General features: G+C 45.1%; 1 protein-coding gene across 3 annotated transcripts; it reads right to left on the minus strand.

Annotated features, from left to right (window-relative positions):
• Positions 1 to 8,944: 8,944 nt before the first annotated feature.
• Positions 8,945 to 92,010, minus strand: baz1b (bromodomain adjacent to zinc finger domain, 1B). Of its 3 annotated transcripts, none has more exons than XM_085964339.1 (19): positions 91,624 to 92,010; positions 84,656 to 84,772; positions 80,523 to 80,667; positions 79,432 to 79,585; positions 75,948 to 76,069; positions 73,115 to 73,312; positions 71,527 to 71,553; positions 49,990 to 51,929; positions 48,759 to 48,886; positions 44,187 to 44,304; positions 42,662 to 42,760; positions 40,051 to 40,228; positions 31,348 to 31,524; positions 27,206 to 27,353; positions 25,105 to 25,252; positions 24,029 to 24,153; positions 22,708 to 22,862; positions 15,900 to 16,006; positions 8,945 to 9,563 (listed from the first exon to the last, which is right to left on the minus strand). In XM_085964339.1, the coding sequence occupies exons 1-19, from the start codon at positions 91,737 to 91,739 to the stop codon at positions 9,119 to 9,121; spliced, it is 4,647 nt and encodes a 1,548-aa protein (XP_085820465.1). In that variant the 5' UTR covers positions 91,740 to 92,010; the 3' UTR covers positions 8,945 to 9,118. The 3 variants fall into 3 exon arrangements, with proteins under 3 accessions (XP_085820465.1, XP_085820463.1, XP_085820464.1); XM_085964337.1 differs by having other exon boundaries at positions 79,381 to 79,585; XM_085964338.1 differs by lacking the exon at positions 71,527 to 71,553 and having other exon boundaries at positions 79,381 to 79,585.
• Between the last annotated feature and the right edge of the window lie 16,604 nt (positions 92,011 to 108,614).

Below are 108,614 nucleotides of genomic sequence, written 5' to 3' on the forward strand. Positions count from 1 at the left end.
TGATACAGTGCCGGGGACAGGGTTTTCATTAAAACCGAAGTGGAGTGGCTCCTGAAGGAGGGGATTATTGAGGGCAGCACCAGCCCCTGGCGAGCCCAGGTTGTGGTCATTAAGACCGGCGAGAAGCAGCGCCTGGTCATCGACTACAGCCAGACAATAAATCGCTACACCCTGCTGGACGCTTACCCACTCCCCCGCATAGCTGATATGGTCAACCTGATCGCGCAGTACCGCGTCTTCTCGACCATTGACCTGAAATCAGCGTACCACCAGCTCCCTATCCGCCCTGAGGACCGCCAGTATACTGCCTTTGAGGCAAACGGCCGCCTCTATCACTTCCTTAGGGTTCCCTTTGGCGTCACCAACGGGGTCTCCGTCTTCCAAAGGGAGATGGACCGGGTGGTCGATCAGAATGCGTTGCAGGCCACTTTCCCATATCTGGACAATGTGACCATCTGCGGCCATGACTTGCAGGACCATGACGCAAACCTCGAAAAATTCCTCTGCACCGCCCAACTCCTGAACCTGACGTATAACAAGGAGTAGTGCATATTCCGCACAACCCGCCTCGCCATCCTTGGCTGTGTTGTGGAACACGGAGTCATCGGTCCCGACCCCGCCCGGATGCGTCCCCTTATGGAACTCCCACTGCCTCAAGGCCCTGAAGAGGTGCCTAGGGTTTTTCTCCTATTACGCCCAGTGGGTCCCCTACTATGCGGACAAGGCCCATCCGCTGATCAAGTCCACCTCTTTTCCCTTGACGGCAGAGGCCCGCTTAGCCTTCCGCCGTATCAAGGAAGACATTGCCAAAGCCACCATGCGCGCAGTGGACGAATCCATCCCCTTCCAGGTGGAAAGCGACGCGTCCGACTTTGCCCTGGCCGCTACCCTCAATCAGGCGGGGAGACCCGTGGCCTTCTTTTCACGAACCCTCCAGGGCCCGGAGACCAGACACTCCGCTGTTGAGAAGGAGGCCCAGGCTATTGTGGAGGCTGTGCGTCACTGGAGGCACTACCTGGCCAGAAAACGATTTACCCTGCTCACTGACCAGCGTTCAGTTGCTTTTATGTTTAACAACAAGCAGAGGGGCAAAATCAAAAACGACAAGATCTTGAGGTGGAGAATCGAACTTTCCACCTACAATTACGAGATCTTGTACCGGCCCGGGAAGCTCAATGAACCCCCGGATGCTCTATCGCGTGGCACCTGCGCCAGCGTGCAGATTGATAGACTGCGGGCCCTCCACAATGACCTCTGCCACCCGGGGGTCACCAGGTTCTTCCACTTCATCAAGGTCCGCAACCTGCCTTACTCCATTGAGGAGGTCAGGACCATGACCAGGAACTGCCAAGTCTGCGCTGAGTGCAAACCGCACTTTTATAGACCAGACAGGGCTCACCTGATAAAAGCCACTCGCCCCTTCGAGCGCCTGAGCGTTGATTTTAAAGGGCCTCTCCCCTCCTCTGACCGTAATGTGTACTTCCTCAACATTATTGAGGAGTACTCCCGTTTCCCGTTCGCCATCCCCTGCCCGGACATGACCAGTGTCACGGTCATTAAATGTCTAAACGACCTCTTCACCCTGTTCGGTTTCCCCAGCTGTATCCATAGCGACCGGGGCTCATCGTTTATGAGCGACGAACTCCGCCAGTACCTGCTTGCTAGGGGTATTGCCACAAGCAGGACCGCCAGTTACAACCCCCGGGGGGACAGGCAGGTGGAAAGAGAGAATGCGACAGTTTGGAAGGCCGCCCTGCTAGCCTTAAAGTCTAGGGGCCTTCCGACCTCCCGCTGGCAGGATGTGCTCCCCGATGCGCTCCACTCTATTCGGTCACTGCTCTGCACTGCCACCCCTCATGAGAAAATGTTTGTCTTCCCAAGGAAGTCCACATCGGGGACATCGCTACCGCCATGGCTGACGTCCCCAGGGCCGGTCCTACTGAGAAGACACGTGAGGACCCATAAAACGGACCCCCTGGTCGAGAGGGTCGACCTCCTCCACGCCAACCCCCAGGTACGCTTACATTGCGTACCCGGACGGGCGGGAGGACACAGTCTCCATACGAGACCTTGCACCCTCGGGGGCCCCAGTAACCCACTACCACCACCCCCCACGATCCAATATCCAACCCCAGCAGACGGCACGCCTGGGCCCCGCGACCCACTCAACACCCACGAGGACTACACACCAGTGCCCCAGCCTACGCGGGACTCGACGCCGGAAGCTTCACTACCCCTGCTGTCGCCACGTCGATCACAGCGGCAGACAAGACCTCCGGAGAGACTCCAATACACAAACTTTTAGTACACTTCACCCCGCCGGACTCATTTTTAAACAAGGGGTGAATGTGGTAAACCACTGTTATACCTGTCTGTATGAGTGTTTGTATTCCACTGTGTACATGTCTGTACATGCCTCGGCTGACTCCTCCCATGAGTCCAGGTATAAAGGTGACTGCTCCACAGTCCCTCTGTATTCTGGACTGGTCGACCACTCGAGGCACACCTTCATTCTCTTGTTAATAAAAGCCTGTTAGTTACTCGCTTAACCTCAGTCTTTTGAGTAATTGATAGCGCATCAAGGATGTACTAGAAAGGCTGGGTATGCTTAGAGTGGATAAGTCGCCTGGTCCAGATGGTTTACATCCCAGGTTGCTAAGGGAATTGGGGGAGGAGATAGCGGAAGGGCTTGCCATAATGTTCCAATCTTCCCTAGATGCAGGGGAGATGCCGGAGGATTGGCAAGTGGCAAATGTGACACCGTTGTTCAAGGGTGTAAGGGCAATCCTAGTAACTACAGGCTGGTCAGTTTAACATCAGTGGTGGGTAAAGTTTTCAAAACAATAATCAAGGAAAAAAATTAACAGACACTTGGAGAGGGTTAAGCTAATTAAGGAGAGCCAACATGAATTTGTAAAAGGCAGATCGTGTTTGACTAATCTAATTGAATTTTTTGATGAATAGGAAGGATTGATGAAGGGAATGCAATGGATGTTGTCTACATGGATTTTAGGAAGGCGTTTGACAAAGTACCACATAGAAGGCTGGTTAACAAAATTGAGACTCATGGAATAGGTGGGTCAGTGGCAGCTTGGATAAGGAATTGGCTTAAGGACAGAAAACAGCAAGTTGTGGTAAATGGCTGTTTTTCAGACTGGAGGATGGTAGACAGTGCTGTTCCCCAAGTGTCAGTGCTGGGGCCACTGCTTTTTATTTATTTATATATTGGAATACAGAGAATTTCTAAATTTGCCAATGACACCAAACTTGGGGGTGTGGCAAACAGTGAAGATGATACCAATCGGCTGCAACAGAACATAGAAAGTCTAGCGGAATGGGCAGACATGTGGCAGATGGAATTTATTAGAGAAGTGTAAGGTGATGCATTTTGGCAGAAGGAACAGGGAGAGGCAATATACATTTAATGGCACAGTTTTAAAGAGTGTGCAAGGACAGAGGGACCTGGGAGTTAATGTGCATAGGTCCCTGAAGGTGGCAGGACATATTGAGAGAGTGGTTAGCAAAGCATATGGGATTCATAGAGGTACAGTATTGAGTACAAAAGTAGAGAAGTTATGCTGAACCTTTAAAAATCGCTGGTTAGGCCAAAACTGGAGTACTGCATCCAGTTCTGGTCACCACGCTTTAGGAAGGATGTGAAGGCCCTTGAGAGGGTGCAGAGATTTACCAGAATGGTTCCAGGGGTGGGGGATCTTAGCTACAAGGACAGGTTGGAGAAGCTGGATTTGTTTTCATTAGAGCAAAGGAGGTTGAGAGGTGATTTGACAGGTGTACAAGATTATGACGGGTTTGGATAGGCACGGCACGCTGCGGTACTGCAGGCCTTCCTCCCACTGTTAAGGGGGAGGTGCCTGCAACAGCGCAAGCCCCGATCGCGAGAGCCGGCAAATGAGCCCGGCACCAAGGAGAAGTGGCGGGCTCTCGGGAAACAGCCGGCAATGTCGCGGGGGGGGGGGATTAGGAGGCCGGGGACGGAGGTGCTGGCAGGCGGCCGCCGAAAAAAGCGGCCACCCCGCACCTCCACTTTAACTTGCGCCGCTGCCGGCACAGTAAGGCCCCGTGAACCGGACGCGGGGTAGCGAGCGGCGCAACTGCGGCTGTTCGCGACCAAATATCACGAACGGGGCACTGCGCAAAACCGATGACGTCATCGGTGGCGGCGCAGCACAAATGCCTAACGCCACAATTAGCGCCCCTACTGAATATCGCCGCAGACGCAGCCAGTGGCGCTACAGCCACTGACTGCCTCTTTAGGCGCTAACAGGTGGCGCTACTCACCCAATTTCTCCCCCTATATCTTTTTTGATCTCTTCCTCTAATGTCATGTCCACCATGTTACTCTCCATGTGGTTGAGGCTCCATTGTATGCACCTTTGCAGTGCACAAGGAAAAAAAATTGGAGTTGCTAACACTTCGCAGGCCTCCATGTGTAGGCCAAGTATGCAAAAATGCTTCAGCTATAGCTCACCATTTTCACCCTATACAAGAGGCCTGGTTATGGAACACAAACAAAATCCTGGCAGAGGAGAGCTTGCAAATAGCCTGCTCCAAAATCGTTGACACTCTGCAATCGCCCATGAGGTAGTGCATTCAGATTTTCTTCTGCAAAGTATCTACCCTCTTCCGAGTACCTCCATATTGCTGAGCATGGCTTCAGTTCCCTGTAAAGAATTAAGCATGAATCTGTATTCTACTTTAAAGAAAAATAAATTGCATTTCTATAGCACCTTTCACAACCAATGAAGTACTTTTGAAGTGTAGTCACTGTTGTAATGTACAGGAACTCAATTACACAAGTCTAACCACTAGTGACATTCAACAGGGTTTGGGGTGGGGGGGGGGGGGGTGAGAAGGGATGAGGAGAAAGAGGAGTGTGCAGGTTTGGAGCAATCTCACATTACAGACAGTATGTGTATGGGGGACAAACAATGCAACAAACACACAGGGATGCATAGGTACACACAGACAACTGGATAGCAAAATGTATTGTCCCCCAACAGAAAGGAACTCATACACATTCTCAATTGAGACACAAATAGACAGACATACACCATGACAGAGAAGTATAGGCATCAAGAAAATCACAAGAGCGCACGCACACCAGGCAAAGTGTGAGACACAGAGCGAAACGGAGAGTGAGCACGACAGATCGAGCGAGCAAGCTCGTCAGACCAAACGTGCCAAGACAGCGAGTGAACGTGGAAAAGTCACATAGAAGATAGCAGGAGTAGGCCATTCGGCCCCTCGAGCCTGTTCCGCCATTTAATGAGATCATGGCTGATCATCCAAATTCAATACCCTGTCCCTGCTTTCTCCCCATATCCATTTAGCCTTAAGAAATATATCTCACTCCTTCTTGAATATATTTAATAAGTTGGCCTCAACTGCCTTCTGTGGTAGAGAATTCCACAGGTTCACCACTCTCTGGGTGAAGAAATTCCTCATCTCAGTCCTAAATGGCTTACCCCTTATCCTTAGACTGTGACCCCTGGTTCTGGACTCTCCCGCCATCGGGAACATCCTTCCTGCATCTAGTCTGTCTAGTCCTGTTAGAATTTTATAAGTTTCAATGAGATCCCCTCTCATTCTTCTGAACTCTAGCAAATATAAGCCTAATTGACCCAATCTCTCTTCATACGTCATTCCTGCCATCCCAGGTATCAGTCTGGTGAATCTTCACTGCACTCCCTCCATGACAAGAACATCCTTCCTCAGATAAGGCGACCAAACTGCACACAATACTCAAGGTATGGTCTCACCAAGGCCCTGTACAACTACAGCAAGACATCCTTGCTCCTGTACTCGAATCCTCTCGCTATGAAGGCCAACATACCATTTGCCTTCTTAACCGCCTGCTGCACCTGCATGCTTACCTTCAGCGACTGGTGCACAAGGACACCCAGGTCTCGTTGCACTTCCCCTTTTCCCCAATCTATTGCCGTTCAGATAATAATCTATCTTCCTGTTTTTGCCACCAAAGTGGATAACCTCGCATTTATCCACATTATACAGCATCTGCCATGCATCTGCCCAATCACCCAACCTGTCCAAATCATACTGGAGTTTCTCTGCATCCTCCTCACATCACACACGCCCACCCAGCTTTGTGTCGTCTGCAAACTTGGAGATGGTACATCTAGTTCCCTCGTCTAGATCATTAATATATATGGTGAATAGCTGGGGTCCTAGCACCGATCCCTGCGGTACCCCACTAGTCACTGCCTGCCACTCGGAAAAAGACCCGTTTATTCCAACTCTGCTTCCTGTCTGCCAACCAGTTCTCTATCCAAGTCAATACCTTACCCCCAATCCCATGTGCTTTAACTTTACACGCCAATCTCTTATGCGGGACCTTATCGAAAGCCTTCTGAAAGTCCAAATACACCACATCCACTAGTTCTCCCTTTTCTATTCTACCAGTTACATCCTCAAAAAATTCCAGTAGATTAGTCAAGCATGATTTACCTTTTGTAAATCGACGTCGACTTTGTCCAATCCGGTCACTGTTTTCCAAGTGCTCTGCTATTACATCTTTTATAATGGACTCTAGCATTTTCCCCACTACCGATGTCAGGCTTACCGGTCTATAATTCCCCGTTTTCTCTCTACCACCTTTTTTAAATAGTGGGGTTACATTAGCTACCCTCCAATCCATGGGAACTATTCCAGAGTCTATAGAATTTTGGAAGATGACCAGCAATGCATCTACTATTTCTAGGGCCACTTCCTTAAGTACCCTAGGATGTAGATTATCAGGCCCTGGGGATTTATCGGCCTTCAATGCTGTCAATTTCCCTAACACCATTTCCCTACAAATACTGATTTCATTCAATCCCTCCCTCTCATTAGACCCTATGTTCCCTGACATCTCTGGAAGGTTATTTGTGTCCTCCTTTGTGAAGACAGAACCAAAGTGTGTATTTAATTGGTCTACCATTTCTTTGTTCCCCTGATTCTGATTGCAAGGGACCTATGCTTGACTTCACCAATCTTTTTCTCTTCACATATCTATAGAAGCTTTTACAGTCAGTTTTTATGTTCCCTGAAAGCTTACTCTCATATTCTATTTTCCCCCTCTTAATTAATCCCTTTGTCCTCCTTTGCTGAATCCTAAACTGCTCCCAATCACACCCGAGATACATTCAAAGACAGAGAAGCAGTCAGAGAGAGATACAGCGTAACACAAGAGGGGTGAAATCAATCTAGAAAAGTCGGACAATATTCAAACCTACCAACCAGTGAAAACAGTTCCAGTCTTGGACCAATGACTCATTAAAAACATTGTCCAAGAACCAAAATGAGTACTCTTGGCAAAGTTACAGGGAACAGACGACCCAATTTTCTTATTATTTTTTTTTTTCTTTTTTAAACATAATTGCTTTTATTTAAAATTCCAAAAATGTTTTTAATACAAGTATAGCCCTCCCCAAACAACTACCACAGACACTTGGGAAAAATATACAATGTCAAAATTCCACAGTTTTATTCTACATCACTTACCTACACAACTGTGAGTGACTGGGAAGGGTGATAAACGCCAAATGGAGAGAGGGGGAAACCCACATAAAAAGAAAGAAAATTTTAGATCAGTGCTTTCCTCCCCCCTCCCTCCCAAGAAAAAACTGCAGGTGTGAAAAGGACTGAAGGATCCGGTGCGCACACATACTCAAATAATAAAAAGAGTTATTTATACAAACTACAATAACAAAGAGGCAGATGGAAACAAAGCCAAGTTGTGCCACACAATTTTTTTTCTGACAACTTGAAGTCCAAGGATCTTAATCTGGTTCGATCTACACATCTGTATGCACTGTACAAACCTCTGCACAAAAAGGAGGATTTTACAATTCTTCAGTTTAAAAATCCAATTGCATTTCATGAGAACTATTTGGTCAGCAAGAATGGGCAGACCAGATGAGGACCTTACCATGTCAAACGTAGACTTGTTGGCAGACAAAGAGCATGAGGCGTGGTAGAATATCATTCACCGACCCTGGGCGCTGTTACCCTGCACCAACTAAAGAGTGTACAGCAAAGCAGAATCTCTAAGCATTAGTAACTAGAGACACCCAACATACCAAGGATAAAACATCCATTTGGTTGGACCATCAGATAATCCAGGGTAGACAGAGTACAAACCAGCCACCATTGCTCTTAGACAACAGATATCTCTGGTGGTCAGAACTGATCAGCCACCAGTTTTGAAACAGAGGCGGCTCAGAACTAAACACCTCTCACCAGTTCAGACACGTCCATCAGTCAACTAGCTGTTTCTAGACCACAGTCAGTCAATCAGGTGACTTAAATTACAGGATGGCTGGTGGTTCGTATGAAAAGCTCAACTCACTGGCTTCAGATGGCAGAACATTTGGGGGCAGGGATTCTACTCAAAGTGACTCGAAGGATCTCCTCATTATAACAGAGAGCAGCCGTACATTTACAATACTGTTCTGGGATCAATGTGGGATCATTTTGCACATATTCAATCATACGGTTAAACCTAAAACACAGCTGGATAAAACAGATGCTGGTGATGCAATATATAGATTATTTGGTGCCACCTGTAAAATGCCTTGGCCTGCAATCAGCTGGAGTTTCCATTGATTGTACAGACTTTCTCCAGCGTTACAGTATTGTTAGAATGGCCCAAGAACTGACCACCTAGAGGTCGGTCTAATTCCCAGTGCTGACCATCTCTATGGCAAAGATGAACAAATATGAAATATTCTATGCTGAAAGCGGATACCAAGGGACAGAAATGTTTATGATGTGAAAGTTCTGCATTTAGTCATAAAATCAGAACTACAGAGCTCCTAGTCTGTGATCTTAATTTCACAACCATTGTTAATAAAACAAGAAACTTTCCAGCCCTCAGCCCCACAAATTCTCCCAACCCCACGAGAGATAAAAAATCTATAAGAGCTTTTGATTTCAACCTTTTTATATTCCTATGAAAATGTCCAGGTCAGGTTGAAGTTTTGTATTTGATCCAGTATTTTAAATCAGTCAACGTAAACATTTAAAGTACAAACATGTCTGCAGTTGCCAAAATAATTACTACATCCATCATTATTCAGAAAGCTCGGCTATTTTCAATTCACTTCCGACGCTTGCGCGGTGGGATGGAATGTTCGCTTGATTCTGCATCACTGTCGTCATACTCGTCGTCTTCTTCCTCCTCCTCCTCCTCCACCTCCTCCTCTTCCGCTTCCACCTCCTCCTCCACCTCAAGCTCTACCTGCACCAGTCTTGTCCGTTTCTGGATGCTCTTTCGCGGTTTGCCTCGTTTGTAGCTGTAGTTGGGAAGATGTTTCCGCAACATGTCAATGAAGCAACGTTCTGTTTTTTCCACGCAGGTGAGGACCTGGCTACCCTCCTGATTATACAGTTCTGCGTTGTTAAACACCAGCTTTATGTCCTCGAGAAATTCCTCGACAGATTTATAGGTGCTGCATGAACACTTGCTCTGCATGGTCTGCAAGTCCATAGGTTTAGTGATTATTTCAAAATAATCTTCTGCTTCGTCAGTGGTCACAGGCTCTCTAGAAAAGGCGAAAAGCAATTTGTAAACTTTAACTCTACACAGAAAAAGGACAACCAATAGCTGTATCAAATTCACTCAGTGTAAATTGTGCACCGTACTGATCGTACAACAGGTTACATTCCTCTGGAAGTGTTGCCCTGTTTTGTTTCCTCTCACGTTAGGCTCTGACCATATTTTCATCATTTTAACTGCTGGAGCCGACACAATGCAGCCTGGTCACCTCTGTTACCACCATGAGTTTAGTCTTTTCTGGCAGATTGAGCCTAGTGACAAGTGTGTGCCGGAAAGCAAGGTTTGCTTATTGTGTGAAACTTGGAAGTGTCGCAAGCACAGCTCTGTGTAAATGTGGCTTGAGTTATGTCCTAAACGCACTGACTCTCACTGGAATACGATGCCACAGGTGTCAGCGGCCCTCTAGTGCTCCATCCAAGTGACCTTGTTTAACTACACAGGGCATCACAGCCCAGCTTAATCATGGCTTCTGTAAATATCTATGTACCATCACTCTCCAGCATGGGTCACTGAATAATCAAAAGCAGGGAGCTTTTCATCTCCTTGCACAGGGGTGCAGTGGCCAATTGCAGCACCCAACTATTGCTTCGACAGATCAGCTAACAAATCTTACAAAGAGTATTCTTAGCTATAAGAAATGGGAGCAGGAGTAGACCATACGGCCCTGAGAGCCTGCTCCGCCATTCAATAAGATCATGGCTGATCTTCTATCTCAACTCCACTTTCCCGCCCTATCCCTGTATCACTTGAGCCCAAAAATCTATCGATCGCAGTCTTGGGTAGAGAATTCCAAAGATTCACAATCCTCTGAAGAAATTTCTCCTCATCTCAGTCCTAAATAGCCAACCTCATCCGAAGACTGACCCCTAGCTCTAGAGTCCCCAGCCAGGGGAAAGAGCCGCTCAGTGTCTACCCTGTCAAGCCCGCTAAGAATTTTATAAGTTTCAATGAGATCACCTCTCATTCTTCTAAATCCCAATCTACTCAATCTCTCCTCATAGGACAATCCTCTCATCCCAGGAATCAATCTAGTGAACCTTTGTTACACCCCTTTCTAAGGCAAGTATGTCCTTCCTTAGGTAAGGAGACCAAAAACTGTGCACAGTACTCCAGCTGTGGTCTCGCCAAAGCCCGATACAATTGCAGCAAGACTTCCTTACTCTTATACTCCAACCCCCTTGCAATAAAGGCTAACATATCATTTGCCTTCTTAATTGCTTGCTGTACCTGCATGTTAACTTTGTGATTCATGTTCAAAGACACCCAAATCCCTCTGCATGCCAACATTACTCGTCTCTCACCTTTTAAAAAAATCCTGCTTTTCTATTCTTCCTACCAAATTGAATAATTTCACATTTCCTCACATTATACTCTGCCACCTTCTTGTCCACTCAATTAACTTGTCTATATATCCCTTTCAGGCTCTTTGTGTCCTTCCCACAGCTTACTTTCCCACCTAGCTTTGCCGAGTCAGCAAACTTGGATGCATTACACTCGGTCCCTTTATCCAAGTCATTAATATAGATTGTAAATAGCTGAGGTCCAAGCACTGATCCTTGAGGTATCCCACTAGTTACAATCAGCCAACCCGAAAATGACCAGTTTATTACAACTCTCTGTTTTCTGTCCGTTAACCAATCCTCAATCAAGCTAATATACTACCCCAATACCATGAGCCCATATCTTGTGTAACATCCCAGTGTGGCACCTTATCGAATCCCTTTTGAAAATCCAAAGATACTACATCCACTGGTTCCCCCTTTTTTTTAAAGTAACTAGCAGGGTAGAACTCCGATTTGTCAAACACTATTTCCCGTGCATAAACCCATGCTAACTCTGCCTAATCATATATGATTTAAGTGCCCTGTTAACACATCATGAACAATAGATTCTAGCATTTTTCCTACAACTGACATTAGGCTAACTGGCCTATGGTTCCCAGTTTTCTTCCTTCCTCCTTTCTTGAATAGTGGGGTTACAATCCACAGGGACCGGTGCAGAATTTAGGGAATTCTGGAAGATCAAAACCAATGCATCCACTATCCCTGCAGCCACCTCTTTTTAAACCCTAGGATGTAGGCCATCGGGTCGAGGGGATTTGTTGGCTTTTAGTCCCATTAATTGCTCCAGTACTTTTTCTTTACCAATATTAATTACTTTAAGTTCATCACGCTCATTCAACCCTTGGTTCCTCACTATGTTTTTTGTGTCTTCTACTATGAAGACAGATAAAGTATTTGTTTAACTTCTGCCGTTTCCTTATTCCCCATTATAATTTCTCCTGTCTCTTCCTCCAAGGGACCCATGTTTACTTCCACTAATTTTTTTTTTTTTTTTTACATACTAATAAAAGCTCTTATAATCTGTTTTTATATTTCTTGCTAGTTTACTCTCAATTTCTATTTTCTCCCTCCATCAATTTCTTGGTCGTCCTTTGCTTGTTTCTAAAACACTCCCAATTCTCAGGCTTACTTGGTAACACTAGAAGCCTTTTTTAATCTAATACTATCCTATAAGAACATAAGAAATAGGAGGAATAGGCCATCTGGCCCCTCGAGCCTGCTCAGCCATTCAATAAGATCATGGCTGATCCAATCTTGGCCTCAATTCCACTTTTCTGCCTGTTCCCCGTAACCCTTGACTCCCCTGTAGTTCAAATATCTGTCTAGCTCCGCCTTGAATATATTCACTGACTCCGCCTCCACAGCTCTCTGGGGTAGAGAATTCCAGAGATTCACGACCCTCAGAGAAGAAATTCCTCCTCATCTCCGTCTTAAATGGGTGACCCCTTATCCTAAAACTATGGCCCCAGTTCTAGATTCCCCCACGAGGGGAAACATCCTCTCAGCATCTACCCGGTCAAGCCCCCTCAGAATCTTATATGTTTCAATAAGATCACCTCTCATTCTTCTAAACTTCAATGAGTATAGGCCCAACCTGCTCAACCATTCCTCATAAGACAACACTTTCATCCCAGGAATCAACCTCGTGAACCTTCTCTGAACGGCCTCCAATGCAAGTATATCCCTCCTAAAATAAGGAGACCAAAACTGTACGCAGTACTCCAGGTGTGGTCTCACCAATGCCCTACACAGTTGTAGCAATACTTCCCTACTTTTATGCTCCATCCCCCTTGCAATAAAGGCCAACATTCCATTTGTCTTCCCAATTACCTGCATGCTAACTTTTTGTGTTTCATGTATGAGGACACCCAGATCATTCTGTACCACAGCATTCTGTAGTCTCTCTCCATTTAAGTAATATTGTTTTTCTATTCTTCCTACCAAAGTGGATAGCCTCACATTTTCCCACATTATACTCCATCTGCCAAATTGTTGCCCACTCACTTAACCTATCTATATCCCTTTGCAGACTCTGTGTCCTCCTCACAACTTGCTTTCCCACCTATCTTTGTATCGTCAGCAAATTTGGCTACATTACACTCAGTCCCTTCATTCAAGTCATTAATATAGATTGTAAATAGCTGAGGCCCCAGCACCGATCCCTGTGGCACACCACTAGTTGCAGTTTGCCAACCTGAACATGACCCATTTATCCTGACTCTCTTCTTTCTATTAGTTAGCCAATCCTCTATCATGCTAATATATTACCCCCAACACCGTGAGCTCTTATCTTGTGCAGTAACCTTTTATGTGCCACTTATCGAATGCCTTTTGGAAATCCAAATACACTACATCTACTGGTTCCCCTTGATCCACCCTGCTCGTTACATCCTCAAAGAACTCAAATAAATTTGTCAAACACGGTTCCCCTTTACCAAAACCATGTTGACTTTGCTTGATTGTATTATGATTTTCTAACTGTCCTGCTACTACTCCCTTAATAATGGATTCCAGCATTTTCCCCAATGACAGGTGTTAGGCTAACAGGCCCATAGTTTCCTATCTCCCTCCTTTCTTGAATAGGGGCGTTACATGTGTGGTTTTCCAATCCATTGGGACCTTTCCAGAATCTAGAGAATTTTGAAAGATTACAACCAATGCATCCACCATCTCTGCAGCCACTTCTTTTAAGACCCCAGGACTTGTCGGCCTTTAATCCCATTCGTTTGCCTAGTACTTTTTCCTCTAGTGATAGTTTTAAGTTCCTCCCTATTTATATTTGTTCAAAGTCTCTGCCATTTTCCTGGTTTCCCATTATTAATTCCCCAGTCTCATCCTCTAAGGGACCAACGTTTACTTTAGCTACTCTCTTCCTTTTTATATACTTGGAGAAGCTCTTACTGTCTGTTTTTATATTTGCTAGTTTACTCTCAATCTATTTTTTCCCTCTATTATTTTTTGTCATCCTTTGTTGGTTTTAAATATTTCCCAATCTTCTGGCTTACCACTAATTTTCGCAACACTGGAAGCCTTTTCTTTCAATTTGATACCATCCTTAACTTCCTCAGTTAGCCACGATGGTTCATCCTTCTCGTAGAGTCTTTCTTTCTCACTGGAATATATCTGAGAGTTATGAAATATCTCCTTAAATGTCTGCCGCTGCTTATCTACCATCTTACCTTTCAATCTATTTTCCCAGTCCACTTTAGCCAACTGTCTTCATAAACTTAAATAAAGGCAATTACAAGGGTAAGACACAAGTTTCAGACCCAAGTTTCTCGCCCTCAAACTGAATGTGAAATTCTATCATGTTATGATCACTCTTCCCTAGAGGATCCTTTACTATGAGATCATTAATTAATTCTGTCTCATTACACCTTACCAGATCTAAGATAGCCTGTTTCCTGGTTGGTTCCACAACCTATGCTTCTAAGAAACCGTCCCGAATATACTCTATGAACTCATCCTCAAGACTACATGTGCCAATTTGACTTGTCCAATCTACAGGAAACTCTTTTTTATCCGGCACCGACAGGACCGGCATGGTGCCGGTTTATCAAAAAGTCCGGATTACAGAGAGTTATAGTTAAAAGGTACGAGAGCTCCATACACAGCAACAAATCCAAGCTCCCCTGTACAGCTGCAAGAACCCCGGCCACAGACGAAGCGCCCCTGTTGCTTAGCAACAAGTGCAGAAACCCCCGATTACACAGCCAAGAATCAAGAAACGGCCACTAATATGAAGAAAAACTTAACTGAACCTACTCCTGAATTTTGCCGGTTAACCGAGATTTCCGGTTGTTTGGGTGCCGGTAAATCGAGAGTTTCCTGTATATGAAGATTAAAATCGCCCACAATTATTGCAGTACCTTTCTTACAAGCCCCCATTATTTCTTGATTTATACGCTGTCATACAGTGTAACTACTGTTAGGGGGCCTATAGACTTCTCCCACCAGTGACTTCTTTCCCTTACTATTTCTCATCTCCACCCAAATTGATTCTACATCTTGATCTTCCGAGCCAAGATAATTTCTCACTACTGTACTGATCTTATCCTTTATTAACATAGCTACCCCACCTCCTTTTCGTTTCTGCCTATCCTTCCGAAATGTCAAATACCCCTGAATATTCAGTTCCCAGCCTTGGTCTCCTTGCAACTACATCTCTGTAATGGCTATCAGATCATACCCATTTATTTCTATTTGTGCCATCAATTCATCTATCTTGTTACGAATGCTGCGAGGATTAAGAGCCTTTAATTTTATTTTTTTTAAACATTTTCCCCTACTCTAACCTTATTTTCTGGTGAATTCTTATGTTTGTACGCTCTATCCATTCCTGTCACACTCTGGTTATCGTTACCCCCATTGCTACCACTATTGCCTTGTCCTTTCACTTTAACTTTCTAAATTTCCCCTCACCTGAACCCCCCCCCCCCAACTATTTAGTTTTAAGCCCATCCTTAACTTCTCTAGTTAGCCATGGTTGGACCACTTCTCATAAGGCTTTTAATACTTCAAGGGAATGCATGTTCATTGAGAATTATGAATTATTTCTTTAAATGTTCGACATTGCTTATCTACCATCATATCTTTTAATCTAATTTCCCAATCTACCTTAGCCAACTCGCCCCTCATGCCTATGTAATTGGCTTTGTTTAAATTTAAGACCCTAGTTTCGGACTTAACCACATCACACTCAAACTCAGTATGAAATTCTATCATATTATGATCACTCTTCCCCAGAAGACCCTTTACTACAAGATTACTAATTAACCCCGTCTCATTACACAATACTAGATCTAAAATAGCCTGGTCCCTAGTTGGTTCCTTGACAATGTTCTAGAAAACTGTCTCTAATGCATTCCATGAACTCGTCCTCTAAACTACTTTTGCCAATTTGGTTTGCCTAGTCTATATGAAAATTAAAGTCTCACAAGGACTTTGGGTACCATTGTGGCAAATTTTATTCCCCTTACCTGAAGGGCCAGCTATATCTGGATCTGATTAATTTATTCAGGGTTTCTTCACACTTTGCCAGCTCCAGGTTTAGTCTCCGTGACCTATATTTTGTTCCTTGTCGCACCTACAGGCACAAGAAATCAGTGATTAGCAACGCAACTGTGTTTCAATATTTTTCTTCCCCACCAAAAGAATTATAAGTAGTCTATATAGCAGATTTTACTTTGTATGTGTCTTTCTGGTACCTCACCCAAATGCCTATTATTCATGCGTGAATCTCTACAGCAAGCACCAGTTGAGTCAGATCCTGTCCTCACCCAATGTTCACACTGCACTTTTCCAGAAGGGGTCGCTGGCTAGTGATCAGTGGAGGAACCATTGCTCATTTTCTCATTATTCAAAGATTATTCAGGGCAACTACAGAACTATTTCCACTGTCTCTACTGAGATTAGTCAACTCAGCACAAAACGGGGTTAAACCCAGCACCATCATTATCTAGTGTTTGCCTACTCATTAGTTAAAAGCACTGCGCGATTGGGGGGGACAGATTGTCCCCGATACTATCCCTATAGATAGAAGCCACAATCGTTAACATTTCAGAGAATACCACCGCGCTCAACTATAATCCTTGGTTTTACACAGGATACTTTGTAAATTTATGTATTTTAATCCTGGTATGGTGGAAATTTATGTGACAGTATTTGGTACAATCATGCAATACAGCTATAAAGCTGTTTCTCAAACGATTGCCCTCTGATGGCAAGGGTCAAAGGGGACCTAATTTGGGGCCATTGTAAATTAGTCTAAAAGCTACATGTAAATTAACGACTACAAAGGTAGACACAAGTTGTGGTAATTGCGACTACCCACAATGGCTCCTGTGTCGCTGGAGGCCAGGGAATGTCTCAATATTACCTGTGAAATGTATCAGATCAGGGTAGAATGGCAGAGATGTGGAAACAGTTGAATATTCTAGAGATCTCAATTAACTTTGGGAAACAGGGATTACTTATCCAGATCGTTCCTTCCAGAGATTATGGATTGGTCAGAGATCATGAAAGGGGAGATTGTACTCAGTCTTCAGAAGGAACTGACTTTTCTTGTTCCGTGTTTCATGTTCGGATGACCACCAAAATCCAAACTTGCATTACTGTTGTCACATTGCAGGATTTCAGACAATGAATGCTACTATTGGGCTAAACCTGCTCTCAAGAGGTTAAATTCACAAGTAGCAAGGCATCAATTAGTTTTCAAATGGGGCGTCTGAAACAGTGTGCTGTAGACAATGATAGTTTGACATTCCAGTCATCGTTCACACTCACTACTGCTGCATCAACTCGATTTATTTGAACTCAGCAGGAGTCATTGCCAAGTTAGGTTGGGGTGGGGGTTACCAAGTTTAATTAAAAGCGGACATGCGTCAGGCTTTTGAACAGAGAGCTGCATAAGTAGAGGCAGTCAGGCAGCAAAGGCCTGAGAAAGATGGAATACAAGAAATATTCTAGGAATACCTAGCTTAAAATAAACCTCTAGAATGATGTAGCATAAAAGACAAATTATATTGTTGTTCCATATATTCACTTGATAGAAATAAAACAGCTTAATGATTCAGATCAAGTCTCTTCTTACCAAATGTTCACTTGGTCCGCTTTTAGAGAGATTGAAGAAATAGCCGTGCAATGTACACGCATATCTGGTTCAGATCACAAGGAGATCTGCAATTACATTCTGTGGTTATGGTATTGTACTAGTAGTTACGGGGCAGTGCAAGTCAACTCCTATAGAAGACACTCAGACTGGGAGCAACTGATGCCACTGAACCCAAAAAGGTATCGACAGCAGACCCAAATTTAAACAACTGCATTTCAGTGAAAGGAATTAATTAAGCATAACACTAACTCTCAAGTGAAATGTAGTATTTGAAACTTCACAGCTTTAACTTCCAGTGTGTCTGCGCTGTGGTCAGGATAATGCTGGCAATGCACTCACACATTGTGAATTGTGTTGCTTGCCAGTGTGCTTATGAAGAGTTCCTGGTACCTGCTTTACACTCACTGAGGGCTCAAACCCATGCTAGTCAGTAACTAATGGGGGAGGTTGAGGCATGGTAAGCAGGACTTCTTTGGGGCTGAGTTTTCTCCAACAGAGCACAATTGGCAACGGAAGATGCAATGCTCCAACATACTGTTGATGGACCATCCATTCCGTCTCATTAATAGGAGCCAGATGGGTAGACCAGTCACTTGGTTCCTAATAACCCTGCAAAATAATGCCCTAATGGTAGTGGTGATCCTGGCTGGACAGAAGCAGGAAGCTAACCAGTACTTGGTGTTGATAGGCTGCATGGTTTTAGCTGATTGAACACCAGCAGTACCCCTGCACATACTTGGGGATCCTCAAGCCTGGATTCGTGCCAAGCTGCACACAACATTTCTGCACTTGGATGTGTGGGATGTGTCCCTAGGGTCAGAGAACGTGGACTCCATGACAGGCCAATAGAAACGCTACCTGTGTGAATTTCTTAGTAGTTTGGTTAGGAAACTCGTGCATGGTGGTAGGTCACAGCATGCGTCCGTAATCTAGCCGACAAAAAAGGCCCCGAATATTTTTAAATCATACAGTTCAATAATGCAAACAGCAACACACTTCTACAATTTGAAGCCAAATTGATAAATATTGAAATAAGAGTGTGTCAAAGCAATCCTCAATCAGAAGGTTTGAGCATATTGGTTTCAATACATTATCACTCCTCAGGCATTATGCTTTAATGTTGTGTAAACATACTTGTGAGATGTTCTAGCTTCAGTATTTTACCACGACTATCACCAGTGAGAAGAGCTGTAACCAGCAGCACAGCGCCAAATGCTTGGAGAGAAACATCTACAATGACACTGGATGTTCTTTCACAGTTCAAACCAACAAAGTATGAACATTTGACAAGCCCATTGCATCTCACTAAATTCCTATTAACAGGAATATCATGTTTTTTTCTTATACTACTCCCTTACCACATGTGTGCACGAGTGTAGACACATACACACACCCCAATGCACTCTGGACTGGTTTAGCCTGCAAAATCTGTCCGTGACAAATGAGGTTGGATTATCAGGTCGGGTCTGTACATACTGTTTATTTGGTCTCCTGATAATTGCCGCCCATGAAAGACGACCCCACTTCTGTTTGGCTGAAGTACAACAGGACAGCTGTCAGAGTGCTGCGACTCACTAACCCCAGCAGGCCAGCAACAACTGTCAGCAGTACAAACAGTTCGAGCCTGCGGCTGCATTGTTGGGATTCTGATACTAATTGGACCCCCCAGCCTACAGATACATTTAGTCCTATTTTAAACCCTCTTAACAACCTATGAATCATCTCTCAATAATCCACAAAGTGTAAGGGTTCAAGAGCATCTCTGCCGAGATATTTGTCAGAAATCTTCCGCTGATTTCTTGTTCCCTTTGTCGAGACCAGAATAATTTCCCGGCGTCTCCTACTTGACCTACTCCAAGTCGGAGGAGAAGACCCAACAGCATAGCTGGGATGCCAACAATAATTTCTCAAAAGGAAGAATTTCATGACCCTGGGTCAGAAGAAACACTTTGGGGGAGGGTGGTGGGGTAGAAAGAGAGATAGAGAATGGTAATCCTCAAGGCTGCTAAATTGTCACTGAATATCCATTTTCTGGGATCTGAATGATCTGTGGGCAACACTTATCTATCAATTTGAGCTGGTCACAGGTACCTTCTTCTAATTGGTTGCTGTTAAGGATATGCTTGGCAGGGACCAGGTGCAAGATTTGGTATCCATTATTTGCTACCTTCCGTGGCCTGGTGTTCTGTTCCCAGACTTCCTTTCCCAAGCCTGCCCGTTTCCAGGTCCCAAACCTTTTCTCCAAGACCAGGTTCCCTCATGTTTTTCTCTTACCTGTGCATCCTACAGTGAGTGGGAGACACCAACTGTGGTTCGTATTTGAACTTTTTAGCCTGGTAAGCTTCTTTGAAGCAGCTCAGTGGCTGCAGCAGCCGGTCTGGGACCAAGAGCAGAGGCAGGATGGACATCAGCTGAATTCCCCCCTGCACCCCCACCCAGCTCCCAATTTTACAAGAAAATAACTTAAAAGACTCTTGGGTGATGGGAGCAGGGTTCCAGCCTATAATTTGATTCGCATTTCTGTGATGCACTCTTCCGAAAGGAGTTTCAGGATTCTTCTGATGCCTGAGAGAAGAGCCATGTGGCCTAGAGTCTTGTTTCTGGTCTCCATGGAAAAATAAGGAGAGTTACAGACAGAAAGCGGGAGACAAGAGTGGGAAAGATACGGAAAGAGCAGGGGAAAAGCAAAACTGACCAGCTCAGAGAGGACAGTAGGAAAGAAACAGACACAAAGTCAGGTACATAAAAAGGCCATTTAGCTTATCTGAAACAGCAGGAACATGAGAAGTACAGCAGGCCCATCAGAATCTTCAGAGCCAGGCACAGACCCTTCAATAGATCTGCTCAGGTTAAGCATTTCAAATAACTAACAGACCCACCACTCATTGCCAGCATTTTCTGTACATTTTCCCCTGTTCCTGTTTAATGGGTTATTTGGAAGGAGGGTTGCAGGGATATAGTTCAAATGTTTCTGGATACACGTACACTTGAGGCTCATGCTATACGCGCAGGGCTGGATACCAGCCTGTTTATGCTGTAAACATTGTCATTTAAAAATACTCATGGCCTGGGGAGGCAGAGAATTCGGTTTGTCACAGTTTTACAGTCCATTTTTCAAAATTAGTTTGGAAGATATCAACAAGCTGCAGCAGGAAAAATATTTCTACACTTGCCAAGGAGTGTAATATCCATCAACAATTAATCCTTGGAAATGTATTTTTAAATAAAGCAAAGTTATAGGGAGTGAACATACTGTAGCCAATGAGAAATAATGTGTCAACAGCTGGCAGGCAAGGTGACTAAAAAAAAAAAAAATACCTCACGGTTAATAACGGAGCTTGATTACTGCTTTCAGGGGGAGGAGGTGATGACACACAATAATTTGCTGCTTGATGAATTCACTCTAAATCAGATCTTGCATTCAGAGTTAGAGAACAAATAGATTGCAAACACAAGAGGCAAGTACATTAGATTCCCTGTTCAAATACCTGCCTTCATCACATCAGATCATGTGGAACATGACTGCATCTCCAATCTTAAGGAGCCTCCCTGCTGTTCACTACTTTCAAGGACCTCAAGTGAGTAATGAAAGCCGATGTTTGGGAAATGAATGCCTTGTCCCCACACCCAAGTCCCGGCAATGCCTCTGAATAGCCAGCATGTCGCTAAGTTTTTTAAAATTAAAATATAAAGAATCTTTCATTTGCAGCTGCCAGGCAACTCTGCGCTGTAGGTGACCATGAGAATTCCACAGGTGTCTGGAATCAGGTTTTGGGGCCTGTATCGTTTATCTGTCATCAGGATGGACAATCCTGTGCCCACATCCTCACTCCGATTGAAAGCATGCCTCTGAGGCCAACATGCATCCTGTATTAAACTGGACATGGTCTGATTTGGACCTGCGCCACAATTGCCTCATCTGTCCTTCATCCAGTTTGCTGTCTTGAAGGATGTGGATTTTGCCGATAGCCAATCTACGGCGCATCGGTCCTGTGATAACAGCCTTGCAATGCTGTCTCCAAAGGATCCAAAACCCATTGAAAGGCAGTTTCTGCGAAAGCTCCCAATCACAATGCAAACAGAATCTGATTTGCTGTGGATGTCCTTGTTATTAGGCAGCTCAGTCTATACATATCTCGGCTAAACTTCATAATTTTAATTGGGGCAATTCCGACTATAAAATTAGTCAAGTAAATCCATGCTTTTTCTGTAGTAAACAATTTTTTTTCTGAAGAAACTCAAATTCAGCTTTCTCCCTTGATCATTTTACCTGTCTTGAAAGTGTTGATTCTTTGCCAAGGTAGAGTTCTGTGGGTGCAGGTTGCCTGCCAGAAGTTCACCCATGTGGCCATTTTCACATGCAAGCCTTGATGAGTGCTGTTGTCTATTCAACTGCAGGACCTCCAGTCCTCACGTTATGTTCACACACTTCCCCGGGGGGACTGAAGAACTAGGATGTGGAACCGCAGGCAATTCTCCTCCCAAATCCAGGCTGGCCGAGGCCAACTCGACCAGTGCCCAGTAAGATCAGCACAGCTGGAGACTTTTCTGGCTTGTACAGCTCAGTAACCGGGGAGGGGGGTGGGGTTTGTGCAAAATGCTTTTAAATATGAAATGCTGCATTTTACTTTGTATGGTTCGATCTCGCTACGGATTTAGTTTTTAAAATTTCTCTCCCCTATATCAGGAACATTAATATGTAATCACTCCTCCTCCCGCTGAAGCTGCTGATTTATGGAATCAGGTTGAGGGCCTGTACCATTTGTCAGTCTTCAGGATGGACAATCCTATGCTCACTTCCCTGCTCCCCAACCGATAACACAGCTAACATGTATCCTGCATTACATCTGACATTTATGTAAGTATTACTTTAGATTTAATAAAATCTAAAGTAAACATGAAATGAAAAATGAATTGGTGGTTAGAAAGTAAAAGGAGAGAATGCACACACATTTTTGTTTAAAACAAAAACGACCTCATGTTTTTCTTGAGGCATTGCTCAAGAAGCTACAAACTAGTTTGGTCTGTCTCCATGGAGTTGAATATCTGTTATCTTGAGTCTGGGTTGCAGTACACAATACAAGATTAAAGCCCTTGCAGACAAACACCTGTTCATTTTATAACTCTCTTGTTGCCAGCCCTGAAATTCTGGCACTTGGCAGCTTGGCACTCACCAGCTCATCAATGTCCACGCCGTTGACAGGTGATGTCTTGTGTCGGGTGTTTCTGCCGTGACCGTGTGGGGACTGTTTCTTCCCCGGCTGTTTGGCCTGCCTCTGAGGACGGGCCTGAGGGGCTGGTTTTCCTTTGGCAGCTTTCCTGGGTCTCGCTGTAAAGAGCAAGATTCATAGGCGATCACTATGCTGGCACACAGATCCTTTCATGCTCGCCACTCAAGTGGCATTCCAGCAAAGCTTTTGTTTGATTTGAAGCTGCATACGACCAACTCTCTCACCCCATCATACTCGCCCCCATGTCCGAATTAAAATAAATAGCAGGATTATTAAAATGGTAACTTTCGTTTTAAAGGAAACTCCCCACAATGTCCTCCTCTCTTGCTCGCCTTATGTTAGTACAGTTCCCGAGGCTCCTCCAGTGCCTTGTCCATGAACAAATACACGGCTGAACCAGACACTGTTCTAACCCAAAATCCACGCAGTCACTGGATGATTATTAGGACATGGAAGTCTGGTTGATCTTTCCTTAGCGCAAGAATCACCAAGGCCATTTGTAGCACCCCCTGCCGCCATTCCAGCTGAGCTAAGCAGCGCAAAGTGCGAAATGAACCTGGGACATTCCTGGGCTGTATAGCTCAATACCACACCGGGTTAATTTTACTTTTAAGCCTTTCCTGGTTAATCCCATGCTGCTTATTCAATTCCATTCATTACGGCAATGTTGTTGTCCATGTGAGGAAACTGTAATTAATATCTTTAAATTAAACTCAGCACAGGTCAAGGGCAGGGCTTTGCAGCTCCAACGCACAGTACCCATCAAATGATGAGACACTCAAATCTCCCCACATAAATTTCCAAGGAACCGCACTAGAGGGAGTCGCCCCAGCTATTCTGTACAGCTACAAGCAGACAATCTAGAGCAAAACAGGCAACAAGTACAAAGGTACCTGTACTTTTCAGATTTCTGCACGATGGGGGAAAAAATGTATTTTGGGAATGACAGTGTTGTAGGAGACGCAATAACTTTGAATTTGAAGCAGGTGTTATTGCAGATAAATGTAAGAAAAGAAATAGTCAAATGCCGGTTTGATTAATTTGTAAAAAAAAAACCTCAAGACTAACAGTTTAATTCCCTTGAATTGTCCAGATCTGAATCATAGCATGTAGTGGCTTACACAATAAAGTAATTTAGGGGAGGCAGCAGAGACGGGACCCTCGATTCCAGTCAAACACAAACTGGTCACTCCAAATTCAAAACCCAATCCGCTAAATGTTCAAAATTATCCCCTAGAAGCAGGTGGCTAAGTTCACAACTTACATCTAAGTCTGGGCCCTCCTCGCTCCTCATAGTCGTCGTCATCCTCCTCTTCCTCCTCCTCATAGTCGTCGTCGTCCTCCTCTTCCTCCTCCTCATTGTCTTCATCTTCCTCCTCGGCATAATTTCTAATAGAAAAAGTGACAGCAGGGAGACATTTTTACTTAAAATATATGGTTTTAGGCTCACACTCAAACATTACTAACTAGATTAGACATTTCAATTGGCAAACAGCAGTTTTTAAACAGAAAAATAGATTTATGCACTGAATCAGTGTGAGTTTTGTTCTGGCAATACTTAGAAAAACATCCGTCCTTCCCTTCTGTTCCTACCCATTGAGGAAGAATGGAGCAACAACTCAATTTCTGCAACAAAAATCAATGTAAACTCCCTGCTCCCAAGTAAAACATTTGGTCACCTGAATTCCAAAAAACTCAAATAAGTCACTTTTAAGACAATTTCAAAGCTTCATGTTAAAAATAAAACCTCATTTTAAAGCACCAGTGCAGAGAAAGCACAGTGCTCACACCAATCACACACTCAATGATTGGACACAGTCATGCTCAGTGTGTTGTCACTAGTTTCCATATTGACTGAACAGCAGAATCTCTGGCTAGACTAGCCAAGGGCAGCTGTGCTCCCAAAATGGCCCAATCCCCAACTCCTCGGCGATTATGGATCCCTGGGCCTCAATTCACAGCTTTCCAGCTCTGCACTACGGCCAGATGTGGACTTCAGAGAGAAAAAGGGCAGCTAGGTACAGAATGAGACAGTGGACACAAGATAAACGGTCTTTTTAAAAACACCGAGCTGCGTTAAGCTGTACGTAACTCAAGTAAATCACCGGTCAGAGGAACTGCCCTGCGTTGATTATACAAGAACTCAACCCAAAACAACCCAGTGGGCTGGTCTAATATGACCCTGTATGCAAATAAAAAGCAAAGGCAAGGGTTTTTAACAACTTTTACAGACAGTTGCATCAGTTGGAATCCACTTCAGCAGCAGCATCATTTGTGTAAAAGATGATAGAAGATCAGAAGACAACAGAGACTGCAGCGGTAAGCTAGCTGTATGGTTACCTGTCACGTGTGCCACGCCTGGCTGTGGCTGGTTGACAAGCTGGGCAGAGCCACTCTCCATCTGGTATTACATAGAGGGCTGGTCTCAAACAGAACAAGTGGAAAGCCTTATTACATTCATCACACAGGATCAGCTTGTCATCCTCACCTGGGGAGCAACAAAACAAAACGTCACCCAAACACATCTGGGTTTACAGACCATGGAAAATGTATACATATCTTAGAGAGTTAAGTCAGTCTTTTAAAATAAAGACCAAGTACAATTATGCTTTCATAATATATAGTAAAATGTTAAAAGAATCAAATAAATTCTTCTTGGGATCCCAGAGAACTAGAATAGGTTTCTAAATAATGTTACTATCAGTTGTAGGCACACCACAACGGGAAAATGGGGTACAGATTGTCGACCATGGCCCTGTGAAACCTAAACCAGAACATCCCACACACACACAAAAATTTAAACTGAACAAAATTCTCTTTTTCTCAGTTCCAAGTCAATTTCAAACCTTCACATTAACAAGGCTACCCAGCTATTGTTTACAGGAAAAAGCAGTCTGATGAAACACTCTAGTCACATTTTGGACAAGCCCTTGATTTACTGGAGAGTTTATGAATACACAGGTGAACCAGAGAGCAATGCTACCACTTCATCGATCTTCCCAAGACATCTAAATAATAATAAGTAAAAAAGCAATGATGCATTTGAGTTACGGGGGTTACAAATTGCTTTCCGATGCACATTGCTGAACTCATTCCATCTTATCAATGAAATCCCACTTACAGTTGTCTCAGAAATTGCAAAGTAGATCAAGTGTTTTGAACTGACCACTGACAAATCAAACACTTCACACTACCGGTGTTGATGCCCCACCCTACTGCACACTACTAACCTAACAAAACAATAACTCACATTCAGAAAGCAGCTTTTAATGTCGAAAAGTATCCCAAGGCACTTTATAAAAGGGGCGTTCAAAACCTTGATCAAAAGGGTGGGATTTAAGAAAGAGACGGTGAAGAGGCAGAGAGGTTCAGGAAGGGAATTTAGAGAGTGGATCCCAGATGGATTGTGAATGGTGCGGTAAAAGGATGGGAAAAGAGGAATGGAGAGTTTGAGGGGGATGTAGGAATGCCCCCATATGCAGTCGGGATGCCCGGTTTGAGGGAGGTTTAACTGGAAGTAATCACCAGAATGATTCAGCTTTCTTAGCAACTTCATAAATCAAGGTTTTAAAAGTAAAAACTTATGTTTGTTGCACCCTGACAGAAACCCAATATTTCAGTCCTAACCTCAAAAGCTGCAGTCTTGATTTTGTTAAACGGTAATTAGACCAATTTAAAAAATAAAGCAGAAGGAAAGTCTACAGGGAGTAGCTTTTATTCAAAAGTATTACCCTTTCCATTGTAGAATGAAATACCTTAAATTTCTTCCACATCTATTTGCATGGTGTGGGTGGGCCCCTAAGTAGCTCTCAGCTTCGTTTGAAATGGTGATCTCCCCCCTGCCGTTTGCAGAGTTACTCCAGGACACAGCAGTAAGCGAGCGGGGAAACCTTTACAAGGTCAGCATGGCACCAATAAAATTGATGGTGTGCAAAAAGGAAGGCAAATTTAAGCTAAAAGTACTGCTTTTGTGAACAGGAGGGTCACTTTAGACAAAAAGCATTTCCACTAGACTTTCTAACCCCTTTCAAGTTCATTTTTATTTGATATGAACACAGGAGCCAAGAAAAATGAGCAGTACTTTGTTAATGAGGTGGAGTTGGTGTTCTGTGAATGAGATAATGCTCAGAACATAGTATTTGGGCAAAATCTGAAATAAATCTCAAAAATGCCAAAAACACAAAGCAGGTCTGCCAGCATCTGACAACAGAAAGGACAGATAATATTCCTGTATGAAAATCTTCCGTAGAAGTTGTTGGTAGCCTTAAACCACATCATTAAGCTAGGTTTTCTCCATCAGATACAAATGGATCAGCTTTGTATTTCTTTTTAATTTATACTTGCGAAGAGGTTCATTGAAACACACCTTTCTACTGATTTCCTGACACTTATAATTTAAAAATCAATTCACGGAGGAGAGTCCAGTAACTGCAGTGCTTACCCTTCTTACGGCACACTTTACAGCGGGCATTTTCAGTTGACATGTCCCATTTGATACAGGCATCCAGCATTCCCAGCAACACATGCATACGAGAGAAGGTCTGAGCCTCTTGGATAGCACTTTTCCATAGCTCCAGGGCAGAAGCAACCTGTGGGGCAAGTTGGTGAAGAGGCAATTACACAACAAGAAACTTTAGAACCAGGAAAAGTCACTGGTCCTTTCTGGATCGAAGCACAGGTGATAAATAAACAGACACAGGCAGTCAGGGGGGTCTAGCAAAGGCTGCAAAACCAGTTAAATCTTCAAACAGAAAGCTGCAATGGCAAGCTTTGGCCAGGCTCAAAAGAAGCATACAGAAGAGTAGGTACAAGGTATTTTGTTTAAGTGAAGGCAACCCATTGATGTGGAGAAGCATAGCAAAATTTTGTATTATTACACAAAGACAGCCTGCTCTCTTCAAAATAAGCAAGTTCAATAATGACTGCTAGTCTACATTTACTCGCTGTGAAATAAAGCAGCTTAATTATTCATATCTGGCCTCGTCTTATCAAATGTTTTCTTTGTCTACCTTCAAAGAGAATGAAACCCGTGCGAAAAACATGGACCATCATTTATGATCACAATGGTGGTTACACTCCTGGTTTACATCGTATAGCTAGGAGAAATGTGAACACCTCAAAAATTTGATGCATTGAAGAATTGTACAGATGAAGTACTTTATACTGAAATTTTCCCTTCTAGGCATGTTTTCACCTTTAACCTGATGCAAATAAAAATAGTTGGAGACAGCCATCACACGACTCCCCCAAAGCAGGTTCTCTCAATCCTACAACCAGTTCTACCAAGCCCAAGTGGCCAATCTTCAACTGTGAGCCGAGACAGCGAGTGTTGGGTGGCTCGTCTATCTTGGGAGGGTCCGATTCCAATCATAACCTCACTAGATAAGCACATCCTAGCAGAGGCTAAGAGATAGCACGTGTGAACCCAAGATGATTGCCCTCTCCCAAGCCCAGGCACACCAAGGCCAATCGTAGTAGCCATCCTGCCATGCTAACTGAAGGCAGCTAACAGAGCATGGACTGGCAACGGAACCGCACACAGTCTGGTCTGCAAGGCTCAGTTACACACTCGTTTACCAGGGAACCAAAGCACCTGGTTAAAACATGCAAGTCATTAGAACAGTTTATTACTAATTATACATAAACTTAGGGGGGGTTTGATGGGGTTTTTTTTAAATTGAAAAACTAAGGTGCATGGTAAGACAGAGTGCAGGACTCCATCAAGGTTGAATAGAGTAAAAGGGGCGGTGAAGTAAACCAGTTGTAATTAGGTGATGTAAACTTGGGTTTTAAAAACCTAAAAAGGTTGTAGGAAGAAAGCAAGACAAGATAGCAGTTCCAAAGTTTTGAAATCCTATAAAAACATTAATTAATTCGAGTAGGTGCAATGAGTCTTGATTTCAACAGAGAGGATACAGGGAGAGTGTATACATGACAGTGGGGAACCAAATATTTCCTAGATTCACTGACAATGCACCATAGAAAGCACAACTTCTGATGGGACTGAGAATTTGAGTGGCAATCTAGCTTAACTTCAATACCGAGAGATATCCTCACTTTCTTGTACACTGAAATTCCCTGTACAATTAAACTATTTACTGCCAATTTTCAAGAAAGGGAAAAGACTATTTATGTTTTAGCACAACCCATGATTCTCCCCCCTGCCCCCACAGTAAGCGGTCACACAGAACTGCCATTCAACAGCTGTTCTGTCATTCAACAGCAGTGCACCCACTCGAGCTACCTCAACAAGGTGCAAAGCCAATACATTTCACTTGGACTGTATAGGAAAAATGCAGACATGGAAGTAATTACAAGGTTGTGAAGTAATTGAAGGGTTTAGGTTGTATTGAAATTTGACTGATTTCACAATCCCAGAATCAGATTACAGCCTTGTAATGCCTACAGTGTCAATTCTATGCTCAGGTTTTATTTAGTTTTTGAAGTGCAACGACCTGACAAGTGGATGAATCACTTCTAGTTTTATCAATAAATAAAGTAATCATCAGGCAATGCATTGAATAAAACATTCCGGGGCTGGATTGCAAGGTAGTAACATCAAAGGATTCAGATGACCGACACCAGGCTGGGAGTTCCCAGGGATGATCTCAGCTCTATGCGGAGTCCGCTGTTCAGTAGGGATAGCAGTTAGAGTGTTACAAATGCCTGCAGCACCCCTGGGTATGGGGAAGACAGAAAGATGAAAAAGAGGTTCTGCTCTTTATTCTAGTGGCTCGAGGAAGGTGATGGATGGTCAGGTGAATAGGATCAGGCCTAGTGGTGACGCCTTTGTGACAAAACAGCTTTCAGTATCCAGGCTCACCGATGCAGAATAGTCAGTCACTTTAATGAGGCTGCCGTTACCTGTGGAACCCACGGGTGGAACTTATAACTTCAGCACAGTCAATAGAAATGAAAATTGGTCAAGGTGCATTACAGGCAGCCGATCCAATGCCACCAGTTTTACACTCCAGAAGTTTCGCCCATTATCCCAGCAACAGGTTAGGGGGAGAAGGGAAAAAATGGCAATTTCTTTTGGACCCAGCAGTGAAAATAACATTGAAATCACTCCCTGCCATCTGCTACTCTCCAAATTCACCGGAGTTTATCCCGCTAGTTTGATTCAGTTTACAATCTACTCTGACTGGGTAGACAAGTGGAGATTAATGATCAGTACTCTTCACACACTGCTGGATTAAATTCGTGTGTTTATTCAGCAATAACTGATTACTATGGAATAACACCAACACCCTAAAGTAGAACCAGCCTCACGACAGAAGCAAAACTAGTAGCATAATACCCCGCTTCATAAGTGAGTAATCGATTACTGCCTGTTGTCGATGCTGGCCCCTCTCCAGAATTACAGTGAATGGCTATCCTGTTGTAACACTAACTCACATTGCCACCTGCTGGTCACTTCTACACAATGCAACTACAGCTGTATTCAGCCACACAACAACACTGACAGCATGCTGAATAACAGACGGTTTGCACCCATCATTCTGTCCCATGTAGAAGAACTTAATAGGGCACAATATAGCAATCTCTAAGATTTCATCAAAGTTTAATGGAGTGTGAAATTTCCATATTATGTTCACTTGAACTGCACAATACATTTCTTTCCAAAACTGGAGACAGAATTTTGAAACTCGGGTGAAGTAGTGGCAGTGGGACCAATGTGTGGTGATGAATTAGATATCCACAAGCAGCATCTCATACAATATTAAAGTATATTGGTGTAAATGTGAGTCCCTTTAACCTATCAGTACGGTTAAGGTAAAGACTGGTGACAACACGCCAATGAGGTGCTTCTTTCACTTGGCCAATCTGAGAAACAAACTTACAGGAAACTTTGGTTTATCCGGAGGTTGTATGTCCGGAAACCTCGATCTAACGGCAGAAATCAGCAGCCGTTTTGTTAGGTTTTTTCCCCTTTTTTTTTCTTCTCCTAGCATTTTTTTTTTATTTTTTTAAAACAGTCAGTCACTGGAAAGCCTCTCTGAAGCTGTTGCTAAGCTACAGAGACGCTTCCAAGGTACAGGCCGACTGTTTACAAGCGGTTGCTAAGCAACAGCGTTTATTGTCAGATACGGAGATGAAAACCTCCGTATCCTTCAACATTAGCGCTGGTCTGTCCGGAAGTTTTCATAGATCGGCATCACGCCGGTGCTGGATATGGCGAAGTTTCCTGTACATTGTTATAGTGCCTTTAAAGCAGTAATATGTCCCATGGTGCTACACAGAAGTGTAATCAGACAAAAACGGACATCGAGCCAAAGGAGGCGGCATTAGGACAGGTGACCAAAAAGGTAGGTTTTAAGGAGCGTCTTAAAGGAAGAGAAAGAGGTGGCGAGGCAGAGAGGTTTAGGGAGAGCAGTCCAGAGTATAGACAGCTGAAGATAAGGTGGGACGAAGGAAGCGGGGGATGCACAGCCCGGGGCCGCAGGCGATAATCTGGGACAAAGCACAGTTCCACTCTTTTAGACTTCAAGTAAGTAGAATGCTCAGGTGAGTGAAGTAACCGACTAACTATACCTCAATCGAAGCTTTTCTCAGCCGCCAGCGTCAAATTCCATAAGTTACCTTAGCTTCTTCAGCCATTTTCTTCTCCTCATCCACTTCCTCTACTTTTGCTTCCTCCCCTGCCTTCTTCTTCTTCTGCTTGGGGGCCATAAAACCTTGCAGGAATTTCTTTATTATGCACTCCTGCAGTGTGATCACACACTCTCCCAAATCCTTCAGACTCTCCAATGAGCGTACCTGGTAGAGGGTACAAGCAGAAGATTAGCAAGCATTGATTTTTCTAACGATTAAATTATTTCCCTCTCCTCTTAGACTCAGCTCTTAATTGGAGTGTGGCCCCACTAGGTTCACTCCAGTACGTTGCCCCGCTGCCATTCCCACACGAGCCTTGATAGCAAATGTTAGCAGGCATGTGACCACCAGTTGGGGGCGAGAAGAGAGAGGGGACAAGGGCCAACATAGACAAGTCCGAGCCTGCCCTCTATATGGCTCAGCTAAAAGATCCTATGGCACCAGTGGAAAAAGGAGCAAGAAGTGATCTGGCTAACTCAACCAACACCACTAGAAAGATGAACTCGTCATTGTGTAACTAACTAGTCATTGGCTGCCACAATTCTCTGGAAAACAACAGTGACCAAGTCTCAGAAGTGAATAATTGGTGGCAATGTGCTTTGGGACATTCCGAGGTCATGAACGTAAACATCAATGCAAGTTCTTTCTTAATGGATAAATTCGCAGAACTGACGAGATGATTTTTTCTCTCCTCCCCCTAAAGGCATCATTCAATGGCAGCACTGAAGATTCCACGTGCACTAACATATTGCCGGAGACCACGGCCATGTGTCCATCTTCATGTGAACCTCTGCACGGAGCGTTGCAGACTATACCAGCATGGGGACATTTGATCCAAGCTGTACAGACAAATCTCCAGCAGGTGTCAATGAAGGCTGACCAGGGGCAGCACCACTGGCCGGGTTTCCTGCTCCCGAGCCAAGGGATTCTGATGCCCCTACTGCCACCCTAGTAGAGGTCAGCTAACTCAGCACAGACTAGGAGTTGAACCGGGGCCTTCTGATTGCCATAGCTCAGTTATACACTAACTTTACCAACCGAGCCATCGGGGCAGCCAGCAAACTCAGTAAATGCTTCAGCATTACATAGAGTTACTGTATTACAGCTAATACTACAGCTCCCACCAGCTCTGCACCGTGCAGTAAATATCTCTCACAGCTTATCTCAGCATTCATTGATGTCGATTTATTCATACCCGGGTTATATAGTACACACCCTAACTTCTCCCAAATCCCACTGGATTCTAAATCCACCGTGTGCATATTGGATAAAGTCCATATTAGATTAGATTCACAGAAACCAGATTGTTGTGACGACTGGGGGCCAACTCTGGCTTCCTTTCACCTTTGGTTCGAGTCAAGCCCAGAATGATGGGACTACAGTTGTTTTTTGTGCCAATTTTGACCACTTGACTTTTAAAAGCTGCCGAGTTCGGTCAGGTATATAGCTCCAGTTGCCTCCAGTAGCTCATCCAATCTTAATGCTCGTGAAGCAGCATGCCCCTGATCCTGCCTTCAGACATACCAGCTAAATATCAAGACTAAAGTCTCGATCCTTACCACAAATTCCATACCCTCCCTATTGACTTCAACTTCCCCACCAATCCCCAGCCACTGTATCAGACTGAAACCATTGTTCGCAACTTTGGCGTCTTGTTCGATCCCACGCAGATTTTCTGACCCCACATACTCTCCATCAAAAAGGGCACATGTTTCAACTCCATAGCAACGCCTACCTCAGCCCCTCTGCTGCGGAAACCCTTATCCATACTTTGGCCACCTCAAAACTCAATTATTCCAATGCTCTTAACTGCTCTATCGTCAACCCTCTGTAAACTTCAGTCATCCAAAACGATGCTGCTCTATCCTATGTCACATCAAGTCACACCTGCCCATCATCCCTACCCTTACTGACCTACATTGGCTCCCGGTTGCCCAATGCCTCAAATTTAATATTCTTACCCAGTGTTTAAATCCCTCACTACTTCCTAGCCCTGCAATCTCTCCCAGATCTACAATTCCTCCCTGAATTTTCTGTATCTGGCTCCAACCTCTTGTGCATCTTCTCCCTCCTCCCTTACTAAAAAATTGAAGCTTTAATCATCTTTTCTGTATATCAGAAAGAAAACGACTTGCATTTATATAGCGCCTTTCAGGACATCTCAAAGCACTTTACAGCCAATGAAGTACTTTTTGAAGTGGAGCCACTGTTGTAATGTGGGAAATGCGATAGTCAATTTGCGCACAGCAAGCTCCCACAAACAGCAATGTGAAAATGTCCAGATAAATCTGTTCTTGTCATGTTGATTGAGGGAGAAATATTGGCCAGGACACTGGGGATAACTCCCCATCTCTTCTTCGAAATAATGCCATGGGATCTTTTACATCCATCCGAGGAAGCAGACGGGGCCTCGGTTTAACATCTCATCTGAAAGACGACACCTCAGACAGTGCAGCACTCCCTCAGCACTGCACTGGACTGTCAGCCTGCCTAGCTTTATGTGCTCAAAGTCCCTGGAGAGGGACTTGAACCCACAACCTTCTGACTTAGAGGCGAGTGTGCTATCAACTGAGCCACAGCTGACACATCAAGTGGAAAGATAAGAGCTCAGCTACACAAAACTGAGAACAATTATTTAAGAAGCCAACCTGGCCCCGTATCAAATATGACTATGGGCGACTTATACAGAAGAATAGACAGCTGACTAATGTTATATATGCTAGCCCACGTGATTCCCTGCTATAGCGAGAATCTTTGTGGTAACTAAATCATACTTGACATACGTGCTACAAGGGAAAGGTATGTGGAGAGCCCCTTTGCCAGTTTAAGTTCTTCACCCATCTGGAGGGTTCACTGCCAGCGTACTTATAAACAAGCTTTCCTCGCCTCGTCCTGCCCCCCTGCCAGCACCAGTAGAAGCTCCTCCCTCCCTCTGTCTGGAGAGTCCCCAGCCAGGAAAAGCTGTTCTGCCACATCAGGAGAGTTTACTACCAGTGTCGTGATAAGCTCTCCAGCACTCAACAACCACCCCCCCCTTCCGCCCCCCCCCCAACTTGGAGAGTGCCCTACAAGTATAAAATATCTCCCCATCACCATTTAGAGATTGCAATTCCTGTACAATAACAACTCGCATTTATATAGCATCTTTAACGTAGTAAAATGTCTCAAGGCGCGGCGTGAGAGCATTATTAAACAAATTTGACGCTGAGCCACATAAGGAGAGATTAGGACAGGTGACCAAAAGCTTGGTCAAAGAGATAAGTTTTAAGGAGTGTCTTAAAAGGAAGAGAGGTGTAGAAAGGTTTAGGGAGGGAATTTCAGTGCTTGGGGCCTAGACAGCTGAGTACACAGCTGCCAATGGTGGGACAAAGAAAACCAGGGACGTACAAGAGGCCAGAATTGGAGGAATGCAGAGTTCTCAGAGGGTTGTAGGAGGTTATGGAGATAGGGAAGGGCAAGGCCATGGAGGGATTTAAACAAGGAAGAAAATGTTAAATATGAGGCATTGCTGGACTGGGAGCTAATGCAGATCAGCGAGCACAGGGGTGATGGGAGAATGAGACTTGGTGCAAGTTAGGATACGGCAGCATAGTTTCGGATGAGCTCAAGTTTACGCAGCGTGGCAATTATACGGCCAGCCAGGCGTGCATTGGAATAGTCAAGTCTGGAGGTAGCAAAGGATGAGGGTTTCAGCAGTAGATGGGCTGAAGCAAAGGCGGAGACATATTACAGAGTTGGAAGTGGGGCTATCTTGATAATGGATAGGATATAGGGTTGGAAGCTCAGCTCCAGGTTAAATAGGACGTAGGGGTTGAGACCAGTCTAGTTCAATTCAGCCTCAGGCAGTGGCCAGGGAGATGGATGGAATTGGTGGCTAGACAACAGAGTTTGCGGCAGAGGCTGAAGACAATGGCTTTGGTCTTCCCAATACAGGAAACTTTCTGGTATCCGGCACGGATGGGACCGACGTGGTGCCGGTTCATCAACAATTCCGGATAACCGAACGCTATAGTAAAAGAGACGGAGCTCAGAGCTCCGTATAAAGCAACAAACCCTGTGCTTTAAAACAATCGGCACAAGTTGCAAGCGTCTCTGTAGCTTAGCAACAGCTTCAGCTACATCCTTGCACAGCAACAAATGGAGTAAAAAAAAGTTTAAAAAAAAGTTACCTGAACCGACTCCTGAATTTTGTTGGTGGATAGAGCGTTCCGGTTAATCGAAAGTTTCCTGTATTTAACTGGAGGAAATTTCTGCTCATCCAATACTGGATGGTGGGCAAGCAGCACGACAAATCATAGGCAGTGGAGGGTTCAAGAGAGGTGGTGGGGAGGCAGAGCTGGGTGTCATCAGTGTACATATGCAATGTGATCTGTTTTTGGATGATGTTGCAGAGGGCCGAGGATGGATCCTTGGCAGACACCAGAGGTAACCGTGTGCATGTGGGAAGAGAAGCCATTGCAGATGATTCTCTGGCTACGACTGGATAGATAAGAATGGAACCAGGCGAGGGCAGAGAGGTGTTGGAGTAGGATGGTGTGGTCAACCATATCAAAGGCTGCAGATAGGTCAATAAAGGCAAGGAGGGATAGTGCAGCATGGTCATAGTCACATAGGATGTAATGTGTGACTTTGATAAGGGCCATTTCAGTACAGAGGCAGGGGCAGAAAACTGATAGGAGGGGTTCAAATACAGAGTTGTGAAAATATGGCCATGGATTGAGGAGGTGACAGCATGTTCAAGGACAAGAGTAGAAGGGCGGTTGGAGATGAGGTGGTAGTTTGGAAGGACAAAGTGGTCAAGGATGAGTTTTTTTTTAATAAAAAGGAGGGTGGATGATGACAGCAGATTTGAAAGCGAGCTGGACAGTACTAAAGGATAGGGAACCGTTTACAATATCAACTAGCATGGGGGCCAGAAAGGGAACTTGTGTGGTCAGCAATTTAGTGGGAAGAGAGTTAAGAGAGTAGGAGGTTGGTCTCATTGTCAAGATGAGCTTGGAGAGAGCTCGAGGGGAGATGGGAGAAATACTAGAGAAAGACGAGAGTTCAGAATTAGGGCAGGGGGAAAACCATAGCTTGGTGGGCGAGGGAAAGGGAGGGATGCTGCAGAAGCTCTCTCTACTGTGACATTTGGAAAGTGCCAAAGAATAAGCTCTCCCACATTTGGAGTGCCAAACAAGAGTAAGGCCCCACCCACCCCCCACCCAATTTGGATAGTCCTTCCTCTCCTCCCCTGACCTTTGGCAAGTGGCTTGCCAGGATAAGCTTTTACCCCGTTTACCCAGCTGACTTTCTGAAGGCACTTTAGTTTTCCTCTGGTCAGACGACTAACCACACTGTCTGTACTTGATGTGCTAACCCCAGCACATAACTTTTTGATGTTAATTTTGGGCTCAAAGTAAGGAATGATGGTGCAAAGAAATTAAATACTTTCCATTTCAGGTACACGGTGTCAACATTCTAGGTCAGATGCCTCAGTCCCAGCCTCAGAAGCGCACCCGTACGATATTTTGCCATTTCCCATACCCGGCATCGGGAATGAGATTTCTAATCAAGCCCCAAATTAGGGTCAGTTTGGGGTTATGAGCCACGTCCACAAGAACTTGGCTGGATCTGCCTAAACATTTATAGGCAACAAACAAAGGATTTTACATTCAATCTGACCAGGCCAAGTTTGAACCCAGGTCCCAAAAGATAAAAGGCCAGTATCTAACCCACTGCACCATTCAGTGGCCCGAAAACAAAAACAACCATATATTGGGACAAGCCTTCAGTGGCTGAGGGAACAGCACAATGGCATCTCAGCCACCATCCTGCTGAAGTTGGTGGGTGAGCTGGAGCTGCTTCTTGCCAAGGCTCTGAACCTGCCATGGTTAATACCAAAATTGGAGCCAAAATGGCCACTTCAAATGGCACAACGGTTGAAATGACGGAGCTAATAAAATTGCTCACACCTCAGTCACAAACTTGGAAACCAGTTATAGGGGCAGAGTCACCACTGATGATAGCAGATCAGCAGCTGAGTGAACGCTACAAGTAGAAACTGTTCTTGTGTGAAACAAAGTGATCTACTGCCAACAGGAAGAGAACTAAGATCGCCTATCCACACAGGACACAGACTTTTTGGAGGCAGCATCCTTGGGCATTTATCAAGAATCATAGAAAGTTACAGCACAGAAGGAGGCCATTCTTTGAAAGAGCAGTCGTGCGTAGTCCCACATCCTCGCTGTGTCCGTAACCCTGCAAGTTCCTCAAGTACCTGTCCAACTCCCTTTTAAAATTATTTATGGAATCAACTTCCACCACTCTCAGGTAGAGCGTTCCAGATCCCAGCAACTTAGAGAAAAAATGTCTCCTCGTCTCCCCTCTATAACTTTTGCCAATATTTTGAATTTATGACCTCTGGTTATTGATCCACACGCCAGAGGGAAGAGTTTTTCCCTATCTACGCTATCAAAACCTCTCATCATCTTGAAAACCTCGACGAGGTTACCTCTTAACCTTCTCTGTTCCAAGGAGAACAGTCCTAACTTTTCCAACCTCTCCTCAGCCCTGGTAACATCCTAGTAAACCTCCTCTGCACCCTTTCTAAGGTCTTTACATCTTTCCTGAAGTGTGGTGCCCAGAACGGTCCACAATCTTACAACTGAGGCCTAACCAGTGATTTATAAAGTTCTATCATAAAAATAAATAAGACTTAAATTTATATGGCGCCTTTCACAACCACCAGACGTCTCAAAGCGTTTTACAGCCAATGATGTACTTTTGGAGTGTGGTCACTGTTGTAATGTGGGAAACGCGGCAGCCAATTTACTCACAGCAAGCTCCCACAAACAGCAATGTGATAATGACCAGGTAAACTGTTTTTGTTATGTTGAGGGATAAATATTGGCCAGGACACCTGGGATAGCATGATATCTTTGCTTTTATATTCTATTCATAAACCCAGGTAACCCATATGCTTTTAACCACCTTATCAACTTGCCCTGCCACCTTTAAGGATTTGTGTCTGTATGGACACCAAGGTCTCTCTCTGCTCATCTACACTTTTCAAAATCAAGTCATTTATAGTGTACTGTTTTTCCATATTAGTCCTCCCAAAGTGCATCACTTCACACTTCTCTGCAATGAACTCCACCTGCCATGCTTCTGCCCATTTCACCATCCTGCCCATGTTATCCTGAAGTCTATAACTATCATCATGATCTACTACTTTGCCAAGTTTCACATCATCTACAAACTTTATATTGCTGCTCCCTACACCTCAGTGTAGGTCATTTATAAAAATTGGCAAGAGTAACAGGCCCAAAACTGACCCCTGGGGAACACCATTACAAACCATCTCCCAATCTGAGAAACATCCATCCACCACCACCCTTTGCTTCCCATCACTGAGCCAATTTTGTATCCATACCGCCAGATTCCCCTTAATTCCATGGGCTTCTAACTTCTTAATAAGCACCCAAAAGTCCATATATACATCTACTGCTCTAACTTTGATCAACCATCTCTGTTACATCAAAGAATTTAATCAAGTTAGTCAGTCACGACTTGCCTTTAACAAATCGATGCTGGCTCTCCTTGATTAACCCGTGCCTTTCCAAATGTAAGTTTATTTTGTCCCCTATAATAGTTTCCAATAATTTCTCTACCATTGATGTTAGGCTGACTGGCCTGTAGTTTCCTGGTTTATCCCTCTCCTCTTCCTTGAATAGTGGCATAACATTAGTGACTCTCCAGTCCTCCAGCACTACTCCTGTATCCAATAAGGATTGAAAGATTGTGATCAATGCCTTGGTTATTTCTACCATTGCTTCTTTCAGCAACCTAGGATGTATTCCATCTGGAGTGGGTGACTTTCCAACCTTCAGTAATGATAATCTTTTTAGTACATCTTCCCTACCTATTACTGTCCTGTCCATAACTTCCCTCTCCTCTTTTAGTGTAACCTTCACATCATCCACTTCCTTTGTGAAGGCAGATGCAAAGCACTCATTTAGTACATTAACCATGTCCTCTGCCTCTACATGAGGATTTCCCTTTGGGTCCTTAATAGGCCCAACTTTTTCCCTAGCTAACCACTTTCACTATGTTTCTAAAATATTTTAGGATTCACTTTAATGTTGCCGGCTAATCTTTTCTTGTAACCGCTCTTTGCCTCCTGTGTTAATTTTCTAATACCCTCCTGTACTTTCCATAATCTTCCTGGTTAACTGAATCTTGCTCCTGACATCATCCTTGGAGGGATGATGGAAACAATCCTATTTGTGTGGGGAGGTTGAACAAGAGTTTATAATCGCAGTTGAGAAAGGCATTTTTAAAGGATAAATACAAGTTGCTCTTTTAAAGCCTAATGATATGTTCTTAATGTGGAGTGCAAATCCAAAATATCTGCACAACATTGGTTTGGAACAACTGCGCTTCGCTGGGCTGGGACCCATGATTTTTAGTCTGTCCCCTTTTAGTGGAACAAAGAAAACAAATGGCGTTAAGCCAAACCCTCATTTTGACATTAAACTAAGAGGAAGCAGTGATTTTATTAGCTCTGCTTTGCTAGGAATCAATTCATAGATCTTGAATGACTGTTTATTAACAAAGAAACACTGTGCTAACATCCTGTTTGCACTACAGCTGGCAGCCATACAAGTACCTCTTTGCTGCGGATACTAGTATGCCTGTGTGGTTACTCACCCTCTCCTCAAACTCATCACATTTGTCCATGTAGCCCAGCCCTCCCTTTTGCAGCCGGGTTGCCACCTCAATCAGGTCTGTTCGCAGGTAGTTGAGCAGCTCCTGATGGCCATCACAGGTCTTGAGGCCAAGGTTTGGTTTCCGTGCAAAGTGGAGTGAGTGAAGGATATCATTATACCTACAAATAGAAGTTGCTTTTTAAAAATTGTAACATTTATTAAGCCAATTATGCAACATAGACTATATTTTCCAGCCAATGAACCATAATACCTCCTAAATCAACACAAAGGATTGTTTTGTTGATGAACAGTTTCACATTGTCAAATCATTATAAAATCAGCACATACAGGTGATGTTTAAATGTACAGAACATTTATAGTTCAAATATGAAACACTAGTTTATTTTCTGCAATAACGAATTGCAGTCAGGGCAGCATATTATGAGGGGATTACAGTTATCCTCAGAACCCCTTTTACTAGGAATATGAAGAAATTAAATCAGCTGGTGTTCCTCCCCGGATTGCAACAGTGACCTATTCTGGAAAGTGCGTGCATGTAGACGAGGACAGGATTGGGCTCAGCTCTGATGGCCCTTTCTCCTCCCGCAAAAAAAATCAAATACCTACTAATACTCAACAAGTAGCCTCACACGAGTGGCCATTTGTCCAAAGTAATTGAAAGCACCTGGCCTTGTGAAACCACATCCCCAGCAGAAGTCAGTGTCTTCGGCAAGCGAATACTTAAGCACTACCCGCCCCCCCCCCCGCCCGAAGAGTGATATGACTGGATTTATCAATTTAAACCCAGGCAATCACACATCACACTAAAAACTCGCATCTGACCATGGGCTAGGGATCCGAGCTGATCCTATTCCTGTCTTCATCTGATGTCCATATACATGTACAAGCTTCCTTCAAGGATCAATGGTTAGCAATCAGGTGCAGGAAGCAACTCATTTTTCCACTCCATACCCCAGGGATTCAAGGTCAATGTTAATTCCCCAAATGAGATCCGCTGACTCAGCAATGATTAAGCCCTACAATTTGGGTCCATATGGTTCAGTCCTCTGGACAGTACACTTAACCCAGCCATCAGTCAGTGATCTCATTTTTAAAGCCTGCACAGACTGATGCAAAGTGGGTGCCATGTTCTTAAACATGGCAAGATTGTCAGCAATTTAATGTCTTCTCCCACTATTGCCTTTGCAAATCATTGCACAACAAATCAGGGCCAAATGGGAGGGCCGGAGCTTCAGGGAAGGATATTACAATCTGCAACAACCTGAGAAAGTAGTTATCGCCTAGCAGCAGCTTCTCTTTCCAAATGAGTTAAATCATTACTGTGTGGAAAACTGAAAATACAATTCATCCCCCCACAAACTGAATCCTACTGAACTCAAAAGCTTGAACCAGGGGTTAGCACATCAAAAATAGAGTATGATAGTTGATAGGTACAGCCCAGCCTATTAGACAGAAAGAATAAGAAAACATAATTGGTCCCTGCAACTGAATGATAATAGGGGAAATCTCATTGTTTGTTTAACCGTGCTCTATATTCAACAGTGCAGCTTTAAAGATTCTGGTTACAAAGATTATACACCTGAAGTATGGAATTACTTTGCCCGGTCAGGGAATATTTTTCAATAACATTACATAAAGTTCAACCTCTGCTTCACATACTGATCTACAGCATTTCAACAAAGGCCTGGGATGGCCAATTATAGAAACAAGATCTCTTGAGACCAAATAGTAGCACATACCTCACATATATAAAAACCTGCAAATCCAAGGCATGTATTTAATCACAGACCTTTATTCAGTAGTTACAGTAATGCAATACCATGGTAGTTTAAAGCTTAAACTTGCTGGTTAATGGTACGTAGCCAACTTCCCCATACTCCGCTGGCAAAGAGAGCATAACACTAAACCACGCAGAACAGGAAGGCCCTAGATTTGATTCAGAGTCTGTGTCCAGTTAGCTGATGTTAGCCAGAGCAGCTGTTGGGGTGCCAACATTGGCTTTAGCTGATCTGGGTGGGGAAATAAGCTAAAATTCCCCTTCCCAATCACTCAGTCCCACATGAGCGAGAGGGTAATGGGCTCAGCTGGTACGGACGCCTTTTCTCGGTTACGTAGACTGCTGCTGCCGCCAAGCGAATAGCAGCTACGTGGTGGTGCACTGGAAGTGCTTGATATCCGTGGAACATAACCCAGCATGAGGCATGTGTCTTCAGCAGAAGATAGGGAGGGAAAAGCTTTAAAAAGCTACAGTCATGGACACAACAGGTACTTCACATACAGCAGCTCTGGAGTTCCCGAGTAAGGAGAACAGTGATGTTCGATAGGAGAGTATCCATTAAAAGGATTTTATTATATCCCAGTTTGGGCTTTACCTTTCCTCTGCACACAACATTAAAGAAGATACCAATTGCCAGTAGCATTTAAAGTCTCAGCCAGACCAGTTAGCAATCCCAGTTCAGTTTAAAGAAAGAAATCAAGTGCATAAATGCCAAGTACAGTGGCTTGATTCTGCCCTTAAGGGGGAATTGTGTCCATCTTTTTATATACCTAGCTAATCAAACCCGATTTATGGAACTTTGAAGAGGACTTACTTTTTCTGAAGACGCTCTCTGAGCGCACTCTCTCTGGCACCTTGAAGATGAAGACAGTTCATGAGCTCGTCCAGCTCCTTCTGGGTGTCACACACAAACCTGTGGATAAATCGGTAACACTACTGATCAATAGTTCCAGAGGAGGAAAAAAGCAAGCATATACACATCAGAAATGGTGAGCCAATACCTGAACAGAAAATAGCAGAATACTCAAAACCCCTAGGAGAAAGTTGACAAGACTATAATAACCATACAAAAAGCAATCAAAATACTGCAACAAAATACAGGAAACTTTGGTTTATCCGGAGGTTATATGTCTGGAATACTTGATCTAACGGCAAAAATCAGGAGCCGTTTTCTATATGTTTTTTTAGTTCTCGTTGCTTTTCCCCCCCCCCCCCCACCAGTCAAGCACTGCAAGGTCTGTAGCTATAGCAACAGCTTCAGCTACAGACACTTGCAGCTGCAGCTGACTGTTTTGACGCGGGTTTGTTGATTCACACGGAGCTTCTCAGTTCCGTATGTTTAAACATTAACTCTGGTATGTCTGGCACTTTTGATGTTACGGCACCAGCTCGGTCCCGTCAGTGCCGGATATCAGAAAGTTTCCTGTAAAGGGTTTGATTTAGAAAAGTACTTCAAGCAGTCTGATGACATGGTCATTTGCAGTACTGGCCCATGAAAAGTGAAGATCAGGTCTTCTAAGGATTGGGAAGGAGGCAGGGAAAATAAAGGGTCAGTTGTATCCCAAAATACTGTTGCAGATTGCCTGCTAACACATCTCAATTGGGAAACAATGCACAGGCTGTTACTAGTAAGTAAAATGATAAAACAGCAATGGAGAAATTCTAAACTCAGATGAGGGAGTCTAGGAACAAAATTTATTTAAAGTGGTTTAATGAGCATCCCTTCACCCTTTACAGAAAAACAACCCACTTCTGGTACAGAAGGTCTAACAATATCCTTTTAGCTCTGCTCCATCACAAACCGGTGTTGGATCTTTTCTCTAAATGGGATGCTACAACATGACTCCAAGTTTCATAAACTCCAGAAGGATGTATGAAACGTGGCTCAAATTTAGTGGAACAACAAAGTTCCTGAGACAACAAATTTATGTTGAGTTTTTTTGGCAGCAATGTCCTCCGCTCTGAAGGTGGTGATTTAGGGTTCCATTCCTCCATTCATGTAGGAGCCTAGACAGTGAGTGTAGTACGTTATTTGACCGTGGAAGAGCGCCACATTCGAGCCGGATCCAGTTCTCACCCAGTATCTAGGTAAACTGAAGCCAAGTGTTGCCCCAGTGTTCAGAATCCCAACACACTCACCTCCCACTTGTCACAAGGTGTATTTATGGTGTAGTAATAACCACACTAGTCTTTTAAAAAAAAAAAGGACAATATTTAGATTTAAAACTACCAGATTTTGAGCAAGTTTCTGAAACTGTTCACTTAGCTACAAATCCCGACATCGTTGAGCATCGAAACCGCTAGGAGTAAATACAGTGAGGTGTAAAACCAGAAGGTACCATAGGTTCTGTCCTTGTTTAGGTACAGTGGTTTCAATGCAAACTTCTGCGGTATGGGAGGACCCCTGGTGGCCACTGTCATTTAAGCTGCTCTCAGCAATGCTGTTGTCATCATTACCTAAAAGATAAACATATTCAGTAAGTTACAAGTAACGGACATTTACCTACCTTAATTTCAGAATATTAATAATCAGCCGTTAGCTAAGATACATCATCTGAAAATATCAGCATTTTTAACCTAATAACCTAAACATAATTACACAATCAAAGAAAATCATAAATCTACTGCCCATCATAAACTGATTCTGTCTCAGCTTCCTTCCCACAAAGAAATGTTGTTAATGAAAGTCTATTACAGGTACACTATCCCTTATCCGAAAGCCTTGGGACCAGCTGAGTTCCGGTTTTTGGAATTTTTCGGATTTCAGAAGGTATTATTATAAGACTGGGAAATTTGTATTTAATATAAATTGTAAAAGTTCAGGCTACCTCTTGCGACTGTTCCGTGTCTCATTCCCCTTCCTGCTTCTCTGGAAAGCTGGATATCGGCTGACTCCTACTAAGCTGGCCCACAAATCAGGTCGGGGGGGGGGGGGGGAGAAAAGAATATCGGACGGGCCGCGGTTCAGGTTGGGGGGGGGGGTGGTGAAAAGAATATCGGACGGGCCGCTGCAGCTATCGGACAGGCCGCTGTATTGTTGGGCTCACTCTCCCGGTACCTCCTTCACACTGCCTGGCTCGGCCTGCAATCTCCTACCCAGGAGGGAACTCTGTGACCCTCTGCCCTGCTCAGCGTAAGTCGTGCGCCACTCTGGTCATGTCGTGCGCACGACTTACGCTGAACAAAAAAACTTTCGGTTTTTAGAGGTTTTCAGAAGTTCGGATAAAGGATAGTCTACCTGTACTTAAAAAAATAAAAAAAAATAACGTAGTCTTTTTGTTTGTGCTCTTTAGCATGAGGAACATCAGTATTGGAGAACAGAACCGTTTCCCATTTCAGCTACAACATGGTTAGATGCAGAGAAAAGTGTGATGTTTTCCATTTCTCACATCAGCCATCCCTTGGTCCTCCAGAGTGAGATTGCCAATTACAGGAAACTTTGGTTTATCCGGAGGTTGTACGGCCAGAAACCTCGATCTAATGGCAGAAATCAGCAGCCGTTTTGTTAGGTTTTTATTTCTTTTTTTTTTCTTCTCCTAGCATTTTTATTTTTTTATTTTTTTATAAAAACAGTCAGTCTCTGGAAAGCCTCTCTGAAGCGGTTGCTAAGCTACAGAGACGCTTCCAAGGTACGGGCCGACTGTTTACAAGCTGTTGCTAAGCAACAGCGTTTGTTGTCAGATGCGGCGATGAAAACCTCCGTATGCTTCAACATTAGCGCTGGTCTGTCAGGAAGTTTTCATAGATCGGCATCACGCCGGTCCCGTCGGTGCCGGATATCGCGAAGTTTCCTGTAGTGCCAAACTAGGAATTGGATTGACACTACCCAAATGAGAGAGGAGGATTTTTGATTCCAATAGTCTGGGCTGGATTTGAACACAACTCCCAGAGTGTCTATCCCATTGCATCAGTCAGTCTCCTGGCATATTATCAATCTACAGGGACACACGCACCAGCTTGTCCAATTTCCTCTCCTCCTTGATCTCCCAAGGGCAGGAATCTTCTGCATTCAACATGGCGCCACGAAGTGTGCAAATGCCCCAGGAAATATTTTTAGCCCCCACCCCAAGCAATAAGCTCCTTAGCCTGCACCATTCTTCAGTTGTGCTGCTGAAATTCGAAACAGTGGTAAGCCAATAGAGTCTGTATGCCACCCACTCCATCGTGCTAAAACGGTGTTCAAATGCTCAATGCAATGGCTCTCAAATATTTCTGAACTCAGCCCTCCTAGCTGTGGATACTGGCATTGGTTGGTCTGACAATCAGTAGTGGCGCGAGAACGCCGAGTGAACTGAAGCTCTTCCAACTGAATCTGTAGAAGCAACAATCTAGTCATTTAGAATAGAGTTCCTTAATTACTTCAATGGCCTGTTTCGTCCCTGCAAAAACCAGGAAATCCTTGGCTTTAAAGAGGACAATGCAGCATGCAGGCCACTTTCTACACATAGATAGGTTTAATCATTAAAATTGGAGTCAGTGCCTTAAAAGTCTGTTTCACAAATGATCTTTGTTGCTGAGGAGCTGACAGAGCCTGAAACTAGAACGTGGCAGTATCGCAAAGCAGACCTTTAAGGTTTCACCATGAGAGCTCAATCAGCTCAGCAGTGATGGAGGGGAGATAGTATACAGAGGCAGCCAAAGTGGCTCCTAGCCATGCAGTGTTATTGTCCTCATTGACAAGGAAATATGCTGTGCATTTCTCTTGGAGGGGTAAAGTGTTCACAGATTTGAAGGAAAGGTAATTTAATGCAGAAAAGTGCAAAGTGATACATTTTGGTAGGAAGAACAAGGAGAGGCAATATAAACTAAAGGGTACAAGGGGTGAATGAACAGAGAGACCTGGGGGTGTATGTGCACAAATCGTTGAAGGTGGCAGGACAGGTTTAGAAAGTGGTTAAAAAAGCTTACGGGATCCTGGGCTTCATAAACAGAGGCACAGAATACAAAAGCAAGGAAGTTATGGTGAACCTTTATCAAACTCTGGTTCGACCTCAACTGCAGCATTGTGTCAACTGCGGCATTGTGTCCAATTCTGGGCACTGCACTTTAGGAAGGATGTGAAGGCCTTAGAGAGGGTGCAGAAAAGCTTTACGAGAATGGTTCCAGGGATGAGAGACTTCAGTTACGTGGATAGACTGGTGAAGCTGGGGTTGTTCTCCTTAGAGCAGAGAAGATTGAGGGGAGATTTGATAAAGATGTTCAAAAATCATGAGGGGTCTAGACAGAGTATATAGAGGGAAACTGTTCCCATTGGCGGAAGGGTCGAGAACCAGAGAACACAGATTTAAGGTGATTGGCAGAAGAACCAAAGGCGACATGAGGAAAAACTTTTTTACGCAGCGAGTGGTTGTGATCTGGAATGCACTGCCTGAAAGGGTGGTGGAGGCAGACTCAATCATAGCTTTCAAAAGGGAATTGGATAAGTACCTGAAGGAAAAGAAATTGCAGGGCTAAGGGGAAAGAGCGGGGGAGTGGGACTAGCTGAAGTGCTCTTGCAGAGAGCCAGCACGGGCTCGACAGGCCGAATAGTCTCCTTCTGTGCTGTAACCATTCTATGATTCTGTGAATTTTCCCATGTAAAGTGCTTTCCTGCATTACAAGTGACAACACTTCAAAAGTAGTTAATTGGCTGTAAAGCACTTTGGGATGTCTGATGGCCATGAAAGGCGCTATATAAATGCAAGTCTTTCTTTTATCCCACAGGTGCTAACTGCACCATTTTCCTGAGGTCACTGCACAGGTGGATCAGACGGAGATTTGATTACAGACCCCTGATCACGGTGTAGGACTAGGAATGAGTGATTACATTTTTTTAATGTAATTTTAATCTATCAACCTTTTGAATTAAGAGTTTGAAAAAAACTTTTAGAAATCATTCAAGCCAAGAAAACAAATGATCACACGAGGTAGAGGAGGGAGACCAGAATTTAGCCATTTTCTTACTAATGTTGGCGCAGCCATGTGGAATTAGAGGCAGCCTCAAAAAGAAATAAATGCTGTAGCTGTACCAAGCCAGTGATAATGTCTCCTAAATGAAGGAGCGTGCATAGAATTGTAAAGGCCAACATCTCGGGTCGCTTGCCCTGTAAACTCCACCTGCAAAATCCTCCCGTTACAGCTCTATCCCATACCAGCCTGCTTTCTCCACAAGGATTTGATGTAAATAAACAGAGGTCAAGCAGACACCAAAGTCAGCACAAAAATATGACTGGCAGGTTGAGAGGCTGAAGCCTTCTCTACTTCCTATACAGTTTCACTACTGCTCGTCCATACCACTGCCCCAGTTACTAGGAAAAGTTACTGACACACAAGTTATAGAATCTTTCCCAAAACAACTGCATGTGTTCAAACTGCCTTTGCAGCTTACACAAACATTTCAAATCTCTCTCTTTAGCACTCCCATAATCTTTCCTCCTCTGCCCATGAAGCCATCAATCCATGTTAGGATATGATTTCACTTGCACTGGTAGTCCCCTCAGTACCCTGCACTAGTGACATTCTTTGTGTGAATCTTTACTGAGTGTTAGCAAGCTATGAAACCCGGATGGCCATCACAGCCAAGGATTATCATGTTCTCATCTGATGCCCACACCTACACTTTCCAGCATGGATCACAGGACAGTAATCAGGAGCAGCCCATTTCCCCTCTCTCCCATGGGTGCCGAGAGTAGTTTTAGCACCCAACATAGGAGCTACAGGTCTGAATTGCTCAGTATAAAACTATCCAGGACCTTTAATCCTTAGACCATCAGGACAACTAACATTCTTAGTCAGCTTAAGGCAATGGCTTCTTGACTACTGGCCTTACGAGTACAGTACAGGGCACTTTCCTTTAGCAGTGTTCCTCAATTTCTGCAGCTGCTGGCTGAATTTTTACATGAAGGTTAAACAAATAAAGATTGTAGTCTTACTTTTGGAGTCTTGATATTCTTCATGGTTTGTGTACTCCTCAGGAAGGATAAAGCTGTAATCAATGCTGTCATGGACCCAACCCTTCTCTACATACAGACCAGGTACCAGATCAGAAAACAGCCAGAACCTGAAGAGAAAAATCACAAGCCTGTTCAGATGGAGGCAAGCCACTACAGGACTCCACATCCAGGATTTTGTTCCAACACATTTCCACTATAGCAATACTTTAGCCTGAAAGGTTTCTTCAAAGGTTATAGCTAAACCTTTTAATAACCTTTCACTGCAGTTGAATACAGAGCATTAAGCATCGCACAAGCCACTGCACAACATAATTTGGGTGTATAATCCAGGAATTAAACCAGAACATTCCTTTACCTCAACTTCCAGAGTGGGTACTCGATTTTGAAGCTACTCCAGTTCCCAAAGTGCAATATAACTGCTACAAGCCCTCCTCCTGTACAATACATTTTCATTAGAGCTGAAGGCTCTGAACAGACCATCAGGGCCTGACTGTAATTTTAACTGCTGGCGTGAGCAGGGCAAGAGTCAAGGCTTCCCCGCCAGGCTAACCTGGCAGCAGTGGATCCAGGACCAGAACACAAAAAAATACATTTACAATTTGTGCGTGTGTTTCCAGGAGTGCTTCTCTATGCCTCACAAGGAAACCTTGGGCCTTCTCTGCGCCAGGCTTCCTCCCTCACCGGCCACTAATCCCGCCCCTCCCATCGAGGGCCACTCCTTCCGGTCCTCAGTGGCGGCCTCCTGTAACCCAAATTCGTGCTCCCACCTGCCAGTCAGGTAGAGGATCCTGCCAGGTTCGAGCAAGAGACTCGCTGCAAGCATGCATGAGGCCCAAGAATTAAATTCGCCCTCGCGCAGTGGGTCAGATGGTTGGTCGTCCACATAGCGCCTGTCTAATCCATGCCCCGAGTTAACATTTTGCCGAGTCGAGAAACCTTACATGTTCAGTAGCCCACTAGCTTTTCTTTTTCCATTAGACAACAGTATAAGGATTTGTGCCAATGATTGCTCTCCACCCCAGTGAAAAGTTCGCAACCAGAGACAGGCTGAACAGAAAGGGCTTCTCTTGGGTCCCTCCTTGCAATTAACTTATTATTTGCAGAGACCCAAAAAGGTCAACTGCTCCTCACCAAAAGATGTTGCATTGTCCTGTGAGAAGCCAAATGAAAGGGACAAAACACGTCTTTTGAAAGGGGTAACCACACATACCTGTTGTGGTTGCGGTCTGTGCCCAATGGTGATCGGTGTAGGACGAGTTTGGATTTTGCAATTCCCTCCTGGAAAGCCTTCTCGGCTGCTGCTTTGTGCTTGCGAATCTTCTCCTCCTCCACCTCTTTCTCCATCCTTTCTTTTTCCTGTTTTTCCCGCTCTTCTTTCTCCTTTTTTGCCTGCATTGCCATCAGCCGTCTGCTTTTAATGGCACTGATGAGATCTTCACTGCCATTGACATCCGTTAACAGTTCATCTCCACCTTTGTCCACTTCAAGTTTATCAAATTCCTTCTTCTTCTCTGACTTTTTCTTGTCACCCATTTTGATGCTTTCTGGCTCTTTCTTTTTTGCCTCCATTTCTTTTTTCTTCAGTTTTTCTGCCTTTTTCCGGTCATTCTCCTCTTTTTGCATGGCCAGCCTCTCCTTCCACAGCTCTGCAGACGTATGCTGCGACTCCTCCATGTGATCCTGAACTGAATAGGTCATCAGAATACGATGGCAGAGCGCCGACAGAATCTTCACTTTCTCTTCCGGCGTCAGTTCAAAGAACTCAGCAGTTTCCAGCTTATCGAGGAATTCATCTGCAACTTCGTTGTCTTCAAACCCCACACAATCTTTGCTGTCATCATTCGTTTCGGACGTCTCGCTTTCGTTCTGTACATCGGATTTGCGCATGCAGAGCCGAACCAGCTCTGAAGCAGAGTGCAAGGTGAGAGGAATTTCAGAAAGCTTCATCCCCAGTTCTCTGTAGTCTTCTGCGATTTCATCTTGGAGCAAAGTCTGAAGGAGGATCAATAACACTCTGTTCAAATACAGGAAACCTCCTTTTTCTGAAGTCAGTGCTTCCATCAAGGAGACTGCTGTGATTGGATACTGGTCATCTGGCATTAGCAGACCAGCATAACAGCTGAGAAACTCAACCACCATAGCAACATCACCAAAAAGTGTGTTGGGGAGCCCTTCAGGCGTGTCGACCAGTTTTAGCGCAGGCAAGCTTTTTCCTACAAGAGCCTGATCTTCGAATCTCTTCTGCTTTTCCAGTTTTAATTGCATCTCCTTCTCTCGCCGCTCTTTGGCCTTTTCCTTCAGTTTTTCCTTTAGCTCTTCACGCTTTTTCTTGTGATAATCTGCTCGTTCTTCCAGGGTCATCAATGCCCACTTCCTCTTGTGCTCCAGTATCTCGTAACGTTTCTGCACAAGATCACCAACTTCCTCCGGTAGGCGAGCACGATCTTCAGCAGAAAGCACTTTGGCCACCCTAGTGATGAATGAAGACACTGCACCCTTTTTCTCCTCCTTTCCTTTGTTTTCTTTGTAATAGCGAAGGAATTGTAAAGCCAAAGGTGGCAAGTATTTCTGAGGTTTAGTCACAGATCTTGATGTCCCTCCAACACCCTTCTGCGTCTTTCCTGTCTTGGACGTGCTCGATTTTGCCATTTCAAAAAGTGTCATCTGTTTCATCTTCATCTTTGGAGTTTTCAGGCCCTTTTTTGGAGATTTGCTGTTCCCTGGAGACTTCTGCCCATTAAGCAACTTAGTCTTGTTCTTAGATTTCTCCTTTTTGTTCAGTTTATCCTTAGTTTGCAGTTTTTTCAAGTTCCGAGCAGCATTTGAGCCCTTTTTGGGAATGTGGAAGTTGGTGTTCAGTTTGGTTGGTGTTACAATCTTCATTACTTCTTCCAGTTCTTGTTCTGGAGACCTTTTGGGTCTGTATGCCATTCCCGTCCCATTCATGGCCTTTTTCACGTGTACATGACCCCATAATGTCGGACTCAAAGGTGGGCTGAGAGGAATCTTTTCTTTGTTTCCATACTTCCGCTTTTTATTTTTCTCTTTGCTTGGGTCTCCATCTCCTTTTGCTTTCTTTGAGAGTTTCCCCTCTGGGGAGCCAGTTCTTTTTCTTTTCCCCAAATTCACAACAGGATTATGAATCATGTACTGAAACAAATGCAAAAGTGTAATGGTATTTAGCAAGGGCCCAAAACTGGTACCAATCTTACACAATACACTGCAGATACATCGGGGTAGATTTTCCCGAACCTGTCGGGAAGGCAGCGGGACTTCCCCTTTCGGATTTTTGACCCGCCTACTTCGACGTCTGGCAAATCCGCGCGATTTTCCCGTGATTGCCAGGCCAATTAAGGGCCACCCGGCAACAGGTGACGTCACAGACTGCAATTTCATCTGTCAAGAGTTCTTGACAGATGAAATATCAGTGTTTCACAGCTGTTTGAAGCTGTGAAACACTGACAGTCCGAGTTCTACCATGAGTCCTTCTGCACAGACTCAGTTAGAACTCACACCGGCACTCAAAGCTGAAGGCTGTCACTTTTGACAGATCGCAGCCGTTCAGCTTTCAGTTCCGGCTGAGTGCTGCGCTCCCGACAGCTACAGGAAGAAAGGCGGTTAAGGTAAGTACAGGTAAGTAAAAGTTCTTTACACACTTTAGACACACTTACCTTTACACTCACGCACCCATCACTCACCTGAGCACCGACATCGTGACCCCTCCAACTCCTTCAACCCGACAGTCCGCCTGCTCTAACCTGGCGTGGTTTGGAGCCGTCGGGAAACCCACACAAAACCCCTCAAAATAGGGATTAGGCTAAAAACTGCCTGTTAACTACCTGTTAACAGGCAGTTAATTGGCACTAATCCCTTCCCACCTGATTTCGGCGGGTCCCAGTGCGGGGCAGGTACCCGCCGCCCCTGAAACTTACGTGGGGCGGGGTTTTGGGCGGGATGGTGTCGGGACCCCCAAATTCAGGATGTCCCCCCCTCCCGCCTGAAACCCCGCCTGACGGCTCCACGAAAATCTAGCCCATCAAGTCACCAACGTGAATTCAGCCAGTTACAATTAAAAGTGCTTGAAATTAATGTACATTACAAATGTGCAATAATCACTTCAATGTCCTCCTTGTTCTGGAATAGTTCCAAAGGGAAAGTGTTATTGCCCTTGGTATGACTCTCATCTTTGCTCGCTCAAGTCAAAGGTGTGCAGACTGGAGTGCAACTGGCACTCAAATGGTTTAGCCATTCATCAACAGATCTGGCTGGAGCACATCAAGTGTTATGGGGTCTCATTCTCCTCTGCAAGGCTACCCACTACTCTAGAATCATCATTTTTTCTTTTCTCCACTACCACTGTCTTCTTCAAACCCACTCTCCTGCCCCTTCCCACTTTTGCCTCCAAAAATAAGTGAGAGAAGCTCATTGACTTTTGTTACGAAGACAGAGACCATCCACTCAGTTGCATCTGTTGCTCCCTGCTTTCCCATCTAGCCAAACTTCGCCACGCTCCCACCTCCCCCCACCCCGCCTTCGTTTCTCTCCCATCTCCCCATATGCTCCCTCCATGCATTCTTCTCCACAAGACCAACCTTGATCCTTTGACTCCATTCCCACTGAACTGCTGACCACCCAACTTCTTTTCCTGGTCCCCATGCTAGTTGACATTGGAAATGGTTACCTCTCCTCTAGTACTGTCAACCTCCCTTTCAAAACCACCATCATCACCCCTCTGCTCAAAAAAAAACATTCAACCTCCCTCCGTCTTTGCAAACTACCACCCAATCTAGAATCTTCCTGTTGTCGCCTTGCAAATTCATGCCCATCTGTCCCACAACTCCCTGTTTGAATCCCTCCAAACAGATTTCCGTCCCTGCAACACCAAAAACAGCCCCAACCAAAGTCACAATTAACATCCCCTGGTGACTGTGACCACGGTGCACTGTCCCTTCACGACCTATATGTCGCCTTTGACACAGCTGACCACACTATCATCGTCCAACGACTCTCCTCCGTTGACCAACTCAGTGGGACTGCTATCACTTGGTTGCAATCTTGCCTCGCAAATCTTACGTCATAGCACTTCTAGCAATAACTTCTCTCCCCACCTCCCACTTCCTCATCTATATGCTGCCTTCGCGGAGCTGAGTGACGGACCTGCAAGAGGCACAGAGTCGGCAAGAGGAGGATAAAAGGAGCACGGAGGAGGAGGCCTGGGACCGGAGCTGAGTGGCGGACTTGAGAGGCACAGAGTCGGCGAGAGGAACTCAACACAGGAGTGACGTCAGAATTCAAAAGTGACGTCGGCACAAAGGGAGCTGATTGGTGAGTAGCTGGTGATTGGTTTTTGTTAAGGTTTTAAGTTTATTTGTGTCAAGGTAGTTCATAGTATCTTATATAGAGGCAATGCAGGGCAGCTCAGTCCCGTAAATTGCACATCCTGTGTCATGTGGGAAACCCTGGACGCTTCTCGCAGCCTGGATGACCACGTGTGCAGGAAGTGTCGCCAGCTACAGCAGCTCGAGCTTGAGCGGCGTCACTGCGGTGCATCCGTTAGGCTGAGAGTTACTTGGATAGCACGTTTCTACAGGTGGTCACCCCACAACTTAAGAGTGCGCAGGCGGAGAGCGAATGGGTGACTGCCAGACAGAAAAGGAGGACCAGGCAGGTAGTGCAAGAGTCCCCTGAGTGCATCTCGCTCACTAACCAGTATTCAGTTCTGGATACTGGGGAAGGCGATGGTTTCTCTGGGGCATGCAGCCAGAACCAAGTCCACAGCACCATGGGTGGCTCAGCTGCACAGGGGGCAAGGAAGAAGAGTGGAAGAGCAATAGTGGTAGGGGATTTGATAGTTTGGGGAATAGACAGGCGTTTCTGCGGCTGCAGACATGACTCCAGGATGCTATGTTGCCTCCCTGGTGCCAGGGTCACTGAACGGCTGCAGGACATTCTGAGGGGCGAGGGTGAACAACCAGAGGTCGTGGTCCACATCAGTACCAACGACATAGGTAAAAAGAGGGTTGAGGTCCTGCAGGCAGATTTTAGGGAGCTAGGAAAGAGATTAAAAAGTAGGACCTCAAAAAGGTAGTCGTCTCCAGATTACTCCTGGTGCCACGTGCTAGTGAGTACAGAAACAGGAGGATAGAGCAGATGAATGCGTGGCTGGAGAGATAGTGCAGGAGGGAGGGCTTTAGATTCCTGAGGCATTGGGACCATTTCTGGGGGAGGTGGGACCTATACAAGCCGAACGGGTTGCACCTCAATAGGACCGGAACCAATATCCTCGCGGCGGGGTTTGCTAGTGCTGTTGGCGCGGGTTTAAACTAGCTTGGCAGGGGGATGGGAACCAGAGAGTGGATTCAGAAGGGAGAGAAGCAAAGCTGGAAATGGAAGGCAGAAAATTAGTAAGCGAGTTTGGTAGGCAGAGGGAACAAAGGCTAGAAAATAGACAGCAAGGGAGTCTGGCAGTGCTAAATGGTATATACTTCAACGCAAGGAGTCTAGGGAATAAAGCAGATGAGCTGAGGGCACAGATAGACACGTGGGAGTATGATATTATAGCTATTACTGAGACATGGCTGAAAGGAGGGCAGGAATGGCAGCTCAACATTCCTGGTTACAGGGTTTTCAGACGAGAGAGGGGGATGGAATATTGATTAAAGAATCAATTACAGCTGTGAGGAGGGAGGATATCTTAGAAGGATCATCAAATGAGGCCACATGGGTTGAACTGAAAAACAAAAAAGGGGCAATCACACTGCTGGGAGTGTACTATAGACCTCCGAACAGTCAGAGGGGGATAGAAGAGCAAATACAGGAAACTTTGGTTTATCCAGAGGTTAACTGTCCGGAATGCTCGAGCCACCGGCAAAAATCAAGAGCCGTTTCGTTAGGTTTTTTTCCTTTTCGTTGCTTTTTTTCCCCCCACCAGTCAGGCTCTGCAAGGTCTCGCTGAAGCTGTTGCTAAGCTACAGAGACGCTTGCAAGGTACGGCCGACTGTTTAGAAGCAAGCAACAGGGTTTGTTGCCAGATACGGAGCTCAAAATCTCCGTATGTTTCAACATTAGCGCTGGTTTGTCCGGCAGTTTTGATGGGACAGCAACAGCTCGGTCCCGTCGGTGCCGGATATCACAAAGTTTCCTGTATGTAGGCAAATTTCTGAGATGTGCAAAAATAGGGCAGTAATAGTAGGGGATTTCAACTTCCCTAATATTAACTGGGATAGAATTAGTGTGAAAGGCACAGAGGGAGCAGAATTCTTAAAATGCATTCAGAACTTTTTTAGCCAGTACGTAGCAAGCCCAAGATAGGGCGTGATTCTGGATCTAGTTTTAGGGAATGAAGCTGGGCAGGTGGAAAGGGCATCAGTGGGAGAGCATATTGGTGGTAGTGATCATAATTCAGTTAGATTTAGGGTAGTTATGGAAAAGGACATGGATAAACCATGAATAAAAGTTCTCAATTGGGAAAAAGCTAATTTTACTAAGCTGAGAGATGATTTAGCCAAAGTGGACCGGAGACAGAAACTTGAAGGTAAATCAGTGTCAGAGCAGTGGGAGGCATTCAAGGAGCAGATAGTCATGGTTCAGAGCAAGTATGTTCGCTTAAAGAAAAAGGGTGAGACTAATAAATCCAGAGCTCCCTGGATGTCAAGGGGCATACAGGGTAGGATAAAGAAAAAAAGGGAAGCTTATGACAGATAATGCAGGGACTCAATACTGTAGAAAGCCGAGAGGAGTATAGAAAGTGCAGGAGTGAAATTAAAAAAGGAAAATAGGAAAGCAAAGAGAGGGCATGAAAAAATATGGCAAGTAAAATCAAGGAAAACCCAGATGTTTTATAAATACATTAAGAGCAAGAGGATAACTAAAGTAAGAGTAGGGCCTATTAGGGACCATAAAGGTAACCTGTGTGGAAGCAGAAGACATGGGTATGGTTCTTAATGAATACATTGCCTCTGTTTTCACAAAAGAGAGGGACGATGCAGACATTGCAATCAGGGAGGAGGAGTGTGAAATATTCGATGAAATAAACAGTGAAAGAGGAAGTATTAAGGGGTTTAGCATCTTTGGAAGTGGATAAATCCCCAGGCCCGGATGAAATGTATCCCAGAATGTTAAGAGAAGTAAGATAGGAAATAGCAGAGGCTCTGACCACATTTTCCAATCCTCTCCGGCTACAGGTGTAGTGCCAGAGGACTGGAGGACTGCTAACGTGGTACCGTTGTTTAAAAAGGGAGAAAGGGATAGACCGAGTAATTACAGGCCAGTCAGCCTAACCTCGGTGGTGGGAAAATTATTGGAAAACATTCTGAGGGACAGAATAAATCTTCATTTAGAAAGACACGGATTAATCAGGGACAGTCAGCATGGATTTGTTAAGGGAAGGTCGTGTCTGACTAGCTTGATTGAATTTTTTGAGGAGGTAATAAGGAGGGTCGATGAGAGTAGTGCATTTGATGTAGTCTGTATGGATTTTAGCAAGGCCTTTGCTAAGGTCCCGCATAGCAGACTGGTCACGAAAGTAAAAGCCCATGGGATCCAAGGCAAAGTGGCAAGTTGGATCCAAAATTGGCTGAGGCAGGAAACAAAGGGTAATGGTGGAAGGGTGTTTTTATGACTGGAAGGCTGTTTCCAGTGGGGTTCTGCAGGGCTCAGTACTGGGTCCTTTGCTTTTTGTGGTACAGGAAACTCTGTGCTATCCGGCACCCACGGGACCGAGCTGCTGCCGTTGCCTCAAAACTTCCGGATAGACCAGCGTCAATGTTATCAGATAGGAGCTTTTCCTCTCCGTATCTGACAACAAAGACTGTTGCTTAGCAACAGCTTGTCAACACTCGGCCTGTGGCTTGGAAGCGTCTCTGAAGCTGTTGCTAAGATACAGAGACACCTTCCAGAGCCTGCTGTATCTGACCACAAACACTGTTGCTCAGCAACAGCTTGTAAACACTCGGCCCAGTAGTTTGGAAGCGTCTCTGAAGCTGTTGCTAAGCTACAAAGACGCTTTCCAGAGCCTGCCTGTGAAAAGAATGCTAGAAGAAAAAAAACCTAACCAAAACAGCTGTTGATTTCTGCCGTTAGAGCGAAGCTGCCGGACATTCAACCTCCGGATAGCACAAAGTTTCCTGTATATATCAATGATTCTGACTTGAATGTAGAAAGTATGATTAAGAAGTTGGCAAATGATACAAAAATTGGCCGTGCGGTTGATAATGAAGAAAGCAAGCTGCAGACTGCAGGAAGATATCAATGAACTGGTCAGGTGGGCAGAACAGTGGCAAATGGAATTCAATCTGGGAGAAGTGTGAGGTAATGCATTTGGGGAGGGCTAACAAGGCAAGGGAATACACTTTAAATGGTAGGACACTGAAGTGCAGAAGATCAGAGGGACCTTGGAGTGCATATCCACAGATCCCTGAAGGTAGCAAGACAGGTAGATAAGGCGGCATACAGGATACTTGCCTTTATTAGCCGAGGTATAGAATATAAGGAGGGAGGTTATGCTTGAACTGTATAAAACACTAATTAGGCCGTAGCTAGAGTACTGCGTGCACTTCTGGTCACCACATTACAGGAAGGATAGGATTGCACTAGAGGGGGTGCAGAGGTGATTTACGAGGATGTTGCCTGGGCTGGAGAATTTAGCTATGAGGAAAGATTGGATAGGCTGAGGTTGTTTTCTTTGCAACAGAGGAGGCTGAGGGGAGACCTAATTGAGGTGTATTAAATTATGAGGGGCCTAGATAGAGTCGACAGTAAGGACCTACTTCCCTTAGCAGAAGGGTCAATAACCAGGGGGCATAGATTTAAAGTTATTGGTCAGAGGTTTAGAGGGGATTTGAGGAGAATTTCTTTCACCCAGATATGCACTTGAAGTGCCATAACCTACAAGGCTACTGGCCAAGTGCTGGAAAGTGGGATTAGGGTGGCTAGCTCTTTGTCGGCCGGCACGGACAAGATGGGCCGAATGGCCTCGTTCTGTGCTGTAAATTTCTATGATTTGGCAGCATCACCTAGAGACAAGGGGTCAGCTTCCACATATATGCTGACAACAACCCCTCCACTGCCTATGTGGTCAGACTATTTCTCCAACATCCAGCCCTGGATGAGTCATAATTGCCTTCAGTTAAACATTGGGAAAACCAGTCATCATCTTTGACCACAAACTCCATACCCTTGCCACCGATCCCACCCTACTCTTCAGCGATCGTCTCAAGCTGAACTAGACTCTTCACAACATCAGCGTCCTATTCGACCACGAGTGAAGTTTCCGTAAACTTCAACCTCATCCAAAACTCTTGTGCATCAAGTCCAGCTCACCCACTACACGTCCCTCACTGACATACGTTGTCTCCTAGTCCCCCAATGTCCCAAATTTAAAATTCTCATCAAAAGGTAACCTCTTCCATTCCCCTCCCGAATTCTCCATTCCCAACTGTAGCTTGTGTATGCTTCCCCCCGACCTTCGCCCCACCAATGGCGGATGCATCTTCCCTCCCGTTAAAAGAGGAGAGGAAGGTGGAGAGTTAAGACACTCCTTTAAATCCACTTCTTCAAACAAGCTTTTGGTCAGCCTTCTTAATATCTCCTTATTTTGCTCAGTCCCATTTTTTTCTCCTTGCACCTCTGTGAAGCACTTTGAGCGTTTCTTTCTGCATTAAAGGCACTACATGAATGCAAGTTGTTGTTACTGCTATCTAACAATCAGAAACAATGGGGATTGCATACTTATTGGGTGATTATGGGTTATTGTTTTTGTAGATTTATAGGACAATTGCTGGTCTTCTAAAGCAAATCACTGACTCAATTTACTTGTGTAATTTAAAGAGCTTAAAGCTCTTAATTATTTATTTATTTGTTAATAAATCTATTAAAGCAATTTAAGACCATGGCTCAGTAAACAAGAATGTTGGCATCAACTAAACAGTCACTAGGAGACTGAACTGCCTAGAGATAGGAACAGATAATTTAATTATTAGACTGCCAGGAAGCTCAGGAAATTCAGCTCCTGGGGGTTTTCAGCTCAGATGTGCAGACGCAAATTATTTGAATAAAAATGGTACGCCGACATCAAGATTAGCTTTACTAAAATATTAAGCATAACCCTGGAGAGAGAAGAGTTGAAGGACGTGATGAAAAGACAGGTAGGTAAAGTTAATCTATGAAAAATGTTGTATTTGAGCATGATTTTTTCCCCTAAAAATATTAAAATTCACATGCTGTCCCTGTCTAGTTTGCTTTCATTCTATTTAACTTTTTAACTGTTTAATTCCTATTTTTAAAACCACATTTTCTTACTTTTGTAATGCTGTAAATATTTTGTACTTGCATTTCTGAACCCCCTCAACTCTCTCTGAATTTGGAACTAGAAGCATTCCCTTCTGTAACACTGGTTTATACCACCACTTTTAAAAGCCAATTTTCTAGCCAACGAAATGCTTAGATTCAGAGATTAGCAAAGTCTCATCAGCAAAATTAACCATGGCGTGTACTTGCTGCTGATGTGTAAACTGGTCATTCGTCCCCACTGTCCAACCACATCTGGATGAATAAACTTCTGGTCAGGAGTCAGGAGGTTAAATAGTTCAAAAATAAGCCTTTATAAAGTAATGCGTACATCTAATAGAAGAAGTATGCAGTTGTATGTGGACGTGGCATCGTCATACTACATGCATTTTGGGGTTTTCAGATAAACTGCAACAAGTTCCAGAAGTAGAAGAAAGCAGGGATCACTTTTTCCAGCAACAATTCTTAGTGGTTGCTCTGCACAGCGTGAGCTGAATTTCCTCTCATTTCAAACCCACACCAGTTCCAAAGTGGCGTATACCATGCCAATGGATCAAATGTTAATTCAAGTCTCACATTTAAAGAGAACTATCCAACAGCAGAGCAGTAACATGAAATGATCCAACATTTTCTTCACTCAGGGTTTCTAAGCAATGTTCTGTGCAATGTCTGGAAATTGAGCAGGGAAGGTTGGGTAATCAATGAACATGAAATAAGAAGCAGAAAACAGAGTGCGTGTCCTCACTGGAGGCGTAAAACAGAGGAATGTGTAATGTTTCCTTGACAATTCACATAACATGATTAGATTTATACACTGTATTGGCCTTTTGTATCTTTTGAAGTCTTCATTGAAGCATGACAGCAGAGCAAAGGGAGGGAAGGGGCAGGGACAGGGAGGTAGCAGGAAGGGCGAGGGAAGCACAAGTGATTGGAGAAGATGGGAAGAGCCGAGGGCTACCTTTCTTCTCTCAATCCCCACCACAGACACTGGAGCCTTCATTTCCCAATATCACTTATGCCATACCACCTCCCACTTGAAAGGAAAGAAAACAAAATAGAAGTACAAGAGAGAGAGAGCAAAGCAAAAGAGAAAGAGAGAAATACAGAAGCAGAATAGGAGAAAGAAAGAAAGATATGAAGACAAACAGGTAAGAGCAAGAGCATATTCCCTGATACAAGGCGATTCCCTGACTTGTGCAATGTCACGGGAGATCAACTAGTACATAAATCAACATCTTATGCATACTGTGCACGTCCTGCAAGTGTCACATTTGCTTCCTGTAACACTTTTCCTGGTCATACATTATAAGGGTGTTCTCAATAAAGTAACACTTGAGCTGTATTCTCACTCAACAATCCACCCCTTCATCTTCCCTGGCTCCATCTATTTTTGACAACTACCACCCTCCTCTAACCTCCCTTTTTTCCCCCTCAAAGGTTCTCAAAGATGTCACCAATTCCCAGCACTGTGCCTACCTCTTCCAAAACTCCCTGTTCAAATCACTTCAGTTTGACTTCCGCCTTTCTCACAGCACTGACAATGCTCTGGCCAAAAACATGAATGACATCCTCTATGGCTGTACCAGTGTGTTTTCCACCCTAATTCCTTTTTTGAAAAGCTCTCTGCAGCATTTGATGCCGTTCAAGAAACCATCCTCCTCCGGTGCATCTCCTCTATTTGTCCAGCTCCATGGGACAGTGTGTATGATTCCACTATCTGTGCCCAAACCTCGAGTCACCCTCTTTCTCAACTACATGCTGCACCTCACAGATTTCATCCACAGTTAGGGTCAGATTATGGTCTGACAGCCTGTCCAACAACAAATCACAGACGAGACAAAACACCCTCCAAATGACTATCAGGAATACCAAAGCCATCCCTCACCTGAACCACTCTCGCAGGTTAGACTAGATCATGCAAAATCTTGCATCCTTTTTGGACCAGAGCTGAGCTTCAAACTCCACATCCTATTTAGCACCAATTTTGTTCTACCTCTGCAACACTGCCCATCTCAGTCCCTATGCCACTGAAACTCTTATCCAAGCTTTTGTCAAGTCCATAATTCTCAAATATCATTCTTGCTGGCCTTTCATCCTCCACAAACTCCAACTTGCCAAAAACTCAGCTACCTGTATCCTGTCCCACTTGCCCCTACAGTGGCTCCCTGCTCCCAAAATATTAAATTTAAAATTCTTATCTGTCATCAAATTCCTCCACAGCCTCACCGTACCAAATCTCTGCAACCACCTCAGCCTTGTATCCCCTACTGACTCTGGCCTTTGGTACAGAATTTGGTGGCATGCACGTCAGTGGCCTCGCTCCTACTCTTTGAAACACCATTCCTCTCGAAACCCCTCCACCTCTTCATCTCCCTCACCACCTTCAAAAGCCATCTTAAAACCCATCTCTTTGGCAATGTTTTGGTCATCATTCCTAATTTTCCCCCCAAATGACTCAGCACTGATTCCTTCGATTTTCTATTCCCAAGCCTCTGTAAAAGGAACTTGGGGCTATTTCTGCATTAAAAGGTACTTTGTAAATTCAAGTTATTGTATCTTTCGACCATGAGTAATGCCATGCAAGATCTTATATAAAAGATCGAGCTGAAGCTTGGCTATGATGCCCTTCACGCTGAAGTAACCAGCCAGAATTCACTGCCTATGCTCACACACAAATACTGATCTGGGATGAGGTACTGGAGAGGGACAATGGCCAAAAGATCATTTAAAAAAAACTTCTGAATAGAAGGTGGAATTACAGACAGAAAATCCCAAATTTTCTCTTGTACGGAAGACAATCCACGAGGAAAAGAAACAGCGTGGGTGGGGTGAAGGGGACTAAAGAGGAAATAAACACAGCCCTCCCCTTGCAGAACATTTGACCTGCACAGAAAACCAGAACCACAATATTTTTCCCTGCTCATTAGGCCCATTTTTAGAAGGTAAAATAATGTCAACAGTGATCTAAATTCCAGCATTGGGATGTATTTAACAGAAACAAGCAGCCGGGAACATACGTCACTACAAAGCACAGCTCTCCCACAGACCGAAGACGCCACATTTTATTGCTACTACAAAGCCAAGGCCAAAATATTCTCCTTACTTAAGTACAGAAACACGCACTCTCAAACATCCTCTTCAGCAGCAGCATCACAAGCCTTAATTAACTCCTGACTGCTCTCGGCTCAGCACATACACTCCAGTCGCCTACAATTTTGGCCACCTTCCACTAGAATCTCCAGTTTAAAATCCTTACCTCCACTCTCTTTATGACATTCAGGAACTGGCTTACAGGAGAAAAACTGGGAGGCTCCATGAATGTGGCATTAAAAACACATTTTGCTGTCAGGCCAGCAGCTGCAGTACGAGCGTGTGGGAGTGAGTTACTGAGCTCAGGCCGCAAGCAGATGATGATGACGTCATCACATATATTGATAACGTCACTGCTTTTATACAGAACGGTTTAAGGCATGTCGGAGTAGCAGAACCCATTTAATCTGTAAAATTTAAGCTTTTATTTTATAAATGCACTAGTTTCCCCCCATCTCTTCTATTTGATTTCTCGTCATATAATTTTATTTTCTTGCCAATTCTCACTTCTCCCTCACTCTTGAAGGTATCACCTCCTTCCTGGAGTCAAGCTCCAGTACCTCACCGAAGTGAGCTTCCAGGACATCACAGCGGAGCCTGAACCCCTCCGCTGATGTTCATGCACATGCACTTCCAGCAGGAGTTGTTGCATGGAAACGGTGTGTTCCCTAACCAGCAGTCAAAGAGGCCAATAGTGACACCCCTACAGCCAGCCAAACTGAGGTCAGCTAATAGTATGATTTAGCTTAACTAGCCAAGCATTGGAGGCCAGTTATAGAAACATAGAAGCAGGAGTAGGCCATTCGGCCCCTCGAGCCTGCTCCGCCATTTAATGAGATCATGGCTGATCATCCAAATTCAGTACCCTGTCCCTGCTTTCTCCCCATATCCCTTTAGCCTTAAGAAATATATCTAACTCCTTCTTGAATATATTTAATGAATTGGCCTCAACTGTCTTCTGTGGTAGAGAATTCCACAAGTTCACCACTCTCTGGGTGAAGAAATTCCTCATCTCTGTCCTAAATGGCTTACCCCTTATCCTTAGACTGTGACCCCTGGTTCTGGACTCCCCCGCCATCAGGAACATCCTTCCTGCATCTAGTCTGTCTAGTCCTGTTAGAATTTTATAAGTTTGAATGAGATCCCCTCATTCTTCTAAACTCCAGCGAATATAAGCCTAATCGACCCAATCTCTCCTCATATGTCATTCCTGCCATCCCAGGTATCAGTCTGGTGAATCTTCGCTGCACTCCCTCCATGGCAAGAACATCCTCAGATAAGGTGACCAAAACTGCACACAATACTCAAGGTGTGGTCTCACCAAGGCCCTGTACAACTGCAGCAAGACATCCTTGCTCCTGTACTCGAAACCTCTCGCTATGAAGGCCAACATACCATTTGCCTTCTTAACCGCCTGCTGCACCTGCATGCTTACCTTCAGCGACTGGTGCACAAGGACACCCAGGTCTCGTTGCACTTCCCCTTCTCCCAATCTATTGCCGTTCAGATAATAATCTGCCTTCCTGTTTTTGCCACCAAAGTGGATAACCTCGCATTTATCCACATTATACTGCATCTGCCCAATCACCCAACCTGTCCAAATCATACTGGAGTTTCTTGGCATCCTCCTCACAGCACACACGCCCACCCAGCTTTGTGTCGTCTGCAAACTTGGAGATATTACATCTAGTTCCCTTGTCTAGATCATTTATATTGTGAATAGCTGGGGTCCTAGCACCGATCCCTGCAGTACCCCACTAGTCACTGCCTGCCACACGGAAAAAGACCCGTTTATTCCAACTCTTTGCTTCCCGTCTGCCAACCAGTTCTCTATCCAAGTCAGTACCTTACCCCCAATCCCATGTGCTTTAACTTTACACGCTAATCTCTTATGCGGGACCTTATCGAAAGCCTTCTAAAAGTCCAAATACACCACATTCACTGGTTCTCCCTTAGCTATTCTACCAGTTACATTCTCAAAAAATTCCAGTAATTAGTCAAGCACGATTTACCTTTTGTAAATCCATGTTGACTTTGTCCAATCCTGTCACTGTTTTCCCAAGTGCTCTGCTATTACATCTTTTATAATGGACTCTCGCATTTTCCCCACTACCGATGTCAGAACCAAAGTACAGGAAACTTTGGTTTATCCGGAGGTTGTATGTCCGGAAACCTCGATCTACCGGCAGAAATCAGGAGCCGTTTTGTTAGGTTTTTTTTCTTCTCGTGGCTTTGTTTTCAACAGTCAGGCTCTGGAAAGTCTCTGAAGCTGTTGCTAAGCTACAGAGACGCTGCCAAGGTACGGGCCGACTGTTTACAAGCTGTTGCTAAGCAACAGTGTTTGTTGTCAGATACGGAGATGAAAACCTCCGTATGCTTCAACATTAACTTTGTATGTCCGGCAGTTTTGATAGATCGGCAACAGCTCGGTCCCGTCGGTGCCGGATATAACAAAGTTTCCTGTATGTATTTAATTGGTCTGCCATTTCTTTGTTCCCCGTTATAAATTCCCCTGATTCTGACTGCAAGGGACCTATGCTTGACTTCAATCTTTTTCTCTTCACATATCTATAGAAGCTTTTACAGTCAGTTTTTATGTTCCCTGAAAGCTTACTCTCATACTCTATTTTCCCCCTCTTAATTAATCCCTTTGTCCTTCTTTGCTGAATCCTAAACTGCTCCCAATTCTCAGCTTTGCTGCTTTTTCTGGCCAATTTATATGTCCTCTCCTTGGATCTTATGCTATCCCTAATTTCCCTTGTTAGCCACAGTTGAGTCACCACCTTTGTTTTATTATTTTTATGCCAAACAGGGATGAACAAATCCTGTAGTTCATCCATGCGATCTTTAAATGTTTGCCATTGCCTATCGACCGTCAACCCTTTAAGTAACGTTCCCCAATCCATCCTAGTCAACTCGCACCTCATACCATCGTAGTTTCCTTTATTTAAATTCAGGACCCTAGTCTCGGAGTCAAATATTTCACTCTTCATCTTAATGAAAAATTCTATCATATTATGATCGCTTCGCCCCAAGGGGCCTTGCACAACAAGATTGCTAATTAATCCTCTCATTACATAATACCCAGTCTAAGATGGCCTGATCTCTAGTTAGTTCCTCGACATATTGGTCCAGGAAACTATCCCGTATACATTCCAGGAATTCCTCCTCCACAGTATTGTTACTAATTTGGTTAGCCCAAACTATATGTAGATTAAAGTCACCCATGATAACTGCTGTGCCCTTATTGCACGCGTCTCTAATTTCCCATTTAATGCCATCCCCAACCTCAGCATTACTGTTTGGGGGTCTGTATACAACTCCCACTAACGTTATCTGCCCTACCCATACAGATTCCACATCATCAGAGCCAATATCCTTCCTTACTATTGTGTTAATCTCCTCTTTAACTAGCAATGCTACCCCATCTCCTTTTCCTTTTTGCCCTTCTTTCCTGAATATTGAATACCCCTGGATGTTGAATTCCCAGCCCTGGTCACCCTGGAGCCATGTCTCCGTAATCCCAATTATATCATATCCGTTTACATCTATTTGCGCAGCTAATTCATCCACCTTATTACGAATGCTCCTTGCATTAAGACACAAAGCCTTCAGGCTTTTTTTTAAATTTTTTATAAAAACACTCAGACTTTTTAAGAATTATTATTTACTGTGGCTGTGTTTGATTTAAACCCTTGATTTCTCTGACTGCCACTTTTGCTTTTCTCCTTCCTGTCTTTTGCTTCTATCCTTGCTTCCCTTTCCTCTGTCTCCCTGCACAGGTTCCCAACCCCCTGCCATTTTAGTTTAAACCCTCCCCAACAGCACTAGCAAACACTCCCCCTAGGACATCTGTCCCTGTCCTGCCCAGGTGCAAACCGTCCAGTTTGTACTGGTCCCACCTCCCCCAGAACCGGTTCCAATATCCCAGGAATTTGAATCCCTCCCCCTTCCAGAACCACATTTTTGCACAGAAAAATTCAATCATTTGCCCTCCATCATGCAAGCATTCAACGTGGCAAAGCTGTTATTTGTGACATATAACCTGGGCCTGTTCATATATCCGTCTCCCTCCTTCCACAAAACAAAACAGTACAAGTGCAGTAAAGTTACATGTACCTACAGCAAAAATCATCAATTGCTGTTTCATCGAATAGGGTGGTTTTGCTTCTCATCGGCCTTTTTCCACAGTGGTTGCTGGGCAGCGATCAGGAGCAGGAAGCTTGGTTAATTACCTCACCCCTCCCTAGCCCATTAGCCAAAGGTAGCAGTCATGCCATCATCCCAGCTGAGACCATCCAGCTGGGTGTACTGCCAGGCCACCAGTTAAGTGATTTTGCACATCTATATACTGGTGGCAATGAAACGCCTTTATTAGGCCACTATCACCTTATTCTATCAGCAGTGGTTATCCTACCTGACACTGTTCATACAAAAAAAAGGGAAGGAGGGAAAGGGAAGAGCTTCTAAACAAAATAAAACTTCGAGGCATTCATTACATCTTTGTTTTCTTGGCCTATACCGTGTGCTTTAATATAGGAAATCAACTAGAACACGTGAATCTTCCTTCAAATTCAACATCAGTATTACTAAAAGGCCCAGCAGCTTATCTAGATAAGTGTTTTTTTTTTTAAAAAGCATGACGACTCTGAATGATTGGTAACTTACCACGTGTGAGTTCCAGGAACTCAATTAAGTTTGGCTATTGATGAGCATGTGCTTGAGAGACCAGTGAAGAGAGAGATTCAGTACCTGTTGGCTATCTTGCCCCATGACCCAGCAACTCACTCTCGGGCTCATCAACTCTAAATGTTACCGAGGCCCAGGTCCATTCACTCCCAGAGCCGCAGCTTCTCCTCCCATTCCGTTCTGGGTCAATTCGACAGTTTCTTTCTCATCCGCACATTACGGTAAGTAAATGAGAGATGCCAAGTCATGCTAGCTTTTATCCTGTTTAGCACTACAAGTTTCCTTGGAGATTTTAGTGAAGGAATCTTCAAGACTGGAAGTAAGGCTTGGATTTTGATCGGCAGTAGCTCTCCCCCCCACCACCCCCCCCCAACCAGGCAAAGTCACCTCCCAAGTTTCCAACAAAACACACCAGGCAACTGGTGTGAGAATGGACCAGGAAATGCCACCATGGAAAGGTCATGGGATCCGGCTTCCTGCTCTAGATTCACCAAATGCACCTGCGTTGGTCAGTTTATTCTGAATGGAGCTTTAGGATTACACTAACGCCAGAGGACAGAATTGCTTCATACCCAGGGAGAGATAGGATACATATTGTGGCCATCAGCAGAGCCTTGAATTTGGCTCTAAATCGCCTTGGAAGGAGCGAGGAAAAAGGAGAGCAAGACGTATAGAAAGGATGAGAGACAATACACATACATATAAAAAGTATGAGAGAGAGAGAGAGAGATGAGTAGAGAAAAGAGAGTGGTAGAAACAAGAGTGGCAGACAAAGAATTAGAAAATGGGAGAGAAACTGAAAGATTTACAGAAAACAGAAAATGTTTATTTTTCCTCTGCAAGAACACAACAGATCAACTAGTTTCTATAATAAATTTTAACAAACTATAGCTATCCATCCTTTTTCAACTTTTATTTCCCTACGTGCGTTTATGTATTTTCTCCATGTAGTTCCCCAGAGACAATTTTACTTTTAACCCACCCCAACCCCAGATTTCAGTAGGTAGCACGATGGGCGTGGTGACCAAACAGACATTAGAACATTTTAGGGACAAAGGCAATTACACACAATTAGCCTGCTCCTTTTCACAGATAAATCCCCCCTATATCCACCTTCTCAGTGCGACATTTCCTCTGGAAATGAATCCAATTGTCTCTCTATGCTACGTTTCAATGGCCTTTTGTGGAGATATTCCACAATAAAACTTGCATAAAAGTTCCAGAAGTTTGTGAAAATGCAGACTTTTGAGCATATCTAAAGGATAAATCACGTGTCCTACTAATTACAGGTACACTATCCCTTATCCGAAAGCCTTGGGACCAGCTGAGTTTCGGTTTTCGGAATTCAGAAGGTATTAGTATAAGACTGGGAAATTTGTATTTAATATAAATTTTAAAAGTTCAGGCTACCTCTTGCGACTGTTGCGTGTCTCATTCCCCTTCCTGCTTCTCTGGAAAGCCGGATATCGGCTGACTCCTACTAAGCTGGTCCGCAAATCAGGTCGCCGGGGGGGGGGGGGGGTGAAAAGAATATCGGACGGGCCGCAGTTCAGGTTTGGGGGGGGGGGGGGGGAAGAATTTCGGACGGGCCGCAGTTCAGGTCGGGGGGGGGGGGGGGGGGAGAAAAGAATATCGGACGGGCTGCGGTTCAGGTCAGGTCCCGGGGTTTGGGGGGGGGGGGGAGAATATCGGACGGGCCGCTGTATTGTTGGGTTCACTCTCCCGGTACCTCCTTCACACTGCCCGGCTCGGCCTGCAATCTCCTACCCAGGAGGGAACTCTGTGACCCTCTGCCCTGCTCAGCGCAAGTCGTGCGCCACTCTGGTCATGTCGTGCGCACGACTTACGCTGAACGAAAAAACTTTCGGTTTTTAGAGGTTTTCGGAAGTTCGGATAAAGGATAGTCTACCGGTACTTATTCCACAATTGCATTGCCCTGTGGAGAGAAAGTTCCACCCGACATTCCCTCTCCCAACTTCCCAATGTTTAAACTGTGCGCTCTGGTATTTGAACTATTCACCAGTGAATGATTTGACCTGCATCAGTTTTGTCACTTGCTTCAGAATTTTGTCACTTCAATTAATTCTCCTCTTCTAAACATATGAACTTGCATTCCTTAATCTTTGCTCATAACTTACATTTCTGATACTAGGAATCACCTATATACAAGTCAGGCAGAGTTCTGAATCAGCCTGACTGAGGATGATCAAGATATTCTGAAACTACAGCCTAAACTACTGTTACTTTTATATTTCAGGATTGTATTTGATATTTCAGGATTGTATTTGAAAGTGTACATCAGGGACCTAGCGAAAAATGGAGGAGTGAGGAACAGAGCAAAAAGGATGTTGCCCTCCAACAGCAGAACATTTTCCAACCAGTGGTTTTAAACCACCTGTACCACTTAGAGTTTACATCTTGGAAGCATCAAAGCGAATAAATGCCACATTTCATTTTTTCTTGCCATTACACTGGGTAGGGAAAAATACTGATTAAAACGAGCTGTTACTGGCACTTAGTAAACATTACACCACGAGGAAATGCTACTCAGCAATCATCCGTTAGTGAGACTGGAAACAACAAAAAGCACTTTGCCAAGTGTCATTCCCTGGTCTTAACGCAATGGTAGAGCATTGTAGAAGTAGTTACATTGGCAAATAAATTGTGCCCCTACTTCTTCCCAAAGCAGTTGTAATTGGAAGAGTACAGTGCACACAACTGAATCAGAGGAATGAGAATGTGAACGCAACAGACCAAAGGGGAAAGGGGACAGTGTGTGTGCATGTGATTGGATTGAATGATACGGGGTGCAAACTTTATTAACACGTTCTCTGGACGTGGGGGCAGCTGGCAAGGCTGCATTTACAGCCCATCCCTAGTCCTTGAGGAGGTGATGGGCCTTTTCCTTGAACCACTGTAGTCCTCATGCTGATGGCGCTCCCGTAATGATGTTGGGTAGGGAATTCCAGCATATTGAACCAACGATGACAAAGGAACGACCGTTTATGCCCAAGTCTGGATGGTGTGTGACTGGGAGGGGAACGAGGACAAAGAACCAAAAGGATACAGTTTGTATATGTGGCCAGACCAAAGCATTTTGACAGGACCATCTGGTGTATTACATGTGACTGCATCAAATACAACAGTGGAGCAGTTAGTCACTAATTAGCCTTTTTAAAAGAACGTTATTAGTATTGCTCATTACTGAAGGCTAGACAACACTTCACATCTGGTACTTTACAAACCCATCCCTCAACTATCTGAACTAACAATTTAGAGTGCTTAATACAACAAAATCATTTGCCACCATTCAGAAACATTTCTGTTAATTGGAAAAAAACACATCACAATGAAAAAAACAGAAAACAATGAAATGCACAAACCCATCAAGCTCACGTGTGGATTTTCTTGGGGGTGGGGGAAAGAGGGCATCAGTGGGCTAGCTTGTTAAGAATGCCTCATCATTTTCCCAACAGATTTAAAGAGTAGCATTGGCTCCAAAAATGATCCAAGGCACACGACATCGAACTCTTGAAGGGTTGGGGCACGGATAAGAATCCTTGAGAGGACGGTAGCAGATAATACAGGTAAACAGCAAGGAAGCAGCCATACTCTGAACAGACACACAGCCAGCACTAATAGCACCATGACTCATGCAGATCGGACTGACGTAGCAGCTTACCTCATCGTCTTCAGTCCATTTAGGAGGCTGCATTAATTATCAAGAAATTCATATTAACATCTCAAACCACTGCTGTGCTGGGATCAGTCTGGGAGATTGGCGTTTGTTAAATTACAACACCTCAGTCCAAGCAAAGTAAAAACCTCTCCCCCACCCCTGCCGCAACCCGATGATTAAAAACATACAAATGGCTCAACTAGCATAACCAGCTTCTAACTGATATCATAGACCAGAGGCTTTCCGCTTTGATTCCTAGTCTATGGCAAGTTGCTCTTAGCCGGGGCAGAAGTTAGGGCATTACACCTGGCCTCAGTGCCCAGGTTAAGTAACAAGGACCAGGGGTTCCTGATCCCGATTGCTAGCCAATGATGAAAAGTTCACATGCAAATACATCAAAGCCAGGATAAGGTTCAACTCGAATGTTCTTCCATCAAATAACCTGTCAATATTCACTGTCTACACACTTGGGAACGGTACTGGCAGATACCCAAGGCCTGTGGAACTCTACCCCAGCACTTCAATAGAGGACATATTGGAGCATTAAACAGGAGTACTAGCGTAGACCAAACACATTATGGGACATTTTCATGCATTTGGCTACGAAAGAACAATTACATGGCTCTGCAACCTACCTCTAACCCCACTATGTGCATGAAAGCCATATTATATTCCAGCCCTATGTGGCACTATTGAACTTAACCTTGCTGCCTTCTGCTGCTTTTAACCTGGCAAGGCAGCTGACAAAGCATCACTAAAAACTTTGACCTTGCAGTTTGCATCAAGGAATTTCAGGCTTACAAGCTACACTGACAATACCACTTTATGCAGGTGCATGCAGGCAATGAAACTTCTCCCACTCTTGCTCCAAGGAAAATCCAATCACTTTGTGGAGTGGAATTCATATTGGAACGTATCTAATGAGAGAATCTGCTTACAAACCATGGTCCCACTGCTCCACATCACAAGCTGGGGGCAAACATGTTCTCACTTGATGCCAAGGTCTGCCTTTCTGGAACAACATCACTGGATCGCAATCAGGAGAGGGAACACTTGGACCATTTCCCATCCCTAACCCCAGAGTAAGACAAACCATGGCACTCCAGCTAAAATCAGCACAAACTGGGGAACCGAGCCACAGATCTTTCACATCTGTCTGGCTCAGCTACTCACTGGACAAATTTACTGAACCAACAACTTCTGTTGCAATGGGTAGATACCCAGATTCAAGTCCTGTTCAGACCAAGGAGATGAAAACCTCCTTTCTCTGCAGACTTCTACCTGAAGCGAGTCTCCTAGTGGATAAAACGGCACAGAACAGCCACTAAGCTGGGCACTAAATCTCAGTCAAGGCCACAAAGGGTGAATGGTGCTGAAGTAGAAACATGTCACACTGTTGCAGCGTGCTCCAGTGAAGTTGAAGCCAAGGCACTTTGCTGGGAAAAAAAGAGTAGAAAGCGCTTTACTCTGTACCTAGCTGTGCTATGCCTGAACTAGGAGTGTACAAAATGTAACATTTCTCATAACAGACACTTTCACCCCAAGCACAAAATTCACCCAAATATTTGTTTGAGAAATGCAAGCTTGTTACCTTGTACGGAGAGAGCAAGAAGTCACTGAATTTACTGGGCAGCGAATATTTCTGTACAAGTGTGTCTTCCACCACCCAGGGTGCATTTTCTCCCATCCCCATCCGCATCGAATTGTGCCTGATGAAATAGCGCAGGATTTCCTTGTTTGGCGGCCGCTCCGAACGGATGAGACTTTCAGCTGGTACGTTACTAATTATCTAGAGCAACAAGAAAAGCACTGACTTTATTCAAATGAAACTTTAAAAAGTTTACACTCAGCGTGGGTTTTTGTAGAGGATATGCATCAGGACAATGCTGGATTAAGCAAACTGAACTAACTAAACAAATTAAGCTACTTGGTCAAATCAGCCTGTTGAACCAAACATGGTGTCATACTGAACTATACTACAACTAGCATTTATATAGTGCCTTTAATGTAGTAAAACATCCCAATGCACTTCATAGGTACGTTAAACAAAATTTGACACCAAGCCACATAAGGAGATATTAAGACATGGAAAGTTTTAAAGGGGTAGCGAGGCGGAGAGGTTTGGGGAGGGAATTCCAGAGCTTAGGGCCCAGGCAGCGAAAGGCACGGCCGCCAATGGTGGAGCGATTAAAATTGGGGATGCGTAAGAGGCCAGAAATGGAGATCTCAGAGGGTTGTGGGGCTGGAGGAGATTACAGAGATAGGAAGGGCGAGGCCATGGAAAGATTGAAAACAAGGATGAGAATTTTTTAATCTAGTAGTTTCCGGACTGGGAGCCTGGGGTGATGGGTGAACGGGACTTTGTACGTCTTAGGATATGGGCAGCAGAGTTTTGGGCGAATTCAAGTTATGGAGGGTGGAAGATGGTAGGCTGGCCAAGAGAGAATTGGGATAGTCAAGTCTAGACTATACAGATGAGGAATTCAGCTTGGACCTGGGACGAACTTGATCTCAACCAATACAGCACTTGGGATGCGACAACACCCCTCGGTGCCAGAGCTAGGTTAGGGTGGTGTGGCAGTTAGCTACAGTCCAACTCCTGAAAGCAGCCCACTGACTCCTGCTTAAATAAAAAACCTAGTCTGTCTGGGTGTCAAGATCATGGTTGGCACGATACCTTTCACATTCAATATCTAGCGCTCACAAAGAGTGGCCACTTGGGAAAGGTACAGGAGGGCTCCTGGCCCTTGTGTAACAGTACCCAGAGACTGAGCGTTTCCCAGGAGAGACTGCGAATGCCCATTTTGCTTTAAAACAGCAAGCAATCCAGTGAGCACGTAAATGGTTATTGCGAACCTCACATTTAGCCTGTTTGTTATTACAGCCACAGAAGCAAGATTTGTTCAAGTCTATGAAAATTGCTGGTGAGCATTCTCCTAGAATATAGCCAGTGATGCAAATGTAGTGCCCGACCATCATCCAGTGTCAGGATATCAGTGAACAAGGTGGCAAGAGCTGGCAACTACTAAATGCTGGGCAAATAAGTGACAAAAAATGGCAACAACAGATCACAGGAGTCACACCCAGCATGGAAGGCATGATACTTCTAATTCGTGGAGGCTATGAAGCAGACATCATCGAGCCAAGAAGGAATGATAAAAGTTTGAAAGGTTAAGATTAAAAGATTAAAATTATTAAGTAATGACACTCCAAGGCTGGTTCTGATCCAAATTACATTCTGGGCCCAGAAGTAGCTGGGCGTATTAACATGCAGATCTGCCTCACTACCTCTCTTTCCTCCTTTAAGACGCTCCTTAAAACCTACCTCTTTGACCAAGCTTTTGGTCACCTGCCCTAATTTCTCCTTATTTGGCTCAGTGTCAAATTTTTTGTCTTATAATACTCCCGTGCAGCACCTTGGGATGTTTTACTACATTAAAGGCACTATATAAATACAAGTTGTTGTTGTTATGAACTACACGGCACCCACCCCGCCAATGTGCCGTTAATGCAGGAGCCTAGTTTCAGAATAATTTTGTGTTCAGATTCCATCTCATGTCAGTGTTGCCAATATCACATCCCATCTAGGTTTTGGAAACTGTCATGTTTCTTCACCCTCCTTCACTGTTGCATTATGTACAGTCTCAGTTTTATTTTGACATCTGAAAGTCTTAAGATTTTTTTTTTAAACTAGAAATGAGAGGTTGAAAATGAGTTTAGGCAGTCTCAATTGAGTTCTTAGCAGATCTAGACCTACAGCACAAAACTGCCCCGAACTGGGAAATCTCAGTCAGAGGACATGCTGGCTGGTTTGGAAGACTGACAAAGCGTGCACTGCTGCAGTAAGAGATGCTCTTTTGAGGCTAGGATTAAAATCCATTTTAGGGAAAGAGTAGTGGGAGCTTTACTCTGTATCTAACTGCTAGAATGGATTTGGAATGTTCAATGCTGCTACAAGGGGTCTGAAATGGGGATTATTCCAGTCACTGGTATGAACACCCCAGACCTTGATGAGCATAAAATTCCCTCATTTCCTCACCCCGCCCCTCCTAAAAAAGTGAAGTTAAAACTAGTACAGACTTTATAGAACTTCTGGTAATTTACTCACAACACTTACAGTACTGACATCAGCATCCTTTAAAGTGAATGTCACCACATGTTGACTACAAAATGACTTCAACAACATACGAAAACATCCAGACAGGAAAGATCGGCGAGTCCATCTAGCCTATCCCATACAGTTGTGATGCCTTATGCATCAGGTCAAGAGACTCCCTATCACTAGGTGCCATTTCATCTCCTGGGACTGCCTTTAATCATTGTTGGGTATAAACCAACCTATCTACACATGGAAAAAATTCTACAGATTGATCAACAGTCGATGATCAAAGAAATTCAATTGAAAAGTCCGTTTTATTTCTCACTTTGTCCTCATCCTTCAGTTTCACATCGTATTTGTAGGGTAGAAATTTCGGATGAACCCATTTCTTCTCTTCCTTCTTGAGGCTTGTAGGCAGCTTCCGCGGTGAGCGCCGAGCTCGGTCACCTGGTGAGCACAATATAGCCATTGTTAGTTATTTTAGTGCCGACTGCTCAGTTGCCTCAATGCAGACGAGATACTGGTGAGAACACAGGCACTTGCATTGCTGCATGCATGCAAAAAGCCAAATCAAACTAAACAAAAAGGCAAGAAAGCCCACTAGTTTTAAAGCCTTACACAGTCCTATTTGTAGGGTTCTACCATGCTGTTTGGAATGGAATGAGAATAATCACAACTTTTATCTGCACTCAACAGCCTGCTGCCTACACCTGTAAGAGAACAGCTCCACTGATTTGTAAGCCAAATGCGTCATCAAGCAGAAGCATAAATCAGCACCATTCGCCCAGAGGCGAAACCCAAAGCACCAAGTTTAAAACTCAAAAGGTTCCAATTTTAGCCCTCGTTCTGAAACACCAATTTGCAGTCCTTGACTGGATTACAAGCTTAAATTTAGCACAGACTTTGGCAGATTTAGAAAATCTCCTGTCTCCCTGGTATTTTCAGCTCATGAACCCATAACTTTGAAAAACACTAATAGCAAAGGTTCTCAACTTCAGGGATTACTAAACTAAAACACCTAAATCCAACAAAAATAATTGAATACTTCAGCGTTTGCCCTGTTGCCCCACTCCCCCTCTCCTCATGCTCTCTACCCTTTCTTACATTTTGCAGTGAGACACAAATCCTGCCTCTGCTGGATCTCAGAAAGATCTATCCACATAGTCCCATTTCCCTGCCCTTTCCCCATACCCTTATATGTTTTTCTTCTACAAATATTTATCCATTCCTTTTTAAAAGCTACTATGGATTATTTTTTCCACCATGTATCCTGCTAGGGCATTCCAAGTTCCCAAATATTCTCCCAACCTCGCCCTCCCTTTAGATCTTAAATTTATGCCCTCTTTGTTACAGAATCCTTGGAAAAAAGTTGCCCCCTTTTAGAGTTGTCGAGGCAAATGAATGGCTTGGCATGAAAGAGCTTCTCAGTGGCTGCTTTGAAAATAGAAGAGGAGATCTGAGAGTTTGATTTGAAATCAGAAGAGATAGTATAGTTTTACTTTATCAAAGCCCCTCAATTTTGAGCACCTCTATTAAATTCTTTGCTCAAATTAAAAAGTTCCAGTTACTCTACTCTCCCCTCATAACAAGGCACATCATCTCTGGTATAATTGTAGTAAATCTCTTCTGCACCCTCTTCATAACATCCTTCCTAAAAGTAACCAATACTGGACACAATATTCTAACTAGGGACTAACTAACCATTTGTATCAGTTAAACACTACCTCTGCTTTTATACTCCTATTTATAAAACACTAGCTGGGGAACCCCGCGTTGAGAGGGCAATTTTGGGGCGCGAGGGCAATTTTGGGGCGTTTGGTCTCCCTGTCATGTCCTCTCCCTGTCCTATCCCTCCCTCCCCTCTCTCCCTCCCCTCCCCTCTCTCCCTCCCCTCCCCCTCCCCCCACCCCTCCCCCGCTCCCCCACTCCCCTCTGTCCCTCTCTCCGGCCCCTCCCCCTGCCTAGCGAGCCCCGCGTTGCGAGGGCAATTTTGGGGCGTTTGGTCTCCCTGCCCGTGTGTCCCCCCTCTCCCTGTCATGTCCTCTCCCTGTCCTATCCCTCCCTCCCCTCTCTCCCTCCCCTCTCTCCCTCCGCCCCCTCCTCCCCTCTGTCCCTCTCTCCGGCCCCTCCCCCTGCCTAGCGCCTGAGGTCCGGTGCCGTTGCTGAGGTCCCCCGCGTATCGCGCGGCTGATGGACGGCCGCTGCGTGCGGGCGGGCGGCGCATGCGCGGTGAGTGCGGGCGGCGCATGCGCGGTCAGTGCGAGCGGCCCGCGGGAGCCGGCAAGGCCGTTAGCGAGCGGGAAACTTCGGGCGGCGCGCCCGCGCTCCGTCCGCGACACCTGAGAGGGGGAAGTAGAGAGAGACAGAGAGGGAAGAGGAGAAGGAGAGAGAGGGAAGAGGAGAGAGGGAAGAGGAGAAGGAGAGAGAGGGAAGAGGAGAAGGAGAGAGAGAGAGGGAAGAAAGAGAGAGAGAGAGAGAGAGAAATTTTTTCAGCTTCAGGCCCCGAGTCCCCCCTGCGCGAGGGTGAGGAGGAGGGGGGGGGGGGGGGGGTTGCTAAACACAATATAAAACTCAAATAAATTGTTAATTAATTGCCTAACACATAATTGAAATATTTACCTTAGTTCCCTAACACACAGAAAGTGTGGGGGAAAAAATCGTGGAAAATCAAGATGGCGGCCACTCACCTCGGTTCAGAAGGATAAGGCCCGCCCACACACGCACCGATTGGTCGACCGGTCAGGTCACCGAAGCGTAGGATTGGTCAATCGTCGAGTCACTCGACACTCAACTGTAGGAAGACCTCAACGTCACACGGTCGCTAATGAGATGCTAATGAGCGGAACGCTGAACGTTTTTGGGATACCGCGGGCGGGATTTTTGTCCGGCCGAAACGTAAATACGCCTATGACCGGTCCGGAATCGCAAGCTTTCTTTTGAGGCGACGCGCGCGTCGGTACGCTCTGTAACTTCCAAACGTATAGAGACCAGGCGGACAGACAGACAGACAGAAGAGCCGCTTTATATATATATAGATGGGATCTCTTTTTATAAATCAACTTATTCACCTCATCTTCCCACTTTTAAAGCTCTCTGAATCCCCAAATCTCAATGCTGCACTCCTTTTAGAGTTTGAGGGAAATGAATGGCTTGGCATGAAAGAGCTTCTCAGTGGCTGCTTTGAAGAGGTGAGAGTTCGATTTGAGATCAGAAGAAATAGTGAGGCCAAGGATGTTGTTGATGGTTGAAGAACAGAGGCTGCAGCCTAATGTTAAGAGGTGGCAACTGATTAGACTTGCAAAGGACATAGAGAAATTGTGTCTTTGAAAAATTGAAAAACAAGATTTTCATTACCATGGGGCAAAATGTTCAAGATTTAGCCATTGTACTGAGAGAAGGCTTGAGTTTGTGAACAGACTTTGCAACTTGAAGGAAATTCATGAATGTAGAATGGAATCATTAGTAAAATGGAATAGGGTTTATGGAGTGCCAAGGTCATGAAAGAAAGAAAGACTTGCATTTATATAGAGCCTTTCACGACCACCGGACGTCCCAAAGCGCTTTACAGCCAATGAAGTAATTTTGAAGTGTAGTCACTGTTGTAATGTAGGAATTCATTAATACAAAGAAACAGTGAAAAGAGGGGACAGAGTCCTAAGGACTCCCAAGTTAATAGAAAAAAATGCTGCCAATTCTCCCCCTACCACTTCTCTATGCTTGTCCACTCTACTATACACATAATGTGACTGAACACGTACTGGTGTTGCTCTCTCTCTTGTTCTCCTCAACTTTGTTGCAGACTTCCATACCAAGGCTCTCTTGCGCCACCTGACTGGAGTTCTCCTTGTCACTGGAAGGCGAGTCGCAGGATCCATCAGTTTTCTTCTCGGAAGATAATTCTTCCTTCAGTTCCAGAGGATGGACTTTTACCACCACCACTGGAAGGATTTTGTTTTCCCCAACCTAATAGGCAAGAAGAAAGTCATTTATTTGGGTTAACTTTTAATTTTACAATATTTACACACATCCATGTTATAAATAAAAACATTGCTGCTGGCAGCAGAATTACTAACATTAGTATTTGACAACCAAATGCAAATATAACTAATACAATAGCAAAATACTGCAGATGCTGGAAATCTGAAACAACAGAAAATGCTGGAAATACTCAGCAGGCCAGGCAGCATCTGTGGAGAGAGAAACAGAGTTAACGTTTCAGGTCTGATGAAGGGTCCCAGACCTGAAACGTTAACTGTTTCTCGCTCCACGGATGCTGCCTGGCCTGCGGAGTGTTTCCAGCATTTTCTGTTGTTATTGCAAATATAACTAATTTGTTTTACAAAAGGACTCTCCAATGGCAATTAAACCCAGGTTCCAGAGATGAAAGAGCAATAATCACCTCCACCACCTAGTCAATCCTCATCTCTTTTTCCAACATATTGATATATATAATTTTATCCTCTATTCCAAAGATCTTTTGATTATTTCATGATCTGATTTGCTGAATTCTAGTATTTCTCTTCACACGCCGTAGGAGGCAGTGGCTCAGGGAAAGGTGCAGCTTCACTATGTCGAAGTGGCTGTTCTTCACGGAGGCTTGTACAGTGAATGCTGGCATGCCTTCCATCTATGGAAGGCCCATCACAGCCAAGCAGTATCTTGCCTACATCTGGTGTCCATAAAAGTGCCCTTTTCAATGGGGCACTGGTCAGCAATCAGGACTTTAGATCCAGCTTGATTTTTTTCTACATCAGCCCAGGGACCATCCAGAGATCAGCAAAAGCACCACAGCTTAGGGATTAAACCTGAAGCTTATGGTTCAGATCAGGAAATGTAGTTACCCACGAAGCCATTATGGAAACATTTTTCAAGCTTGTACAAAATATCTTCCAAGACTGACCTGGAATTCGCAGTGCTCTCCAATAGCAAACTTGGTCATGATCTCCATCCATGTTTTGTCAACTAGTTTGTCTAGGGACACTGTATTGTGATGGACCAGTTCCAACACAGGCTGTTCAAACCACACTGGATACTCCTCCTTTAGCCTGCAAAGAGCAACAAAGCAGAACAAGGTAAAAATGCTACATAAATATAATCATAAATTAACACAACAGCAATTTAGACTGGGTTCAAAGGAACTAGTTATTAGCAGTGTTCCCTCTAATTTTTTGGGGGGCCACGTGACACCTTTAACAGGCTGCGTGGCCCATTCAAAATTCAGCGCATGCATGGTTTTTCAATTTAAAAGCTGGTGAACCGGCTGCGCGGGACCTCCAAGTGCTAAAGGGAACATTGGTGATTAGGCATGCCCTGGGCACAACAAAAGATTCCCAAACATCGAGTCCCATCTAATTTTGCTTCTATAGGAAAAGGTACAACCCTCCCCCCAAAACACACTTCCAGAACAAGAACGCCCCACTTTCCTAAACTTACAAGAACATGCTCAATTGCTCCCCCTTTCTAGATTAACGCTTGCTTATTTCATGCAAGAAGTCTCCATGACAGCAAGAGCTCATGCTGCACTCAACCAGTAGATGGGGCCTAACTGTGAAAGTATCCAGTGGCAATACCAGTAAAAGTTACTAATCTGATTCACACCACTACCGTCTCCTGTTGGAACACTGCTTTCACATCCTTATTAAAAATGTAACCAACCCTTTGTCTGAACTCCTCCTCCTTTCCTGAAAGTACAAAGTCCTGTTGACAATCCACCAACAAACCTCTGGGATCTCACGAGGTCAGCTAACCATTCTTCATGGGCGATTCCAGTCAAAAGTCGGAGCGTGGAAGGCATCCGAGCGAAGTCTGATCCTATCTTTACCCAACATTCCCATACATCCACACAATCACATTTTCCAACAGTGGTCACTGAACAACAATCAGAAGCAGGAACCCTGGCTGATTTCCCTCCTAGTTCAAGGGCACTGGTGCCAAATTGTTACAGCATTATTGTGTATTTCATCTGAATTCCACAGTAATTCATTAGCAGTAACAAAGCCTCCAACTGCCATGAAATCACTGTACAAGCCACATTGTAATGCAACCTGACCCTGTTGTTTTAAACTGTCCAGGGGTGCAAATTGCAAGTCACTTTCACACCAGCACAATCAAGACTTGACAGCACCAAAAACTTTCCCCCGGTCCAAACGAACCACCACCAGAGAGGACCATTTTGACAGTATTGCTCAGTGTTGTAATTAAGATTTAAGTGTAAAAGTGCAAAATGTGAAACAACTGGATTGGAGATCAGCCTTCCAAACGTATTTTGTGCCGGAGGAGAGTATTTTGAGCTACACCACAGGATGAAGTACTGGTTGCTACTTGCATGTCAGCGGCAAAAGCAATGAGATGATGTATGAAGAAACATTCCACAAGTCTTGAATTGATACATTGAGGTGCACTGGTTGAGTATTGAACCTGCATGCTAAATAAACCTACTGACAAAACAAGTGTTACTGCCAAACACCCCCCCATACTATAAAATCTGTTCTTAAACAAACATTGACTAATGAATGCCATTTTTAATGAGGTAATAGTAGATAGATATTTTTTTTCTTAAGACATACAGGAAACTTTCTGGTATCCGGCACCGACGGGACCGAGCTGGTGCCGTTAGAGCAAAACTGCCGTAGAAACCAGCGCTAATGTTAAAACATACGGAGCTCAGAGCTCCGTGTGAAGCAACAAACCCTGTTGCTTAGCAACAGCTTCAAAACAGTCAGCGCAGCTTGCAAGCGTCTAGCTGAAGCTGTTGCTTAGCTACAGAGACGCTTGCAGAGCCAGGACTGGAGAAAAGCAGCAACGAAAAGAAAAAAAATTATCTGAACAGACTCCTGAATTTTGCCGGTATAGAGCTTTCCGGACATTTAACCTCCGGATAAACAAAAGTTTCCTGTATTTCATAATTTAAAAAGTATGCGAACTATGTATCGCCATAATCACTGCTGTTTTTAAGCACATTCTCCCTCCCCACCTCTCAATATAAAGCCATTTAAAGTATTAACCATCAACTTCTCCCTCTCCTGAAGATAGAAGGGGTGGAAAATGGGTGGCAGCGGATTGGCTGCCAGAGAAACCCCAGATTTTCCTTTCCGTTAATTCCAATGCAAAAGAAAATTGGTCGGGATGTACAACTGATCCACTACCGTCTGTTTTCAATCACTGTCAAAAGTTAAAATCAGCCAAATTGATTTGTGCTGATGTAAGTTTTTAATGGCTACCAGCAGCCCTCTGGCACCTTGCCCAAGTGCCCCCCCACCCCAGTGTGATAGCCTACAGAGTGCCAACAAACTATTCCCCCATTTTGGGGGGGGGGGGGGGGGGGGGGTATGACAGAAGTTAATCTGTTCAAATACATACTTACCATAAACAGTCTCAGGGTGATAGTCAGGATCCTGGCTGATTTCCACCCCGTCCCCATCCCCACACATTTCAGGGACATTGAGGCCACTTATTGAGTCCTAACTACTATCCTGTCTGAGATTGGATCATTCAGCTAAACTAGAAATCAAAGCTGGCACTTTGTGTTCTGCATAGCTCAGTGTTAATAAAGGCAGTACCTTCAACCATTGAGCCATCAAGCAATCCTTGAACCCAACTCTCAATTTATTCCTCTTGAAGCAATATCTCCAGTTTGCACAGGTGCAGTTTTGAGGTTACCAATGACTATTTTGGTTGTCTAGCTCTTCTGTTTTGCCAAACTTACCTGCAACTGAAGTCACTGCACTTGAAATAAAAACTGGGATGGGAAAATTGGAAAACCTGGGCTCATCCTGCCAGCCAGTGTTATCCCAGAGAAAACTGGGCCAGCTTTCCGCTGCTCGAACAGAAAATGAAGTATTGTCGGGTATTGGAGCTTTTACGGAGATTAGTCTGCTGCTGTTGAGCAATTTCCCCACAGCTCTTTTTCCAAACTCTGGGGTGCTTGTTTAAAAGGTCTCTGTACTAAGGGTATGTCAGTAAATCAGTAGATCTGGCAATGTAAACAAGTTCCCAGGAGGGCAGCTCAGGGCTATTTTAAGAGGTTCGGTATAAGATTTATGTCAGTTGAAATCTAGCACCCAACCAATTAACAGGACAGCATTTCCATTGGGGATATTGTGCCATTTTCTTTAAATGTGAGAAACCAAGGTGAAGGTTGAAGGCCCATAATGCAGGACACTACCAAGCTTGAAAAGAGTAAGAGGAGAGGAGGTGAATTACAAATTCGCGATTAGGTGCTGCCAAGACTGGGTTTTAAAATCACGAGGATTGTCGGAGAAAGGAAAAACTGAGACTAAAGAATTCCAAAATCTGGGGTACTAAGAACAAACGAGATAGAGCAGGAGACAGTGCAAGGTTCTTCCCTTTCAATATAGCATGAACTGCACTTAAAGTTGCCCCAAGATACACAGACTTTCAGTAACAGTGAAATGAAGGTGACCTCAACCAGGTGCCAGGAACATATCTCTAGCCACATGGATGTACATGTGCTCATGTTCTTTGTTTCTCCCCCTCCTTGGTCAGGTAGGAAGTAACAGTTTGACATAATTACTGAAGCCCCAACACAGTTACTTTCACGCATCATCTCACAGGGTTAATAAGTCACAAATTAGCACCATTTCTAACCTATTGTATTTCCAGGTAGGCTCAGTAATACTGTAATTCAGAATCAGCTTCCCTTCACCCATCCCCCAGCAGTTCCCCAATTGACAGACATTGGACTCTGCAGATTTTGCCAGCAGCTTCTGTAACTATTGTATTTGACCCTCTCCAACCTGCCTTACAATGGAAGCAGGGTAAAAATATGCATCATACAACCCTGCGTCAGTGTAATCAGAAAACCTAATCCTGCCATCATTTCAACCAATAGGATTGAGCCTCCCTGAATATATAGTATAAAGATTAAACAGGTGCACATACATCAGTTTAGAAACCCCCTCCTCTTTAAAGCTGGAAGAGTTTTACAGAATTAACCCCAGTAACAGGTTGAGTTAAATTGCTACCAACATATATTAATTGTACCTTTTATTTCAGAATTGGCTATATACTCACAGCTCGGTTACTTCCTGCTCCTCCTCCCAGGCCTCCTTGTGAGTGAGCTGATTGCTGCCTGTGCTTTTACACGTCCAGATCCGCTCTGCGTATCTAGACAGTCGGGTTTCATATTCTCTGAATATCAGCTCAGGAAAATAAAGGAGGAAATTTAGGTTTTACACAAAAACCTTTGAAACGCCAATCACCATGATGCCACATTTGTACTGTTTCACACTCTTGACCTTCGGTTACCTATACCCAAACCACTGAATCCATTTGCCCCATTCTAACTCACTTAACACTGACGGGATGCTTTTTTATTCAATTGTTTCATATTTTTCTTCAATCTTCCCCAATTTTCTCTGCTCTTCTGAAAGCACCGTCCTGCTAGGGTACAGTGCCCCAGGCATCTTCTGGCTTCTCATCCAAGCAGCCATTCATGAGACTAGAAAGTGAGCATCTGTAGACCATTCAACTGTGGAGGTACAGAGCGGAGCTATATCCTGTTTTTACCTGCCATCCACACGTTCCAGTGGCAGTAATAAAAAGAAACACTGCAAGTGCTGGAAATCTTGGTTTGGGGGGGGGGGGGGGGGGTGGGGGGGTGATGCGCTATCAATTACTCATAAAAGACTGAGAGTTAGAAGAGTAACTAAAGGCTTTTATTAACAACAGAATGGAGGTCTGCCTCGAGTGGTCGACCGGTCCAGGATACCAAGGGCTGGGGAGCAGTCACCTTTATACTAGGACCTGTGGGAGGAGTCAGCCGAGGCATGTCCAGGCATGTACACAGTGGAATACAAACAGGACAAACAGGAATACAAACAGTGGTTTACCACAGGGGGGAAAGAGAAAAGAGCAGAAAAAAATCTTGAACAAAGTGTCCAAGAGAATTTGAAAGCAAAAACAGGTTAATATTTTGGGTGTAACCTCTGCATCAGAAATGGAAGATAAGTGAGCCCCCCCTGCACAGAAGGACAGGGGAACAAGTAAAGTCAAATTGAGTATACTAACTACTATCACAAAGAACCAGCAAATGGGCTTGGTAGTCTACAGATTTTATTTGTAAAAAGGCTGGAAAGAAGTTTAAGAGCAGATTTTACCTCATTTTGTCATCTGAATGCCTTTTCCCTGCCTGACTGGGCTGCTTGTGAAAGCATGCACAGACACACATATCTCCATTGTCACTGATGTCAGTGCAACTCACAGTCAACTGTATGGCAGGCACTGAAAATACTGGTCTGAGGCCAGTAGCTGTGGGTCCTGAGGCTTCGCACCACTACTGGACACCATGACATTTCAGCTAACAATGATCTGGCTGCAAATTCCCATTAAGAAAAGTAGGCTGTACTTTGCTAGACTACTTGTAGCCCAATGGTTTCAATTCCCGTTAGCATCTTCAACAATAACAAAAGACTTGAGGGCTTTGCCATACTTATTATGTTGCAGAACTACTTCTACATGAACTGTTCTAAAATGTGCTGCGGACCCGTGCACTGATGTCAGGGCTGCGGTCAGTGGCAGCCCTGACAATATACTGCACACTATCCCAATAGAATAGCATACTGCATATTGCATTTGTACGTTAAGTTGAACGAATGAGGAAGCGAGGTGCCTACTGAGATTGTGTATAAACCCAATGTTTCAGAACCCTAGCACACCAGCTTCTCTACACTACCTTAGCCAGGAGTGTTCAAGCTTTTTTTCCCTAATGAGTTACCAAGCTTTGCATCATGGAGCTTTAGGGATCATTTCTAATGTTTAAATCCATGTTCACGTTAACCTGCGATTATCTCAATCGGCTGTTATTAGCAGATCTTGGCGTACTGATTTAGGATTTATGAGGCAATAGTGCAAAGTCCTTTACAAACCTCCGGGCACATAAAATTGAAGCACTACAAATAGGGTGTAGTTGCCTTGGCTTTGTAGGCCAAATTGCAAGGACTCGGGTGCCATATTGGCCGTAGGCTGTAGTTTTGACATCCCCGATCATCATTGCTATTACAGAGGACACAAATGGAATTGCAAGCATTGGGCTAGTATAGCTAAGTATCCCTCCTTTATTACATTTTGCCAGGTCTTGGATAAGAACATTCTATTCATGAGAAAATGCTGGAAATACTCAGGTCAGGCAGCATCTGTGGAGAAACAGTTAATGTTTCAGGTCGATGACCTTTCGTCAGAACTGGAAAATGTAACAGGTTTTAAAGCGAGTACAGAGGCAGGGAAAGGGAGGGGAGGAAAGAAGAGAAGAGAAGGTCTGTGATAGGGTGGAGGGCAGGAGAGATTACATGACGAAAGGGATGATGGGACAAGCAAAGAAATAAAAGATGGGTCTGGAGGAGGTGTAAATGGCAACAGCAGAACCATTACCAGCGCCTGCTGTCCACAAAAATGGAAGCAGCGATTACGATCTGAAATTGTTGAACCTAATGTAGAGTCCGGAAGGTTGTAAAGTGCCTAATCAAAAGCGGAGGTGCTGGTCCTCAAGCTTCTGTTGAGCTTCATTGGAACAGTGACAAACTCAAGAGGAGTTGAAACCACATGTCTAAAAGTGGATATTTGAATTAAAATTCTTGAGACGGTTGTAGCTCCAGCACCTCACAAACATAGCCACTCTACACGTGAACAGCACCAGAGACGTATTCAACTCGAGGATGGCATCACAGACAAGCCCAGCGACATAAAAAGTCAGCAAGTCAACATGGCTACTTTTATACTTCTCCAAGCCACATGAGCAGATACATGCCATTCCCAGCCAGAGTAACACACTACCAAACAGGAATAGAAAGGCAGAGAGAAAATCTAGAAACTTAATACTTCAAAAGACATCCACCATCACAACTATTATGACAATCTGCAGGGTTATCACTAGAGTGTTAATAAAATGCAATAGTAAACATAAAATTGTCATACTGTGTCCACATGAAAAACACCCAGGTCAATTGTAGATTCTGACCTTCCAAACTTCAGAGTTTTAGGAGCTTCAGAATACATGGGTGAAATACAGGTCATTGATGTACTGGCCACAGCAATCTATTATACAATCTATTATACAAGATTAAAACCTATGATTTAGGTACAGTTTTCAATAAAGCTTATCGGTACCAATGTACTAAATATGAGTGACAACAATGATGTGACTTTCACCCAACTTGTAGCACCTTCTGTAATTAACACACAGTCACGCACTGGATTACATGACACCACCTTGACTGAGTACAGGAGTATTTAAAGTTACAATTAATACATACAGAATTTAACAATGCTCCCATCATTTAAAGAGGACCACAAGATTTCATCACTAAAGACTAGGGTTTTGAACAGATGAAATTTAGTATTATGAAAAATACCCAGCAGTACAATTCCAGATTCCAGACTTGGGTTGCCTGGAAAGAACATTTGAGCTGTAGGGTGAAGTACTGGTAGTTACAGTCCATCACTGGTGGTGATAATGGCAGGAGCAACCAGAGCTGATTAACTAAGAGCATCACACAGCATTGCAATGTATTGTTTCAAGTACAATGTTCTCTATAGCATTGCCAGTTTTCTGTTGCTGATCACTATCGAACAATCCCAATGAACAGGTTAGGCCTCAGTTATGATGCTCTTCCACTTCCCCCCCATGGCCATTTCAGTGAGGTACCAGAGAGCAAATGGTGCCCATCAAACCATACCACAATAAAGGAGTTGCTATCTTTAGGAGGAGGGGAGAGAGAAGAAAAAAATGATCACGCAAGATGTATCTCACGTTAAAGGGTATTGGTTTACTGGTACCAATACACTAAATAGATGTAGGGACAACAATACGACACACGTTACCCAGACTGGGAGATTGGAGACTGTCCTCAAGGACATCATTAGAGAGGGTTTTTACACATAAACCTGGGATTTTTTATATACACAAACAGAAGTCCTAAACTAGATGTCCAAGCAGACACCAATTTCCAGTTTTCAAAAGTATGACACTGGATTCAAGTCAAGAGAGGAAAAGTGCAGCACAACTTCTTGGTGGTGAACAGTAACAAACCACCAGTGCTGCATCAACCTTTAAAGTAAACTATCAAATCTATTGAATCCCTTCTTGCTGTGCCCAACTGGGAGCTTACACATGGCTAGATTGAACATTGCACAGGAAATGTCAATTCAAAAACTGCTTACTGAACAACCTCTAAACACAAGTGCAACCTGCATTGGGGCTTTGTCATCATTAAACAGACTAGACCAAAGTAACCGTCACCCCTTCTCAGCATGGTCCTGAAAAACAGCGTTCATTCTAAAGATGTCAGTAATAACGTGAATCAGCAGTGGCATCTGCTGCCTATTCAACAGTGGACAGCATCACAGTCTTGTTCCCGCCCATACTTGTCCAGTGGAGATCACTTGTTAGTGATCAGGTTTGGAAAAATCATCTGATTCTTCCTCTCCTAGCCCAGGGTCAGTAAGGCTGACTGTAGCAGTACCCCAGCTGCTATCCAGGCTGAAGTCAGTAATTCACCACAAATTGGGAATGCTACCTAGAGCCATCTGGTGCCACACCACCAGTGCCTTTATCGACAAGGCCTCAGGAGGTGCTCAACGGTTGGACTAATTCTTGAGGCTTGGAAAATTCCAAGAAAGTTACAATTTATTAATTTTTGAAACTAGTAAAATAAGTCCCACTAGTCTGCAGAGCACCAGAAGCAAACTGAAACACAATAACTTAGTTTTTAGTGGTGTCAAAATTTGGACTAGCTGGGGGTGGGGGGTGCAAAGGAGCATTCAGTGACCATAATTAGTGAGTCCACTCCCTTTATTAAAAATACAAATCAAGTTCTCTCACTTCTTGTTCGAGTCCCACAGCACCACTCACTGTGCTACAGGTAAAGATCCTCAAACAGACAAGGAGGACTGTTCAAACAGAGCTCTTCCTCTAGGTGTTGCATAAACTCTTTAGTTGTTGTTTTAAAGCACAAATAAAATGCTGCTCTTCCACGAGAGCAGACAGTGACTAAGCCAATATCTGTACTCTGCTTCACACTAGGGGTTGCAGATGAGTAGTCATTAAAATACACCGACATACTGGTACCATTTCTAAACAAGCACTGACCAAGTAAAAGAACCTTACTATAGCACAGTTTTAAACCATGCTTTCAATACAACCAGTCTTTTTTTAAGGGGTGGGGTGGCACTCAGGAAGAGAAACCCTGAAATATCAGATTAGTGCCAGTCTACACATTAATGAATGTGCTCATCATGAAGAATCTCCAACATGAAATGCTGCACCCAAAACATCTGAATGAACAGGAAGTCAATATAGGTCATAGTTCTAAACCTTTTCCAAGTTAAAAGGCTGAATTGGAAGGGCATATTAGGATATCTGCAGCACTGTCCTTACAGTACACTATCGATCAAAGCAGAGTGTGTTCTAAAGTCCATACATTCCAAATCAAGATAATAAACTAAAACTGGAAATGTTATACAAACTCCTGTAATAACCCTAAAAGTTTAAATTTTATTTTAAATAAAGTTTTCTTCTTCCTCAAAAATCTTTACCAACACCCGTGCCAGTGATACAAAAGGTACTTTGTTTCAATAGGTTACATAAATAGCCAAACTTAAATGTAATCTTCATGCCTTCCACAGGGCATGTTGTTCAAACCTATATATAGGCCTGAGCCACTAGAAGGGTTAAACTGGGTGGACACATCCATAGCAACTAGCTAAGAAAGGAAAAAAGAAAATAGATTTATGAAGGCTTTTTGCTACAACTGAAAAAACACTACTTTCAGAGGGATTCCATTTCCTTTCCACTTACACTCCTCTATGTGCAAAATCCAGCAGCATCTTTTTAAACTGCTTTAGAATCAAATGCTTAAACTGAGCCTTCAGCAAGCCAAGTACAAAAGGACACATTAATGAAAAGATAGCATTCTTGCATTTTAAGACATGTCAGAAGTAAAAACAAAACATTCATGGGTATACCAAACACACATCAGAACACCCAAGTTCAGAATACAGGACACTGCTCAAACCAAAGAAAAAAAGTCTGCAAACTAAGAAACCCCTACAACATCCTTATAACTGCTTCGCAGCATTCCTGCGCCAATCCATTTTCAAACCACTTTAAATACATGAAAATATTGTAAATATTACTCATAAAAAGCTCCACAACAGACTGTAGTGTCCATATTAGAAATATATCATAGAACATTTAGCTCTGGCTAAGATACAAAATAATAAAAGTGCACAGCAGGTCCATTAGCATCTTATAAGGGAATAGATAGGTTAACAGTTCAGATGGGGATCCCTCATCACACACCCCTGGTTTCCAGATGCTGACTGACCTGGATACTTCCAGTATTTTCTGTTTCTTTTTCAGATTTACAGCATTTGCAACTTTCGTTTCTGCACGAAGATTTAAGTATACCGACACAAATCCAGGTTGATTTTAAAATCAATTCAGACAGCAATATAGCAGCAAGAAAAGTTGCAAATATTACTTAAATCGCTGGCTTCTAAAAAAAAAAGCTGATGCTGGGACAGCATTAGAAATGCGCAGGAAAACGCTGAACCAGTCTTTTGACAGCTGCAGTCAGTCCAGCAGTGAAAGGAGTTAAGTGTTGAACCTCACGCCGCCCACACAGTGATTGTGTGAGGTGGATGGAGCCGGGCTGCCTCTTTATTCAGTCTCTTTGCTATAAAACCGGCAGTGAGTAGGCCCAGCCTGGCACCACCGGGCCTGCTGACAATGACCAACTTGTGGAGTTGGAAACAATTGTCTGGATTCGCTCAACGGGACCTTCCGGCGGATCCAGGGCCCTGGAACGAGTGCTGACAGACAGTGACACACCAGAGCGCTCTCACACACCCCACATCGCCTCCCCGGCAGCAGGGGAAAAACACCGGCTCCTGCCCCAAACCTAGGCCCTGTCCCTAGGGAGATGCCGTCTCTCTCTCCCTCCACCCCCGAGATCCCGCAACCCCCGGGCCGGCTCCAAGGATACTCGTTGTTCCTGAAACCCTCGCCGCTGTGCTCGATCACGTAGATAGTCTCCTCTGACGCCAGGTCGGTCAGCGGCTTCACCAGCGGGAATGGCTTCCTGCCCAGCAGCGGCGCCATGGTCCTGTGTGGGCGCCGGCCGGCCGGCTCCGGCTCAGGGGATGAGGATGATGATGGAGAGGCGGCCGCTCAAGGCCCAGCCCAATCTCAGCGGCTCCAACTGCGAGTAGACCCAAAGTGAGGAAGAGGCGCGGGGCCTCGCACACTCCCGGCTTCAGCTGGAGAGTTCAAAAATGGCGGGATTGCGCGGCAGCCCGGCTCCCGCTCCTCACCGGCCGCTCCGCAGCTCCCGCCACCGCGCAGCCCGACCTGCCAGCGGAAGCTCCCGCCCAGCCCGCGCGCTCCTTGGCCGGTGGGCCCAGCGCGCCATCCAGTTTGAACTCGCTCTGCCCGCTCATTGGCTGCCAGCCGCTGTCAATCACACCTTCCGCTTCGGTTCAAGCGCGGGTTTGTGATTTTTCAGGTGAAAGGTTACGACCGTCGATTAAACGGTGACGGAAAAAAGTATATTTTAAATTTGGGGCCGTCCATATATAAAATTTGTATCTAAGGCATGAACGGCGCGGTGTGTGTCAATTTTTGTATTTTTTTAAAAATTGTTTTTAAAAAAAATACGCACCAAGTGACGCCGCCGCGAAATCGAACTTGATGGGCGAGCGATTGGACCATTGCGGCCGGGCATGCGACTGAAGCCTGAATTCTGGAAAGGGATTGGTTCCCCGAACCATCAATCAAGGCCCAGCCGGCCAGCAAGTGTGGTTGAGGCTGCAGGTAAAACGGGTAACGGTGAGCGGGCTTAGTTGGCTGCGTGTGTTGGTTGGGGCAGGTTAGCTATGATTAAAGCAAGAGGCCCTTGGCTCAACCTGCGGCCCCGAACTGTTGGGCTGGAGGGCAACGCACTTAACGAGGGGAGGATTGGTTGTAAGAACAATCTTTGGGAGCTTACTTTCCTGCAAAACGTTGCATAATGAAATGTCATTGGCGCCTGCTCACTCTCGGGGAAAACACTGGATATAATGAAAAAAAAAGTTCATGTTATAACCAGGCTTATTTAGGAAAATTGCATGTAACTCAACATGTTTTAATGTGATAGTCTGCATTCATCACCGCAAATTACTCCCATCATTAAAAACCTGTGTTCACATAGTAGTACCTTATAAGACATCCCATTCTTCTCGATGAATTACCTCAGAATGCTGTCCTATGAGCAAATGTGGCAGCCACTTGTGCACAGCAAGATTCTACAAACAATGAGATGGATGACTGGCTAATCCATTTGATGGTGTTAGTTGAGGGAGGAATGTTGGCTGGCACTGCTCCCCGTTTTGAATACTGGAATGGGATCTTCATTGTTCATCTGAACTATCTGGTACAGGTAGACAAGGACTGTCATCCAAAGGCATGACATGTATCAGAAATATCCCAAAGTGTTGTGGAGGGAAATGCATCATCAATTTTGCACATAGTACTAGTTAACCTCCCCCTGAGGACATGTAAAATAATTGCCCAAAGAAGTAGAGGGGAAATTAGGAGAAATTTCTTCACCCAGTAGGTTGTTAAGATCTAAAATACACTACCTGAGAGGGTGGAATTAGATTCCATAGTAACTTTCAAAAGGCAATTGGACATGCACTTGGAGAGGTGATAACATGAACTGAATTTGCAAGATTATGGGGAAAAAGCTGGGGTGTGGGACTAAATTGGACAGCTCTTTCAAAGAGCTGCCACAGGCACAACTGGCTAAATAGCCTTAGAATCATAGAATGGTTACAGCATAGTAGGAGGCCATTCGGTCCATTGAGCCCGAGCGGCTCTCTGCAAGAGCATTGCAGCTAGTCCCAATCCCCCACCCTTTCCCCGTAGCCCTGCAATTTTTTCTCCTTTAGGTACTCATCGAATTCCCTTTTGAAAGCCACAATTGAGTCTGCCTCCACCACCCTTTCAGGCAGTGCATTCCAGATCATAACTACTCGCTACGTAAAAAAGTTTTTCCTCATGTCACCTTTGGATCTTCTGCCAATCACCTTAAATCTGTGGCCTCTGGTTTGCGATCCTTCCGCCAATGGGAACAGTTTCTCTCTACTCTGTCTAGACCCCTCATGATTTTGAACAACTCTATCAAATCTCCTCTCAACCTTCTCTGTTCTAAAGGAGAACTACCCCAGCTTCTCCAGTCTATCCACATAACAAGTCCCTCATCCCTGGAACCATTCTCGTAAATCTTTTCTGCACCCCTCTCTAAGGCCTTCACATCCTTCCTAAAGTGCGGTGCCCAGAATTGGACACTACTCCAATTGAGGCCAAATCAGGTGTTTTATAAAGGTTCATCATAACTTTCTTGCTTTTGTATTCTATGCCTCTATTTATAAAGCCCATGATCCCGTATGTTTTTTTAACCACTTGCTCAACCCGTCTTGCCACCTTCAATACTGCAGATGCTGGAAATCTGAAATAAAAACAGAAAATGCTGGAGAAACTCAGCAAGTCGGGCAGCATCTGTGAAGAGAGAAACTGTTTCAGGTCGATGACCTTTCGTCAGAACTGGAATAAAGCAGGAAATAGAACAGATTTTTAAGCAAGTGTAGAAGCTGAGAAAGGGGGGAGGGGATGAAAGAACAAAAGGGAAGGTCTGTGATAGGATAGAAGGCGGAAGAGGTTAAGAGACATTGAGAGATATTCAAGGCAAAAGGAGATGGTAATGGGACAGGTTAAGAAACAAAGGATGGCGCTAGATGAAGTATAAATTGCGCTGGCAGAAAGAAAGACAGCTGCCATGTGGGAGAGAAGAACAGAAGGCACAAACAAAAAGTGTGGATAAAAAATATATATATATAATGGGGGCCGAGGTTATGATCTGAAATTGTTGAACTCTATGTTGAGTCCAGAAGGCTGTAAAGTGCCTAATCAAAAGATGAGGTGCTGTTCCTCGAGCTTACGCTGAGCTTCCGTGAAACAATGCAAGAGGCCGAGGACAGTGAGGTCTGAGTGGGAGTGGAGCGGTGAATTAAAGTGACAGGCGACCGGAAGCTCGAGGTCCCCCTTACGGACTGAACGGAGGTGTTCCGCAAAGCGGTCACCCAATCTGCATTTGGTCTCCCCAATGTAGAGGAGACCACATCGTGAGCAGCGAATACAGTATACTAGATTGCAAGAAGTACAAGTAAATCGCTGTTTCACCTGGAAAGGGTGTTTGGGGCCCTAGACAGTGTTGCATCTCCTGCGCTTGCACGGGAAGGTGCCGGGCGAAGGGGAAGGGGTGTTAGAGGAGTGGTCTAGGGTGTCGTGGAGGGAGCAGTCCCTAAGGAATGCTAAAAGGGGAGGGGAAGATGCATTTGGTGGTGGGATCGCGCTGGAGGTGGAGGAAGATCCGTTGAATGTGGAGGCTGGTGGGGTGAAAGGTAAGGACAAGGGGAACTCTGTCGTGGTTCTGGGAGGTAGGGGCAGGGGTGAGGGCAGAAGTGCGGGAGATAGAACGGACACGGTCAACGGCCGTGTCAACCACTGTAGAGGGGAATCCTCGGTTGAGGAAAAAGGAAGACATGTCAGAAGCACTGGTATGGAAGGTGGCATCGTCAGAGCAGATGCAGTGGAGACGGAGAAACTGGGAGAATGGAATAGAGTCCTTACAGGAGGCGGGGTGGGAGGAAGTGTAGTCCAGGTAGCTGTGGGAGTCAGTGGGCTTTTACTTGTACTTCTTGCAATTTAGTACACTGTATTCGCTGCTCACGATGTCTCCTCTACATTGGGGAGACCAAACGCAGATTGGGAGACCGCTTTGCGGAACACCTCCGTTCAGTCCGTAAGGGGGACCTCGAGCTTCCGGTCGCCTGTCACTTTAATTCACCGCTCCACTCCCACTCAGACCTCACCGTCCTCGGCCTCTTGCATTGTTCCATGGAAGCTCAGCGTAAGCTCGAGGAACAGCACCTCATCTTCCGATTAGGCACTTTACAGCCTTCTGGACTCAACATAGAGTTCAACAATTTCAGATCATAACCTCGGACCCCATCATATATATATTTTTTATCCACACTGTCTTTTGTTCTTCTCCCCAACATGGCAGCTGTCTTTCATTCTGCCAGCACAATTTACACTTCATCTCGAGCCATCCTTTGTTTCTTAACCTGTCCCATTACCATCTCCTTTTGCTTTGAATATCTCTTAATGTCTCGCAATGTCTCTTAATCTCTCTTGCTTTCTATCCTATCACAGGCCTTCTCTTTTGTTCTTTCATCCCCTCCCCCATTTCCCAGCCCAGTTCCATTTCCTGCTTTTTTCCAGTTCTGACGAAAGGTCATCAACCGGAAATGTTAACTCTGTTTCTCTCTTCACAGATGCTGCCTGACTAGAGTTTCTCCAGCATTTTCTGTTTTTATTGCCATTCAATGATTTGTGCACATATACCCCAGCTCTTGCTCTTCATTCACTCCCTTTAGAATTGTACCCTTTAATTTATATTGCCTCTCCTCATTCTTCCTACCAAAATGTATCACTTCACACTTTTCTGCATTCTGCCACGTGTCCGCCCATTCTACCAGCCTATGTCCTCTTAAAGTCTATCCCTATCCTCCTCACTGTTCACTATACTTCCAAGTTTTGTGTCATCCACAAATTTTGAAATTGTGCCCAGTACACACAAGTCCAAATCATTCATATATATCAAGAAAAGCAGTGGTCCTAGTACCGACCCCTGGGGAACACCACTGTGTACCTTCCTCCAGTCCAAAAAACAACCGTTCACCGCTACTCTCCGTTTCCTGTCACTTAGACAATTTCGTATCTATGCTGTCACTGTCCCTCTTATTCCACGGGCCTGTGTGCTGTAAGATTATATGATTCTACAGCAAGATCCTACAAAAATGTGAATGGCTAGTATGGCAGATTATCATTAAATTACTTTTTTGGTGGAATGTTGGCTGGGTCTCCCAGCTTTTTCTGTGCCAAGGGACCTTTAATGTTCACTTGAACCACTGGAATGTCTGATCTTAATTCTGGTATCTGATAATGCAGCAATCCCACAGTACAGCACTGGAGTGAGCATCAGCCTATCTTACATATTCCAACTACTGGATTGGGACTCAAACCCATGAACACCTGGCTTAGATGTGAGAGTGCTACTACCATCTAGCCACCAATACTATAAGGCTCAAAATACTCCCTCCAGACACAGTTCAAGATCCGGAATTAGAACTTCTATCTTTTTCAGGAGGGGGGTGGGGAGGTAAGGGATACGAAGTGGAAACTAAGTGGAAATGTTTTTCTCATTTATGTCAATAAGCTCTGAAAATTATACAAAATATGTCTCACAGGCTCATTCGTACTTTCACAATTGTGCTAGAAATCTTGTAACTTCATCCTTACTCATGTTTCCTTTTCTGTGTAAATTAAAATGTCTATTGCTTTCACTCAGTACTCCATAATGCCAGACTACTTATCTCTGTGAAGTACAAAGGCCCTCTCCAGCAATACTGTGGAGATCCAAAACTCCAGATATTTATCCAGGTTGAAACTTGCTGTTATCATTGATGATATAAGTGAACTTGAATTTGAAAAACATTAAGAAGCAACCACGAGATAAAGGTAGGAGTGGTCCCAGCCAACTGGCTGTCACTAAAATAATTAATTTGCATATTTCATGGTACAGTCTGCAATTAGCCCAAAACCAGACTTAAAGTCCCATCGGCTATTTTTTTCTGGATTAGGTCTCCAGCTGCAAAGACTTTCCAACGTTGGCCTAAATTTAAGACAAATTTAAGGCTGAATTATTTGCGACTTGATTTTGAGATCCGTCTTTCTGTGACAATTGTCAAAACCCCGAGATACATGGAGAGCCAGCAATTGCTGTACTCTTCATATTCTCAGATAAAAGTAAGGAAAGGGTCAGATGGGCCATCATTGCTGACCTGGAATTTGTTCTGTGACTCTGATCTCGATACTGCAGAATAATTTCAAAACAGTGGGAAGATGCTTGCTACTGGAAGAGTATCTGCAATTGTGTATGGAGAAATGGTTTGACAGCTTACAAAGGGTCAAGCTGCAGTTTAAAGCTTCCCTAGAATATTACAGCACGGAAGGAGGCTGCGGCAGCTGTTTCAAAAAGCGATCTACTTTGTCCCACTCCCCCCGCTCTTTCCCCATATCCCTGAAATTTTTTCTCTTTCAAATATTTATCCAATTTCCTTTTGAAGGCTATATTGAATCTGTATCCACATCCTATCAGGTTGTGTATTCCAAATCCTAACCACTCGTTGCGTAAATAAGGTTTTCCTCATGTCACCTCTGGTTCTTTTGCCAATCACCTTAAATCTGTGCCCTCGACCCTTCAACCATTGGAAACAGTTTCTCTTTATTTATTCTATCGAAACCCTTAATGATTTTGAACACCTCAATCAAATCTCCTCTTAGCCTTCTCTGCTCTAAGGAGAACCCCAGCTTCTTCAGTCTACCCACATAATCCCTCAACCCTGGAACATTCTAGTAAATCCCTTCTGCACCCCCTCCAAAGCCTTTACGTCCTTCCTAAAGTGTGGTGCCCAGAATTGGACACAATGCTCCAGCTGGGGCCAAACTAGTGTTTTACACAGGTTTAGCATAACCTCCTGGCTTTTGTACTCTATGCCACTACTTATAAAGTCCAGGATTCCATAGGCTTTAGTAACTTTCCTGCCACCTTCAAAGATTTGTGCACAAACACCACCTGTTCTTGCACCCCCTTTAAAATTGTACCATTTCGCATGTATTGTCTCACCTAATTTTTCCTGCCAAAATGTATTACCTTGTTGAGATACCGCGGCAAACGTGGGAGTCGAGACAGAGCTATTGAAAACACAACTGCTTTATTCTGACCACATGGCAAACAGGAACTAGAAAAGCCCACACATCCACTTAAATACTTCCCAGACAGGAAGTGCTCCCGGCAGCCTGTCCCTGCGGGAAACAAGTTGCTGGAGGAAAGGGCCCCCGGCTGGGGGCTTCTGCTTAGACTGTCTGTGCCGCCGTGAGCGGATTATGTCCAGTGGTGGCGTGTCGCCACAGAGCTCCCCCCAGAATCCGCTTAGGAGGAGTGGACGAGTCGTGACGGTGGTCTAATGGTTCTGCCGCAGCGGCTCTGAGTGGTCGCCGGTCTGGTTGGTTGGGTCGGGCGGTTCGCCGTCAGCTGTGCTGGCTTGCCGGGGGGACGGCCTCTGGCTGGAGGCTGGGCCACGGGGACCTGTTCCCCTGGTTCTGTGTGTGCTGGTTTGAGCCGGTCGATGGAGACTGTCTCGACCCTGTCGCCGAGTCGCAGCTTGAATACCTTGTCCCCGGTTTGTAGTACCTCGTACGGACCGTCGTACGGGGGTCGCAGGGGCCCGCGGTGCGCGTCGTGTCGCACGAAGACGAAGCGCGCCTGCTGTAAATTTGGCGGGACGTGAGGTGCGAGTTCGCCGTGTCGGTTGACCGGAAGTGGGGCGAACTGCTGAGCGGAAGAAAAAGAGTCGAGCCGCTGCTGTTCGGCCGACCAAGACTTGGTAGGCTCCGGAAGGAATTCGCCTGGGACGCGCAGCAGTTGTCCGTAGACTAACTCCGCTGCCGAGGACTGGAGGTCTTCCTTGACCGCGGTGCGTAGGCCGAGTAGCACCCACGGTAGGCGGTCAGTCCAGGTACTGTCCTGCAGGCCGGCGTGGAGTGAGGCCTCGAGTGACCTGTGGAAGCGTTCACAAAGTCCGTTGGCCTGCGGGTGGTACGCCGTGGTGCGGTGGAGCGTCACCCCGAGGTTGCGTGCTGTGGCCGTCCAGAGTTCGGAGGTGAACTGGGCGCCTCTGTCGGAGGTTATGTCGGCCGGTACGCCGAACCTCGCAACCCAGGTGTTAACGAACGCCCTGGCGATGTTGGCTGTGGTGGTGGAGGTCAGCGGCACTGCCTCAGGCCAGCGTGTGTAGCGGTCGACCATCGTGAGGAGATAAGTTTGGCCTTGCGATGGCGGCAGGGGACCGACGATGTCGACGTGTACGTGGTCGAAGCGGCGGCTGGGTACCTCGAAGTCTCCCAGGGGTGCTTTGGTGTGCAGCTGTACCTTAGCCCGTTGGCAGGCGAGGCAGGAGGTGGCCCAAGTCCGAACATCTCTGCTAAGGCCGCGCCAGACGAAGCGCTTGGAGAGGAGTTTGACGGATGCGCGGGAACCCGGGTGAGAGAGCCCGTGGAGCGCGTCGAAGACGCGGCGGCGCCAGGTCTCAGGGACGACCGGCCTGGGTTGGCCGAGTGAGACGTCGCACGTGACTGCCGTGGCTTCGGGCCCGTGCGCGACCTTGGCTAGGTGTAGCCCTGGCAGGCTGGTAGCCGCCGAGAGGAGGTCTGGGTCCGTGAGCTGGGCCGCTGCTAGTTGTGTGTAGTCGACCGCGAGGTGATTCGCACAGACGGCGGGACGGGAAAGGCAGTCGGCGACCACGTTGTCTCTACCGGAGACGTGCTGAATGTCCGTAGTAAACTCGGAGACGGCCGCGAGCTGGCGTTGCTGCCTAGCGGACCAGGGTTCGGTGTGCTTGGCCATCGCGTATGTGAGTGGCTTGTGGTCCACATACGCGGTGAAGGGGCGGCCTTCCAGGAGGAACCTGAAATGGCGGACCGACAGGTGGAGTGCGAGAAGCTCGCGGTCGAAAGTGGAGTATTTGACCTCCGGGGGGCGCAGTTGGCGGCTGTAGAAGGCAAGTGGCTGCCACGCGCCATTGACCCACTGCTCGAACACGGCCCCGACCGCGTGGTCGGAGGCGTCGGTGGTGAGCGCGACCCGGGCATCGGCCCTCGGGTGCGCGAGCAGAGTGGCGTCGGCGAGCGCGTTTTTGGTGGCGTCGAAGGCGGCTGCCGTGTCAGTGGTCCAGGCTACGTCCATCTTGCCGGATTTTCCTCGGAGGGAGTCGTATAGGGGCTTCATAAGGGCTGCGGCTCTGGGGATGAACCTGTTGTAGAAGTTCACCATCCCGAGGAACTCCTGGAGGCCCTTGATGGTTGTGGGGCGGGGGAATTGCTGGACGGCCTGCACCTTGTTGGGCAGGGGGACGGCCCCAGCAGGGGTGATGTGGTGACCGAGAAAATCGATCTCGGTTAGGCCGAATTGGCACTTCGCCGGGCTGAGGAGGAGCCCGTGTTGGGCTAGGCGCCCGAACAGGATGCGAAGGTGTTCGAGGTGTTCCTGTTTGGAGGAGCTGGCCACGAGAATGTCGTCTAGATAGATGAATAGGAAGTTCAGGTCCCGGAGGACTGAGTCCATAAGGCGCTGGAAAGCCTGTGCTGCATTCTTGAGGCCGAAGGGCATCCTCAGGAACTCGAACAGGCCGAATGGGGTGATGACGGCCGTTTTGGGGATGTCCGCGGGGTGTACGGGGACTTGGTGGTAACCGCGCACCAGGTCGACTTTGGAAAAGACGGTTCGTCCGGCCAGTTGGGCCGAGAAGTCCTGGATGTGTGGCACCGGGTACCGATCGGGGGTGGTGGCGTCGTTGAGGCGGCGGTAGTCCCCGCAAGGGCGCCAGCCTCCGCCGGGCTTGGGGGCGATGTGGAGGGGCGAGGCCCAAGGGCTGCTGGAGCGGCGGATGATGCCGAGTTGTTCCATGTTGGTAAACTCGGCCCGCGCGATTTCCAGCTTGGCCGGGTTGAGTCTGCGGGCGTGGGCAGAAACTGGGGGGCCGGTGGTGGGGATATAGTGTTCCACACCGTGCTTGGCGGCTTTGGCCGAAAAGGTCGGGTTAGTGAGGGCGGGAAACTCAGCTAGGAGTGCCGAGTAGTCGTCCGTGGCTCTGGCGAGGCAGTAGGTCGTTGGGCCGGCCGAACGGGCCGGGGTAAAGGCGCCGGGGATGGAGGCCATAGTGTTGATGTCGACGAGGCGGTGCCTCGGAATGTCGACAAGGAGGCCGTGGGCGCGTAGGAAGTCGGCGCCAATGAGTGAGCAGAGGACCTTGGCTGTCAGGAACTCCCAGCGGTAGCGGCGGCCCGCGAGGTCGAGCGTGACCATGCGGGTGCCATATGTGCGGATTTCAGAGCCGTTGGCTGCAGCCAGTGTGATACCCCGTGTGCCGCGTTGGATCTCGAGGGCGGAGGCGGGGGTGATGCGGTGCTGGGCCCGTGTCGCACAGAAATCGGCGGTTGGTTCTGTCGTCAGTGACGTACAGTAGGGGCTCCTTCTGCCCCGCGGCCATCGCGGGGGGGGGGGGGGGGGGTTTGGAAGGAACACGGTGGCGTGCAGTGTTGAGCCCTAGCGCCAAAACGGGTGTGGTAGTAGCAGTGACCCGGAGTGGTAGGGCGGTCGGGCCTAGCGGCCCGGGAAGACCGCGTGGTCGTTGCCGTGAGGTCGGGCGCGACGTCGCGAGCGGCCTGTGCAGAGAGCAGCCGGTCGGCCTTTTCGGCTATCTCATTCAGGTCCGTGGAGTCAGACTCCACAAGGAGCGGGCGGATGCTGGCGGGGAGCTGCCGAATGAAAAGCGTGCGAAAAAGGGCGCCGGGATTTTTGTCATCGGAGGGACAGCATGTGGGAAAGCAGGTCTGATGGTGAAGCGTCACCAAGGCCGGGGAGGTCCAGGAGTTGGCAGTGGCGCTGGTAAGAGGACGTTTGAAATTTTTTAAGTAGCACAGCCTTCAGATGCTCGTACTTGCCCTCCGTTGGTGGATTCTGCAGCGCTGCCCAAACCTTGGGGACTGTAGCGTAGGTGAGCGAGGCGACGGAGGTAGTCGTACTTCGTGGCGTCGACTGTAATGCCTTTCAGCCGGAATCTGGACTCAGCTTGAACGAACCAGGCTTCGGCGAGGTTCTCCCAAAAGTCAGGTAATTTAACCGTGACTACGTTTGTATCCGCTATGCTAGCTTAGGATTCGTCCTGAGCGTCGGGGTCACCAGTGTTGAGATACCGCGGCAAACGTGGGAGTCGAGACAGAGCTATTGAAAACACAACTGCTTTATTCTGACCACATGGCAAACAGGAACTAGAAAAGCCCGCACATCCACTTAAATACTTCCCAGACAGGAAGTGCTCCCGGCAGCCTGTCCCTGCGGGAAACAAGTTGCTGGAGGAAAGGGCCCCCGGCTGGGGGCTTCTGCTTAGACTGTCTGTGCCGCTGTGAGCGGATTATGTCCAGTGGTGGCGTGTCGCCACAACCTCGCACTTTTCTGCGTTGAATTACATCCGTCACGTGTCCGCCCATTCCACCAGCTTGTTTAAGTCCTCTTGAAGTCTATTACTATCTTTCTCACTGTTTACTACACTTCTGAGTTTCGTGTTATCTGCAAATTTCAAAATTGTGCCCTGTACCCCCCGCCCCCAAGTCCAAATCATTAATGTATATCAAAAACAGTAGTGGTCCTAGTACTGAACCTCGGGGTTCCATGATCCCTAACCCACATCATTAACTTGGTGCTTTTACCTCAGCAGTGAAGGCCACCAGAATGATAACAAATGATGTCGATTTTTTATGTTCGTTCAGGTGCCTTTTTTAAATTTGCACACGAACTGAAATTAAAATACTTTGCAGTTTGCGGTTAAATGGGAATGAATCCAAGAGTTGTCCTAACTGTTACAAAACTTGAAGCAGTTTCTGACAGTGTGGTGCCTCTCAGAATTATTGCTCAGTGAAAAAGCATTTGGAGAGAATTGTGACGGTCTACGTAGCCATAGCAGCAGTAAAGAGGAACATTTTTTTGTGTACTGCAATTTCCGACTCAAAATCTTACCATTGTGGAAATACTGCAATGAAAAGAATGGAATCTGAGCAGACTGACATCCACCACCAGGTTTGCAGTGTGGGTTGATGCCAGAATTCTATTTTGGTAAGCTTGGGGAACATTTCATTGGATCTTCAGTGCGACCTGTGCACTGTTGTTGTGCTTACCATTCGACAAGCTTTAGGGTCCGCATCATGCATGACTAACCATAAACATCCATGTCACAAATGCATAAATTAGCACTCTGCTCGTCAGATAAAGTCATTAATCCATATAGAAAGGATGAATTATGCTCAGGTTTTAAAGACTCCAACAAGTTTATATTTCACAGTTTCAATGCCTGTGATGACATCTACACAGTTTGCCTCGCTGAACCCATTTCTGCAAACGCAGACCTTCAATTTAATCACTTCTGCAGGGAAAACATAAGCAGTGGCCTGAATTTTAGTCTTTCCAGTTCAAATCAATGTTAAAAGGTCCTTTTTTTTTTTAGATGAAAATCTGTACTGCTTGGAAGGAAAGAGCTAGAATGTTCAACAAAACATTTCAAATGACTTATTACATTTAATTTATCAACAATGCCTTTACCTAACATCCATACAGATAGTTCTACAGTTTTGTTTTACTGATTTCTCTACTGAAACTGCAACTGTCTTTTACTGTTTTACCATAAAAATATTCAAATTTTGCCTGTGCCTAATACTTTTTGAAGCCTGAATTAACCAACTTTGAAAGTTTTATGAAAGGAAACAAAACAAAATGTAAAATTTATCAAAATTGCAAAGTTGCTATAAAATAGACACCAACACCAAAAAGGAACTAGAAACACTCCCATAATTTTACTGCGGTGCGTGTTTACAGAATGTCATCTGCACACCATTAACTTCACGGAAATCCAATTGGCAACACCAGTGTGTATATGCGACTGTGAGTATTCCGTTACTGAGCATAATTTGAGAAACTGGACCCACACATAGGAATTGTAGGGCCCAGAGAATGGATTCTGAGTGCACTTGATGGCCTGTTAAAGTTAGAGCAATGGCCTCTATCTTGCCTAATTAATGACTGGCCAATAATATGAGGACATTATATATCCACAGGATAAAGAAACATATGTTCATAGATATCTTAAACTTTAATCCAGTATCTGTGCCAGTCTCCCATGCAACTCCCTGTTTGAATCGCTCCAATCAGGTTTCCACCCACCTACAGCATCAAAATGGCTCTAACCAAAGTCACAAATGACACTCTCTGTGACTGTAATGGTGCTGAATTATCCTTTCTTGTCCTATCCTGTTGCAGCCAGAACATTTCGGTAATGACTTCTCTTCCAGCACTCTCACCATTACGTCTGGAGTCCTCCAAGGATCTATCCTAAGCCTCCTCCAGTTCCTCATTTATATGCTGTCCCTTGGCGACATCATCAGTAGACATGGGGTCAGCTTCTACATGAATGCTGATGACTCCCAGATCTACCTCTCCACCACCTCTCTTGATCCTTCCACTGGCTCTGTATTGTCAGACTACTTGTTCAACGTCTAGTGTTGAATGAAATGCCGTTTTCTCCAGCTAAACTTTAATCAGATTGATGTCATTGTCTTCAGCTCCCGCCATATAATTCATACCCTTACAACAACAACTTGCATTTATATAGCACCTTTAACGTAGTAAAATGTCCCACGGTGCCTTAAACAAATTATCAAACAAAATTTGGCACTAAGCCACTTAAGGAGATATTAGGACAGGCCAAAGAGGTAGGTTTTAAGGAGTGCCTTAAAGAAGGAGGCAGAAGCGGAGAGGTTTAGGGCAGGAATTTGAGAGCTTAGGGCCTAGACAGCTGAAGACATGGCCACCAATGGAGGGGCAAAGGAAATCAGGAGATACACAGAAGGCCAGAATTGGAGGAGCAGAGTTCTCAAGAGGATTGTAGGGCTGGGGCAGGTTTCAGAGATAGGGCGGAGCAAGGCCATGGAGGGTTTTGAACACAAGGATGAGAATTTTAAATTTGAGGCGTTGCTGGACCAGGAGCCAATGTCGGTCAGCGAGCAGAGGGGTGATGGGCTAATGGGACCTGGTGCAAGCCACGATATGGGCAGAAGAGTTTTGGATGAGCTGAAGTTTATGGAGGCACCAACATTCCCTCTAAGCTGCGCAGCTGTTTGCCAGTCCTGTGCAGCCCAGAACCAGCTTTCCCAATGTGAAATCTCGTGCATGCGCGAAACGTTGAGTGGGCAGTGCAGCCCTTTAAAGGAACCGTGCACCCAAAAAAATGAGGGGCAACATTGGGAGGTACACACACACACACACACACATTAATATATTTATTTATTTATTTAAACTTTATTTAACAGAAGCTTCAAGTCAGCACACCTGCAGCACTGACTATAACAGTATAAGAGCATGCTACGATGAGGCAACTTTAACTTACAAGATATTGTAGTAGACTTATCCTAGAAACAGCCAGCATACATCTGTCTCTCTCGGTTCAGTGCACCTCCCTCCCTATCACTATTATGTGACTGTCAGTATCTTTCTCCAGCAGCCACCTGCCTTTGTTCCCCAGGCTTCACAAACTTTATTACATGAATGGTGTTGCGTCTGACCAAATGGTGCCCTTCTGCTGAATTAACACTCTGGTGTTCTTGCCATTTGTATCAGTACCAGTTACCTTCACACACAGCACATTCTTGCTGTTCAACCATGTGAATCTGCTAAACATGTCTGGTTACAATTCATCCTTGGGAGCCTGTCAGATCTGTACATCTCATCCTGTAGTGCAATATTCCATTGCAAAGACATACCTTACTTTTTATTTTGTTGCAACCTCAACACTCTTATCCTCTAACCACAGATTTTGTTTCCTTATTCATTTCCCCCAATTCGAGGATCCGCTGATCAAACATCTCCTCTTGGCTCAATTCCAGACATACTGGCTTAGATGTATAAATGGAAATGATTAAACTGAGAATGATAGAAAGCTCCAGGAGTCAAATTTAACTGCAATTGTTGCATTCATTGATAAGCATCTTCACCACTAATAGATTGCCTTCATTCAATATTGATGAAAGGCTATTTCATTTAATTAAATAATTTGAGGTGCATTGTCTTGCTGCCTTTATTTCCAGAATCAGAGGGTTCAGACCTCCAGGTTATAATTTAAATGGTAGGCTGCAATGTGGAACGGTGACCCGGGCAGCTGTTTTTGAGAGGGCAGGGATCTCAACTGGCGAGAGCCCTCTCTAGCTGACCAAGTGGCTAGGAACTTCACCGTGCAAATTTATATTCGTAGTTCTCAGGTAGTCAGAATTTTTCAACTTGTAATCACCAACTGTAAAGCGGAGAGGTTAAAGTTTCATGCCAACTTGATGAGCAAAGTCAGGTTGGTTGAGGTTATAGTAAGTAAATGTATGGTTAGAGAGCACACAAGCTGCATCTTTGTTTTATACATCAAGGAGGGTAGGGGGAAATATATCTCATTGTTAAACTGTTTGCTTACATAAGATATATGAACAGGCAGTAAACAGACTTACAGGGCCAAAGCTTGGGTCTTGACTTGGTTGTATTTATCCAGTCTGCCGTATATAAAAGGACATCAGATGGCATCAGATGATACATTCCAGTAGCTGGTATACAGAGTGAGGGTTCTCTGTTATGAACTGTCAGCTATGCTATAATTTATCATCTTAGGCAGTCCCTCGGAACCAAAGATGACTTGCTTCCACACTAAAAAAGGAGTTCTCAGGTGATTGAGGAGTCCAATGCGGGACTTATAGTCGCTGTCACAGGTGGGGCAGATGGTGGTTGAAGAGGCGGGTGGGTGGGGTACTTGATTGTTCGGCACCTTCCCGGATGCTTCTCCTCCACTTTGTGCGGTCTTGGGCCAGGGATTCCCAAGTATCGGTGGGGATGTTGCACTTTTTCCAAGGAGGCTTTGAGGGTGTCCTTGAAGCTGCCCACCTGGGCCTCTCTTGCCGCGTCAGAGCTCCGAGTAGAGCGCTTGCTTTGGGAGTCTCGTATCGGGCATGCGGACAATGTGGCCCAACCATCAGAGCTGGTCGAAGCTTCGATGCTGGGGATGTTGGCATGAGCGAGAACACGGACGTTGGTGCGCCTATCCTGCCAATGGATTTGCAGGATCTTGCGGAGGCAGCATTGGTGGTACCTCTCCAGTGCTTTGAGGTGCCTGCTGTTCATGGTCCATGTCTCTGAAGCATACAGTAGGGCGGGTATCACTACTGCTCTCTCAACCATGAGCTTGGTGCTGGGTTTGAGGTCCTGGTCTTCAAACACTCTCTTCCTCAGACGACCAAAGGCTGCACTGACACACTGAAGGCGGTGTTGGACTTCGTCGTCGATGTCTGCCCTTGTTGACAGTAGGCTCCAGAGGTATGCAAAGTGGCCCACGTTGTCCAAGGCCTTGTCATGCATTTTGATAATCGGGGAGCAGTAGTGTGTGGCGGGAGCAGGTTGGTAGAGGACCTTTGTCTTACGGATATTTAGTGCAAGGCCTATGCTCTCGTACGCTTCAGTGAAGGTGTTGACGATGGTTTGGAGTTCGACCTCTGAGTGTGCGCAGACGCAAGCGTTGTCTGCATACTATAATTCGATGGCAGAGGATGGGACGACCTTAGATCTGGACTGGAGGCAACGGAGGTTGAACAATTTCCAGTTTGTTTTGTAGATTAGCTCCACTCCAGTGGGGAGCTTACGGAGGGTGAGATGAAGTATTGCAGCAAGGAAGATCGAGAAGAGTGTTGGTGTGATGACACAGCCTTGCTTGACCCTGGTCCCTTCGTGAATTGGGTCTGTGGTGGATCCGTTGGTCAGGATCACAGCTTGCATGTCATCGTGAAGCAGGCAGAGGATGGTGACAAACTTTTGAGGGCAGCCGAATTTGAGGAGGACACTCCATAATCCCTCGCAGTTGACAGTGTCGAAGGCCTTTGTGAGATCAAAGAAGGCCATGTACAGCGGTTGGTGCTGTTCCCTGCATTTCTCTTGTAAGTGAGATCATGTCCATTGTGCCCCTTAGTGGGTGGAATCCACATCGAGACTCTGGGAGGAGCTCTTCAGCCACTGGGAGGTGGTGATTGAGGATTCTTGCAATGACTTTCCCTGTGGCAAACAGTAGGGAGACTCCTCTGTAATTACCACAATCGGACTTGTCACCTTTCTTGAAGATGGTTATGATTACTGCATCTCCGAGATCCCCTGGCATGCTCTCCTCCTTCCAAACAAGAGAAATGAGT

The sequence above is a fragment of the Somniosus microcephalus genome, chromosome 22, assembly GCF_052327205.1.
Source record: "Somniosus microcephalus isolate GS21.2 chromosome 22, FLI_Smic_1.0, whole genome shotgun sequence".
In the NCBI taxonomy this organism is placed as follows: Eukaryota; Metazoa; Chordata; class Chondrichthyes; order Squaliformes; family Somniosidae; genus Somniosus; species Somniosus microcephalus.

Coding starts and splice junctions, on each gene's coding strand:
- baz1b (XM_085964337.1), bottom strand. CDS start 91,739: ATGGCGCCGCTGCTGGGCAGGAAGCCATTCCCGCTGGTGAAGCCGCTG. Junction 31,525..40,050: donor GTGATGAGTTTGAGGAGAGG/GTGAGTAACCAC, acceptor ACCCTCTACCAG/GTACGCTCATTGGAGAGTCT. Junction 22,863..24,028: donor AGGAGGGCCCAGACTTAGAT/GTAAGTTGTGAA, acceptor TGCTCTTTACAG/CGAGACCCAGGAAAGCTGCC.